At 61.0% G+C, this 121,587-nt stretch overlaps 2 protein-coding genes and 1 long non-coding RNA gene across 7 annotated transcripts; 2 read left to right on the top strand and 1 right to left on the bottom strand.

Annotated features, from left to right (window-relative positions):
- Positions 1-52,972: 52,972 nt before the first annotated feature.
- On the bottom strand, positions 52,973-58,542 carry SOX8 (SRY-box transcription factor 8). The gene is made up of 3 exons (XM_069570456.1): positions 57,298-58,542; positions 55,814-56,040; positions 52,973-55,122 (listed from the first exon to the last, which is right to left on the bottom strand). The coding sequence occupies exons 1-3, from the start codon at positions 57,933-57,935 to the stop codon at positions 54,383-54,385; spliced, it is 1,605 nt and encodes a 534-aa protein (XP_069426557.1). The 5' UTR covers positions 57,936-58,542; the 3' UTR covers positions 52,973-54,382.
- A 5,699-nt stretch (positions 58,543-64,241) lies between these two features.
- On the top strand, positions 64,242-66,667 carry LOC138429208 (uncharacterized). The gene is made up of 2 exons (XR_011252723.1): positions 64,242-65,283; positions 65,934-66,667. It is a non-coding gene; the product is annotated as an uncharacterized lncRNA (long non-coding RNA).
- Positions 66,668-69,354: 2,687 nt separating this feature from the next.
- Positions 69,355-121,036, top strand: LMF1 (lipase maturation factor 1). 5 transcript variants are annotated; one of them, XM_069570451.1, is made up of 11 exons: positions 69,382-69,574; positions 75,280-75,589; positions 79,235-79,245; positions 96,232-96,380; positions 106,121-106,186; positions 108,754-108,921; positions 118,707-118,890; positions 119,312-119,468; positions 119,615-119,798; positions 120,396-120,508; positions 120,818-121,036. In XM_069570451.1, the coding sequence occupies exons 1-11, from the start codon at positions 69,382-69,384 to the stop codon at positions 120,990-120,992; spliced, it is 1,710 nt and encodes a 569-aa protein (XP_069426552.1). In that variant the 3' UTR covers positions 120,993-121,036. The 5 variants fall into 5 exon arrangements, with proteins under 5 accessions (XP_069426555.1, XP_069426552.1, XP_069426553.1 ...); XM_069570452.1 differs by having other exon boundaries at positions 69,384-69,574; positions 119,315-119,468; XM_069570454.1 differs by lacking the exon at positions 79,235-79,245 and having other exon boundaries at positions 69,355-69,574; positions 75,280-75,597.
- Positions 121,037-121,587: the final 551 nt, after the last annotated feature.

The following is a 121,587-nucleotide window of genomic DNA, read 5'->3' as shown; positions in this document are numbered from 1 at the left end:
GGCCAAGCCCAAGGGTGGCCCACACACCCCCCGGGGCTCCTGGTAGCATTGAGACCCTGTCTGGTTTGAGGCTCCCATAGAGGGCAACCTCTCCTCGGCTACCTCCTCTTGCCCAGCCCCCTGACCCTGTCCCCCCATGAGACAGATCAGGTCCCCCTCTGGGCCTGTCCCCTCAGTGGACCACAGCACAGCACCACGCGGGGCTCCCTGATCCCCCGGCACCCTTCAGCCTCTGTGAATTCCTACGAACAAAGCTGGCAGTGGCCACTGGGAGGTGTGAGCAGCTCACAAATGCTCCCGACCCTGCGACCGAGGCTGAGGCGTGGGGCTGGGGCACGGGTCTCTGCTGGCGGCGCCTCTTCTCTGGTGGATGATGAGGATTTCCCACCGTGGACTGAGAACCAGGGATTTCAGGCCAGCCGACCACCCCGGCCATCCGGAGGGCCCAGAAAAGCCGGGTTGCGGTCCCTGCTCCGGTGGGGTGGCAGTGAACCCTGCAGGCTGTGGGGGCCTCCTGCCACCCCCAGCCCCATCCGCCCTCTGTTGGCTTTGCTGCCCGGGCGAGGGGCCAGCCTGGCTGCCCCGCACCCTCCAGCAGCTGGCTGGCAACTTTCCGGGCGGCCGGTGCCTCTGCTCAGCTGGGCCGGCCACACCTGCCACAGCAGCTGGTTCAAAATCCCCGAGTCCTGAAAACCGGCCCCACTTGGCCAGGCCAGGGAGTCCTTGGCCCTGACGATTGGCCTGTCCTTTGCTGAACTGGCTGGCAGGGACTGAGGCCAGGCAGGCCAGCAGACAGCCCCAGGGCCTGGAGAGGCCAGGGGATCCAGGCTGGCCAGGCTGTGCAGACCCCGGGGCCTCTGGGCAGAGTGGACCTGTCCCCACGGCGGGGCTGGGTCTCAGGGGCCTACAGATTCACATTTCAGCAGACAGGCCTGGAGACATTTAAGCAAGAGTCTGGGCACCCTGGCCGCCTTGGACCAGAAGGCGGGGGTCTGGGCACTGTCCCTCTGAGACAAGGCAGCCAGTGGGGAGGCTTCAGCCCACAGTCACGACGGGGACCTCAGGACCCACATGGCCCGGAGAGAAGGGGCCAGCGTTATGGCAGCCCCTCGGCTGGAGCTTGGTGTCTGGGCTGCTCCCAGGCCTGGGGTGAGACCCACTGTCCCTTGCTTGGGGACCCCCGAATCTCAGGCGCGGGAAGTGAGACCAAGCACCGCAGGAGTGAATGACAAGCCTGGGCTGCTGACGCCTGGAGTCCCGATGGGGCCCTGCTGTGTTCTGGGGTGCCCATGGTGACCCTGCAGCCCCTACATGGGGCAGCCCCTCTCATCCCTAGCCCCCGGGCCTGCCCCACCGAGGCCCCCAGCCTCCATCTTGCCCCCTGCCCTGCCCACCTCCACTCAGCCCCAGGATGCTGGCTGGTGGTCGTCAGCCTTGGGGAGAGGGTGGGGTATCCCAAGCGCTGCCCAGAGGGTTAGTGGGAGGGGGTCTTCCTATATCCTGGGCTGCAGATGGCTGCTGATCAGAGACTCAGACCTGGAGCAGGGGAGGCCAAGGGATAGTTTCAGGTTGGTGGCGGGATCCCTGGGCCGTGGGAGGGGGTGGACAGCCAAGTCCATGCTGCCCCCACCCAGGGGAGTCCTGGTATCACCCCTGAGGACTGGGGGCTGGGCAGGGCCCTCCTCTCCTCCGCCCCACCCCACTGTCTCCAAGCATCTGCAGCCGCTGTAACCGACCCCCAGGGGGCCCCGGGGCGGCCTGGGCTCTGCTGTCCTGGCTGTCCGACCTCCGGCCCAGCTGTTGCCGGGGAGGCTGTGTCTGTCCCGGGCACTAACAGCTGCAGCCCCGGAAGCCCCCACCCTCCCCAGAGCAGGTGTGCCCCCCATGGCCCAGCCCAGCCTGCCAAGGGCTGGTCCCAGGGGTACAGCAGGCCCCACACCCTCATCTGCTCGGTCTTGGAGGGGCCCTGGGCTGGGACTGGCATTCAGGGTTCTCGGGCCTGTGGTAGCAGAGGCCAGGGCCCCAGCGGCCAGCCTGTGGGCTGTGACCAGTGCCAGGAGTGGGCCCTGCCACGTGTTCGCACCCACACCTCAAGGCCAGCCATGAAAACGCACACAGGTGTCTTGTCCAAGGTCCCCGGGGCAGAGAGCAGTAGGTGCCCCAAGGACCACAGTGTCCTCACTCCAGGCCCCCCGAGTGAGCAGCAGTGAGCAGCCCCGGGAGGCCGCCCCCACCCTCTGCCCAGGCTCAGCCGGGGCCCTGCCCCATGCCACTGCCCACCCTCGGGGTCCAGCACCCGCAGCGTGCCCGCCGACCTGTGAGCCTGTCCTCAGTGCCCACCCTCGGGGCCCAGCACCCGCAGCGTGCCCGCCGACCTGTGAGCCTGTCCTCAGTGCCCTCCCTCGGGGCCCAGCACCCGCAGCGTGCCCGCCAACCTGTGAGCCTGTCCTCAGTGCCCTCCCTCGGGGCCCAGCACCCTCAGTGTGCTCCCCAATCTGTTCCAGGACAAGGGGCCCTGAGCCGTGGAGGCCACGTGTGAACGTCGGTCGCGGGCACCCCCTCTGCTTGGGGTGCTTCCAGCACACTCTTGCTTGTTCCTTGCAGCATGGCCACCCGTATCTCGGGCCTTCTGAGGCCACAGTGGGAGGAGCTTAAGGCTTCAAACCAGGGGCCAGCTTGGGGATCCCATTCCGCCACCCCACACCAGCGCACTGACTCCCTGCCCCGACACCCTCCCTCTGCCTGGTACCTCATCCCAGAACAAGGCGTGACTCCTGCATACGACGGGGCCTGGGATGGTTGCAGGCAGGTGGCTCTGCTTCACAGAGGAAAGACCGGGACTCGGAGAGGGGTCTTGTCGCACAGGCTGGCATGAGCTGCCCCTCGTACCACTGGTGCCTTGACTGGGTTGAATAGTGTCCCCCAGGTTCACGTGCGTCTGGACCCTCAGCTGCAGTCCTATTTGCAGGTGTGGTTAAGTCACCGTGAGGCCGGGCTGGGCCGAGGGAGCACCAGTGTCACCAAATCACTGATGTCACGGGCACGGTCTCATCCTGGAGGGACGTGGCCACAGACCAGGGGCTGCAGAGGCCTCCAGGAGCTGGAGTCTCAGGGGGACTGAGTGAGTGGGGCCTGCCCACACCCTGACTACAGTCCTGGCCTCTGGACTGAGAGGGGTCCCTCCCTGCTGCTTTAAGCCCTGTTTGTGAACATTGTACAGTGGCCGGCCCCAGGATACCAGCACAGGCCTGTCCCTGGACATGGTGGGCGGGGGCAGGACTTCCTGGCTGTGGCCCAGTTGTGCTTCAGTGCCTGGTGCTCTGGGGTGCTCAGCAGGCCCCCCTCTGGACAGTCCACCAGCCCGCCTATCTCTGCCTCGTCCCCAGGACCCTCACCTGGGCACAGCTTGTGGTGGTGGCTCCTGATGGGGGTGGTGGGCCTCCACAGCCCTTGTGCGTGGGCAGCATCACCTGACCTGTACACTGGGTTTAAATTTATGTTGTCAACTGAACTGCTCATTCTGAGGGCAGGAACCCAGATCAGGACCAGCCCTGCTGTGGAAGGGGCCCTTGGGATGTCAGGGCTCTGAGATCGAGGCTCACCTGTGTGGGCTCCAGCCACACCTGGTGGGGCTGCCTCATGTGCAGACAGGTGTATTTCCACTCACCCCGGGGCCCTGGAGGCCTCTTTTGCACGTGGGGGGCTGTAAATCTTCATCTCTGTCGAGCCCCAGGTAGTGGGTGGGGGGATAGAACAGGTGGACCCCACACGGGACCTGAGGACAGCAAGCAGGCCAAGGGACCTGGAGGGGTGACTCCCGGCACTACAGCAGGGCTGGGCAGTGTGGCCCCGGGCATCAGGCCCTCTTCCTGCTCCGTCACCCCACAGGGAGAGGCTGTGATCCCCCTGATGTCCACCTCTCCTCTGCAGGACTGTCCCCTCTCCAACAGGACTGTCCCCCGGGCACAGAGTAGGAGTCCCCACTGGGGGGAGCACACAGGGTGACTTATCTGGGCTTCCAGGATCGAGGAGGGTGGCATCAGCCCCTAGGTGGGTACAGTTCTGGGGAGGAGGGGAGACCCTTTTCTCCTGGGGCAGGGACTACTGAGGGCTGGGGGTGGGCTGGAACTCTCCAGCCAGCACTGTCAGACGCCTAGGCTGCCTGGAGGGATGTGCTGGGAAGGTCAGGAAGTCATTTCTGCAGGAGCGTGTGCAGGGCTCGATTAGTGATGTCTGCCCGGGCACCACAATGAGCAGTTATGCTATGCTGGTGTTTGCTGCCTGGCTGAGATGGAGCAGGAGAACCAGACAGCCTCTGAAGATTCTTCCAAACCAGCTGCCAGCCGGGGGGTGCTGGGGCCTCAAAACAGCGCCAGGCGCCCCCTGGGAGCTATCTCTTTCAGGCCAACTTCAGACGTCCAGCCTGGAGTGGGCTGTCCAGAACCCCAGGTCTCCAGGTGAGTCCAGGGCTGCCTGGAAAGACAAGGAGGGAGTGGGCACACCAGCTCCCCTGGCTGGTCCCCTGCTGATCCCCCAGGAAAGGAGGCCCAGGCCAGACACGTCTGATTAGGCAGACAGGGTCCCCACGCCGCTTCCGGGCCCCCGGCGCCCCTAGTATCAGTTTCTGCAGTCCCTCCTCAGCACTCAATCCATCAGCAGCCTTCGGCGCAGGCCTGGAGCGAGAGGCTCGTGGCTGTAGGCAGGTGATTTATCTGGGCTTTGTTTCTCCCCAGCATCTTCAAACCGACATCTGATGGTTTTATTTCTGCGGGGCGGCTCCGCGCGGTCTGCGTTTCCCATCTCCGGGATCGTGCACTTCTGAGCACGGCTGAAGCCATGCATGTTTCTTTTATCGCTTCTCCCCACGCAGGAGTTTAATAATCCAGCCGCAGGCTCGAGTCAGCTCTGCACAGACCTCTCTTCTTTTCCAGACCCCTGTGTGCATGTGCTGGCTGGCCACAAAGCATGTTTTCCCTCGAAAGACGTGGCTTTGCTATTAAGATCTTCATTTCAGCTAGATGACTCTACCATTCCTCATGTGGGCCCAGCTGCCCGGGGCCAGCAGCAGCTCCCCAAGGCTGGACCAGCACCCACAGCAGGTCAGCCCCGAAACGCCTGCCCGAATCTCAGCCCAGACACTTGGGCCACACTTTCGAGCCGGACGCTAGGAAGCAAAGCTGGGCCTCATGTTGGCCACTCCCTTTGGCACCTCCCTGCCCTGGAAGACAACCCCCTGGGTGGCAGCCGCCTCTTGGGGCTCTTGGGTCTGGCCTGGGCCAGTGTCCACTAGCACTCATTAAGCACCTATTGTGTGCCCCTGGCTTGACTTGTCCATCTCTAAACTTGACACCTGTGGCCTTCCCCTTATAAGGAGGGGCGCGAGGCTCAGAGAGGCGGTTACTTAAATTCTTAGAGCGCTCCTGTGCACCACGCACCGTTGGAAGGCCTCCGTGGACTGTGCCCCGTTCTCTCCACCCTGATCCAACACGTGCATGACTATTAGCCCATTCCCCAGATGAGGGAACAGAGGCCCAGACAGGCTGAGCACCCACATGGCAACCAGAGGTGGCAGGTGGGCAACTGGGCACGAGGTTGTCCCCTCCCCCCACTCTGCTGTGTGTGCATTGGGGGAGGGGTTCTGATGAAGAGGAGGGGTTCAGGGGCGACTTTAGGAAAATCTGCTGACTGAGGAGGCTTGGGGATACCCTCCTGGCCCAGACACGGAGGGGCCTGGGTGGGGCAGGCCGGGCGCGTGCTGCCTCCCACACCCTTGAGGCCCTCCCTGTCTCATGACAGACTTGGCTAATTGCCATCAAAACTGGACTATAAAGCTCAGAGCTGCAGGCCCTGTGTTCTTGAGCTCACCCAGCCTTTCTCAGCGCCTTAATTTAAACTGCCCTGCCCAGCAACCCCCACCCTGGACAGAATCCATGGTTGGGCACCAGGCTGGGTCTCCTCTCTCCACTTGAGTCCTGGGGCTGGCAGAGTGGACGGCTGGCCTCGGAGGAGCTGGGCCCCTGGAGGACCTCCTAGGTCATGGGGACCCAGGAGGTGCGGGGTCAGGCACAGGCCCTGGGCAGCTGAGGTTATCAGGATGACACGATGCGGACCCCCCCGGCCCCGACGAGGAGCAGCAGCTGTAGCCGGTCTGGCCCCTGACAGCCCCAGGCACCCTGCTGCACCAATGCAGGGTCCCAGACCCTGTGCCACCAGGGGGTGTGCCTCCTGCCGCCAGCCCGTACCCAGACCTGTGTGCTCAGTGCAGAGGAGACACGTGCAGGTGTCAGGAGCCTCAGGAGAGGCCGAGGGTGGCCCTGAGCTCCGGGCCCTCTGTGTGTGCCCAGCTGGGTCCCCCAGATGGTGGTACAAGCCGCCCCAGACGCAGCCCGACAGCCCCTCCACCCGCGGATGCAGGCTCTCAGGCCACGGCACTGGGACTGGCTCAGCCCAAGCCCCCACCAGGCACCCCCGAGCTGCCCGGGGGGAGGGGCTCCAGCGAGCGCCCGCCCGCAGCCCATCTCACCCCTCATCTCGCACACGTGTGAGCGCAGCTGTGGGCCCCCGGGCCGGAGGAAATCCTCAGCTTTGCACAGGTCCCGGGGGATGCAGCTTGTCTAGAACAGCTGGGAGGGAGCGCTGCCGGGGGTGCGGGGGTGGGGGTGGGGGAAGGCTGCTCTCCCGCTCCGGGGGGCTGGGCTGGGCTGGGGGCACCCTGCCTGAAGAGGGGCAGGCAGGGGCTGCTCTCCAAGGACCTACCGCCAGCGAACTTGCTCCCAGCCACCGAGGAGACCCGCTGGAGGGACCTGTGTCGGCATCGCCGGGGAGGCACCCCCACCTCAGGGCAGGGACGATCTGCCCTGAGCAGCTGTGATTGTCCGTTCTCCCCCCGCCAGGACAGAACCACATCCCTGGCTCCTGAGACAGCCAGGTTCTGGGCGCAGCCCCCACTGAGGGCGGAAGTCGGGGCAGGAGGGGCTCCTCGGGGTCCCGAGCCTGAGGGGAGGTGTGGCCCCACTCCCTGCTGCCCTGGAGCAGGTCCAGGGGCCACACGGCTGTGGCCTGGGATGATCAGGAGACACAGGACAACCCCCCAGGGGTGCTGGCCTCTGGTCAGGTGCGGGAGTGACCTCGAGAGCCTGGAGGTGCAATCTGTGCTGCTCAGAGGCCCTGCCAGGCCCAGCTGGACAGACGCATCCTCACGGGGCCCCTGGCGGCCGCAGGGTCTCCCTGCCTGCTAAGTGCTGCCCTCAGGGGCAGGTCCCCAAGGAGGCGTGGCCCCGAAGGGTGGTAGGCCAGAGTGGGGCCGTGATTCTCCTCAGGCCCATGCAGGGGCATGCGCACAGGCTGCTGGAGCCTGATCACCCAGTGAGGGGAAGGGGCCAGGTTCCCCGTCACACGTCCTGAGCATGTCCCGGTGCCCCTTCCCGCACCCAGGGTCCACCCCACATCCTGGAGCAAAGGACAGAGGCATCAGACTCCCGGAAATAAGCAAAAAGCGCCAGCTCCAGGATCATGAAGTTGCAGAATACAGCTTCAGGCTCGGCTGGATCCAGGTGCTCGGCTCAGCATTTCTGTGCTCTCACTACCCAAGGAAGAAGGCCCCCTCCATGTACTGAGCTCCTGCATACGGGAGGACCTGTCTCTCCTCTGTCCCGCTCTGGGGTGGCTCAGGTTGGCCCTGTGGTCACATGTCACATCCACGGTGGAAAAGAAGGCTCTGTGATAAAGCCCCTGCCCACCGCACAAAGCCAAGGTGGCCGGGTGGAGGACCTGTGGGCCTCTAATGTCGCAGGGTTGGCACATGGAGCTGTCGGCCTACAGACGGGGCATCTCTGTGCCAGCAGAGACCCTTGGCCTTTCGAGTGACACCTCAGGGTATGCGGCAAAATCTGAGGAGGAGAGCCCTGCACCCCACAGCTACACTAGGAAGCAGCTCAGCCCTGAGCCTTGAACGCCCCATGTCCCGAGCTGCCTGTGCCTGGCGTCCCAACAGCCCTTCCCGGGGACACAGCCAGCCCTCCTCTGCCTGGTGCCCCTCAACCCAGAGCAGCACCCCACTGGCTCTCTGGGGACCCTCCCCAACAGGACGTGTCCACCAGCCACCTCAGACCGCTGGGAGCTGCGAGATAACTCATGGGCGGCGGCTTTAGAGCCACAGAGCACATCCCACCACCACCCTCCCTACCCTGGCCTTGAGGAGGCGAGGTCTGGGGGCCAGGGGCAGACGGTGCCTCATGGTGGGCGCTCAGCCGCAAGACACCCCAGACTCCCCAGGAAGGGGCCCTGGCATGGAGTCCTCAGTCTGGGGAAGCCCACCTCTCCCTAATGGGCTTCAGGGGCAGGAGCCACACAGGGCTGGGGGCCCAGGCCTGGTAGCCGTGGGGCCCAGGGCGGTGAGGCCCGCCCGTCCGGCTCCGTGCTGCCCAGCCCGGGCAGCCACCCCACACAACAGGGCTCTGAGCCTGGGGTGGGCCGGGAGGCGCTGCCCGCCGGCCGCCGGCCGCCGGCGCACAAGGGCCCCATTGTGTGGCTGCGGCTGTGGGCAGCAGGTGGCTGCCCGGTCCCACACGGGGAGGCCCTGCCGCCAGCCGCGCGAGCGGAGGAGGGCACGGCGGGCACCAGCGGGGTGGGGGGCGCGGGCGGGCCGGGGCGCGGCACACACGGAGCCGGGGCTGCAGCATGAAGGCTCCTATTCTCCTGGCCCAGGCCCGCCCACTCGGCCTGGACAGCGTGTGGCCAGGCGGCCCCTACCCCACCACAGGCCCCTGCCAGTGCCCAGCCGCACCCAGGACGCGGATGCCGGTGCTGTGGCCTGCCAGTGGCTGGGGCTGGGGACACAGGACTGGTTCTGAGCAGAGCAGTCCCAGCGGCTTCCTGGAGGTGGTGAGAGGTGAAAGGAGCCGGAAGTGGGGCCCAGAAGGGCCCAGCATGACAGGGAGGCTCCCAGGAGCCAGGGCGGCCGTCAGACCGCTCGGGCAGTTGGACACCCCTCGGACAGAGCAACACAGACATGGCCCTCCTGGCCAGCGTGGGCTCCGACAGTGGATGCCCCTCTCTGCCTTGGTCTCCCTGCTCGCGGAAGGCACACAGGATCACCTGGAGGTGTGGGGAGCGTGACATGAGGCTGCCCGGGATAGGCCGGGGTTGGGGGCTCCTCCCTCCCCTCAGGGCTGAGCACAGGCCAGACAGCCCTCCCCTCCCCCATCGCCCCGGGAAGCCCCCTCTCCCCCGAGCTGGCTGGTACTCCGGCAGCTGGCAGGGAGGGACCCCAGGAGAGGCTCGGCCTGCGGCCTTCCCTGGCCCCCGGCTCCTCCCAGCCCTGCCCCCCGGGGCCTGTCATGCAGGCAGCGAGCCGGCGCCTGGCTGCCCCGCTCTGGACACTGGGCAGGCCGCTCCAGGGAAGGCGGGAGGCCTGGGCTTGGCTCCCACCCGGCCCCCCACCCCACGGCGGCCGGGAACACATGTGGGGGCGGCCGCCCGGCCTCCCGCCCCGCGGCGGCATTAGGTAAGGACAGCTGGAGCCAGCCGGGGAGGCTGGCGGGTCCGACGGTCAGGCAGGCCTCTGGCAAACGGACGCTGGGCCGGTTTCCCCACTGCTCCCCAGCTGGCCCGGGACTCTGGATCAGGCCGCCCCTCCTTACCCACCCGGCAGTCGGAAGGGGCTGCCCAGGGCCCAGGCCAGCAGGCAGGAGGCCCCCCTCTGGGCTGTTAGTACAGTTGTCCCTCAGAACAAGAGGTTGGAGTTAACAGTGTTAACGTTCAGGATGTAACGGAAATAAAAAGTGAGAATCGTCAGTCCCAGTGGCAAGATTGGAGTAAAAATAAAACTTGGCTCAGGGCCTGAACACCGCCAGGAGTGTGGGGACTGCACACCAACCCAGGTCTCGCCACAGTGGACGCAGCTTCCCGGGGCGGGAGCCGGGGTAGGGGCTGCGAACGGCCACTGCTGTGCGGGGCCACTGCCCCAGGTGCGGCCCCACCCGCCAGGGCAACACCGAGGCCAGAGCCCACCACAGCCCGGGGGCTGCTGCTGGACTGCCCCGTCGGCTTCCTTCTGTGGAGGGGCCACCCCTTCAGGCTCCAGGGGTCACCCCCTGCATGCTGAGGGCCGGGTCCCCTCAGAGCATCCCTCGGGGACAGCCAGCCAGACTTGCCTGGGGCACCCCCTCCCCAGCCGGCTTCTTGGCCCGGCCTCCTGGCGGCCCTGCCCGCCTCCTCCCACCCTGGCCTGGCCACAGAGGAGGCCCCCCGGGGCCTGCTGGGCGACTCGGGCGCTCAGGGAAGCCAGGCGCTGGGGAGAGACGTTCCGGGCGATTGAGAGCACTCAGCCAGGCGTGAGGCGTGCGGTCGCCACGGGGCCCATGGGAAGAGGACGTCTGGTTCACTGAAGCCGGAGCCTCGAGGGCTGCCCGCCCAGGGCCCGGCCCACTGAGCGGCTTCCCCGCAGCCCAGCCCACTGCTGCCCGTCACCGGGCCCCTCACCAGCTCAGGGCTGCCTCCTCCAGGAAGCCTGCCTAAGGCTACCCTTCCCTCCCGGAAGCTCACAGTAGGCAGTGCAAGAGCCCAGGAAGGGCACGTGGCTGCATCCATCCGTGGCCTCCCTTCATCTCTGACTTCGGCTACCCAGGCCTGGGGACACCCCTCAGTCTCTGACACTCCCCACAGGCGTGTCTCTGTCCTTGGGGGATTCAGGCCAGGGCGTGACTGCCGTCCCTGGGTCCCGTGCCCAGCTGAGTGCTGGCTGGTAGAGCAAGCCCCCTGGAGACCCTGCTGGGCTCCTGCCTTTGGGGGTGAGCAGGACCCCGGTGGGTGGGCCCGACCCACTGCTCCCAGCTCCACCTTCCTGGTGGCACCAGCAGGCTGTCCAGGGGTGTCCCAGGGGTGTGGGGAGGGGAGAGGCGGGACAGGATGGCGGAAGACTGGCAGGGGCTCCCTGCCTGCGGTCCTGGATGGGGCACAAATCAGTGCTCCCCCAGTTCCTCTCTGGGCCCATCTGGAGCTGGATCAGAGGAAGAATTCCATGGCTGGCAGAGCGGAGCCAGGCTTGACGCCGAACAAGCCGGCTCCCCACTGCCCCGCCCTCCCCAGCAAGAATCACAGCCAGGGCCCATTACCCGCTCCCGCCCACCACGCCCTGCGGCTCAGGGCGGGGGGCAGCCTGATGCCTCCAGAGGCCCCAGAGTGTCCCCCCTCCAACTGGAGCTCAGTCTGCCCACTGCCCCCTCCCCCCACCCCCGCCAGGAGAGGCGGGCACTGGACGCCAGGTGGGGCCACGCTGTCCCTGGAGGACCAGGCTGGCCCCTGTATCCAGCAGGGCTCCTGGCAGCTGCCCAGAGCCGCCCCAGCGCATCAGCTCCAGTGGATGCTGTGTCTGTCCAGACACGGGGCCCCCGAAACGTGGGCTCCGTGGCTGCAGAGTGACACCACAAGGCTCGTCCAGGGTTCTCAGATTTTAAAATGTGCCACCGGCTTTGGCTTTCGAGCACGTTGGTTGGATGGATGTCCCTGGCCGGGAGGCTGCACCTGAAAACTGCACGTGGGCAGCTGGGCAGAGGGCGAGCGGGAATCCCACTCAGCAGCCCCAGCACCAGGCTCAGATATCTGGGCTTCACGGGGCCACCCATGCCAGGGAGCAGCTCAGTCTCCCTCCACCAGGCCCCGTCTGCGAGGAGCCTACTCCGGGCCCCCGCAGCCACATGCACAATGGGCCTGGGGACAGGATGTCCTGGCCGCCTTGCCGATCTTCCTTGGCTCATGGGTCTCCTCTTTCTGGGGTTGACGCCTCCTGCTTCTCTGATGGCCTCTCCAGCCCCCCTCCCAACTCGGGGCCCTGTCTAGGTGACGGGAAGCCCCAGGGCCTTTGCCCTTGCTCTTCCTGGACCATCTCCACTCCAGAGCGCTGTGCCTGGGTTCTAGCCTGACCATCAGATCCAGGCAGTGAGGCCACCTCCTGTGTCTTGGTCCCCTCCAGCTGCTGTGGGAAACCATCCCAGACTGAGCACTTTAAACAGCAAACCTCGATTTCTCACAGTCCTGGAGGCTGGAAGTCCCAGGTCAAGGTGCTGGCAAGTGTCTGCGTCCAGGGAGGACCTAACTCTGATTCAGAGAAGGCCAGTCTCTTGCTGTGTCCTCCTCATGGAAGGGGAAGGGGCCCTGGGGGTCTCTTTTAGAGGGCACTAATCCCATTTGCGAGGTTCAAGGCTTAGTCACCTCCTAGAGTCCCTTACCTCCTGACAGCGTGACCTTGGGGATAGGATTTAACATAAACATTTGGTCCACAGCATACTCTGCGGCATAGAGACGACTGATTGGAAAAGACCCTGATGCTGGGAAAGATTGAAGGCAAAAGAAGGACAGGGCAGCAGAGGATGAGATGGTTGGACAGCATCTCTTTGAGCGAAGTCTGGGAGGTGGTGAAGGACGGGAGAGCCTGGCATGCTGCAGTCCATGGGGTCACAGAATTGGACATGACTTGGTGACTAAACAAAAATGCAGCCTGAGAAGCCCTTCCTAGCCAGCCACTCGGCCACACTGTGCTGTCCCCTCCCCACGCTGGCCCTCTGATCTCGAGCATCTGCCCCCTGGTTGCCCATCTCCTTCCAGACCGTCTGGACCTTAGCTCCACACACTGTCACGACCCTGCAGTCCAGCCCAGCCCTGACCCTCGGGGGGCGGTCAGTACGTGACGCCCTGTGAATTGTGCATGAGCGGCCCTTAGCACCCTCTCTAAACTGAAAATAGCAACCCGGACGCTTGGTTACACGATCCGTTGACATCTGGCACGTGATTCTTCTCACTGAATTAACCAGCTGTTTCAGAGTCACGCATAGCCAGGCTGGTTAAATTCATTTTTGCGGGTTGATTTGAGTTGACGGATTGGGACAGAGGGTTCAGCAACAGGTCTCACACATGGAAACTTCGCGCGTTGAGCGTCAGCGAGGGAAGCAGGGGTTCTCCAGCGACCGGTGCGGGTGTAGGGACAACCGTCTACCCACAAACACCCGTACGCTCAGATCCCTACCTCACACCGCACACACCATGAGTGCCAAGGGTGGCGCTTAACACGGCCAAGAAAGTGAGCGCTAACCCTGCAGTCCAGCCATGGCGCCTGACGCCAAGGGGGCGGCCCCCGGTCCTTCACGGACGCGTCCAATGCCTCGGGAGCAGCCCTGCCACCCACGCTGGAGAAGGTTACAGACGGTGGCAACATCGCCTCAGGAGCCGCCGGGAGCAGGCGGGAGTCTGAGCTCGGGAGATGCGGGGGCAGGCGGTCCTGGGAGGTATGGGGCGTGAAGGGATGGGGGTCCTTGGCCGTCACTGTTTCCAGGGGGCACGGGGCTCAGGAGGGCAGATGGAGGAAAACCTGGTGGTCACAGGCTCGGGACCCCTCCGAGCACACAGGACCCCAAGGCAGCCCATCACCCCGAGTCCAGCTCACGGGGACCGTCCAGTCACATGGATGCCGAGTGCCTGGAAGCTCCGTGTGGCGGGGCTGTGGCTACACGGTGAAGAGGCCGGGAAGCCTCAGGGTGACACTCGTGAGAGGCAACGAGACCCTGTCTGAGGTAGGGGTTGGCGCCCCAGGGTGCTCGCACAGCATGTCAAGGCTCCCACCTGGCAAGAGGGAGTTCCCCTGCCTTCAGCTCCTGGGTGACAGAAGGAAGAGGGGAGGGCATGATGGAGATTCTGGGGGGAAGGTGGGCAGGCGTCCCGGGAGGAGAGGTGAGGGGGTCCCCGGAGGAAGGCAGGGCAGGCGTCCCCTGGTCTGAGGAGGCTGCTCAAGCTCAGGCAGGAGGCTCTGGTGTCACCGGCTGGTAGCTGGGGAGCCCCGGCCCTAGGCCCCCTGGCCCGAGCTGTCCCCCAGCCCCTCACAGTGTGGGGCGCCGTGCAAACACCCTTCGGGCCCCCAAGCAGCGGCTGACATGCTCTCAGACGCTCCTCTCTCCAGGCCCCAGCCCCGCTGGAAGCCCACGTACTTAATAATTACACGTTGGGCCGCGGTGGGCCAGCCTGGCGGCAGCCTCAGCCTGCCTATTGTCTCAGAAGGAAGTTTCTGAGCTCTGGGCCCCAGGGGACCCTGGACATGTCCGCAGCTGGTGAAGTGGGAATGGCTGTGCCCTGAGGTCCCACGCTGGGCTCCCACGGCCAGGCCAGGATCTGTCCCCGAGAGCCACTTCCCTTCAGCCCAGAGACAGAGCCTCTTCTTTCTCGGCTACAGCTGGGCTTAGGCTGGAGCCCCCGCCCAGCGCAGCCACCGGCTGTGTGACTCTGGCCAGGTTGCTTCACCTCTCTGAGCAAGTGAGGCGGGAATTCTACTAAGTGCGTCTCCCAGGGCCAGGCTGGGGTTTGAGGCCAAGGAGGGGCAGGCCGCTGGGGGCATGACCTTCAACCTCACTGGAAAACGGTTACCAAGTGAGCAGGGATAAAAGATGGGCGTGGGAACAAGTCCTCTCTCCTGCACCCGGGAGGGCCACGCAGTGCAGGGTTTGGGAGGGCAAACCCAGAGACACCCTCCCCCGTTGCCATGGCACCCATATTCCCAGGGTCCGATCTGAAACACATCACAAGTGGACAGGGGTGCACGACGTGGCCTGCCACCCAACAGCAGCCACAGTGCACAAAAATTAACACCCCGCATGCCTGTAGAGGGGGATGCTTCTGCAGGACGGGCCAGCTGATGACCAGAATTCACTGGACAAAATGAGGCCACACTAAGGCAAAGGCCAGAATGAGGGCAGAAAAGGGTAGTGTGGTATATTCTCCACCGCTGCTGCGGGCTCGGCATGCCCCCAATTCCTATGTTGAACCCCTAACCCCCAGTTCCTTGGGATGTGCTTGTATTTAGAGAGAAGGTCTTTGAAGAGGTGGTGAAGGTACAGTGGGGTCATGTGGGCAGACCCTAATCCAGTGGGAAGAAGAGATCAGGGCACACATGCGCAGATGGCACCACGTGGGGGGACATGGGGTGGGGGTGGGGGAACAGTCGTCTGCACCCCCAGGAGAGAAGCCGCAGGAGGAATCAGCCCTGCCCTACCCTGGTCTCTGCCGTCGGGATCTCTGTGTTCTCTGGGACAGTGAGAGTTCCACTGTATAAACCGGCCCATCTGTGGGACTTTGCTGGGGTGGGGAGGGGGGGAGGGGGGGATAACACACTAGGGAGGCTGTGCAAACAGTCACCCCCAAACTTACCTGCTTGAAATAACTAGACACCCTGTCCACACAGCTTCGAGTCCAGGAATCCGGGAGCGGCTCAGCTGGAGGGTCTGGCTCTGGGTCCTCGTGAAGACGGGGTCACACTGTCGGCTAGGCGGCATCCTCTGGAGGCTGGACAGGCCCTGGAGGGTCTGCTTCTACTGGTCCCAGCTCTCACTTGTGGGGATGGCAGGTCAATGCTGGTGCGCAGATTAGCACCCCTCCGGCAGCCAGCATCCCTCAGGCGAGTGACCCAAGAGAGGCTTTCAGGACCTGGAGACAGATGGCACACTCTGTCACTGCAGTTTCCTGCCAGCCACGCAGGCTAGCCCTACTCAGCACGGGGCCCACACCGAGTGGGAGCACCAGGGAATGAGAGCCACTGGGACCACCTTGGAGGCTGGCTGCCCACTGGGATTACAGAGACTTGATCCCACGATGTTCTGCAAGAATTCAAAATTCAAAGACACTTGCTCCCTAGAAGAAAAGCTATGACATACCTAGACAGCATATTAAAAAGCAGAGAGACATCACTTTGGCTACCAAGATCCGTCTAGTCAAAGCTATGGCTTTTCAAGTAGTCACGTATGGATGTGAGAATTGAACCATAGGCTGAGCACCAAAGAATTGATACTTTTGAACTGTGGGGCTGGAGAAGACTCTTGAGAGTCCCTTGGACAGCAAGGAGATCAAACCAGTCCATCCTAAAGGAAATCAACCCTGAATAGTCATTGGAAGAACTGGTGCTGAAGCTGAAGCTCCAATACTTTGGCCACCTGATGCCAAGAGCTGACTCACTGGAAAAGACTCAGCTGATGGGAAAGATTGAAGGCAGGAGGAGAAAGGGGCAACAGAGGATGAGATGGTTGGATGGCATCACTGACTCAATGGACATGAGTTTCAGCAAGCTCCAGGAGATGGTGAAGGACAAGGAAGCCTGGCATGCTGCAGTCCATGGGGTTGAAAAGAGTTGGACACGATTGAGCGACTCAACAACAACAAAATGGACATTCCAGCTGCATTTATAGGAAAGCCATCTGGAGAGACACGAACCCCAGAGTTCCCCGGGGTCACACATGTGTATTTGGGGGCCACAGTAGAAATCTTGGAGCTCTCTTTGCTGTAGCTGCACGTTCTAAAGGGGTTTGTGATGAGCCTGTCTTGTTTGTACAATACAGTTTCAAGCTTTATGCAAAAGATGAAGAACATGAGCAAGACCAGAGATGCCCGAGGCCCGACCTTGAAGCTGAAGGCTGTGCAGGGGGTCAGACCAGCCTTCCCAGAGCCCGCTGGCCTCCTGAGGAGGCAGGAGGCCTTTAGTCCTCCGGTGCGAAAGTTCTCGTCATCCATGGTGACCTCTGAAGCCGGGCACCCGGCTCCGTCTTCCTTCCCTATTGAAGGCACTGGGGCACATTCCTTCCGGGGGTTCTGCTGGCACCAGGGCCAAGTCTATACACAGAAAAGCTGACTGATGGTCACGAGCAAGAGAAGAAAATCACGTACGGGAGCCAGGTTCTCAGCTAAGACCGACACCTCCTCCCTGAAGCACTAAAGCCCAGGGGGCGGTGGAGGTGGGGACAGAAGTCTGCCTCAGTCAGGACCCTGGTGCGCTCACACGCGCTGCTCCCACGATGACAGCCCCAGAGAGAGGGCCGAGCACACGGGGGGCACCGGGCATGGGCGGGCGCCGCTGCACGTGAGCACCTACGCTCCCTGGAGCCCCGACCCGAGCCCAAACCCAGCACAGCGGCTGAGTCACGAGACGTGTCCTGGTGGCCGCTGCCCTGGTGGCTCCCGGAAGCTCCACGGCCGATGGTCACGCAGGGAGGACAGGGGACCCCATGGAGGTGCAGGGGGATGTCAGGGATCACCTGGCTGGTGGGATGGGATGGGGACTCCCTGGGCTGAGCCCCCGCCTCGCAGCAGAAACCACCTGCGGTGGGTGGAGGCCGGGCCTGCCCAGGACCCTCTGGGCCCCACCGACCAGGTGCCGCCAGCCTCTGGCCCTCTGGCCTTGGTACCCCCCATCAGTCACGGGCTGTAACCAGCAATTACCAGAGAAAACCACAAATGGCTGCACGAAATTGTCCCAAACCCCCAAAGCAGGGAACGCACAAACCTCCCAGGGACGAGGGCATCTGCAGGCGCATCCGGCTCTCAGTGCTCCCTCGGACCCCTCCCGAGCCACCTCCGGGTGGCCCCCCTTCCGCCCCCTCCTCATTTTGGCGCCTCCAGGACTCTGGCTCTCCTGCAGGAAGCCCGTGGTCCCCGCAGACGTCGTAGCTTCCTTCGGAAGTTGCTGGCAGGAGCTTGAGGTTGGTGGCAAGGGGAGTAAGCCCTGCTAATTACAAGTGAGCAGCGACGACTGGCTGTCGGAAACGGGGTGATTACATGCTCAGGGCGGAGTGCTGCACACGGCAACCTGAGTTACAGCCTCATGTGGGACCCGGCTCCAGGGTCCCCTCCTGGCAGCTGCTGGACACACAGCCCCCTTCCCGGCCGGGACCGTCTCCCTCACATTTGAGGCCCCCAGGGCGAGAGGGACAGCCTGATGAGCCCCAGGGCATGGAGGGGCGATCTCTCACACCCCTCCCTGAAGTGGGCCCACGGGCAGGTGGGGAACAAGGCAAAGCTTCCCTCCCCCTCCCTCTCTGAGATCCCACATGAAGCAGCACATGGCGGGCAGTGGGGATCCCAGCTCGGTCCTCTGGGCCACTGGGCAGGAGTTCCAGAGGGGAACCCCAGACAAGACCTCAACTCCTGGAGCTTGTTTGCAGGGGGGAGGGGACAGGGCAGGAACAGCACCCAGTGAGGGGCTCCAGCGCATCTGTGGGGTTGGAAGCCGGGGTGTTTATGTGCCAATTCCTGCGGCCTGTCCAGTGTCCAGAGGGCTCCTGGGCTGGCCAGCTGTGGCAGAAGCAGAGGGAAGCACCCCTGTGGGGCTGGAAGTGCCCCCTGGGGGTCCCTGGTGCTGGGCAGAGAGCAGGGCTAGGGGACCATTCCTGAGCACACAGGCATACAGTAGGTGCTTAATGAATGCAGGCACTCTCCTGGGAGTGAAAAGCAAAGCGAATGAGGGAAGCTGCTCCCTCTCCCGCTTCCTGCCCAGCCCTAAGGGGTTAACATCAGGCTGGCAGGCCCCCTGTGCCAGCCCCTCCCCACCCCCATGCCCATTCATCCAGTCCACACAGGGCTCCGTTGTCCACCAAGGCCCACGCCGGGAGGCGGGGACTTCAGGCCACCGTCCGAGCACACGCGGGCTCGGCAGGACCACAGAAGAGGCCGCTGGCCTGCTCACCGAGCTCCTGGGGCTGCCGGCCGGTTTGAGGGGCCCCCAGGATGGGGCTCTGGACGGGCCCACCCACCCCTGCCTCTCACTGGCCTCTGTCCGCAGTGGCAGCCAAGGACGTCGGCCCTGCCACGCCCCACTTGCACGGGCCAGAGCCTCGGTACCCCACCGCCCCAGCACCTCCCAGGGAGTCTGGGAGCGTGAAGTGGCTGTGTGGGTGGCAAGCATCCCGCCCTGCTCACAATCCCTCCCAAACCAGGGTCTCATCTAAAGCCAAGGTGCTGGACTCCTTGCAGCTGCCTGTGGCCAACTCTCCCCTCAAGGCTCCAGACCGGCCCCCTGGGCAGCCCAAGGATCACTTCCAAGGCCAGCAGCCTTGGCTCACCCACGCTGGTTTCAGGAACTTGCAGAGAGGGTGTCTGGTCGGAGTCAGAGGTCACTACACCCCAGGGAGCATCCACTTGGAGCCAGAGGCCCCGGTGATGTGTCTGTGCCGTGAAGCCAGCCCCACCCTGGGCCCAGCACCCTCTTGCTGGGTTCCCAGGGCCCTGGCCAGCAGCTCCCCCTCCTCAGCCAACCTGCGCCCCCCAGGCTGGCACCGTGCCTTCAGGCCCCTGCAGAGCCTGGACCGATGGACGCTGGGAGCTTGCAGGAGTCTCTCCTACCTGGCGCCCCCGTATTGTCACAGCCACCTCCTTGCGCCCTCAAACTTCTGCCCAAACCTCCCTCGTCCAGCCTTTCTGTCCTCTCCCTGAATTAGCTTGGACGAGCACATACATCTTCCCACCCTGAGGCCACCCCCAACCCCGTCCAAAGGAGGGTGAGTAATTACGCTGCTGTGAACTGGAAACACTTCTCAACTGCAGCGACAGAACGAGCAGGCCCAGACTCCCACCCGGAGCCCACAGCTGCAGGCTGGGCCGCCTGCCTGGCGGCGGGGAGGGCTGAGGCCCCGGGGGGAGGGTGGACCGTGCGGTCTGTCTGGGGCTCCCCTCCCCGTCCACTCCTCAGTCACCCAAGGTCAGACACTGAGGGACAGGCTGAGAGAGGGACAGACAGACAAACACTGACAGACGATCGGATGGACTGATGGACAGACGGCCAGATGGATGGATTGGTGGCCGGGTGAATGGGGCACAGATGGATGTTTGGGTGAATGGACGGATGGACAAATGAACCAAATTAACAGGGCCTGGGAGGCAGTGGTCTGGCTGGAGTCGGGGGCGTGGTGCAGAGCCTTCAGCTCCTTTCTCAGAGGTTCATGGTGACAGAAGCCTCACCGAAGTCCTGAGTCATCCTAACCTGCCTCTGAACTCGGTGAGGGGGTCCTACAGCTGAGCGCATCCCACGTGGCCCCACAGCTTCCTGGGCTCTCTCTTTCAGAGGTCAGCTTCTGTCCCCCCGGGTGACGGGCCCCAGGACAGGAAGGCCTGGGGTGAATTCTGGTCCTCGTCACATCCAGATCCCTCTGTGTGCCTGGCCGGGGCTTGCTGAATGGTACCCCCAAATTTGTGTTCACCAGAACCTGTGATGGGGCCATGTTTGGGAAAGGGGTCTTTGCAGACGCAATGAAGCTAAGGCTCCCTGGATGAGGTCATCCTGGATTGCCCTGGCCAGCCCCAAATCGAGCGCCAAGTCTTCAGAAGAGATGGAAGAGACACCCAGGGGAAGAGGCGGCCGCTTGCCGAGGAGCACCAAGGATCGCCAGCCTCCACCAGAGCACCTCCTCCCTCCACCCAGGGGGGCTGCTCATCCCCTGCCCCCCAAGCCTGGCCCCAGCCACGGAGGCTGGGCACCCAGTTCACCAGCTGCACCCAGCACCTGTCCTGGGTGTCTCCCCAAACCCTGAGCCCCAGGCAGCAGCTCCGCCGGCCCCACACTACCCCCAGCCCTGTGGAGGGGGCCTGGAGGGAGACTGTGGGCCCGGGCCACCAGCTCCACCACACCGCTCCCCCTCCCCTCCCTCCTGCCTGGGGGGGCCAGGCGGCTGCTGCCCATCCCTGCACACGTCACCCCGCTCCATGCCCCCATCAAGGGGAACTCAGCTTCCCCTGATGAAAGCGCCTTGGGAGGGGTTCTCTTTCTCGGCAGGACCCTGAGTGAAGGGCCATCCTGCCAGGAAGCCTCATACTCCCCCTACGGCCCAGGGCCACAGGTTGCGACCACCCCACCTCCACCTGAGGCCTCCTGAGGCCAAGGGCACAGGCAAGTGCTCACACCTGAGTCCTGCTGCGTCCTCAGGCGTCTAGGTCATGGGAGTGCCCCTCACCCGGCCCCCAACCCCCTCCTCCCAGACAGGCCCTGGTGCAGGTTGACACGGGCCAGGCTGAGTGGCAAGGGGTCTTCTCAAGGGCTGTGAGCACGCGGGTCCAGGCTCACCCCGGAGTCCGGGGCTCGGGGCACGGTTCCTGTGGCAGGGCTCCCAGCAGAGGACCCCAGCCCAGCCCCCAGGGTGCCCTCGGAGCTCTACAGGCCTCCCCGGCCTCCCCACCCTCTGAGGTCATTTTCCGCTCGGCCCACACCCGCTGGAAAAAGAGACCAGGACACCTCACTGCCAAGCCAGGGGGGCCGCCGGGGAGCAGCGGGAACCCGACCAGGCAGCAGTTTAAACCGGGAGGCGCAGCCGCCAGGGGAGGGGCTGTCGGGGCCGGCGGGCGCCCCGCAAGGAGAGTGGCCTCCCCTGGCCCCGCCACGGGGCAATGCTGCCCCCACCCCGGCCCCACCCTCGCCCTGTGGCACAGACTCACAGGCTCACCGTGCCTGGGGAGAGCAGCCTCACTCACACCCAGTGGCCCAGACCTGGGCTGGTCTGGGAGCCCCGCCATCAGACGGTGGGCAGGTCAGCCACTCAGTCCTGGGGCCACTGGAGCAAAGGACTGTAAGGCTGAACAGCCTGAAACAACACCACTAATCTCTCGAAGTCTGCAACCTGATGTCCAAACTCGAGGTGTCGCAGGGCCAGGCTCACCCAAGACTCCAGGGACAGCCCTTCCGGCCTCGTCCAGCCTCTGGGCGGCCGGCGTCCCCGGGCTTGTGGCCACTTCCCTCCAGCCTCTGCCTTGTGGTCACACGGCCACCCTCCTCCCCAGTGTCTTGGGCTCTCCCTTTTTTCTCAAGGACATCAGCCTCCCTCCCCAGACCATGCCAGTCTGACCTCGACATAAACTGCTTCCACCGCAAAGACCCTATTTCCTGGGCAAAGTCACTCTCTGAGGTTCTGGGTGGATTCTGAGGGGCCTGTGCAGCGTCCCAGGATGTGAGCAGAGCCCCCGAGTCAAGAAGCCGCCTCTGACAAACACGGAGCAGCTTATAGAGCCCAGGCCACACGGTACAGGGCAGGCAGCACCCGGTCCTAAAGCCCAAACGCCGCTGAGTGTCAGGAGCTGCTGGAGGCCGGGAGCAGACCTGCTGGAGGCCAGGAGCCATTTCTGGATGCTCAGCTCAGGCACGTTCTCACTGTGGCGCCACCATCACTGCCGCCTGTCTCAGAACGTCCTCTGTCCTCATCTTTCCCATCTGAGACGGCATCACCAGGTGCATCCGAAATACCATCGCTGCCATGTGTAATTAACGCTAAAACTATTAATGTGATGGCTTACATTTTCCTCATTTATTTTTCTAAAGATTTTTTGAAGTGGACCACCTTCAAAGTCTATTTGAACATTGCTTCTGTTTAATGTTTTGTTACTTGGCCAGGAGGCATGTGGGATCTTAGTTCTCCGACCAGGGATTGAACCTGCACCCTCTGCAATGGAAAGCAGGGTCTTGACCACTGGTCCCCCGGAGAGTTCCCACAGATGTTCAAACCAGTTTTACTGAGATATATCTCACATACCATACAGCTCACCCACTGAAAGTCTGCACTTTGATGGCTTTTAATATATTCAGAGCGATGGAGCCATCTCAATTTTATTTATCTTTTACTTTTTAAATACTTTGTTTGTTTGGCTGTGCCGGATCTTAGTTGCCACCCACGGGACCTTACTCACCAGGGATCGTACCCAGACGCCCTGCACTGCTCTCTGCAGCGTCTCAGCCAGTGGACCACCAGGGAAGTCCCTCCACAGACAGCTCTGGAACATCTTCATCCCCACAAAGAGCAGCCTTCCCCAGAACCCGCTCCCCTCCCAGCCCCGGCACCACTGAGCCACGCTCTCCCCCCATGGACACGCCTGTTGTCGATGCTTCCCGTACGTGAACCGCAGTCTTCCGCATCCGGCTTCTCTCACTGAGCGTCGCATCTTTGAGGTTCACCGTGGGGTAGCCTGTGTAAGAGCTCCATTCCCTCTTCTGGCTGTGTAATGTCCCACCACGTGGGCTGCCACGTTACATTCTTGCCCTCGGTCTTGCAAACCTGGCGAGCATGTCACACGGACAGTTCGTCTTGATGTGGACAGGCCACATTGCGGGGCAGTAGCCGAGTGGCCCCTTCAAGTTCTGACTGTCCAACGGCTGACCATGCTGTGCCTTAGACTGCACCAAGACGAGGCGAAGTCAACAGCTCCTGTCCTCGAAGAGGTTCTCCGACTGGCTCCTTGCCTTTGGTCTTCTAATGTAACAGCTTGCGTCTCTGGGGGCAGGTGGGCGGGAAGCCTGTCGCGTCCTTTCAGGTGAGGGGTCCTGACCACATTGCCACGCTGCTCGAGAGGGGCTGGGGCACGGGACGGCGCGCCTGGACCAGAGGCCACTGCCCTGCTCCTGAGAGACACGGATACTGCCCACACCTCTCCTCCGAGGGCACCCCCTGGGCCTCAGCCGTGTCCATGGGGACATCAGCCTCAATGCCCCAGGGACGGTGGCTTCTCAGGGGTGCCTGACTTCCCGGTTGGTGAGCTGATCCCAGGTGAGCCCTGGCCCACAGAGTCCCTTTACCTGCCGGACGCCAGCATGTCCACCCACACACCCTGCCTGCAGGCAAGGCCACTGGAGCGTCCGCATCTGGCTGAGACCCGGGGGTGGGCACACAGATCCTTTTGCCCCTGGCCCCCCACCATCCCAGCACTCGGGTCTCCACTGAGTCTGGATCCCATACCGGCCCGGGGGCTGGGTGCTGGCGCCCCTTTTACAGACAGGGAAACTGAGGCTCGGGGTCAGGTCAGGGTCACCCCTGCTTGGTGGGGCCGCACTGACTCAAACCCAGGGTGTTTGGCTCCCATCTCCTCTGCCTCCCGATTAATACTCATTGTGACCACTCCTCACATGTGGGGTCTTGTCCTGCCCTCAGCAAGGCCAGGGGTCGGTGCGGCCACTTCACATCTGAGGACTGAGGCTCTGAGAGACCCGAGGCCCCGGGGACCACCTGGGAGGCGGGTCCCCGCCAGCTCCCCGCCAGCTCCCCGCTCGGTGGATGGACAGCCCGCACTGTGGGGCGGGGCACATTCCACAAGGAGGAAACCGAGGCCTGGCGAGGACCCTGCAGTGCCCAGCAGGCTGGCCTCCCCTGGCATCAGCCTAAGCCACCCCTCAGGGCAGCTCCGCAGCTCCTCGAGGAGGCCTGATGCCTGCAACCGGTCCCCTACTTGGCCAGGCGGTGCACAGGTTCAGCGGCCTCCGGCCCCAGCCAGCGTCTCAGGGCTGAGGGACAAGGAGGGTCTTATCTGAGGCCCCTGCCCAATCCAGACACCCTGGGGTGGGCCTCCGGGCTCCCAGCTGCACCACGCTCCCTCCAGGAAGCAGAAGCCTGGGTCCCTGGCCCGGGATGTCCTGACGGAGGGCCCTCACGCACCAGGAGGGGCTGCCTGCCCACCAGCTCTGTGTCCCCACCCCCAGCCCCACAGAACTGGGAGCTGGGCACCCGTGAGCCACCCCATGGAATTCCACCGCACGTCCAGCAGGGTGGGGCCGCTGGGCCCCGTTGCTCTTGTTAGAAGCAGAAGGAACGTCCTATAGAGGTGCCCGGCTGCTTGCCAACTGGACTCCAGGGTGTTTTCCAGGCAGATTAGGAAGTGAAATTGCTCCTCATGCAGCCCTCTGGGGCTGGATCAGGGGAGGCATGGCTGGCCCCCAGGGAGGGAAACGAGAGCCCCCCATGGACTCACCTTTACTGGGGCCCACTGGCTGCACCCCCTGGACCCCGCTCCCAGCATCCTGCTGCTAGGAGCCGGGTGCTGGGCAGTCAGGAAGCCCGCCACACCGCGCCTGGGCAGGAGGGACAAAGGACACCTTCCAGAGTGAGGCCCATCTGGGCAGAGCTGAGCCCAGGCTGGAGCAAGGGTGGGGCGGGGGGAGGAGGAGGTCGTAGGTCAGACCCTGAGGGAGGTGCAGAGATCCCAGTTCTGGGGGCAGGAACCTAACCGATGAGCTCAGGCTGAGCTGAAGAACCACGGAGGGATCTGAGCCCCCTGACCAGACCTGGAGGGCTGGATAGGGTGCAACACAACGCCCACTGCCCATCCCCCAAGGCGGCCTTGGCCACCAGAAACCCCTGCGCACCTTGCATTCCAGCCAGGAAAACCCCGCTTCCCTCTCTCTGCTGGGGTTTGCCCAGAAGCAGAAGTGTGTTCAGGTCACCTGGGAGCCTGGTGAGGGTCACGGCGGGGTGAGGGTCATGGCAGGGTGAGGGACACAGCCTTCTGCACCGCGCCCCCGACAGGCCCCTGGGCACAGAATTCACTGCTGGAAGTTCAGGGAACCCCCAACACCACGGCTCAAAGTGAAACCCGCGGGTCTCGACGGCAGAGCCGATTCATTCTGGGTGGAGGGGACACAGGTCAAGGATCAAGGTCTCCATGTCTCTGAACCTGCGTTGGCCTGCCTGCAAACCCTGGAGTCCAGTTGGCTAACTGGGTCCCTCTCCCAACTTGGGGCCAGTGTCTGCTGGGTCTGTCCTCTACTCCCCTGGCGCCAGGCCTGCCTGCTGGGGAGGGGCTGTGGCCAATTAATCTATCAGTTCCTGGTGTACCCTGGCTCCAAGCCCCAGAGAGGCCAGTAGCGGCTCACGTGGAGCCCGCGGGTGGGCTGATAACCCAGCCCCTTCTGGGACGACCCCGCCAGCGGGCTGGAGCCGGGGCCAGAGTTCAAACTCATTAGCACATGCAGAGCTCAAGGCGGGGCCCAAGGATGCCCTCGAGCCCTGACCTCCCAGGTCTCCTTGGGGAAGGATCGAGGCCCTCCTCTCCCCTGCAGCCCTCCTCCGAACCCCTGGGTACGCAGGGGGTTCTGGTGGCCAAGGCCGCCTTGGGGGATGGGCAGTGGGCATTGTGTTGCCCCCCCTTCCAGCCCTCCAGGTCTGGTCAGCGGGCTCAGATCCCTCTGTGGTTCTTCAGCTTAGTCTGAGCTCGTTGGTCAGGTTCCTGTCCCCAGAACTGGAGTCTTTGCACCTCCCTCGGGGTCTGACCTACGACCCCCAGCCCCACTCTGCCCCACCCTTGCCATCAGGCCCTGGGGCCCAGCCACCCTGAGTATCAGCCCCGCCAGCTCATGCGGCCCTAGGGGTGAGGCCAGAACGCAGACCAGGACTGCCCCGGGTCCCCCACGGCTCACCCCCCAGCCTCCACCCCCGCGCCTGGAAGGCCCCCCAGAGACGGTGCTCTCAGACCCAAGGTGGCGGGAGATGTCTGCACACAGACCACCCCCCCAGCTGCTGGTCCGCCACAGGGCAGCACACACACTCCCCACGCGTGTGCATGCCCTGCTCTGAGCACAGGGTGGAGAGGAGCTGCCGAGACCCGCAGACCAACACCCTGCATCCGCCTTGGGAGTCCCGGTGCACAGGCTGTTTTTCTGGCCAGGCCAGGGGGCCTGGCGGACGGGAGGTGGTGTGTTGACCCCAACCCAGTGAGGAGCCTGAGGGACAGAAAAACTGTCAGAGCACTGCCCTGGGAGGTGAGCCTGTACCTTCAGAGGGTCTCTAACCCAGGGCGGGATGCCCTCGCAGGCTGGCCACGAGGCTGCCTGGGGCTCTCACACACCCTGGCCCCAGACCTGTCCATATGCAGGGCAGGGCAGGTGTCGGCCACACCCTGGGGAGGGCTGCTGCCCCCACAGACTTCCAGGGCACGGGGAATCGCGGCCACGCCCCCGGAGGCCGCCCCAAGGGCTGGTCCAGGACAGCTGCTGGCATCCCTCAGGCCGTGTCTGCAGGTGGGCCGGCCCCGCCCTCGCACACCTGGACTCCAGGTGACCTGATTACCGAGCTCACACACCCTTGGGGGGCGGGCCACTGGGCTCCACTGTCTCAGCCAAACCGTGGTTCCTCCAGACCACAGTGAGACAACCGTGAGCATCTCAGGGGCCCCACCAAGAGTGGCAGGGTCCCCACAATTCCTGAAGATGCAGTTAGAGAGAAGGCTGTCCAGGCGGACCCCAGCCCCTCCCGCACCTTCCTCCTGGGACTCAGATGGCTCTGCCGTCCATCCATGTGGGTGCAGACGGCCTCAGCTGGCAGGCTGGGGAGTGGGGAGACTGTGGGCCCAGCCGTCGGCACGCCGGGGGCTGAGACGCCAGCCCGGCCGGCCGTTGCCCTGTCTGTCGCCGGCCCACGGTGCGGCACGCTGGGGCTCAGCTGCCTTCTGAGAGCGGGATCCCCTGCTTGCTGGTTTGTGGCCGCCTTAATCCCGCACTAATTAGATTTCTGCGTTGGTAGTGAAAGGGCCCCGTGCGTGCCAGCCCCTGGGTAGCCCAGCCCGCGGCTTGTTTTGCACAGAATTTTAATTGTTTCCAAATTAATCCTCAGACTCAGTGAGCTCAGCACAGATAAGCCGTCGCAGGGAGGGAAGCGGCCGCCTTCCCAGCTCCCGGCTGGGGCTGGCCGCCTCCAGCGGGGCGGCGAGGGGAGGCCGAGCCTCGGACATGACGCGATCACCCAGAAATGTCCAGGCCTTCTCTCGCCTCCGCGTCCGAGGACACGGCTGGGCTGCCCGGCCCGGGGACTTTTCCTTCTGTTTGCTCTTGGCTCAGCTCCTCTCCTAATCCTATTTTCGCCAGTTTCTATCCAATTTAATACAGCTTCTGTAAGTCAAAATTAATTACCCTGTGTGCTTCCAGCCCTCCGTCTCCGCTCGCTGTTCCGGGGCTAGGCTCAGAAACGAGGGGCTTGGAGGGCAGGCAGGTGCGGCAGAGGAAGACAGCCCCACACCTGGAGGACACTTTGGGGCCCCACTTCTGCCCCAGGGAGCTCCGCCAAGCTGAAGGGGCCAGGTCCCAAAGCTGCATCGAGAAGGACCAGCCTCTCTCTCCAGGAAGACTTCCCTGACCACCTCGGCCTCCCTCAGCTCCGCTGACAGCCACGTGTGCCAATACCGAGCCTGCGCTCCCCACTACCCTCAGGGAAGGACCCACGAAGGACTCACCTTACAAAATGTGTCCATTACAGTCGGATTAAAAGGAATAAAGATGCCAAAAGCATAGAAGACAGAAGAAAAAAACAGATAAATGACTTCGGCAAACTAAAAACTAGCGTGCTGAGAGATCCCTGGCGGCGTAAGAATCCACTTGCCAATGCAGGGGGCATGGGTTCAACCCCTGGTCCAGGAGGGCACCACGCGCCACGTAGCAGGTAAAGCCATGCCCCACAACGGCTGAGCCTGCGCGCCGCAGCTACGGAAGCCCTGAGCTCCGCAACAAGAGAAGCCGCTGCAACGAGAAGCCTGTGCACAGCAACCAAGAGCGAGCCTCACTCACCACAACTAGAGAAAGTCTGGGTGCGCAGCAATGCAGACCCAGCACAACTGAAAAATAAATACGCTAAAAAAACAAACAACTTGTGCTGCAAAGGCACCACCAGGAAAAGGAGAAGGCAACCTGCAAGGAGACGTTTGCGCATCAGGTTTCTGATAAAGGAGTGGTAAAGGTGTCTAGAATACACAGAGAGCTCAAACAACGCAACAATAGGAAGACAAACCGCCTACTTTAAAAAATGCGTAAAGGATTTGAACAGACATTTCTCCAAAGGAGATACACAAGTGGCCAGTGAGCAAATGAAAAGATTCTCAACATCATCACTCACTCAGAAAATGCAAACTCAAACCACAACAAGATACCACCTCGCACGCACTAGGAAGGCCAGGATCAAGAAACAAAACAAACCAACCCCAGAAAATGACGCGTGTTGGGGAGGATGTGGTCGTGGAAGCCTGTGCCCTGCTGGTGGGGACGGGAACGGCGCGGCCCCAGGGAAGACAGCTACGGTGCCTCCTCCCGAGGACAGACGCGGAGCTGCCATGAGACCCACGATTCCGGGTGGGCACCCGATATGATGGGAAACATGTCCGCACAAGAACTTCTGCACACTTGTTCATAGCGTGATTCACACCAGCCCAAGTGATACAACCCAAACGTCCAACAGAGGAGTGGGTGACCCTAAAGTGGCCCATCCACACTGTGAGTCTGATTCAGCCACAGAAGGAAGCGCTGATACACACTACGCGCAGGTGATCCTGAGAAACATCCCACTCAGTGACACAAGCCAGACACAGAAAGACGCATACTGTGTGGCTGCCCTCCGTGAAATGTGCAGAACAGGCAAGTCCACCAAGACAGAACCCGGGCTAGTGGTCGTCCAGGGAGAGGGGCTGAGGGAGCGCTGGCCAGGGGTGGGGGCTCTCCTCCAGCGAATGAGGAATCGTTTCGAAACTGGCTGTGATGCTGGCTGCCTGAATCCAGGATCTGTCCTGAGTGTCAGAACCACTGAGTCTTACACTTTAAACTGGCAAATCTGATGTAGATGCAGTATGTGTGCGTGCGATCGTGTCCAACGCTTTGCGACCCCGTGGACTGTAGCCCACCAGGCTTCTCTTTCCATAGGATACTCCAGGCAAGAGTACTAGAGTGGGTTGCCAGCCCTCCTCCAAGGAAATCTTCCCAATCGGGGAATCGAACCCGCATCTCTTGCATCTTCTGCATTGGCAGGTGAGCTCCTGACCACTGCACCACCTAGAAGCCCACAGGTGAAGTACATTAATAAAAGGGATTAATAAGAAATGAATAATGAGTGGAGAGAGGAAGAGGAAATGTTGAAAGAAACCAACACGTTCAGGGAGTGCCCAGAGGCCCCCAAGGCAGGTTGAGCTGGGTCACACCCTCTGCTTGGAGCTTCCTGGTGGGCAGGGCAAAGACAGAAACACACTCACAATGATGCCCTTTGCTTCTAGGCACTTCTCTTGTGACGGTCAAGTCTGACCCCAGCAGAGTGGGCAGGAGGCTGGCTTCACAGCTGAGAACCCCGAGGCACACCCAAGGTCACGAGCTGGCCAACAGCAGAGTGCAGGCAGGCACTCCGCACAGCCTGCAGCCGCCCCACCTGCCCGCTTGTGTCCATGGAGGTGTGCGTGGTCACCACCAGCAAAAGGTGCCACATGGGGCCTTCCCAAAGGGGGTTCTGTAGCCTGTTCTTGAAGGAAGTGGGGGGGTCCACCCCTCACAGGGTGACCCACCGGGACCAGCCCAGTGTCCTTTGCACAGAGGGCAGTGGTGGGAGCACCTCCAGGGCTTGTTACAGATGGCTGCTGGCCAGAGAGGCTGCTCCGGTCACCACCGTGACTAAAGCCTAAAGAATGCTTGAAGCCTTGAGGCTTTTACGAAAGGACGGCTCCCGAGGGTGTTTGGGAGCGTCTTGGTCCCTGGGTGGGGAGACCCTGGCTCCTGAGGTCGGTGGTCGGGCCCCTCAGACGTGCACACAGAAGCAGAGCAACCCATGGATCTGAGCAGCCCTCCAGACGTGGCTGTCTCTCCAAGGCCCCAGGCCCTGGGGGCATCTGGGCTTGTGGTCTCAGTGGTGTCTTCCTCTTCACCACTTTTCCCTGGCAGAGGCGGGAGCGGGCGCCAGGAGGCCACAGTTCCCACGGCCAGCGGCCCCTCAGAGGCCTCCCCAGAAGCCCTGGCTGGGCTCCCCCAGAGGGGGAGACTGGGGTCCCCACAGTCTGCACTTCGCCCGCTCTCTTTACTGGGGCCCTCAGCGCAGGACTCTGCCCCATCTGCAAATGCCCGGCTTTGTGGTCCCGCAAGTGACGAGCTGACCTCAGGTCTCCAGCAGGGCTCGGCTCAGGGGCAAGGGCCCCGCAAACCCCAAGGCCCTTTGCCAAAGGGAGCCACGTTGCTGCCTGCACCCCGCTTCCCCCTATAGGACCACGGCAGGAGGGAGCGCCCAGCCCTGCAGCAACCCCGCCTGAAGTTTAGACAAGTGGTCAGGCCTGACCTCTGATGACCAAGCTCTGAAGGGGCCCCCAGGGTGGACGGGAGGGCAGGAGGCTCCCCAGGGTGCGGCAGGGTCTACCCTGGGGCCTGTCCAGTTGCTGGTGGATCCCGGGCGCCAGGCTGTAAGCCCCAGTCTCCCCGCATGCACCATATCTACAACCTTTGCCAAGGATTCCGATCCCCTGGGTTAGGGTCCACCCCATTCAGGCATAACCACCACTTGGCTTCACTATTAATGCAATGACTGTGTTTCCAAATGAGGCCCACCTGGAGGTCCTGGGGGTCAATGCTTCAGCACAGGGATTCAGGGACACAGTTCAGCCCTTAACACTCCTGCCAGAACCCCACCATCAACACGACTTGCATCTGGGGAGTGGCGTTCATCCAACACCACTGCCGGCCTGCGTGCAGACTCTGGGCGTGAGTACAGCTCTTCCAGGCTTGGCGCGGGGAGCAGGGGGCGGTTGGGCCATGATTCCTAGGGGTGCCAAGTCCCCATGGGCCACACTGGGACCAGAGAGCATCTGGGTGGGCTCAGTGTCATCTCAGGGGTCTTCAGACGTAGAAGAGGGGGACAGGGAGACGCAATGCCGTGAGAAGGACACAACGGGCCATTTCTAGCTGTGAACGTGGAGGAGGGGCCGCGAGGCAGGGACGGAGCGCCTGCAGACGCTGGAGAAAGCAGAGCGCATGTTCTGCCCTGAGCCTCTGAGGAGCCTGGCCTGTAGACACTCTGACCTCAGCCCCTGAGGCCCAGGTGGGGCTTACAACCGCCAGCCTGGGAGAGAATGAGCTGCCGTCCTAAGACGCTGAGTGTGGTGGTTTGTTAACCAGTGCACCCCTGCCCACTGAGGCCCCAGGATCCCACAACCGGGCCCAGAGCCCTGAGCTACCACGCAGATCCAGCAAACCAGGCTCACAGCATTCTGAGTGCCGGCCGAGTGCCACGGACAGTTCCGCAGAAGGACAGCCACACCCCTGACGCCATGGAAGGCCAGGCCCCGTGAGCGCCATCTCGGTAAGGACAGTTCACCTTGCTGGTGACAGCGGCTCTGAATGTACCTGTCGTGGCTAGGGCCTGGGGCCACTTTGGGGGCCCTGGAGTTCATGGGGGCCCATGAGATCCCGACAGGGCTATGTGCCCTCCTGTACCACCCCGGGCCCTGGAGGCCTCTATCCTCCACCAACCCTGGCCCAAGAGCCAGCCAGCCCAGCTGCTCCGAGCAGATGCGGCTGCAGAGGGTGGGCCCAGACCCAACACACATGGCCCCGAGCTCTGGCCATGAGCAGCACCCCAGGGCAGCGGCCACCAGCAGGCAAGGGCACTGTCTCCATCGCTGGGACTGGCGGAGTCAAGCTGCCCCAAACTCTAAGCTTGGGAAGCATGCGCTGTGCTGCAGGCCAGCCCCCTGCTCAGACAGGAGACTGAGGCTCACAGGGGCCACCAGGTCAGAGGTCCACCCCTGAATCCCCAGCCCCAGGGACAGCTCAACCATCCCCTCATGTGGACAGACTCAGGGAGCGGCCACGAGGCGGGGAGACACCCACAGTGTTCAGACTGCTACTGGGTGGGGTGTCTGGACCTCGGCCCCCACCTCCCAGGAGCTGGAAATAGCTGCCCAAGAACTATCAGGCCTGGAGGAACCCCAGGCCCCTGGCCCGTCCCCAGGAAGCACAGCTCGGGTGGGTCTCCAGGGCCCACCCCTTATCAAGTGAGCATGATAAGGGGTCCTCTCCTGGGGACCCCTCCAGACAGCCACTGCCCATTCCCACAGGCCTCACCTGTCCCACTCACCACCCCGTCCTCCTGGGTAAGGTGCCCAGGGCCTTACATTGCTCAGAAACAGAGTTTCACCCAGACCCAGGGCCCTCCTCCCAGCCCAGCTCCTCAGAGCCCAGCACACAGTAGGGCCCCCTCAACACCTGTCACACGCAGGCAGAGGGAGGGTCTCCTGGCCGCTGGGACTCTGAGCAGAGCTGGACTGCTCCCCTGGGCCCCACCAGCCTGTGCTCCCCGCCATCGGCCAGCTCCTTCTGGAGCCGCTGGAAGTCAGAACAGCCCAGGAGAAGCCATTAGGGGTCCAGACACCCAGTGGGTCTGGGGTAGGCAGGGCATTCGAGTAGGAAGACTCTGGCACCTGCTTCACAGGCAGAGGAGGATGCAAAGGGAGTCACGTTGTATCTGCTAACTGCATGGGTCCCTATGTGTGTGTACATGCGCGTGTGCACGAGAGCACGGCACTGTGTGTACACACGTACGCAGGCGAGCTCAGCACCGGATCTAACTTGGGAGTGCTCTGGAGAGCTTTGGGAGCCATGGAGGACCCAGCCCAGCCCCAGGATCCCCGTGGGCCATGCCCACATGTCCTCTGTAGACACTGCTGGTACCTAGCCCCTGGCCTGGGGTGGGCTGGGCGGGCCCCTGGGCCCTCAGCCCCTCAGCCGTCCCCCTGCCTTCTCTGTGGCTGTGGGAGGGCCTGTGGGGGGGCAACAGCACAAACAAAGCCAGGGAGGTGGGAGCCAGCTCGGCCTGTCCCAGGACCGGGCATGTGCTTCCGTCCCAAGACCCCAGGTGGCCCCTTGCAGCGCTCTGCGGCGATCCCAGGCTGCCTTCCCAGAATGTGGATTCCGGAGCAGCTGTCCAGCTATCAAATCACCTTGGGAAACACAGACGGAGGCTGCCAGGCCGTGCCGGTAATCTGTGCCTTCCCAGGGACATGGTGGCCACCGGGGAGCCCTGAAGACTGATTTTCCACTCGATTTAACCAGCCCTCATCCCTCCCAGCGTGGCCCCCACTGTGCTCAGGCAGAGCTGCACTGGGCCTCCCCAAACCCGGCTCCGCCTGCCTGTGGGGGCTCCTGGGTGTCAGCAAGCTACCCTCACCCCAAATGGGCCCCATGCTGAGCATTCAGGGGCCTCCGTGAGAACCCGACTGGCCAGCAGGTCTGTGCTTCTTGCAGTGTGTGTGGGCCAGAAAGAGAACTCCACCAGCGTCATGAACCACCTCTGGAAGACTCCTTTCTAGCAGCCTTGAACTCAAGTGGACCATCTCGAGGACAAGCAGGTCCCAGGCGGCCATGGGTCCAGCAAGGCAGACAGCACTGACAACGTCCCCCTCGAGCGAGGTCACATCCGAACAGGTGTTGGGCAGGCAGATCAGGTTCACTGGCGTCTTTCAGCGCCTACGACGCTCCCAGCTCCGTGCCACCCCATGAGCAGCTTCAGGCAGAGAAGCATGTCATCCCTGAGGCCCAGAGGCTGGGGTCCCTTCTGAGGTTGGGCTGGGGGCGGGGGCCAGATGAGCCCCCAGATTTTCTGACCTGGGCTGGAGGGCGAGTGAGGTCACAGCCCAAAGGGGAGGGAGCCAGGCCCCTGACCTCACGGATGCCCAGCCAGTCAAGCACGGAGATGGCTTCTCAGGCTTCTGCAGAGCCCTCGGGGGCCAGGTGCCTGCTCACCCTCCCCCAGCCCCGGGGCCATGGGAGTCAGAACAGAGTCAGCCCCCCAGGAGCCTCCCCTGCCGTGCGGTGCGGGCAGGGAGCCGGCGACAGACAGAGGCAGACTGCAGGGATGCGGCCACCAGCCAGGAGCACCACAGACGTCCCAAGACCAGGCAGCTGCAGGAAACCAGGGCAGACGCGGGCCAGGAACCCAGGATCAGACAGGCTTAAAACGGGAACATACTCTACTGCACTCTGGACGCCAACTCGGAAATCGACGTGTCAACAGGGTCGAGTTCTTCTTGAGGCTCTAGCAGAGAGTTCTCCCAGCTTGTCCAGCCCTGGTGGCCCCTGGTGGCCACGTGGCCCCAGCCTCTGCCCCGCCCTGACGCAGCTGTCCTTCCTGTGTCTTCACAGCGTCTCCCGTGGCAGGTGAGCCCGGGTGGTGCGCTGTCCTGCGCAGACGGAGCCCACTGCCCATGGCTCTCAGCTGCTTGCTCGCCAGCACTCCAGGGGTCACGGTCCTCCTGGAATCCCCGTCTCCAGAACCAGGCTGGGATGTGCTGGGCTCAGACCAGCTCCCTTGACACCTGGAGACCAATGAGGGGAGATGCTGGCTGGGAGACACACTCAGAGCTCACTGGCCGCACCTTTCTGATCCCTCTCCCATGGAGGGGAGGGTCTTCTGCCCGCGGACAGGCCACGTGGACACATCACCGCTACCCCAGAGCGGAAGCAGCCGGGGAACCCACCGCGCTGCGCGCTCACCCACATGCTTGAGAGCACGCCCACGCGGTGGCACTGTCAGGCGCAGGCGTGTCCCAGGGGCTGCCCTGCTGGTTAACAGCCTTGTTTTAAACTCAGGGTTAACGCTACAGTCCAGCACCCGACACCTCAAACTGACAACAGGAAGTGCTTCAAGGTCCCTCCGCGCCCGGCCTTTCTTATGGCCTCACACTCAAGATGCTGGATGCCCCTGCCCGCCCCACCCCAGGGAGGCCAAGGCGGGTGGACATGCTGGACCTGGACGCAGGATGGGGCACTGGTCGCCTGGAGACCCAGCCTCGGCCTGGCCGTGCTGGCCGTCAGCCGTGCCTGAAGCTGCTGCTGCTACAGCCTTGTCAGGTCTGGAGCAAGCCAGTTGGGTGCCCCGCAGCCAGGCCAGGGCCCCACCTGGACAGCCCCATTCCTCCCTCTGGAAGGACAGCAGACCCGCCTGGTGGGCGTTGCGCCCACCTGTTCCTGCACAGGTGCCCCAGGCCCGGCCCTTGACAGTCCAGCAGTGGGCACATGACCTGCAAGCACGCGGAGGACAGGGCTCAGACAGACGCAGCGCCCCTGGGCTTCGGGTCTCCCTCAGCCAGCATCAGGGTGTCCTCTCATTCCCACAGAGCCCCTTCCACGGCTCCTGTCTGGACACCTGCTGGGCATCCAGCCACAGACTGGGCGTGCACATGCGCCCCAGGATGCCTCACGCCCTCCACCGGCCTCCTCTGCTCAACAGGACCCATGACCCCCCCTGCCCTCATCCCCGGGAGGGAGGCTCTGCCCTCAACTTCCTCTCCTTTTATTAAAAGCACAAGCCAGGGAATTCCCCAGGGGTCCAGCAGCTAGAGGACTCTGTGTTTTCACTGCTGAGGACACGGGTTCGATTCCTGGTGAGGGAACTGAGATCCCACAGGCTGCACAGTGAGGCCAAAATAAATAAATAAATCAGGCCAGACCACTTGCAGAACAGGCTCTGGGTTTGCCATCTGCCCGGTCCATCAGGAGCCCCCAGTACCCCTGGGAGGCAGCTCCAACCTCACCTGGGGGTCCTTCCTGCCCACAGGCCCCAGTGCCCCTCAGAGCAGCCCCTGGCCTGCCCTGAAGAATGGTCTGTGAGCAATGAGGTCCTGCCTCCCTTGGGCAGGCTGACGGGGGTTGCGTGGGGAGAAGGCAGGACACCAGCCAGGATGCCCCGGTCACAGGTGGACCCGGTAGCCTGGGGGATGGGTCCTGCGGGACCAGGATGAAGACCCGTGCCCAGGGTCTGCAGGCCCAGGTGGAGGGGACAGGAGACCCTGGGGGCTTGGGGACCCGCAGAGCTTCATGGGTCCAGGAGCCCCCCCCCCAGGGCCCCAGGGAAGTGGGCAGTGGGGCCAGGTTCCCTCACTGAAGGCCTGGAAGAGCCCGCAGCGGTGGGAGGAGGGCGTGAAGCCTCCCAGGGAGGATTGGGGATGGCCAGCTGCCCCCTGCAGGCTGCACTTGGGCCAGAAGGGTGTCCCCGCCAGGCTCTGGTTACCTGGCCTGGCAGAGCTGCCCGAGGCTCCGGGCACGTCCATCCTGCTGGGCATCCACGCTCTCCTCCCTGTGCTCGATGCCGCTGGAGCTATTTCAGGCGCCTGGTGAAGACATGAGCCGTCTGGCCAGACGGAGCCATGCCCCCGCCCACGGGGCCCTCCCTGCAGGGGCGTCCTGGCCTGCGTGCTGTGGTGACTCACGCCCGCCATCAGCCCGCTGGCCGGCCCCCAAGAGCTGCTCACACAGGCCCACAGCAGGGAGTCCCCAGTGTTGAGGACCACCGGGCAGAGGCCACCAGGCTGCTCCTCTCGGGGTCCCAGGCCCAGCCTTCTGCCCCCAGGCACCAACATACGTCCCCAACAGATAGAAGAAGTCATATGTGCAACAACATTCTTCATGCTCCCTCGGAGCCACCCCCCACCCACGCAGCACACCATCTTGCTCTGGGCCAGCTCTCAGACTGCCCCCCAGTGCTGGGGGATTGAGTGAAGGGCCCACCGCCAAGGTCCCAGAGGCCAGGACAGCCGTGGTGAAGCGTCCCCTTGGATGAGGTGGGCGTGGCCGGCTCCAAGGCTGCGGCCACAGTGGGAGGCTCGGACACGGAGGCTGGCCCCCAACTGGCCATCGCGCCCCAGGGGCAAGACCGCAGACCACCAAGGCTCTACGGCCCTCGGGCCAGTGTGAGCTCACATCGGTGGTCCCAGGACCCCAGCCCTCACGGGCACCTGGCCGGGAAGTGGGTGCGGGGGAAGGGCCCTGGGGCTGAATCTGAGGTGCCACCCTGCAGGCCAGGCCCTTCCCCACACACGTGCCTGCTCCCTTCAGAGCGACCCTGAACCCGAGCCGGCCAGAAGCCCTGAGCTGGGTGCTGCGGGCACCAGCACCTCCGATCCCAATGAGGGGTTCTGCCCATAGCAGAACTCAGAACCCGCACCTCCCCCATCACCTCTCCTTTCTCCCCACTCCGTTTTCCGAGACTTCAGATATGCACAGAAGCCAGAAAAGGAAATTTCTTCTGCCCAATTCAAGCTGCAGTTCCCGTCCTACCCCTGATGTACCAGTTACTGGAAAGCAATTCCACAAACGCCTTTCTGTAAAGGACGTGTTTTTGGCCAGTTTATACAGCTACCCTTGTTCACCCAAAAATCTGGAAGCTGCCTTCCGCGAGCTGGGCCCTCCCCCTCGGATACTCAGGGAGGTGTTTCTGCGTGAAATACGGGCCTGCTCTGAGGCAGAAGACGAATGGGCGCAGTAAATTCTGGGGTGGAATTTGTTTAACCTATCACCCCCATCACCACCCGCCGGCAGTAAGTGTGACTCTGGGCGGCTGGAGCACCGATGTATTTTTATGACACTTGGCAAGGCCACTCGGGAGGCTGGAGAAAACGCGCCAATCGGAGCTGCCGCAGAGGTGGGTGCGCTCCCCAGCTGGGTCCTCACCCAGAAAATGTCCTGAAGCCTCACAGACTCTGCAGCAAACCTGTTCATTCATTCATGGCCGACTTCCCTCTCTAGCCAGGCAGGCTGCTGCTGCTGGACAGAACCAGGAAGACACTGCCCTCAGCCCAGTTCCCCAGCCCCCTGATGTGATGCGACAGGCCCCAGCAAGCGGGAACTTTAGTAACAGCCCAGCAGGAAGGCTGGAGGAAGAAGGAGGGGCCTGCCCTTCAAGTCATCCTGCCAGGTGCCTTCACGGGGAGTGAGCCCCCTGTCTTTGGTTGTAAGGAAGGAGAAGCTGGGGAGCCCAAAGAGCAGGCTGGGCCAGGTGAACCTGGGCCTCTCCAGAAGAGCCCTGTCTCGCTGCTCAGACATGGCGCACTGCACAGGCCTGTGTCTACAGCCATGGGGCAGCGCTGTGTCTTCCTGCCCAAGGCCAGGACTCAGGAGATGGTGGGCAGGCTGTGAAGGTGGGAATTTGACCCAATACACACATCCATGACCCTTGCCAAAAGGCCCAACTCACCACCCTACAGCCCTGGGTCTCGTGAGACAGCAACTTTCAGCTCCAAAGCACAGTTCAGGCCTGGGTGACGTCCCTCCATGGCCTCCAGTCCCCAGGGGCTGCTGTGGGGCCTGGACCCGCAGGGCACTCAGGAAAACGGGAACAGTTTCAGCTCCAACACCCTCCAAATATCGATATTTAATCATCTGAGTCTTAACTGAAATAAATTAGGAAAATTCTCCCCCACTTTGTTTTGCAGAGAAAAGGAATCGATGGATGTGAGATGGGGGAGGGGTGCCCGATGCAGGTGCTGCAGCCCCATTTCTGCCCAGCTCAGAGCCCCCAGTTCCAGCTCAGAGCCCCCAGTTCCAGCTCAGAGCCCCCAGTTCCAGCTCAGAGCCCCCCACTCCAAGTTCAGAGCCCCCCAATTCCAGCTCAGAGCCCCCATCCCAGCACAGAGACTCTTAGCACAGAGACCCCCATCCCAGGGCACAGACCCCCATCCCAGGGCACAGACTCCCCATCCCAGGGCACAGGCCCCCATCCCCGGGCATGGACCCCATCCCAGGGCACGGACTCCCCATCCCAGGGCACGGACCCCCCATCCCAGGGCACAGACCCTATCCCAGCTCGCGGACCCCCCATCCCAGCTCATGGACCCCCATCCCAGTTCATAGACCCCCCCATCCCGGGACACAGACCTCCCATCCCAGTTCACAGACCCCCTATCCCAGCTCGCAGACCCCCATCCCAGCGCACAGACCCCCATCCCAGGGCACAGACCCCATCCCAGCTCACAGTCCCACATTCCAGCATAGAGACCCCTTCTCTGCCCAGCCAAAGGACTCTGTCCAGCTCAGGCCCGGGGCCTCTAGCAGCATTTGCGTGGCCGTCCTATGGGCTCCCCCTACCCTGAAGGCCCGCTGGGCACCACCTCTGCTCTGCATCAGTACTGACCCAGGAGTGGGGGCCCTGGCGGCCCACAGGCAGCTTGCAGAGCCACTCACGCCTGCCATGCTCCCTGGGCCCCTGAAATGTTTATGGAAGACAGGAACCCACTCTGGGCTCACCACATTTACATCAGGAAAAATAACTTTTTTTTTCTTCATGAAAAGTTCGTTAAGGGCTTCTGGAGGAAAAGAAACCTTGAGTCCTTGGTATTCAACTCACCAGGGGTGTGAACCGCACCGTTGTGCCCGCCACGAGGCCCGACAGGCATCGAGCCAGGGCGGAACATTCCGGGGCGGCTTCTCCTGGAGTCCTGATGCCAAGGTCTGGTTCGGGGGAGGGCCAGTGTGAGACCAGGCACCGTGTGTGTCCACGCCAAGCTCCCTGCAGGGAGAGGGGGGCTGCACAGACAGCCTGGAACCCCGATGGGCAGATGTCAAGGTCACAGAAGCTTCTGGAACCCCTCCCAGGGTGTGGACACAGCGGCCTGTGTTATGCTGTGCTTGACCTGCAAGTATTTCAGTGGCTTCTGCTGGCTCAGGCCGCCAGAGCAAAGCCCCACAGATCTGCTTGACAGCAGTAGAGTGTCTCCTCCCAGCCCCGGTGCTGGACGTGGAGACCAGGTCGTGGGCAGGGCTGGTCCTCTGGCGGCCTGTCCTCAGTGAGCACAGGGCCGCCTTCTCCCTGGGTCCCTGGGGTCTCCCCTGTGCCCTTCTGCGTCCTGACCTCCGAAGGACACCGGTTATGTTGATTAGGCCCCCCTAACAACCCCAATATACCTTCTCCACCTCTCTAAAGGGCCCGTTCTCCCAATACAGTCACGTCCTCGGGAACGGGAGCCAGGGATTAACCAGGAACTTGAGGGACACGCCCTGCCCATGAGCGCTTCTGTCTCTGACAGTCACCTGGGGAGGTGATGAAGACAAGTCACGTCTCGAGGACTTCCCTGGTGGTCCCACGCTTAGGAATCCGCCTGCCAATGCAGGGGACACCAATTCGGTCCCACCAATTTGATCCCTGGTCTGGGAAGATCTAGATGCTGCAGAGCAACTAAACCCGTGCACCACAACTTCCTAGCCTGCGCTCTAGAGCCCCTGCTTAGCAAGAAAAACCACAGCAATGAGAAGCCCACACTCCGCAGTGAAGAGCCACCCCCGACCACCCCGCTCACCGCAACTAGAGAAAACCCTGCACAGCAACATAGCAACAAGGGCCCAGCACAGCTGCAGATAAATAAGTCGTCACCTCCTGGGTGCTCAGAGCTGTGCAGGCGCGTTACCCCCTCAGCCCTACCAACAGGGCACCAGGATCCCCCACGCCGTGGACATGGGGACACACTCCCTTGTCCAGGGGTCCCGGCCCTCTGCTATGGGAATCCCAGGGAACAGGCAGGACCACAGGGTGAGGGAGAGACTGGAGATGACTCTTAACTCACTCTGTACCCCCGAGGATTTCTAGGGCCTGCGCCAGGTGCCACCCCTCTCTGAGCCTCAGTGTTCCCATCTGTAAAGTGGGTGCAACCAGCATCGCCCCACCTGGAGGTCACAGGCATAGGCGCTTTGGCCGGGGCTGGAGAAGGTTTCCTGTCTGGGGCACCTGTCATCACCATCATGGATCAGGAAATCACATCCAGGTGCAGAGGCAGGTGGACGGCACGCGGCTCCTGTCAGAGGCTGCACGCAGATGGCTGTGAGTAACCCATGCCCTGGGAAGCGGCTTCTCCCCAGGAGGGCTGCTGCCTGTGCCCACCCCTGCCACACAGGCCCGGCCCATACACCACAGAGGAGGACGGCCTCCCAAGATGTCACGGGCTCTGGGCTTCCAGGGGCCACTGCCTGGGGCGAGCGCTTCCCTGGGGACCAAGGCCTTCCCCCATGGAGTTGCACCCGCCTCTGCCTGTTACTGGGGTCTGACAGCCAGCATGTGGTGGGAGGGGACGCTCTGCGTGGGGCCCTTGGCGGGAGGCTGCCACGTGCTGCTGTCTGGGGAGCCGGGCGAGCGGGGCTCCGGGTGACCAAGGGCCGCTGCAGTACCTTCTGGGCCAGTGTCTGGGCTTCTAGCCCTGCCGGGTGGTGCGAGGGGCCCGTCTCAGACTCCTGCCACCGGCAGCACTTTCCATGAAGCCTGGGAGTCTCCCTGGGGCCCACCCCTGCCCCAGAGAGTGTACGACTCGGGAAGTGAGCTCTGGGACCCACGGGACACGTGGACGAATGTGGGCGCAGGGGTGCCCGAGGCCCTCGGAGCCGGACGTGGAGACTCCAGGGTAAGGGACTGGTCTGGCCCCAGCCCCGCACTCTGAGCTGCATCCTTGGCGCTGGGCAGGATCCCTGGGCACTGGCCGAACCCGGAGAGGCCAGGCCCCTCGTGCGCCTCTGCAGCCCCCTCTCCACGCTGGCTTCTCCACACCCCCGGCCTGGCCCAGGCCCCCGGCCCCTCCTGCTGGGCCCAGCTCTGACAAAGACTCACTTCTCAAAGCCGCCCCCTGCCCTGGGGTGGCCCAGCCTGCGTCCGCTGCTTGGGGGACAGAACGCTTATGCTCCAGTTCCCTCCTACCTTGGAGGAACCCCTGCATCAGGCCAGCCGGGCCCCTGCTCAGCCAGGGTGCTTCTCTCCTCCCCAGCCCAAGCAACCTCACTTGGGTCTTTCAGTCTGTGGAAAAGTTCAGATCTGTCTTTAAGCGACCACAGTGCAAGCGCTCCGGGTGAGTCAGCCCCACACCTGAGTCATCTTGGCTGCCACGAATCTTTCTAATTTATCGAAGTGAGATTTCCGTAACACAAAATTAACCATTTACAAAGAACATTCTCGACGTGATGCGGCCACCACCTCCATGCAGCTCCAGGACATTCACGCCCTGCCCAGCCCCCGGGGACCACGGACCCACCCTCTCTGCGGATCTGCCCACCCTGGACGCTCCTCGTTCAGGAATCTCTCACTATGCGGCCTTCTGTGTCTGGCTTCTCTTGCTCAGCATCGTGTTTTCTAGGCACGCTCCTACCATACCAAGTGCCCACGCTCCCTTCCCGTTCGGGGCTGAGTGAGGCTCTGCGTGCAGGGGGCCACACGTCTCCCCCTTGGCCTGGCCGGTGTCATCCGCTGTCCCGGGGCCACGGCAGTGCAGACGGCCGAGCCTCCCTGCGCGGTCCTGGCCCACAAACCCGGCCGGCGTGCACCAGGTGTCGGCTTCGCGCCCGTTTATCCTCCGCACGGGCTCTCCAAGAACAGGCTGGATTGGAATCATTTTAATCAGCCCCCGGTGAGGCATATCAGGGCTTCCGAGGTGGCTCAGTGGTAAACAATCTGCCTGCAATGGAGGAGACGCAAGGGATGAGGGTTCAGTCCCTGGGTGGGAAAGACCCCCTGGAGGAGGGCACAGGAACCCACTCCAGGGTTCTTGCCTGGAGGATCCCATGGACAGAGAAGCCTGGTGGGTGACAGTCTCTAAGAGTGGGACACGACTGAGTGACTGGGCACACACACACGGTGTATCGGGGTCCTGAGGGCTGTACTGGCTGCTCCGCTATGCAGAGACACCGATTCTCTGCCTGCAGAGGCCACACATGCCTGCTGTCCCCACCGAAGGGCAACCCCGGTCATTCCAGAAGCAGGCTCTGAGTTCTATCACCTGATTCCCAGGGAGCCCCCAGGTGAGGAGCAGGGCCCAGACAGGCCGAGAGCCATGTCCAAGGCCAGGCAGCTGGCCGTGAGCAGAGCTAGGAGGTGAGCCCCCAGCCCGCCCAGGGTCCGGCGTCCCTCTCTTCTCTCCTGAGCTCGGCTTCCAGCTGACCATCTTGCTGGCATTCCAAGGAAAATCAGACCCTCCCGGGTGGAAACAGCGTCTGTCCAAATGAGTTTTCCGAGTCTGGTTTAAAGCACTCTGAGAAGCTCCAGGAGAGAAAATGTGGTTTTGATTTTCTGGGGCAGCCAGACCCCCGAACTCAGCCCCTGCAGCCCGAGAGCCCCTCGCTACTTCTCAGCCAGACGCAGTCGTCACGGGGGGAGCTGTCAACAGGCAGCCCCTCCCCGGGGCCTGGGGCTCCTCCAGCCCCACTTCAGACAGAGCCAGCAGCTGAGCTCAGACCGGCCACTTATCGAGGTCACTGAGAAACTGGGGCAGGGAAGGAGTTGACCCCATGGGGCTTCCGGGAGGTCAGGCTGGGGTCAAGCTGCTGCCTCCGGCCTGGGACAGCCTGGCCAGGTGGTGAGCTCCCCGGCACAGGCAGGATGCCAGGGCAGCCGGGCGTGAGGACAGAGCGGAAGCCCTCCCAAGGACCTGTGCCTACTCTTGTCTCATCTGAGTTCAGGAGGTGTCGCTTGTGTACACCTTTGGCTGGAGGATCCCAAGTCCAAAGACAGCAGGAAGGGTCTAGCCACCCAGAGTCTATGTTGGTGTCCCCAGAGGCTCCTGCAGACTGTCCCAGGCCAGGCTCTTGGAAGCCCACAGGAGCAATCTGGGGGAATCCGGTGGGCTCCTGGGACTAAGGTCACAAGGAAAGCCCTCCTTCTCGCAGGATCAGTCCCCTGAACCTACATCAGCTGAAGGGCAACTCAAGAGGCCTCATCAGGCACTTTGTGGTGTGAGACCCCATTCCCCATCGACAGAGCAGGCAGACCCCCGCCAGGCAGGGAGTCTGAGTGATGTCACGAGGGGCGGTGGCCAGAGCTCAGCCCGCGGACCTCCCACCCAGATGCTGTCCCCGGCCCACCCCGATGGTCAGCTCATGTGCCTGTATGAGGCGCTGAGGTCAGCAACGACCACAGTGGGCCCCCCGCCGCCCTCTCGGGGCGCATGGCGTGCGGGCATGACGGAGGCCCACCCTTCCTCCCGGATGCTGAACACAAACAGGTAGCCCCCTCAGTCCCCTTAGGTCTCCTGGGAAGAGGACATGAACATTCTGACTCCAGCTGAGGCAGCTGGCTTCCTGCTCCTCCACCTCTGTCCTGGGTGCAGGGCCTGTGGGGTGCCCGTTGGGCTCTCCCTCTGGACTCACCCCACACACACACCTCCGCCGCCGGCCCCGCAGGCCCCGCCCACCAGGCCAGGCCCCCTGCATGCCGCTTGATGCCCCGTCGGGAGCCAGTCCACACAGCAAGTTAATTGTTTCCACGGTTAGGAGCCCCCCTTCCACCAATCTCCCTCAGAGAGCCCCCCAGCCTGGTCCAGCGCCTCCAGGACCCGCGCTGTCTTCATTCCGCCGGCATTTCTTGAGCTTCCTCCCTGGGGGGCCCCAGCCTCGCTGTGCGGGCCCCAGCACCGTGGCTCTGGCCTCTCCACCCTCTACGACTGCGCAGGAATCTCACGTTGTAGTCCCGGTTAGGCTCCGTGCGGCCCAAGCCTCTGCTCCTTCAAGCTGACCACCTGGCTGCCCACGGGAATATCGCTCCTCTCGTCCCCTGGTGGCTCCCTCGGCCCCCGCGGTGCCCAGACAGGTGGACCCCGGTGCCCATTGCCCAGATGAGTAACCGAGTCTGAGCCTCTGGGACACCCCCGGCCCGGGGGCGGGGAGGGGTGCGGGGGGGCGGGAGGGGTGCGGGGGGGCGGGAGGGGTGCGGGGGGGCGAACCAGCAGGGAACAGAAGCGGCCTCTGGCGGGGGTCCCAACATCCTTCCGGATGGCGGGGCGGACGGGAGGCGGGGGGGCTGCATTTTGCAGACGAGCTTCAGGGGCTCCACACCAAGGAAGATTTGGGTGGGGCCTCTCCCGGGCTTCATGCAAATGCGCCTCCGCCGTGCTGTTTAGTACCGGCGCGGGGAGCAGCCGCGCCCACACTCCGGATCTGCCGCGCCCGCCGCCGCCCACGCGCCCTGCGGAATTAGCTCGCAAATGGGAGGAACAGGTGACGGGCGCCCGCGTGGGGGAGCAGCCCCGCCGAGCGCACACACGCTGTGCGGAGCTGGAGGCGGGAGGGGGCGAGGGCCCGCGACCCCATCGACCCAGCACCGTCGAGGAGTTGGTCTGCTTTCCAAAGGCACCGAGCGGGCTGCGTCGTGCTTAGCAAGAATACCGCTTCCCTGCCAGATGGGAGCAGGACGCCCGCCTCCCGGAGCCCCAGCGCCGGCTTCCTCCGCGACAGCGCCTGCTCGCTGCAGGCGCTCCCGAGGCGATGGAAGCCCCCGCTCGGCCGGCCTGCGACTTCCATCTGCCCGCGGGCGGCCGGGCTGGTATTCCAGGGGAGGAAACACTGCCGCCGGCGCTTCCCGCTCGGGTACTGGCGCCGGGGCACCTCCCGCCGGCCCGGCTCCAAGTCCCGCAGCCCTCGGTGTGTGCCCCTCACCTGGCCGGCTCCCAAGGGCCAGCCTGAGCATCCAGACGTGCCCAGTGCGCTCCCGGGGCATGCAGAGGGATCCAGAACCTTCTTAACTAAGACACCAAGAACTCGTCCCCTGCGGGTGATGCCAGCGCAGGGGGCTTATGGGCAGGGGCACCTTGGGTGGGACTTAGGGAGGCCGAGCCTGGGAGCAGCGCCTTGGCCCACAAGCCCCTCTGTCCAGCTGCCGGGGCGAGGGCCCTTCCCCTTACCAGCCGGCCAGGGCCAGACAGCCCACGCCTCTCGGAGTGCAGACGGTGCAGCGTCCATCTTCACAGCAGCAGAGCCTGGCCTGTCCCGCCCCCGGGGCCTGCCCCACTTTCTTCCTCTGCCCGGGGCTTGGCCTGGGCGGGCCAGCAGGGTGCCTGTGAGGAAATCACAGACCCTCAGGCCCTGGCTGAGATGGCACAGATCCGCCCAGCTCACCCGGATGGTGGCGGCTGTCCTCACGCCCCCGCCGCCTCCAGCACACCCGCCTGCCCCCCAGCCCTTGTGAACGGACACTTCCCCAGATCCTCACGCAACAGAGCGCGGAGATGTCGTCCTTTCACGGGACCATGCTCATGCGGATTCCTCTCTGGGGCCTCAGGCAGCTGTGCAGGGCTCCCGCCCTCCCCAGCCCCCAGCAGAAGAAAGATGCCCGGGACACCCGGGAGTGGATAACAGGTTCTCCTCACCACTACTCACCTGTCTTCAGCGTAGTTTTTCTCCATCTGCTGAGTAGAGTGGAACCTTCCAGAATGTGGAGACTTGGTGATGTGGGCTCCCCAACTCTGGGGAGAAAAATTTCCAGAGACCCCACTTCCCATAGAGAGGTCAGCAGAATTTGGGGTTGATCTTGGAAGAAATCCTTCTGTGTGTTTTTCTCACTGCCCTGCCTTTAAAAACAAGAAAGCGAAAACCCTCATCCTGGAAGTGAACGGAGTCTTGCGAGATCCCTGCCTCTCGGGGCCCGCCCCAGAGGAGCCCGACTCCTTGTCCTAGCTGAGTTAGACCACAACGTGTGGAAAGACATTCCCTTCTTTACTTGAAGGGCGTGTGGGAAGCTCCCCGTCTATCCCGTTAGCATGAGTGCTTTCCTGGGTGTGCACATGCCTGGAGCGGGCTGCCATGCCACAGGCTCGCTGCGGGAGGATGGAGCCCGTTTCAGGGGATGAGGCCCCGGTCCCCATGTCCTCTCCAGCGCTTCATGTTTTCCCTTCTCTAAATATTGGCCTTTCTGGCAGGTGCCCTCCCCGCCCCTGCCCCGCCATGCCTTCTGGAGAAGGGAACTCAGCACCTGCTTAGATGTCTCTTGATCATTCGAGGTCTTGATTATCAGTGTTCCTCACCATTCTCTATTAAACAGCTCAGAGCAGGCCAACCCCCTCCCCCCAAAACAACCACTGTGCGAGGACCACCAGCCTACCACTCAGGGATGGGCAGGGTTCCCAGGGTTCCTTTGTGTCTCTGGCCCCATCAGCCACCCCTTTTCACTCCCTGCTAGGCCTGTACAGGGAGCCGTCGTCTGAGACGTATTGAAAGAGAAACAGCCTGGCTTCCTGCCCTTCTAGGGCCACTGGGCATTCATCTGGCTTCAGGCTTTGGAGAACTGAGACTTGCCCCATCTTCCCCCATTCATTCATGGATTCACAGTCAGCAAACACTCCCTGAGCATCTGGTCTGTGCCCAGAACAACCTAGGTCAAAGGTGAAGTTCAAGCACAGCCAAGGCTCTGACCCTGTTGAGCTCGTAAGGCCACCCAGGGGCTCACTGCCCGTGTTGAGATGGGGTTACCCCTCTCCTTGCCCCCATCCACACTCCGAAGTGTGTGTTTTCCATAGCAGGGCAGTGCGTGAGCTCCCACATCTGTCTGTTGGGTGACCATTGTTCAGGTTCTCCAGGGACAGAGGGCCTCCTCGGACATGTGACAGTCAGTGTTGGGAGAAACCGGGATGAGTTGAGACCCAGAGCTGTCAGGGGCTGCGCCTGAGTCCTGGCCGGGAGATTTCTACCTGCCCCAGGCATCGCTTGGGGCTGTGTCTCCTCAGTGCTGCTGCCCACTCATGCCCAGCAAGAAAAGAACCAGCCAGATGGGCCCCTGGCACTGAGTGAGTGTGCATAGGGTGGTACCATTTACAGGGCCAGCCCTGCCCAGCAGGCTGAGCCCCTGGCTGAGGTGTCATCCTAACTTCACCTCGGATCCACTCTGGGGGATGTGTTTAGTGGCTGCTCTGAACCCAGTCCTGTGCTAAGCACTGTCCACGTGCATCTCCCATGCCTCTGAGCCCTGTTCTTGGGGTGGTCCACGTCATCCTTCTCATTTTATAGCGGGACCGCAGAGGCCAGAGAGGCCCTGGGCGGGGGTGAGGGGCAAGCTCCCCGACGCCAGGCACCGGACCCCGCCGTGACGACCCTCTCTTCCTGTCTGGGGAAGGTAGACGCCTCCAGTTTCTAGAGCCAGGGTCACCCAGGCCCTCTCCACGTTCATCTCATCCCTCCCTCCCCCTCCTTTAGTGAGCCGATTTCTCAGAGGACCCCAGTGGCCCCAGAAAGGGGGGAGAAGGGAGAGGAGGCCCCCTTTTTGGGGTAATGCCCAGAGGGTCCAGGCCACCTCAGTCCCACACTCATGTGTCAGAGGGGACACACATCTGACACGACTGTTGTTGGGGGGGGGTTGTCCAGAGGCCCTGCCGCCGCCAACAGGACCAGGTCATCTGGAAGCAGGTGTGGCCTCTGCTCTATGCAGCCCTGATCTGGCAGAGCCCCCACCCTCAGAGGCAGCCAACACCCCACCTCCGCCTGTGCGGGGGCAGGGGGTGTGGCAGGGGGCTGACCCTCCCTCCTGTGAAGGTCTCAGGAGCCCAGGAGCGCCCCCCCCCCCCGCCCCCCGGCCCGGGCCTGGGCTTGAGTGCTGAGACCAGGGACGCGGCCTTGGGCTTTCATTCTCCGTCAGCTGGATCATGAGCTGGGCAAGCGGTCCCAGGGTGGTGCCACCTGTCCCTTAACATCCAGGGGACAAACACTTCTGGCCCCCCACACTCCCATCACCTGCGCAGGGAGACCCCTTTCTTCCCACCCCTGAGAAGACACCTCACGAGGCACAGGCCATTCTGTGAAGGAGCAGGGGGCTTCTAGCAATTACCAGCTCCAGACCCCTGGGGACCGGGTGCATGGAGGGGCCAGCTAGCCTCCTCCCGCCCTCCCCGGTGCACTCCTAACTCGCAGGCTGTCTGCTTTGCCCTCCTGGAGCAGCTCAGCTTTTCTGGGTGGGAGCGCTGGGTCTGTAGGTGGCACTTTTTTTTCCTGGTGACGTCTGAATAACCATGACAGCGGCAGCGGGCGCTGGTGGAGCCTGGCTCTCCGGAGAGCTGCTTCTGGGTTTTCCAGGCTCCCTCTCCCCTCCGCGCTTGCCCCCTCTCCTGTCTTTTCCCCCTCCTCTCCTCACCTGTCTCCTCCTCTTTCCTCTCCTCTCAGTCTTTCTCCTTCTCCCCCACCCCCACCTTCTGCTTCTCACAGTGCAGGGAGTGGGATTCACCCCCTGTGCTGGCCTCTGTCCCCTGGGCCGGGAGTTGAGTCTGGAGGCCAGGACGCCCACCCCAAAGTCCCCTCTCCCGCCAAATATTTACGCTGTGTCTGCACACAAAAATTAATACATCGATTTTGTCAGCCGATTCCCACTGCCCGCGTGGCCACCACGGCAGGGCCCACGATGCCGCCCAGGCTGGCTGGTCGCGCATACAAAGCACCCGCCCGGCCATTATGATTCCGGAGCTGAAATCCACCCCTGCGTGCATCTCATCGGTCATTCAGCAGCCCTTAATGACTTGTCAGTTCCTTGCCCTGCCATTTTCTGTCTAATTAATTCTTTTATTGTGCACCGGATAAAGCAAGACAAAGGCCTCCCGGCAATAATGATTCATTAAAATGCAGCGCCTTCGCCTGCTCTTGGCCCCGCACCAGCCCGGCTGCGCTCCACCCGGCCTCCAGCACCTTAACCCTTTGCGCGGTCCGGCGGGGGGCGCCCTGGCCTGGGAGTGGGTGACCTGGGGAGGGGCCTCGCGAAGAGGTCTGTCCAGGGACCTTGCGCTTTCCCAGGGCAGCTGGAGCCCCGAGACCCCCACGTTCTGGCCTCAGCAGCCCCTGGGACAATGGGCTGAAGAGAACTGGGGGGCGCAGGGGGACGTCTATGGCTCACCGGACCGACCCCCCCCATCCTGGGACAGCCCTGCCCAGGCGGGAGGCAGGAAGGCGTCCTGGCATCCACCAGCCGGTCTGGGGCAGAGCTGAGGAAGTCACTGGGTGCCTGGAGGGGGATGAGGGGAGGGAAGACCCCAGGGGCAGTATGTCCGCAGGAGGGGGCTAGAGGGCTCTGGTCCTGTTTGTCCACACGCTGGCCCCGGCCTCTCTGAGTGCACCCTCAGGGCACCTTGGCAAGGCCGTCGTCACCACATGGTCATGGGCACAGAGGGCAGAGCTTCCAGCCCCCGCACAGCGACCTCCCTGCAGGCACTCAGAGCAGCAGGAGGGGTCCCAGAGGCGGGGGCTGGGAGCGGGCATCCCAGGCCCCCCTCCTTGGAATGCACATTCTCTGCCCATTTCATTTTCACTTGATTTTTTAAAGCAGCAAATCTGCCTTATTCTGCCGATGAGCATGGCGCCACATGGTGTGACTGGAGGTGGTAATGACTCCAGAGGCCGCTCTCAAGCGTCCGCTCAGGCCCCAAACTTGCTGGTTCTGCCCAGCACGTCAGGATGTCACTTCCATCTTACAGGTGAGGCTGGAACCAGCTGGAAGAGGCACGAGAGAGGACAGCCTCAGAGCCTGGGTACCCGGCACGTGGTCCGGGATGGATGTGCTGGGCCCTCGGGACCAGGCCGCGGCGCTGCTCCCTGCTGCAGGACTGTCCTCGGTGGCAGCTGGGCCGTGGCCCCGGGTGTATTTCTGCCTTCTGCTCCTTCCCTCCATGGCTTTTCTCCTTGGAGGGCCCCCATGCCCTATCGGGGTCAGAGGCCTGAGTTTGGGGGCGGAGTGTGGCTACACGCCTCCTTCCTCGAGAAGGAACCCTCACCCTAAGTGCCTGGCAGAGCACCTCGTCTGCCCTGTCTCGGGTCTACACTGGCCCTGGGGTGAGGGGGTGGTACTTGGCACTGCTGGCTTTGTGGCGTCCAGACTGGGTCGTGGTCAGCACGGGTTTTCCATGAAGCCTGCTGGAATGTGTCCATGGAGGCCATCCACACAGGGCGTGAGGGCTTGCCCGGTGCGTGGTGGCCCTAAGTCACCACCTGGAGACACTGTCTGCCCCCGCCCCTGCCCCACCTGACGCCATGGACCAGACGTCGGGGAGGAAAGAGTGGCTCCACACCAGGCCAGGACCCTCCATCTGTAATGTCCCGTTCAGGCTGCTGTCCCGTTAAGTGTGGCCCGAAGTCACAGCAGGCTGGGTGGGTCCCGAGCCCAAGCCTCGGGATCTGCAGGTGAGCAGGCCTTCAGGCCTTCCCCAGACAGCCGCCCAGAGGGCCCAGGCCTGCCTGGGAGCTGAGGCCACATGGGCTGTGAGCTCCCATCCAAGCAGGAAGTCTCCTTCTGAGAGCCGATGTCATTCCAGGAAGGGGCCTTCCTACCTCACCTGAGCAGGGTGGGGTCGTGAAGGCCAGTTCCCCTTTCTCCTTTCACAGGGCACTCTGTTCAGCCGACACCAGAGGCAATGCTCTCGCTTCTGGTTGAGGAAGTGAAAATAGAGGAACTTCTGCCAGGCTGGCCATGGGGTGGGCCAAGGGACCAGCCTCCCGAGAATAGGACTCCGGACCAGCTCACAGCCTGACTCTCCTGGACTCAGGGCAAGGCCAGGCGAGGCCAACCTTGAGGGAACGTTGTTAGCCAGGCTCTTGTCAAAAACCCTTCACCAGGGACTTCCCTGGGGGTCCAGTGGTTAGGACTCTTCCTTCCACTGCAGGGGGCTCAGGCTCCCTCCCTGGTGGGGGAGCTAGCATCCTGATGCCTTGTGGGATGGCCAAAAAAGAAAAAAAATTATTCTCCAGCCTGAGAACCAGGACAGGCCAGGGACCCCTCCCAGCAGCCCTGACCTCTCGGGTGTCCACCCTGGATGCCTTCTCAGAGTGTCACTGAGTGGTCCGGCACTTGGGGAAACAAAGATTCCCATCACTTCCAAGGCCCTTGGCTGTGGGCTCAGCCTGTGATGTTGGAAAATGCTCCCGGCGGGGGTGGAAGGTGAGCCACCAGCCCAGCCCCCAAAGAGGGGAGGGGGCCCCTGGAGGGGCAAGGACACAGCGTCTCCAGGCCCTAGGCCAGGCAGGGGTGGGGACTCACCTCTGAGCTTCCGGAGCTCAGAGGTCTGAAACTCATGGGAACCCCGCCCAGGGTGAGTCGGCAGGAGAAGACCAGGCCCTGGGGAGTTAACTTGCAGGAGCCCCTCCAAGTCCAGACAAAACCAGCAGAGCCGCCAGCCCTCGGGAACCAGGGCTGTTCCAGAGTAGCACAGGGGAGGCCTCCTTTCCTCTTGTCAGCAAGCTGGACGCTGGGGCCTTCCTCAATTTGGGGCATCGGTGTGAGGGCTTGGAGGGCCATATGGACTTGGACAGCCCTTGGCCGGGCCCAGGCCGGGCAGGGTTGGCTCCGTGAAGGCAGCCGGCTGTGAAGGCCGTGGGCATCCGTGAGCCTGGCTTTCTGCAGCCCCTTCCCAGACCCGCCTCACCCGGGAAGCTTGGCACACACTGGCCTCACGAACCCTCATAAATCCGGGCAGCTCTTCCCAAACGCTGCTCTTGGCAGGCCCTGGACGCAGCTCCCCAGCGCGGGGCGAGGGACGCGCCCTGGACTGCAGCCACGCGGGCGGCTGGGCTGGCAAGGGGATGGGGTGTGCGCCCCCCTGCCCGCGCCGCCCCATTAAAATTACAGAGGCAGCTGCCTGGCGTATCTCGGTTCTCATGAGAAGTATAATCTCCCTCTCAACCCTCTCAACCCAGCCGAGTCTGCGCAGCTCAGAAGTGGGCGCCTCTGGGCCTGCGAAGCCCCCACACGAGCCGCGTGTACGGGAAAGACCCCTCGCTTGTCGTCGCTCCCACAACCGTCTCTGCCTAGAAACCCTTTCTGCCCACCAGACAGCCCTGCCCAGAGCCTGCGGGGCGGCTTTTATCCAGCTCCCGGCCTGGCTCCGAGCCAGCACCCGAAAAATGCCGTCAGCCACCCAGAGACCAGCTCTGGGATTTGCCCGGGAGGAAACCACCGCCTGAATCTGGCTCATCTGGACCCGTTTTGCCTCCTGAGGAGCCCCCCACCACCCGCAGGAAGATGGAGGGTGGTTTGGCCAGCCGGCCTCTCCCCGGGGAGCCTGGGGCTAACCCTCACAGAGCCCCCCTTCAAAACGGGAGCCCCTCGGTCTTGGAGGCCCACAGCTCCCAGGCTTACAGGAAGCAACACACAAAATGCAGCCCACGTAGATAAAAAGCATTTTTTAATTTTTATCAAATCAATCTGTACAAAAGTTAGCGTTACTTGGTCAGAAAGGAGCGAAACACAGCAGGTAAGTGACAGCGAAAGTTCGAACTTGACACCAAAAAATAGATTGCATAAAAACGAGTTTGCTGCAGCCCCCTGCCCCCACCCCCAGGAAGACATATGCAAAAGAAAAAAAAACTTTTTGTTCTAGAAAAAGGTAGGAAAAAGTAGAAAAAGTAAAAAGAAGCAACATCTCAGATGTACTTAAATTTACAAAGTTTTAAAGGCACAATTTTCCAGGAAGTAGGCGGTTATCATCGCTCAGCGCACAGCGGAAGCAGAACAGGTAAATCCGGCATTTTTCTTCTAAAACTAAGAATCTAAAAACGCTTAGTGGAAAAGGTTCTAGTTTCACAGCTTGTAGGTGGCGCCTGGTTCCTAAGAGCCGAGATTAATGCGTTTCTGGAGCCACCGAGTCCCAGGAAATCCCCGCCTCCACCACTTGGCACGGCCGCTGGCAGGGATGAAATTCAGTGGCACTCTGCCTCCTAAACCTTGACTTAATGCCCGTGCCAGGGGTACCCTGACCTGATCAGAGAAACCACAAGACAAGCCCCTTCTCCTGCCTCGGGGCTCCGGCCATCTCCGGGGGACCCGGAGCTGGGGCCCTGCCACTCGGAGCAGGGACCCCCACCCTCTGCCCCGCCCACACCTCACCCTCAGCTCTCCGGCTTCTGTTTCATCTTAAACTCTACTCTCTGCACAGATTATTTCATTAATTAAAGATAAAATAACACAGAACATAAATACATTTTAACAGCTTTCAAAACAAATCAAACACATTGAAGCTTCAAAAATAAAAATTAAAAAAAATAATAAAATAAAAAGAGAGAAGTGTTAATCACAGCCAAACCTTGCTTGGAAGAACCCTAACTACAAGGAACACCTCCAGTCTAATGGGCTGGTCCCAGGAGGTGATCCCTCGGATGCCTCCCGGCCACGGGAACGTCATCCGTGGGCCCTGCGAGTTCTCAGTACCAAGGCTGGCCAGGTTCTCGGAGCTCGGGGGGCCCGGAGCCCCCGTGCGTCTTCCCTCTTTTTGTCTTTTGTGCCGTGGCTGCCGCTTTGCAGCCACGGAGAGGCAACACCCAGGCTCCCATGCCTGCTTCCAAGCCGCAGTCCCCGCAAAAAGAGAGGGAAGGGAAGGAGGGCTTTGTCTGTGGATGGGGGTCTGGGAATCTGGAAGCAGAGGGGGCTCATTCACACAGCCTGGCTCCTCATGGACCTCGGCAGGCACTTGACGCAGCCGCGACTCCTGCCCTCGCTGCACCTTCCGAGCCCCTGGAGGCCTCTGTGTCTCTGCCGGGGCGAGGAGGTCCTCGGCTGGCGCCCCTCCCGCGGCCGCACCCTCAGGGTCTGGTCAGGGTGGTGTACACGGGCTGCTCCCAGTTACTGGGGGGGCTGTGGGCGGGCGGCACAGACAAGCCCCCGAGCAGAGGCGAGGCGTAGGGCCGGCGGGGCGAGTGGAAGTATGGGTACTGGTAGAGGCCAGACGGGTAGCCAGGGAACGGGCCGTAGTAGCCGGGCGCCTGCAGGTCGGTGTAGTCGCACTGCGAGCTGGTGAAGGAGCTGGCGGCCGCGGCGGGGGCGGCGGTGGTGACGCTGGCCTGCGCGCTGTAGGAGCCGTAGTCGGTGTGGCCCGGGGAGCCGTGCGACTGGTCCCCGTAGTGCCCGGGGCTCAGCTGCTCCGTCTTGATGTGCGGCCGTGGGGGGCCTGCCTCAGTGGGCGACGCGGAGGCCGATGGTGTGCCCTTGTGAGCCCACACGGGGGATGCCCCGATGCTGGCCGCCCCAGAATGCGAGTAGGACGCGCCCCCATAGGAGCCGGCCGCCGCGGGCTGGCCAGGCTCGGCGGGCAGGGCCGAGTGGCCGTTGAGGGGCAGGTACTGATCGAACTCGTGGACATCGAAGGTGTCCATGTTCCCGATGACCTCACTGCTCAGCTCGGAGATGTCCACGTTGCTGAAGTCGATGTTCTGACGCCCGCTGTCCACCAGGCGGCGGCCTTCCAGCTTCAGCTCCTGCTTGCCCCCATGGTGCAGGTCAGTCTTGGGGGTGGTGGGCGGGGTGGGCGGCCCGTGGGTCTGCCCTGGGGACAGAGCACATTTCAAGGATGAATGCCCCTTCTGTAGGGGGCGGCTGGGCTGGCGACACACACATGGGAGGAAAACCCGCCCCGCTAACTGCCGCAGGTAGGAATCAACGGCTTTTTGTTCCCGTTTATTTCCCAGAAATTCCAGCAAAGCCAGACCCAGACCTCACTCCGCAGCCAAGGAAATTCCGTTAAGCACTGTTCTAGGGGAAGACCTGGGGCCAGGGAGGCCCCGTCGTGACCACCAAGGTGGGGGTGGTGGGGAGGAGAGGAAGCGCCCAGTCCCCCACCCATGGCAACCACAGGGTCCACACCAAACCTGTCTCCCCAGGCCCACTGCTTTTGCCAGCTCGACTGAGACTGCTCAGCTGGCCGGGATTCCACCCAGGTCAGTCTGATCCTGAAACTGAGCTGCTGACCACCAGCCCAGCAGCATGAGTGAACCCGAGGTCAGAACCAGTAAAAAGGCCAGGGGAGCAGAAAGGCCTTCCTGAAGGACAGAAAATGCCCAGGTCACAGGGCACTGGGCCAGGATGAGCTCTGAGGCGCCCAGTGTCAGAGGAGGCCGAGCAGGCCCCGTGGGTGTTGGAATAGCTGCCTCTCGCGGCTATGGGGCTTTCTCAGGGGACCCGGGGAAGGCCTGGTTCTCTTGAGGGCTGTGACCTGCTCACTGGCCCCAGGAGCCCACCTGTGTGGTCACTGTGATGGTGCGCGTCCCCCAGGCCGGCGTCGGTCTTGTACACGCCGCCCGGGTGGTGGCCCAGCTCAGCTCCCGAGTCCGAGTCGCTCTGGCCAGTCTTCACGCTCTTCCTGCGGCGCGGCTGGTACTTGTAATCCGGGTGGTCCTTCTTGTGCTGGACACGCAGCCGCTCCGCCTCCTCCACAAAAGGGCGCTTCTCACTCTCACTCAGCAGGCTGCGGGACAGAGGACAGGGGCGGGATGAGCAGGCGGCCGGCACCGCACCGATGAGCCTGGGAGGTCCAGGGGAGCTGTGTGCCTGCCTGCGCCTCTCTGGGGGTGGGGGCCCTAGGCCGTGCGCCCCTGCTCCAAGGATGGGCGGGAGTAAGCCCGGGGCGATCGGTGGAATGAGCCAGGAAAGACTCAGGTCCTCCCGCTTCCATCTTCCCCCTCTTACTTCCCCTCCCTGAGCCTGTTTGTTCCCTCCCTTTGGGACTTTCTAAGGCAGGCGGGTGCAGAGGCCAGGACCCAGCTGAGCATACACTTGGACAAAGGGAGGCTTCCTGGGAGCCAAGCTGAGACTCCGGGCAGCTTGGCTTCCCAGGGCTCCAGAAACACTGGCATGACCCAATGGTCCTCACTGAGGCTCACACACCGGCCCCTCATACCCTTCCAGAGCTCCCCTCTAACTGCCTATGGGCCAGGGTCTGGGGGCACAGCACCAACTGGACAGGGGCAGGAGCACAGAAGACACAAACACAAGGTCTGAGTGCCCACTCGCAAGGTGAGGGGCAGGAAAGGGGACCAGTGCCCTGACCCCAAAGCCGTCCACTGTCAAGCCCAATAGAGAGCATTTGGTGGGGGTGGGCTGTCCCGAACCAACAGCAGTACTGTCGCCGAGGCCCACTACCGCCGTAGGGCAGCTACTTTCTACAGAACGGCCAGACTCATCACGCCAGCGTGGGCAACCGCGCTGGACACCCTCTGAGTTCTCCTCTGCCCCCGCTGAGGGTGCAGAGGTTGAGAAGAGGGAGAAGCTGCAGGGAGATGCTGGCGGGCAAACCACACCCTTCCATCTGCCTCTAGACTCCTGCATTGGGGTGGTTCTGGCGTCATTACTAAGGAGAGGGCACCTCCAGAGATGGGTCCTGCTTCTACAAAGAGGCCACTTTCCACTGGGAGGGACAGGCCTCCAGGCTCTGGGGCCATTCACAGCTGAGGTCCCCTAACGCAGCCTGCCAGTCATGGCCTAGAGGGGCTTGTTTCTGGACTCCGGGCATGTTCTCCGGCGCACACTCCTCCCGCTGCCCGCTGCCTGCCCAGTCTGTCCTGTACCCCGCACCCGACCCGGCTGGCCAGATCGGGTTTTTCCACTAGGACTCGCCCTGGGAACAGCCACTGGGAGAAGGGCCGAGGCCGGGCGCTGCGCCACCTCCCAGCTCCAGGCACCCCAGGGCCCGGTCCCCGCCCCCAGCCTGAGGACAGGCACTCACCGCCACAGCTTGCCCAGCGTCTTGCTGAGCTCGGCGTTGTGCAGGTGCGGGTACTGATCCGCCAGCTTGCGGCGCGCCGCCTGCGCCCACACCATGAAGGCGTTCATGGGCCGCTTCACGTGCGGCTTGGCCTTGAGCGCGCCGCCGCCGCCGCCACGCACGGGCATGGGCACCAGGCTCCAGTCGTAGCCCTTGAGCACCTGCGACACGGCGTCGCGGATGCAGGCAGGGAAGCGCTCATCCGCCGCCTCGGCAGCGTCGCCCCGGCCGCCGCCCCCCGCGCCCGCCGCGCGGCCCAGACCCTCGGAACCGGTGGGCGAGGGCGGCGCATCCGAGTCCGAGTCCTCCACGTGCGACATGGAGCTCGCAGTGCCAGACGGGCTGCAGGGCGGCTGGGCGCGGGCCTCGCTCATGTCCAGCATCGGGGCCGCGCGCGGAGAAGCGCGCACCAGGGAGGCGCACCGGGTCGATGGCCGCTGCGCTGCAGCCGCTCTGGGATCCGAAGTTGCCGTGCTGTGACCCGACCCCAGCCCGCTCACAGCCGCCGCTGCCGCCGGAGATCGGTCCCCGCGGGGCGACCCGCAACAAGTTTCTTTAAGCAGCGGCCACAAGGCTCCGCCCTCCGCCCGGCTCCCCATTGGCCGGCACGCACCCCACTGTCGCCGGGGGCGGAGCTTGGCCGCCCCCCGCCCCCTCCCCCCACCTTAAAGAAAGCGCCGCGATTCCCGCGGCGCCCCCGCCCGCCCCGCCTGGCGCCGCACCACGTGGGGCCGGCGCGCCCGGCAGCCGAGGATCGGAGGCCGGACTGTGCATCACGCCGCGGGCCCCTCTTCCAGAAGGGGAGGGAAGGGGAAGGGGGCAGCGGCGGGGAGCGCCGGGCGCTCGGGGCGCCCTGTGCCTGCCGGGGTGCTCGGCGGCGCTCCCTCTGCTGGCGCGTCCGGGCCCCGGGCCCAGCCCCCAGCCCCCTGCCCCCGCTGCCCGCTGCGCGAGGAGGCGGGCCCTCAGAAGCCGCCCCCGCCACCTCCCTCCCAGGCCTGCGTCGAGCCCCGACGTCTTGCCCACAGGCCAGAGGCGCCGGGGTCAACTGCCCGCCAGCCTGCGGCCCAGGGCGGTGGTCGGCTCCCCGCCCGCAAGGCCGGCGCGAAGTGGAGGAGCCTCCCGCGCGCCAGTCTGCACGCCGCGCACGTCCAGGTAACGCGCGCTCAGGGGACACGGCTCGGAGCTGGGCGACCTCAGGACCGGTCCCGTCCCGGCGTGGAAAGTGCGGCGGGGGCGCGGCCGCGGGAGCAGAGGCGGCCAAAGTGGGCGGGAGCGCTGGGCGGGGCCTGGGCTGACCCTCGCTGCCGAGTCCCTAGGGCGGCCTGGCGGATGGCGTGGCCGGACGCGGGGGCCCAGGGCCTTTCCGGACGTGATCCGGGGGTTGGGGGCACCGGGGCCGTCCGGCGGGGCGGTCCTGGGTGGTCTGGCGGAGGCGGAGGTCGCTCCGGGCGCCTGGAGTGGAGGAGGTGGGCGCGCCAGCCAAGGAGAGAAGGGGGCGGGGTGTGCCGCCCTGGTGGGGACCGCGGGGTCGGAGAGGGGACATTTCCCCGGAGGCAAGCGCCGGGCCGCGGCTCCGAGTCCCCGCCCGAGGCCGCCCCCGCGAGTTGGCCGCGGGCCCGGCGGTCCCCGAGGGCGGCTCGGATTCTTTCGCCAAACCCGCCCTGAGACGACGGACCAGCCGCCCAGGCTTCGCCAGACTGCACCCCTTGGGCAGCCAACTCTGAACGCGCCTGTCTCCGAACTTGGGGCCCGCCCGACCCGAGTGACTCAAGGCAAGGGTGCCCAGTCCGCAGCCACGCACCTCCAGTTCGGGTCATGATTCCCTGACTAGCAGCGGTGCAGCCTAAGGAGTGGAAGGGGCTGGCGGTTAGCTCCAAATTGAAAGTCGGTGATGCTTTTACCAATCTGAGGGCTGCCGCTGAGCCTCTGACCCTTGCAGGGAGAGCCTCTTGCCCTCTCCCCACTCCCTTAGCCAGACGGTGCCCCCAGTGCCTGGTCCCTCCCCCTTCCTACCCACAGAGCCCGAGCATCTGGGCTGTGACCCCCTTAGAAATGAGGATTCTGCACACTTGGCCTTGGAGAAGACCTAGTTTCAGGCAGACGGCAATAGGGCGCCGGGGGCTGCCTGGACCCCACAGCCTCACATCTGGAGCCGCTGGCACCAGGGCCCAGAGGCAGGTCCCCGCCACCTTTGGGTCAGGGACGGGCTGCCCCACTTGACCCGGGTCAGTGACCCTGACCTCCAGTCTCCCAGGAAAGCACCCTGAGTGAGGCGCCTTGCTCTAAGGGCGCTGGAGAAGGCCCCAACGATGGAGGGAGAGCCGGCCTCCAGAGGGGCCTGTCCCTGCGCTTCCCCTACCGTCGCCTGCCCATCTCTGCAGAGTCACATTCCGCTTGTCGTGGTGGCTTCCTTCCTGAGGCCCTGCCCTCCTCTTAGGGCCCCACCCTACAGCCAGAGGCCCAAGCGGGGGGGGGGGGGGTACCCCAGGGCAACCGCTGGACTTCTGGCCCATAGGGACCCAGGCACCCTGTAGACATGGGGTTGACGTGGGGGGAAGGCAGCGGGGATGACAGACCTGCCCTAGGGACCGGATCCCACCCCCCTGTACTGGGTGTGCCCTTGGGCACCAGGTCTGTGTTTCCATGAAGAGGAGAATGGAGCCCAGGCTACGCTGGGCACACTGGGCAGGGTGGCCTCTCTCTGCTCCCACCGACCCGTGGAGGGGCGCTGCACAGCTAGGACACAGACCAGTGACCACTGGGGCCCCTGGAGGAAAATAGTCTGAGCTAGAGGAGCCCAGTGCCTGACCCAGGCCACAGCATGTGGCATGCGGCCACCCTGGGCGCCCCCGGGCTGCAGTGGCCGGGACCGACACAGTGCTGTGGGCAGCTTGTCGCGTATGTGCAGGTCACCGTTCCCCGTGACGGGGCAGCAGACCCCTGCCCAGGCTCGGCTCGTCCCGGCTGCTGATGCCCAGGAGTGCCCCCAAAGCCCCCTGGCTGGCGTGAAGGCTGTAAAATTCTCCGGGTGCGCTCCAGCCCCACCCATGGTGCTGACCTGGGTTCGTCTCCTGAGCTGCCAGGCAGCCCCTGAGTGGACCCGGGATGAGGCCTGCAGAGGAGGCGGGGCCACAGCTGGTTCCTGTACTGATGAGGCACCCACTGTGTGCGGCGGCCTTTCTGGGCAACACACAGTCCCAGCCCAGAAGGTGCTGGCGTCTGAGGAGGGCCAACACACCAAGCTTCGAGAACTCACCATGGGTGGGCATGGGTGTGGGCGGGGTGGTCCAGGAAGGCAGCTCTGAGGAGGTGACAAGTTGAGCCCTGAAGCTTCTGACTGATCAGAGAGGAAAGAACATGATGGGGAGGGGACACGGAGCATGTGCCAAGGCCTCGGGGCAGCAAAAAGCACCAGTGGTCTGTGAACACAGCGAGGTGGGGGCGGCTCCCAGTTCCCCTCCTGGCCCCCCGCCTTCTCTTAGCTCTTCCTTCCTGTCCCGCCCACCCCAGTCCACACGCTGCACCTTTACGGAGTGGGCTGTGCCGTTTCAGGGAGATGATCTGAAAGGCCAGGTTTGGAGCAGGACCCTGACCCTCGACCACCAGCCTGGGAACACTGATGTAAGCAAGGTTTCTGGGCCTGCATCCCCTGGCAGAGGCTCCAGGGCCCTGCAGAAAAGTGAATGTGGGCTGCCACGCGCCCCCGTGCCTATGAGGCCTGCCAGCGGAGGGCTGGAGAGCTGCAGGGCAACCCCTTCCAGGTCCAGAGACCCCCCAGCCCACCCACCGCAGCTGCCGGACCTGCTTGGGAAGTCCCTGTCTGAATGGGCCGCTGAGGGTCCCAGGCCACTGCAGAGAAGGGCACCCTGCCTGTCCCCGCCCATCCCCTGGCTAGCTCTTCTCGCCTACGGTCAGGGAAACCATGTCTGTAGTTGGCCTGGAGGGCCGGCCATGTGGGCCCCTGAGCTCCAGCGGCCGTGTTTCCTCTGTGTGTCCGCAGCCCCGGCCTGGGCCTCCTGGCAAGCGGCCCGAGGCAGTTGGCATGACATCCTGAGAACCCCAGCTGAACCTCAGGGATTAATTGGTACTTTTAATTACTGGCCGGGCTGCAGACACCAAACGCCCAGGCCAGATATGAGGGGGCAGCTCTGAGCAGAGGCCTCGTGGAGGCAGCCTCATCCTAGCCCACCAGGTCCTGGAGAGAGAAGACAGGCACCCCAGGGCTCCAGCATCCCTGGTGACAGACCCTTGGAGCTCGGAGCCAAGACTTATGCTCAGCCCCCCTCCCCAGCATCGTTGCCAACTGCTGTGGAAGTTCTGGTCTGGGTGGAAACTGACCCCTGGGTTGGACTGGTGTCCCCCCGGGGTGGGTAGTGGTGGCCCTCGTCACTCTGTGTGGAGGACTCGAGAAGGTCACACCTGGATCTTCCCGTCTCTGCCCATAGGGTAGGATGTTCGGGGCTTCCTGTGGTTGGCGCCAGTCCTGAGCAATCGCTGCTTCCGACGGGCACCTCTTCAGGTGCCTCCCGGCCTCCAGGCACAGGGCCCAGCCCAGGCTACCCCTCTGTGCCTTGTCACCAGCTCCAAGGCCTCCTGAAGAATAAACCCACAGCATCTGGGTGTGCCTGCCAGCTGCCAGTGGGAGCCCCGTGCTGTGGCCGTTCTTCTTTGGGGAGGGACGATGCTCAACCCAAGGAGATGGGCCCCCGCGCTCAGTGTCTGCCCAGTGAGATGCGTGCACAGGTGTGTCGGGACAGCTGCGGTCTCTGCTCCGCCTCCGCTCACCGCCCCCCAACCCTGGGTCCCCGAGCCTCCGGCTGTGCCCGTCCGTCTCTCTCCAGCCAGCAGGCTTGGAGCTGGCTCCATCCACGGCCGTTAGGTCTCCGATGGTGGGAAGAGGGTGATTCTGCTGCCAAAGCCGCCTTCAGGCAGGGTCCCTGGGGTAGAGGGAGCCCCAGGGGGTCTGGCCAGGGCCGGCAGCATCTCTCCTGGAGTAACTGGGCACCGAGGAGGCATTGGGCTCTGCCTGCCTCTGGACGGCCCCTCCCATCAGCTGGTAAATCCACCCCCTGTCCCTGCAGAAGGGCTCTGCTTGCCACTGGACTCCTGGATCTCCGGACCCCAGCCCTATTCTGGGCCCTCGCCCCTGGGACCCCAGAGATGGGACTGGAGGGACTTCCTCAATCCACCTGCAGGAGGGGACCAGTTGAAACTGACTTCAGAAAAACAGCTTTCTGAGCCCAAACAGGCTGCCAAGAGCTATGCTTTTCCCTCCAAGCTTGACTTTCTGATTTAATGAGGCTTCTTGTCCAAGTTGGGCTTCCCTTGAGGCTCAGCTGATAAAGAATCTGCCTGCAATGCGGGAGACCTGGGATCACTCCCTGGGTTGGGAAGATCCCCTGAAGAAGGAAAAGGCTACCCACTCCAGTATTCTGGCCTGGACAGTTCTGTGGACTGTATAGTCCATGGGGTCACAGAATCAGACACGACTGAGCGACTTTCACTCACTCACTTGTCCAAGTTGGGCTTCCCAGGTGCTTCAGCGGGTAAAGAATCCTCCTGCCAATGCAGGAGACCCAGGAGATGCTGGTTTGATCCCTGGGTTGGAAAGATCCCCTGGAGAAGGAACTGGCAACCTACTCCAGTATTCTTGCCCGGGAAATCCCATGGACAGAGGAGCCTGGTGGACTACAGTCCATGGGGTCACAGAGTCGAACCTGACTGAGCAACAGAGCACGCACTTTGTCCAAGTTGAGCCGCTCAGCACCAGCCTGTGTCAGGTGAGCCTAGGGTGGGCCAGCATGGCTGGAAGTAGACACGTCACAGAGAAAATCCCCTTTCCTAGTAAGGGGCTCCTGCTGGCCGGGCCCAAGACACCTCTGGAAGTTTTCACAGACCCACCAGTGTCCAAGGCAAGTTAAAGCACACTCTGTCACAGATTTTCACTCAGGTGTTTGTCTTTCTGAGCACGGTGAAGGGGGTTTAACCACGGTGTTCTCCAGGGGAAGATACTGGGGGGTTGCAGTTCTCCTGCAGGGAGATGGAAGGTGCTCAGAAGCGGGCGAGGCAGAGCCTTGCCTCTGGGGCACCAGGCTGAGGCAGAGCCCTCGGGGCGTCCGGGTCTGGTGGGGCAGCAGCCGGCTCACCCACTTCCTGGTGGGACGCATGCAGGATACGAGCGGCAGCCGCCTGCTCCTGTACCCGGGGCCCCAGGACTGCGAGATGGGGGCCAGCTTTGCTGCTCACACTGGTGGTCGCCGCCCAGTCACCTGGTGTCAGCTTGAGAAGGAATCGGCTCCCTGGCCAGGCATGAGTGGGGTGCCAGCCAGTCATCAGAGGAGGTAGCTGGAGGCCCGGGGGCAGATGGATCGCAGCCTCCTAACGGCTGGGCCGCTGCTCCCTCTCCGAAGCCCCTGGACACGGGGCCCTGTGCAGGCTGTGTGGAGCTGAGTGCCAAGGGGCCTGGATGCACCAACTCCGCAGGCTTTGACCATGGAACCCCTGGGCGTCCACTGGAGAATCAACCTGAGAGGTTAGAGGCAGTCTCCCGCAGCTTTCAACACTGTTGTTGAGAAACGGAGAGCCCCCGCAGCCACTGAGCAGGTCTGTGAGTTTAGATCGGGGTGAGTGTCTTGTGTTTCGTCACAGTGTTTCTGCAAACACTTCCAGGGCTTCCAGGCCAGACCTGCGTTGGTGCTGGGACAGCAGATGACACTCATGGGGTCGGCCCTGCAGAGGCTTGGCCTGCGAAGCATTCCAGGAGGTGTGGCTGGAGATGTTCCAGCCGGCCTGTGAACGGGAGCTGCAGGCTCGTCCCCGCCCGGCCTCCTGCCCTGGGGGGCTGTGGGGCTCCCCCAGGGGGCATCAGGGTCCCTTCAAGGAGGGTGCTCCCAGCCACAGGTCCTGATGCCATCCTCTGGCCTCTAGCTCGGGCAAGTTCTGGAATTACTCTGGGCAGCACGGGGCCCGTGACACCTGTGGGAGTGACCCTGCTCCGTAGGATGCTGGGTGTGCCGCGGACAGCACGCCACGTGTCTTGCGTCCTCCCTGTGAACTCCGTCACAGGAAGCCGGCTGCTCTCCGGGCACGTCGCCCGTGGGCAGGTCCACTGGGCGTCCTGCAGGAGAGCCCGTGACAGCAGTGCTGCTCGCCCCTTCCAGAGATGCAGACTCTTTCACCACTGGGCGAGAGTCACAGGAAGGCACAACCAGGCGAGGGCTGGCCCTGGACACAGGTCCCCCCACCCAGCCCTCAGCACCCCAAGGTCTGGGCCACATCAGGGGCCCTGGAGGCAGGTCCCTTCAGGAGCCAGGCAGGGAGGTGGGCGTGGAGGCCGCTGTGGGGGAGGCTGTAAGGCGCCTGAGCCAGGCGGCTGGGGAGTACTGCCCACTGACAGTGACCTGTGGCTTTGAAGCTGTTTGTTATGTGGCATTACTGTAGGGTTTGGTAACTGATACAGTCCCATGGGCCAGATTCACCTATGGGGGTCCTGATTGTGACCTTGGAGGTTTCCAAGACTTTTTCCCATTCAGAATGTGATTCCACAAGAAGAGCTTAACTGTCTGTTCTCTTCCCTCCAGGGCTGTACAGCCAGAGAGGGTAACTTTCTGCCCATTCTGCCTGGCAATAGTCATGTCCCACCGCCCTGCAGGGCCGCCCAGGGCTGGGCTCCTCTGGGGGTGCAGGGTAGACTGCCCGAGCCACAGGGACGGGAGACAGCAAGCCAAGCAGAACAGCCGCCTGTGAGTCACCGTTCCAGAACCACCACAAATGGCCCGCACCTGCTCGCCCACCCTTTCCCACACCTGCCAGCCTCACCAGGGGCTTTTGGCCGCTGGACACAGTGGGGCTGGCGCACACTGACCACCTCCAGAAGACAGTGACAGATGTCAGCGCCAGCAGGTCCTGCCCCTCCTGTCAGCAGATGTCAAGATATGAAAAATTGGGGTAAATGAAGGGTGCACGATTAGATTCGGGTGCAAGCTGGGTTCTTGTGGGTGCCAGAGACAGCTGCAAAGGCATGTCAGGGACAGTTGCCCTGATGCAGTGGGGGCTGCCCAGCCCGGGTGCCCGGGGACAGCTGGACGAGGTGCCGACGTGGCCCGCCCTCCGTGGAGCCGCCCTGCAGCTGCTGGGAGCACCGCCAGGCATGAGCCTTGTGCCCCGGCTCCGGGCCCACCCCAGGGTTCCCAGGACCCCAGCCTATCTCGAGCTGATGGCTCTTCTCAGGGGGCCCCTGTTCTCTTCTCCCCTTCTTTCTGGGCCCTTTCTGGTTCTGTCCAGGAGGGGTTGGCTCCGGATCTTCCTGCAACCAGCCCAGAGGGCAGTCAGGCCTCTTCTCAGCACCTCTGGCCTCTCTCGTATCTTTTTGACTTACTTTCATACAGTTATTTGCTTGTAAATGTGGGTTCAGGAGCCTCTCCAGGCCCTGGCTTTGGCGAGCTCCATCAATGCTCGTGCAGGCGTGAGCTGGAGAGCCAGAGAAGGCACCTCAGAGCACCATCCAGCACCAGGCCCGCGGCCTGGCCCGCGGTGCAGAAGAAGGTTTGTTTTTGAGTGGGTCACAATAATATCTAATATCATTTTACAACTGTTAGCCACTCCCAATACTTTGGCCACCTGATGTGAAGAGCCAGCTCATTGGAAAAGACCCTGACGCTGGGAAAGATTGAAGGCAGGAGGAGAAGGGGACAACAGAGGATGAGATGGTTGGATGGCATCACCGACTAGATGGACACGAGTTTGAGCAAGCTCTGGGAGTTGGTGATGGACAGGCCTGGTGTGCTACAGTCCATGGGGTCACCAAGAGACACGACTGAGTGACTCAGTAACAACAATATAGATCAAGATATGTTTAGTATAAATGACAAGACCTATTGTGACTGGTAAAGCAGTGCCTTTTTAATTGATTCTGAAACTAGGACCAGAGCAGTTTTTTTGTTTGTTTTTGTGAAACCCACATAGTGTAGAAGTAAGTATGTTTAGGCATACAGTTCAGTAGCATATTGTACACTCGCCATGTTCTGCACCACCTCTCTATAGAATGTTTCCCTCATCCCACAAGGAAACCCTGCCCCTGTGAGCAGTCTCACCCCCCACACCACTCCCTGGGAGCCCCTGGTCCACTTACTTTCTCTGTGGATGGACTTCCTCTGGGCGTTTCATATGAATGGTCTCGTATAATACGTAGCTTTATGTGTCTGAATTCTCTCACTGCACACATTTTCAGGGTCCGTCTATGTTGTAGATACACCAGTACCTATCTCTTGTTTTATGGCTGAATAATACACCAGTGCACATTTTATTAAATTCAGGTTGAAACAGGCGAGAACTTGACTCTGGCTGGCCTTTCTACGGCCAGGTCCTGCTCGACAACGTTCATTCCCATGGAGGTTCTAGACTCTCAGATGGACTGGACCTCTGTGGTCAGCTCAGGAAGGAGGACCCTGGAGGGGACATGAGAACATGAGCTCCAAGAAGAACTCTCTGGTGGCCTCGCCCACCCTGGGCAGACCCGAGGAGGGAGCCCAGAGCCCCGGGAGCTGGAGGCTGGACAAGGGGCCCTTTTCTGCTCTGCACAATGTCCCATTGTGCCCTTCTGAGGGGGGGGGACAATGCAGCGCCGGCCAGGGTAGGCTGAGGACAAAGAGCCCTTTGTGGTTCCATCCCCACCTGAAAGGCAGCGCCTGGGGTCCCACCTGACAGCAGCGTGGCCCTCCTCGCCCCCGGCCCCTGCGCTGCTCCCACTGCTCAGACCCCTCGGCGAGGACCCAGGGACGCTGGACTCTCCCCCGCTCTCCCCAGATGGCTGCATGGGCTCATCGCCCACTGCGGGGGGTGACAAGGCAGGATGGGGGAAGTGCTGTGTGTGGGTTCCTGTGGAAGGACCTGGAAGCAGGGCCTGACCAGGTCCTCGGGCACGCGCTTCCCTGCTGGGGGCTTTCCACCTTGCGGGTGACTGCACCTCTGTAGGAACTCTTAGAGGTGCTACTCTACAGACGAGGTCTGAAGGCTTTTCATGGAAAAGAAAAGGGAGCCTTTTAAAAGAAACACACATGGTAAGACGCACGTGTGTACGGACGCTCAGTCATCCAGTTGTGTCCAGCTCTTTGCAATCCCATGAGCTGTAGCTCCTCTGTCCGTAGAATTCTCCAGGCACGAACACTGGAGTGGGTAGCCATCTCCTTCTCCAGGACATCTTCCCAACCCAGGGATTGAACCCGAGTCTCCTGCATTGCATGTGGATTCTTTATCACTGAACCACCAGGGAAGCCCAGTTCAGCTCAGTCGCTCAAAATGCTATCAACACCAACAGTGGAGGCTCGGGTGGCGGTGGGGGGGGCGGGGGGAGGCGGTCCAGAAGTTGCTGATCAAGCGTATCTGGAAGAGCCTCTGTTCAGAGGCAGCCCCTCTCCTCATGGAGTCCACATGACGGGTGGTGAAGATGGAATTAAACAAGCCAGAAAAAACTGGTCATTTGACCACATAACTATTGGTAACACACCAAACACTAGGAACAAGACATAAAAAACCCTGAATGAGCATTTGTAACACACATAGAAGAAGAGGATCTTTCTTGACAAAATTCACCACACTCATCTGGGCATGTGTGGGGGGGCATTTCACATGGTTTGACTAGGTGGTTGTCCCTCCCCGCCTAGACTGTGAATTCTTTCAAGATCAAGACCTGTTTCATATTTACCTTTGAATTCTCAGTGAGCAACACAAAACTGCATATGCCCAGGGAATAATTAGTTACAATGAGAGCCATACCTCATGGACTGTGATCTGTTTATAAATTGAGGACACTGTTCTACTTCCACTTTGGAATGGAAAGATAGTCTAAAATAAAATCTCAAGCAATATGTGTGTATGTGTTCGCCACTCAGTTGTGTTTGACTCTTTGTGACCCCATGGACTGTAGCCTGCCAGGTTCCTCTGTCCATGGAATTCTCCAGGCAAGAATACTGGAGTGGGTTGCCATTCTCTTCTCCAGAGCATCTTTCCAACCCAGGGATCAAACCTGCATTGCAGGCAGATTCTTTACCATCTGGGCCACCAGGGAAGCCCTAAAGAGGATCTTTAATACATAAAGAGCTCTAACAAGTGAATAAGAAAAGCCCACACCTGTCTCAGTCGTTTCAAGTGCTCCACGGTTTGCCCAGTAACCCCAAAGGCTCTACGCCTGCCCTTCAGCACACCTCTTGTTTGCTCTGAGGAACGCCTGCGACTCCACCTGCTCAGAGGCACCTCTCCTGTGTCCTCAGAAGGTAGCATTGCTGCTGTCCTCACTGGGGTGATGCTTGGGTCATTCACTGGTCAGTAAGTTCTTCCCTCCTCTGAATCCTCAGCCCACCACTGTCCCCTGTGGCTGGAGGGCCAGTAGGAGCACTGACTGTCTAAGGGGGCTTTGCTGTCCAGTTCAGAGCTGTGGGCTTGGGGCCGGGGGGAGGGCAAGGAAGCTGGAGGGTCTGAGATTATTAGGGTCAGCCGCAGCCCACACTGTCCCTCACTAGCTGTGTCAGGGTCCCCCCAGCGCAGAGACGGCGCGCTGGGCAGGAGACGCCTGTGCCGCACCTGTACACACACCCCTGGAGCCCTGGGGCGAAGCATCTGCTCCAGTCGTCCGCACACAGCCAGGGCCCGCGGCGGGAGCGCAGGACCCACCGGCAGCCTCCGATGCCCACATCTCAGCCACTGAGGACGCGGACCAGGCCTGCGGTCAGATTCGTGCTTTCCAATCACCTTTTCCACGTCGCATTTCTGCTTCTGAAGTGCCTTTCTGCCCTCTCTACCGTGAGGGTCCCGGAGGGCGGGCGCCTAGGCAGGGGACTGCCCAGGAGGCCCCTGCAACGGTGGCCGAGGCAGTGAATGAGCAGGCGGGTGGCGGGGGTGGTGCCCAGCTCTCCAGGCTCCCACGCGCTCACGCTGCGGGGCCTGGGGGAGCGCGCTGCAGCGGGTCAGGAGCTCGCCCCCGGCCGGCGAGCCTGGCCTCAGGTGTGGGCGGGGCCTCGCCGCGGGGCGTGACTCGCGGCGCCCCCGCGCATGCGCCGTGCTGGCCCAGCGATGGCGGCGCCCGGGGAGTCGCTGAGGAGACGCAAGGCTGGGGCTGGGGACCCGGAGCCCGAGGCTTCGGCGGGGCAGGGGCGCGACCTCAAGGGCCGCCCGGCCCGCCTCCGCGCGGGCACTTTCTGGCTGACCAGGATCGTGCTCCTGAGGGCCCTCGCTTTCGTTTATTGTGAGTCCGCGGGGCCAGGCCCCTAGCGTGGCCCCTGCGCGCGCCCGCCGCCACGCCCAGGGCGCCCCCCGGGGCGTGCTCGCGGCCGAGCCGCGGGGTCCCGCCGCCGATCCCGCGCTGACCGGAGCCGAGGCGGTGACTGCGGCCCCGCAGCTTTGGTGCCGGGGCAGCAAGTGTGGACTCACCTGCGGGGCGCGGCCCGAGCCGGGCGGGAGCAGGTGGAGAGCCGCGCGCCCCGCGCCGGCCTCGCCCACCGGGCCGCCCCCAGAGTGCGGCGGGGCGCCCGGGGCCCCCCAGCGTGTGTGCGCGCCCCGCCCCGGGCCCCGCAAGCCGAGGGGCGCAAGCCCCGGGACCAGCAGTGGCCCCCGCCGCCAAACTGAGCTCGCGAACGAACGTGGCAGCGCGGGGCCGGCGGGGCTGGGGGCAGCCGCCGGCAGAGTGGCCTCGGCCCCTGGGCACCCCGGTCCCAGCGGGTCCGGAGGGCGCTGGGCACCGGGCGTCCCCGCGTCGTTTCTGAGTCGCTTCCGCACACGCCTTCGAAGGGGCCGCGCGTGCCGCTCTCTGCCCAGCGACCTCTGCCAACCTGGAGTGGGCACCCGGGGCCCGGTCCGAGGGGGGGCGGGAACTCAGCCGCGACTCTCGTCTGTTCTCCAGTGCTCTAAGTTACTGTAAAAATAGTTCTTGCTGCTATGCTCTATCCTCCACGGGATTAAACAGGCATTCTAAACGTTTGAGCTGTCACTTAGGGAAAGATGAAGTCAAGACAATGTTAATCTGCCAGGCTTTAATAGACCTTTAAACCGGCGCCGTTAACAGTGGGAAAAGCCCGCTGGCTCCTCGCGCAGAGAGCACAGCTTATAGAACCAGCTCTGCCTCCAGGGAGCCCGGCTGGCTTTGAAGGAAACCGTTCTGAACCGCTGGATCAGGCAGATAATTTAAGCCTGGCGCTGAGCACAGAGTGAGTTGCTTTGGCGCATGAAATTTTTCTCCACCTACCTTTTCTCACTATGTGGAGTAGTATTGGAGTTTGTCAGCCGCCCTAAGGAACCAGTTTCCCATCCTCGGTGAGGAGGGTCCCTGGTTGAGATGGCTGGCAAGTAGGCAGCACCCTGGGTTGGTCTCTTCTGGAGGCTGCAGGTCTCCTGGGGACTGCCAGCAACCTCAGCATCTCTTAAATCCCAGGAACTTCCCACAAGGCTGTGGGGTCCACACCTTCCACCTGATGTTGAGTGTAACCCACCAGGAGGCTCAGTGATGGGCCTTAAGCTTCCGCACCCCCTGCACAGCTGTCGGGGTTCTTAGTGCCGTTGTCCTGCCTGTCTGTGCGTCTCCGTGGGAGCTCCTGCAGTGGGGATGGTGTGTAACACCTCTGGCCTCTGTCTTCCGGGAGCGGCTCCTCCTCCATAAACTTCCCTTGACTGTTTTCAGTCTCTGTCATTGCTCTGTGCCACCGCAAGACGCTTTTCCACCTGTGTCCTCCCCCCCGCACTCGGCACCCCAGCCCATGGGTGTGACACTCAGGTCAGAGACTGCCCACCTGCGAGGCCCCTAATCTAAGCCCCAGGAACCGGGCAGCACCTCACACCTTCTAGCAAAGGGAGGGCCACGCCTGTCCTGGCTCCCGGGTCACCAGTCTGCTCCTGCTGGCAGGTACACCCTGTGGCCAGCCATGCCCCCTACAGGCAGCTCCCCCTTCTTGGCAGCCCTGTCTTAGGTCACGGCGGTCCTCAGATACCCTGGGAAGAGCGCGGGCAGCCGGCGGGCAGCTCACCTCCTCCAGGCGCTCGATGTTGGCCTTCAGGCAGGGCGTGCAGGACCTCAGCTCACTGTTCTCCTCGTCCAGCTGCTGCAGCCTGGGCACAAGAACTAGGCTGGGACCCACGGAGCTGTGCCCGACCGCCACACACGCCCACACAGGGGCCAGAGCTCCTCACAAGCCAGGAAGGCGTCCACACCGCAGGTGTGGGGAAGCCTCACGTTTACAGAAAAGCTGTCACCACTGAGTGAGTCCCTGGACCCCGAGCCCCTAGCGGCTTCTCGAGGCGTCCGTCACACTCACACCGGAAACACGGGCGACCAAGCCACGGCCTCGACCCAGCCTCCCCCTGGCGCCCCTTCCCGTCGGGTCCCCGCACCGCAGCGCCGTCACGGCTCCTCTGTCCCCTCAGGCTGCGGCATCTCTAGGCTTCTCCGCTCTTCGTGGCCTTGGCGTTCTGAGCAGACCTGGCCCTGTGTGTGGTGGATGCCCCTCAGGCTGGGCTCATCTGGGGTCCTCTGGTGACTGGACAGGCTGTGGGTCTGGGGAGAGCCCTCCTGGGGCCGGGGAGGAGCTCAGCTCCTCCCCTGAATCCTCGTTTAGCTTCAGGCTCTGGCCTGAGCTGGGGGTCACAGCGGGTTGGTGATTCCCACGGGGTGCGTGTTGGGCCCATCGGGGGTGTCTGCACAGACACAGGCCTGGAGTCTGCAGCCTGGGCAGGAGTCTCACGTCTGAGCCTACCCCACTTAAGACTCCGGTGTTTCTCTACAGAGCCCTTTGTCTTTGACCTTACATTTCGTAGCTTTTACTCAAAACGATTTCCAAAGTCAATCAGGCCAGCCCTCCCTCCCGCCGTCCATGCCGCCCAGCCGCGTGGTACGTTGGCAACAGAGTTGCACTCGCGTGTCCTGCTCTGCGCTCTAGCCTGCCATCCCCTGGGGTCCTGGCTAGGTTGTTTTGATAGTTTAGATAAGGTTCCTGTTTTGTGATGTACAGTTTTATGGGTTTTGACAGATGCATAGTCGTCCATCACCCCAGGACTGGACAGAACAGTGCCATCCCTTCAGAGTCCCCCAGGGCGTGTCACCAACTGCTCCCCACACCAGTGCCTGGCACGCTCTGACCGTGTTTGGCCCCGGGGTCCGCCTTTCCCGGGAGCCTTTGGGTCTGCTTCCTTTACTCAGCAACACGGCCTGGAGGTCCTCCCATGCTCTTGAGTGAATCAACATTCCATCGATGCTCCCTAACGCACCACAGTTTGTTTACGTATTCCAACACTGAGGGACATCTATGTTTCCAGTTTTAGCAATTATGAACACGTAGGCTTTTGTGTAAATCTAAGTTTTCAGTTCACTTGGGTGAATACCTAAGAGTATAATTGCTGGGTTCTTGGTAAATCTGTGTTTAACTTTATGAGAAACTGCCAAACTGTCCTCTAGAGTGACTGGACCGTGTGTGTCCCACCAGCAGGGAATGAGAGTTCCCCTTGTTCTGAATCCTCTGGAGCATTTGGTATTTTCAGCTTCTCGGATTTTGGCTGTTATGATAGGTGTGTGATGATATTGCATTGTGGTTTTAATTGGCGTTTCCCCAACAGCAAATGATATTGAGCATCTTTTCATGTGTTTATTTGCCATCTGTGGATCCTCTGTGTGAAGCAGATGACTTTCAGCGTCTGCCCAGATCTTCTGCCCTTTGGAAACCTGGGTTGTCTGTTTGCTTGTTGCGTTTGAATGGCGCTCTGAGTATTCTGGACGCAAGTCTGTCATCAGATGTGTGAGCTACAGATACGCTTCCTAATCTGCAGCTCGTCTTTTCATTCTTTTAGAAATACCTTGTACAGAGTAAAACTTTCTCGGTAGAGTTTACTGGCTTTTCCTTTCATGGATCATGGTTTGATTGTTCTTATCTAAAAACTTATTGCGAAACCCAAGTCACGTCCATTTTCTTCTATATTTTCTTTTGGAAGTTCTATACTATTATGTTTTACACTGAAGTCTCTGGTCCTTTTTGAATGCATTTTGGTATAAGATGTGAGTTATATACCAAGGTTCATTTTTTTTTGCATGTGATGACCAGTTATTCCAGCACCGCCTATTGGAAAGACTGTCTTTCTCCATTAAGCTGTCTTTGCATCCTTTGGGTAGGCCTGCTTCTGGGCTCTGTACTCTCTTCCATTGATTTATATGTCTGTACTTTGGCTAATACCACACTGTCTTGATGACCGTAGCTCTGTAGTAAGTCTTGAAGTCGAGTAAAATAAGGCCTCGAACTTTGTTCATTATCAGAATTATTTTGGCTATTCCAGTTCCTTTACTTTTACAGACACATTTTAGATCAGCTCATCAGTGTCTGCGAGAACTTTACTGGATGTTTTGATTGAGACTGCATTGAATCTATAGATGAGATTGGGGAGAAATGACTGTAATAATGCTGACTCCTCCAGTTCATGAACACAATGAATCTTTGTATTTATTTTGATCTCCTTAGACTTCTTTCATTATGTTTTGTAGTTTTCCACATACAGATTCTGTGTATATTTTGTCAGTGCTTTTAGTCTAGACCCTGTGTTTGGTGGCTGTTGTAATTTTTTAAAAATTCAGATTACAGTAGTTCGTTGTTGGTGTGTAGTGATACAGCTGACTTCTGTTTGTCAGTCTTGTATTCTGTGACTTTCATAAACTCACTTATCAGTGCTATGAGGGCTTTTTTTCTTCTTTTCAATTTTGGTTGATTTGGGGGGATTTTCTACAGAGGCAGTCAATTAATAGAAATAGTTTCCTTCCTTCCTTTCTGATCTATATAACTCTTATTTTTTATACTTGCCTCATTGCCCTGGCTAGAATTTCCTATGGAGTGTTAATAGGAGTAATGACAGAAGAGATAGTCTGGCTTTGTTTCAAGGCTTCAGGGAAAAGTATTGCCATTAATCTCTAAGTGTGAACTTGGGTGTAGGTTTTCTGTAGCCATCATTTACAGACTGATGAAGTAGCCTTCTATTCCTAGTTTGCTAAAAAAAAATTTTATCATGAATGAATAAATTCTTTCGTGTACTTTGTTGTGTGTCTATTGATGCTATCATATGGTTTTCTTATTTAGTTTGTTAGTATGGTGATTACATTGGTTGTTCTTTGAGAGCTGAACCAGCCTTGCATTTCTGAGATGAAATTGGTTGGTTATGATGTATTATCTTTATTTCTTCCTTTGTGAGTTTTGGTAGTTTATATATTTCAAGTAATTGGTCTGTTTCATCTAAGTCATCAAATTTATGATCTAAGATTTGTAGTATTCCTGTATTATCTTTTTGTCTGTGAAATCTCTAGCAGTGTCCCTTTTTTCATCCCTGATATTGGTGTCTTCTCTCCTTTTCTTGGTTATTCTGACTAGACTTCTATCAATTATATTCTTCTTATCGAAGAACGATAAAATTTTGATGGTTTGATTTTCTTTTTCCTGTTCTCGATTTCATTGAAGTCACCTCTTTTTTAAAATGTCTTTTCTGATGTTTGTTTTCTGTGTAGTCTCTTTTTTCTGATTTCTTAAAGTAGAAGTTTAGATTTGAGGCCTTTCTACATTTCCGACGTGTTTTAGTGTAGATTTTCTTTAAGCAAAGTTCATTCTGGGACGGCTACCTAGCCATCCCACGCAGCCAGTCGCGTCTTTCGTATGACGCGTGCGTGTTGGACATGCACATATGCATCGTGTGCAAGCAGGAGCAGCGCACACAGGCATGTGCACACGCACCTGTGCCCTGTGACTTTCCGGGTCGGGTCTTCGACCCTCTCCCCAGGCTTGTGGAACACCCAGACCCCTCGAGTCCACACTTTGATTCTTAACCGCTGCTCAGACCCTGCCCAGCCTCCTCCCGTGGCCAAGCCCCGCACGTCCAGGAAGCGTCCGCAGACGGCTGTGCTCCTGCTTACGCTGCTCCGTCTTCTCTTCCTTCCAGTTGTGGCATTCTTGGTGGCCTTCCATCAGAACAAGCAGCTGATTGGAGACAGGGGACTGCTGCCGTGCAGGACGTACCTGCAGAGCGTGCAGCGGCACTTCGGGGGGCGAGTCGGCTGGGACGCCCTGAGCTACGCCCCCACCGTCCTCTGGCTGCTGGACTGGTCTCACATGGATGCCAACCTGGACGCCCTTGCTCTCCTTGGGCTGGGCATCTCCTCGTTCATCCTGGTCTCCGGCTGCGCCAATATGGTCCTCATGGCTGCCCTCTGGGTCCTCTACATGTCCCTGGTCAACGTGGGACAGATCTGGTAAGAGGGTGGATGGGGCACCTGGGAGGCAGGCATGGTGACTTAGGGCCCCAGGGGCGTTATGCGGAGCCTAGCAAGGCCTCCTGGCTCCAGGAGCGAGTGAGCAAACTGTCTTCTTATATGAGTTCAGAAAAGACCACCTGTTTTCTTAGGCTGTGGGGGCACTGTTGATCGCATTCAGCCCAAACCCAGGAGCCTCCTGCTTTGGGAGTAACTTTGATTCTGTTGGGAGTATCACGGCCACACCTGAGACCATGTTGCCCTCCTCCTGTGCTGGGGGACTGTGCGATGGGGGGAGTTGAGTGTCCTGGGGATCAGGGACACTGAAGAGACGCAGAGCCAGAGCTCAGGGACTTCTGCTGTGTAAAACACGAGTGACTCACAGGGACTGACCGGCCCAGTGCTGTCCTGCTCAGATGCATGGGAAGCCTGAGTTGTCCCTTTGGCCCCAGGCTTCTCGGTTAGTGTCAGCTCCTCCAGAGGCTGGGTTTCTGGTTCTGTTATCTGTGCTTGGCTGTGGCAGGAATCCTGAAGGGCTTCTTTGTTGTGCTTAAGGCGGCGTGTGGCCACCCTCCCCGCTCCCCATCTTCCTGGCCCCCACAAGGAAGAAAGGATTATCTCTGGAAACTTGGAGCGAGGTTGGGCGCTCCGGGAGTCCCTTCCTGCAGAGGAAGCCGCCTTGGCACTCGCCTCTGGCAGAAGGGACGAAGGATCGACTTCAAAGGGCTGGGAGCTGGTGCCCGAGGGCTGCAGAGGTGCGGAGGGACCCCTGCATCGTGGCCGCTGAGGAGGAAAACTTTATCTTGGCCTGAGATGCCAAGACATCCAGGCTCTCCTGCCTGCAGCCCGGTGTAGATGGGTTTGATGTGGAGAAGTGGATTTGATGCTGTGGGTTTTTGAGGTCTGGGCAGCAGCACAGTGCCATCCCCACCGCACGGCTGTGCAGCGGGGCCCTGTCCCCATGGGGACACCCCAAGGCCTTGCGGGAATGGTGGCTCCCCACTGCCCGTGGTCATCGGACGTGGCACGAGCCTTCTCTGCTCCCGCCGACGGCGCTGGACGTGGCCTTCTGTGCCAAGGTGACTCCTGTGTTCCTCGGCCTGGGGAGGAGGGGCCTCCACCCACTGGCTACGTGGCCAGGCTGCTGCTTTAGCTCCTCTGGCCTCCCCGTCCGGCGCTGCTCCTGTTCAGCTGTCTACAGGGGCGCTCACAGGCTTAGCCTGAAAGAACCCGCTTTGTTAGAAATTCCCATCCACCTGCTTCCCGAGTGGAGAAGTGCTCCTCTGCACAGGCAGGAAGTGGGAAAGTTATGCAGATTCAACGCAGCCCCCCTCGCCCCCTGCCACCAGCCAGGGGAGAGCAGATAAAATATTTATCCCTGATGCCCTCCTACACAGTGAAACATCGCTGGGAACCCGGTTCAGTGTTCCAGTCACCTGGCGCAAAGGCCTCTGGGTGACTCGAGGCCAAGGGCTGCATACACAGAAGTGGGGTTGGGGGCTCCCGCTCCTCAGTTCTCTGCCTTCCTTCCTGTGGAGATGAGTGGTCAGTGGCCTGTGGGCCACCTTCGGTGGCAGTGGCAGTGTTGTCTCTAGCAGACAGTTGGAGGTGAGGCGCTAACACAAACCGTTTGGGAGCAAAATCGGAATCTCTTAGAATAGGGTGCACCTGAGTTTCTTTAAAAACCAGAACAATAGACCATCCCCCAAACTCGTTCTGTGAATGGCCACCTCTTCTAACATAAGTTCCAGCTGTTAAAAATACAGTAAAAGCTGTAAAAGTCTAATGAATACCTTTTATCTTTTCACGTAATTAGATGTAACTACCTATATTTAAAAACCTTGTATCAGGCAGCCTTGAGATTTAAAATTCAGAGTAGGTGCAGATATGAGAAGGCGTTTCCTAGCGCCCTCAGCAGAGGCCCGTCATCAAATCCACAGAGGGCTGCTTCTCTCGCGGCCAGGCTGTGGGCGGGGGCCGGGCCGGCCAGCGGCCCTGTCAGCTCCCAGGCTCCTCCAGCTGGTTCTGAGGGACACCGCTAGCATCCACTCCGTGAGGTTCGGACAGTCAGCCCCTTCCTCTCCTCTGCTCACCAATGTCACTTATTGGGAGAACTTACTTCTTCCATCAGGCAGCGTGTGACTGGCTGTTGTAAAGGGTTTACTGTGGAAGCTCAGGCTCCTGCTCAGCAGAGAGCTCAAGCCGTTTCCTGTCTTCCTCCTCCAAGTGGTGTTCCCTGTGGGAAGCCCGCCTCTCTCAGGCTGGATGGATGAGCACCCCAACTGCCCCTGGCCTCATTGCGTGCCTGGTTGCCAGGCTGATGGGGTCTGTGTCCTACCTTCTCTGGGGGAAGGTGCCTGATGTAGGAAACAGGCGCTTGGGGTCCCCTCGGACCTGCCCTCCCCTCATTGGGGGCTTGCAAATCTCGGACTCCCTGTCCTTTCACGTGTCAGTACTTCATCGAACAAATGTCTGTCTTAAAGCATCTCTATTTACAAACTGCGAAGTGTGACCATTTAACTTGTGCAAGAATAGCCGCCATCTGCCTCTAGAACGCCTCCTCAGCCTGCGTCCCCACCCACCCTCGGCACCGCTCTCCGTGTCCTGTCCGTGCCTCACACGGCTGGGGACACCTGTGGCCTCCGCGTCCGGCTGCCGCCGCCGGACAGGCGTGTGGCTTATCCGTGGTGCAGCCAAGGCCAGTGCCTGGTCCTCTCACTTCCTGGGCCCTTGCTGAGCCGGGCAGTCGTGCCCTTTATCCCGGGGTCTATGTGCTGGCATCGTGTTGACTGGAGGAGAGGATTTGTGGTGTGAGGAGTGTCCTGGGTCCGCTCATGTTACATCGCGGGGCTCCCTCCCGTGGCCTGGGGCTCACACACGGTGTCCTCCCCAGGGCCCCAGCTCCCTCAGGGAAGGCATGTGTGACACGCCCCCCCTAGGGCTGCCTCTCTGATACTCTGTGCTCAGCGGAGCGGGGTGTCATTTGAAGTGAATGATTCTGGGATAGGACATTTTCATGGTGCTTGAAGGAAATCTTTGCAGCGAAACCAAGCGCAGGTGATCTTTCAACGGGGATCAGAATTGCATGCGCCCCGTCTACACAGGCTTCTCACCAAACCTCTAAGAAAAACCACTGCAGAAGCAACAGCCCAGCTGGCGCCAGGTTGTTCAGGGGCGAAGAGCGTTACATGTACTTCTCCAAACGTACTTACTCATCCCCTGCTGTGGGCATAGCCCTGCAGAGCGACTGCGCGGTGGGGCCAGTAAGAAACGCCTGTCAGTGACGGCTACCTGGGGACCTAAGGTGTGCCCCAGGTTCAGCAAACAAGGGCAGGTCTCCCCTCACCTCACCTGCACTCAGACGCCCAGGGCAGGTGCGCCTCAGCGAGCCCTCCACTCAGACACTTGAGTGCAGATTTTCCTCAGGTTCACCTCCCCTGAGACCTCTGAAGGCCGCTCTCGCCCCAGCTGCCACTCTGCTCTGCCACCTGAGGGCCCTTCTTCCTTGTGGCCCAGTAATGTGACCTCTGACCTCTGTAGGCTATGCCCGTTCTGTTTGGAGACGGGGTCAGTCTTCTTTTGCAGCTAAGGCGATGCATTAATCAGAAGCTGTTTGGTGACAGCTCTTCTCCTCTTGTCTTTCAGGTACTCCTTTGGTAAGTGGCGGTCACATAATCTGGGTGTCGGCTGCGCACGCCGGCGGGTCTCGTCTCCCGCGGCTGCACCAGCTGCCTCGGGCCTGTGTCCTCACCCGTGCTCTCTGCCAGATGAGGCCAGATGCCGCCTCGCACCTCCACCCATCACGCCTCCCGTGCTGGCTGAGGGCACCCAGCGGGCGTCCAGGACGTCGGCACTGGTGTTCCTGCTAGTGACTGGAGGGCCACAGTGCCCTGCAGGCCGGCCCTCACTCCCCAGCGTGCATGGAGACACCCCAGAAGGCGCAGGATTCCTGGGGCCTCACGGGCTTGGGTCTTCCTGGGTTTCTGCCGGGAGACTGCAGGTCCTGCTGTGCTCTGCGGGTAGCACCACCCCACGGGCCCCTGAGTTGGCAGAAATGCAGGGCTTGGGGAGTGCGGCCGGTCTGGACCCCAATCCTCTGAGCTTGGGAGCAGAAGCAGGGGCTCCCCGTGGCCCTGAGGCCTGCACTGGGTGGTGGTGGGGGCGATCTCCTGTGCTGGCCTCACCTCGGCATCCAGGACCACCCTCGTCATGCTCTCTGTCTGGCCTCTGTCGGAGGTCAATGTCTTCAGCTTCACTCCTCAAAGGTCACTCCCTCACCAGCAGAGCAGGGCCACCTGCGATGAGCAGGACAGGGGACCTGGAGCTTGTGGCCTCGAGCAGGGACTGCATATGGGCTCCCTGGACTGTCTCGCAGCCATTACTGGGACATAGTAGCACCCAGCATCTCTCTTCAGTTCTGTGTGGGTTCCCTTTGGGTTCTGTCCAGTGGGCTCCCAAGGGAAGAATGGCCGTGGGGCGGGGCCGGCGCTGGACAGAGGCCCTGGGTGAGGATGGAGGCGGGGGTGTCGGAGTGGAGACGTGGGTGGGGTCTCTGTGAGTGTGAGCGCTTCTTGAAGGCTGGCGTGGGCATATGGTCCTCTGAGGGAAGCCTGTCCTCCTTGGTTCTGAGGATCCAGGAGGTGTTGGGGGGAGCCGGAGGAGGAGCCATAGATTCTTCTGTGCACTCGGGCCAGTCCTGCTGACCCCAGGCCTGCACACGCGTGTACAGGGGACACCAGGCTGCCCAGCCAGAGTGGACTGCCAGGGGCTGCCCGCACAGTTGAAACAACAGACGTGCTCTCCCATGGGTGTCACACCCTTACCCACAGCAGGATACCAAGCACAAGGGGATAAAGGACCAGGGCCGCAGGGGAAAAAACTACAATGTCTGGAATAAAAGCTCACGGGTAGGGCTGGATACAGGGGGCGGGGTCAGGAATAAATGGAGGAGGAGCCACCAGGCCAGGGACCTGGACTGAGGAGCAGAGCCCAGCCTTTGGATGGGGGGAACAGGGAGCCCCTAAGGGCGTTTCACCTCGGAGGACAGGTGCAGGGGGCCGGGGGCACTATTTGTGGAGGCGCATTCCAGGGGCAGGGGTGGCAGGAGGGGAACCAGCCATGCCCAGGACACAAAACCTGTGTTTCCTCCTCTCCTGCTCTAAATCACAGGACAGGGGCTTTCTTGGTGGGCCAGGGGTACAGAATCCACTTCCCAATGCATGGGACATGGGTTTGATTCCTGGTTGGGAAACTAAGATCCCACATGCCTTGGGGCAATGAAGCCCATGCAACTGGAAGGACTGATGCTGAACCTGAAACTCCAATCCTTTGGCCACTTGATGTGGCTGACTCACTGGAAAAGGCCCTGATGCCAGAGAGACTGAAGGCAGGAGAAGGGGACGACAGAGGATGAGATGGCTGGATGGCATCACTGACTCAGTGGACATGAGTCTGAGCAAACTCCCAAGGGATGGTGATGAACAGGGAGGCCCGGCGTGCTGCAGTCCATGGGGTCACAGAGTCAGACACAACTGAGAGACTGAACCGAGCTGACTGCAGCTAGCGTCTGTATGCTGCACCAAAGGTCACAGCCAGATAAATAGATTTAAAAAATGAAGTACAGGAAGGTTTAAAGCGAAAGTAGCCACGTGTCTTGCAAGGAGGCGCCTGTGACAGGTAGGGTGGGGGCAGGACCCTCCCCCTCTGTGGAGCGACTCGGTGTGAACTGCAGGTAGTTTTGAGAAGTTAATGGTGGACATTGTATCCCTACTAAAGTGTACTTGCAGCCGGGGCACCAGTACTCAGCGCCCATCCAGGGGATCTACAAGGGCAGGACGGGGAAGCAGGGACAAGACTGAAGTTTACAGGGAGCAGGAAGTCAAGTGTACACTAACGGGCGGTGCAGCAGCCGTGCTGAGACACTGGGCAGCCTGCGGTCCTCAGGGCGGCGGCGCGGGCCACAGCCCATGGAGGGGGCGCATTTCTGGGTGATTATTTTTACCACAGTAGCTGCTGCTTCTCTACACACAGTGTTTGACACCATGAAAGACACTGGAGATGCACAGCCCACAGAAATGGGCCTGCTGCAGAGTGGACACACCTGAGGAAAACACCAACAGCCCTGAAGATGTGGGCCTGAAAGACAGCCACAGCCTGAAGGTGGGAGTCACGCTGTATCAGGCGGGAGTTTCTAGGACTTCGGCCCAGGAGGCAGCATCTCTAGTAACCCTGAGAGAACGCCTCCAAGGGGGCCAAGGCAGTAGCCAGGTTATGTAGAAGTTCTGCAACAAAGGGCTGGTAGTATAGCTGAGAAGAGGAGAGAAGCTAAAGGCAAAGGAGAAAAGGAAAGATATATCCATCTGAATGCAGAGTTCCAAAGACTAGCAAGAAAAGATAAGGAAGCCTTCCTTAGTGATCAATGCAAAGAAATAGATGAAAACAATAGAATGGGAAAGACTAGAGATCTCTTCAAGAAAATTAGAGATACCAAGGGAACATTTCATGCAAAGATGGATTCAATAAAGGACAGAAATGGTATGGACCTAACAGAAGCAGAAGATATTAAGAAGAAGTGACATGAATACACAGAACTATACAAAAAAGACCTTAATGACCCAGATAACCACGATGGTGTGATCACTCACCTAGAGCCAGACATCCTGAAATGCAAAGTCAAGTGGGCCTTAGGAAGCATCACTACAAACAAAGCTGGTGGAGGTGATGGAATTCCAGTTGAGCTATTTCAAATCCTAAAAGATGATGCTGTGAAAGTGCTGCACTCAATATGCTAGCAAATTTGGAAAACTCAGCAGTGGCCACAGGACTGGAAAAGGTCAGTTTTCATTCCAATCCCAAAGAAGGGCAATGCCAAAGAATGCTCAAACTACTGCACAATTGCACTCATCTTACCTGCTAGCAAAGTAACGTTCAAAATTCTCCAACCCAGGCTTCAACAGTATGTGAACCAAGAACTTTCAGACGTTCAAGCTGGATTTAGAAAAGACAGAGGAACCAGGGATCAAATTGCCAACATCTGTTGGATCAGAGAGAAAGCAAGAGAGTTCCAGAAAAACATCTATTTCTGCTTTATTGATTACACCAAAGTCTTTGACTGTGTGGATCACCACAAACAGTGGAAAATCCTTCAGGAGATGGGAATACCAGACCACCTTACCTGCCTCCTGAGAAATCTGTATGCAAGTCAAGAAGCAACAGTTAGAACTGAATATAAACAACGGACTGGTTCCAAGTAGGAAAAGGCTGTATATTGTCACCTTGCTTATTTAACTTATATGCAGAGTACATCATGAGAAATGCTGGGCTGGATGAAGCACAAGCTGGAATCAAGATTGCCAATTGAAATATCAATAACCTCAGATACGCAGATGACACCACCCTTATGGCAGAAAGTGAAGAGGAACTAAACACCTCTTGATGAAAGTGAAAGAGGAGAGTGAAAAAGTTGACTTAAAACTCAGCATTCAAAAAATGAAGATCAGGCCATCCAGTCCCATCACTTCATGGCAAATAGATGGGGAAACAGTGGCTGACTTTATTTTTGGGGGCTTCAGAATCACTGCAGATGGTGACTGCAGCCATAAAATTAAAGACGCTTGCTCCTTGGAAGAAAAGCTGTGACCAACCTAGACAGCATATTAAAAAGCAGAGACATTACTTTGCTAACAAAGGTCCATCTAGTCAAAGGTATCGTTTGTCCAGTAGTCATGTATGGATGTGAGAATTGGACCATAAAGAAAACTGAGTGCCAAAGAATTGATGCTTTTGAACTGTGGTGTTGGAGAAGACTCTTGAGAGTGCCTTGGACTGCAAGATCAAACCAGTCCATCCTAGAGGAGATCAGTCCTGAAGGACTGATGCTGAAGCTGAAACTCCAATACTTTGGGCACCTGATGCAAAGAACTGATTCCTTAGAAAAGACCCTGATGCTGGGAAAGATCGAAAGTGGGAGGAGAAGGGGACGACAGAGGATGAGATGGTTGGATGGCATCACCGACTCAATGGACATGAGTTTGAGTAAGCTCCAGGAGTTGGTGATGGACAGGAAGGCCTGGCGTGCTGCAGTCCATGGGGTCACAAAGAGTCAGACACAATTAAGCGACTGAACTGAACTGAGTCTGAATGTCAGAAGATTATTGTAAACTAAAGAAAACCAGATATGCCGAGTTCAGCGCTTCTCTGTGTGGGAAGACGCATGAGTCTGCACGCACGGAATCATTCCTTGCTGGGCACCTCAGCTCTTAGCGCCAGTGTCCTGAGTTTCCACATCCTGAGTATCCTCGGGGCTCACCAGCTCATGTTGAAGGGGTGCAGTCGGTGAGGACTGTGGACAGCCTTTGTTTACTGAGCTGGCAGGAAATACCCCATTTCTCAGTTTCCTCCTCTTGATCTGGAATTTGACCAATATTTGGGAGACATTACATGACCAAGTTTTGTCCCAGGATACTGGAGGCTCGTCCTGAGTCAGGCGAAAGTTCCTGTTGAAAGTTCCAGCTGCTAATTTCCAGGTTAGGCCCTGTTGATAATTAAAGATTCTCTGGATCCTCCGTCTTATTACTTACCACTATGATCCAGGAAATGTTTTCCCTTGTTGCTTCTTCCCATGCCTGGGAATCACGCTATCACAATTATTTTACATGAGTCCTAAATGTGATCTGGTTCCCCAAGCTGTTCAGCCGTCCTCAGTTTTGTTGGCGTCCAGGCTACACAGTGGGTGCCATAAGAGACAAGGTCCAAGTAACGCCACCAGCACCACTGACGGAGTCACCGTGCAGCAGGGAGACACGGAGCACAAACAATTTGGACACAAAACGATGATTCGTGTAACTAGTTAAAATCCAGTCACGATAAACCATGAAGTCCGCAGGAGAGCCAGCTGGAAAGCGAATTCTGGCAGGATCAAAAAGAGAAAGATAAAATGTTTTCATCTTTGTTTACAAAGGCATGTTTTATCAACTTGTAGTAGGTCACAGCATAAGAGAACAGGCTTTACTGAGAACAAAGTTTTAAGCTGGTGTGTTTTCCACGACGGGGCCGACGGGGGTGAACCGTGTGAGTTGTGCCTTGTGTTGTGCACACGAGCTGAGAGCACAGCGGACCCTCCAGGCAGCATCTCAGGTGGTGAGTCGCAGCGTTTAAAACAAACACAAGTGGGCTGTGCCGGAGGCCATAGTGGGGCGGGCAAGGGTCTGGCGGGGAGCCTGGGCTGCGGACCGGCTCAGTTGGGTCACCTGCCGCTGGGTATCTGGTGCAGAGCAGCGCCCGCCCTCACTCCCACCTGTTAGGTCTGCCCCCAGGCTGGCCAGGCAGCCGCAGGTTCATGTGGCCTGGATGCTTGACCCCCGTTCCGTCACAGCAGCACTTCCCGCCAGCCGTTGCAAGTTAAAGGCTCCCTGTGACCCTTACCTCTCTTAAATTCATGCTTTAAAAACAGCTTAATGAGGGCTTTACTGGCCCAATTGGAAGTTTGTATTAAAACCCGTCGGTGCTGGAGTGGAGCCTGCCTGCAGGAAGCGATTAGCGAGTCTTGAGTTCAGAGCTGCTGTGGCCACAGCAAGGCCACCAAAGCGTTTCCAGACCCTTGCCAGCCAGCTCAAGCTTTGCCTGGCCCTCACATCAAGCCCCATGTCCCAGAAAGCAGTTTCTTGTGATTAAATTTCCCAGGATCAGAGGCAGTTGAGGACACCCTGCCATGAGCTCGCTCTTCCAGGGAGCCCTGCCTCCGCTGTCCCAGCCCTCTGACCTCCCAGAGATGTGGGTGCTGCTGGGCTGTGTGGTTCTGGCCTCGTGTCTGGTCGAGTCCTTGGAAAGGACTGAGAGCCTGGGTCAGGTGACTCGGGGCCGCTGTGGACCCAGAGGAGCTGGTGGTTCCCAGAGGGAGGCAGGAGGCGCCACTGTGTCCTCACCGTGCGTGGCCGGGAAGGGGCCCTCCTCCCTGGGGTCCCAGCACCGCCTGCCCATCTGGCCTAAGCCTCCTCAGGCTGCTCTGGGCCTTGCTCTCTCCTCTGTGTCCCCTCCCGGCCACGGGGAGCACAGTGCGGGAGACCCGCTGCCCAGGGGAGGGGCTGGGGTGGGAGAACCAAACACTCCACCCCATGTTCAGCACCTGCCTGACCTCCGGCCTCACCTGGAGCCCGCTCAGCTCTGCGCGCAAGCGTGGACACAGCTTGTTGGCGTCCCCACACGACCGTGTCGGGTCCCGCCTTTCTCTTTTCTCACTTGGCAGAATCTGGTGACTGTCACTTAGTGGAACCAAGAAGAAAATATATTTTGAAGACTTTTTTTCTTGTTCACATAATTATTGAGGCTTTAGTTTTTCTGAATTTCTCCCGTTACATCTCGTTACCCGTTTGTTTCTAAAACAGAAGCAGAATTCTAGAATATTGAAGAAACCCTGAATTTGAGGGCTTTTGTCTAGAATCTTCTAAATTGCCTCGTACTTTTACTCAGTCGCGTAGATGTTGGGCCAGTGTTTCCTTTTCAGTTCACAGTATAGCTGATGATGAGCATCGCGATGGGCAGAAGGCTCCTGGGTGCCAGCGCCCAGGCTGTCGAGGCAGGCTCATTGGCACCTGGTTCCTAGAGGCCTGTGGCTGGTCTTGCAGCCCCAGTATGCTTGCTGACCAGCCGCCCTCCCCCTGCCCCCAAGCCCAGCCCCACGCGGCTCTCCCGAGATGACCAGAGCCTGTGAGGCCCCTCCGCCTCCAGTAGCCATGTGGCTCCTTTCAAAGAACTGGTTTTATTTATCAGATTTTTAAAAATGTGTTCTGGCTCATTAAATTTTACTTTTTATAGGTCGCTTCCTCCTGGGAGGAAGGAATTTAGTATTTTCTAAGATCTTGAGTTGATTAACTCATTATTCGTCCATTCTTCTTACCTGAAATGAAAGCGTGGAGACAGGTGGTCACCCCCCTGTGACTGGTCCTGGGCCTCTGTGGGCTGAGGCCCGGTGTCCCCGACAAGGGGCAGACACGCAGCTTCATAACCTTCAGGTGTTGCTGCCTCTTTAGCCCAGGTGCTGTTTAAAGAGGGTCAGAAACTCCAAACGCTTAAGGCTTTGTAGGTTATCTCTGGTTGGTCAGGTTTTGATTTCGTTACACTGCAACCAGAGAGTATGGCCTGAAGATCGTTCTTTTCATTATTTTTTAAGTTAGGTGTGTGAGGGGATCAGAAATTCAAGATGTATTACACAACCTGTAATACAAACAGCTCACCGTGGTTTTCCTGCGCTCACCCCATCCTGTTCTCGGGGTGACTCCATCTCCCCGAGCAGTTCTGCCTTTTGGGTTTCTGTTGGGTTTATCCAGTATTGTTTCCGTCGGGTTTATCCGGTCGTGTTTCTGTCAGGTTTATCTGGTCGTGTTTGTCAGGTTTATCTGGTCGTGTTTATCGGGTCATGTTTCCGTCGCGTTTATCTGGTCGTGTTTCCGTTGGGTTTACCCGGCCATATTTCTGTTGGGTTTCCATTGGCTTTATCCGGTCGTGTTTTCTGTCGGGTTTACCCAGTCGTGTTTCCGTCGCGTTTATCCAGTCATGTTTCCCTCGGGTTTACCCGGTATGTTTTCGTCGTGTTTCCCTCGGGTTTACCCAATCGTGTTTTAGTCGTGTTTCCGTCGGGTTTACCCGGTCGTGTTTCTGTCGCGTTCCCGTAGGGTTTCCGTCGGGCTTACCCGGTCGTGTTTCCGTCGGGTGCTTCTGCTGCGTCGCCTCTGGACGCCGTCCACGCACTTCCCGCTGCTCTTCTCCCACCTCCCTAGCGCTCTTCCTCCATCTCAGGTCAGCCGTCACAAGTGTCATTACGTTAGTATTTGGTCTTTACATCGCAACCATGTAAACATTGTTGAGTGCTAAGCTGATAGTGAAGTATAATAGTTTTCTCTAGTAACTTTTTTTGCCGGGATCCACACAGCTTGTGGGCTCTCATTTCCCCGGCTGGGGATTGAAGTTGGGCGGTGAGAGCCCAAAACCCTAACCACTGGACGGCCAGGGCACTCCCTGCCTGGCTCTTCCTCTGCTTCTTCATCTCTGATCACGCTTCACTCAGCAGCTCTTCCACACTGGCCAGCGCAGCGGCTCGGCCCCTCCCGACACTGTTTATCTCTCACTGTTGTGACACAGGAGAGCCTGTCAGTGCCCCTCAGCCCACAGAGGCGTCTGCTTGCTCACTGTCACCATTTGGAGCGCGGACTTCCAAGGCCTTGAATTGGGGTTGTGGGCAGCTGGACGTTCTGTCCGACCAGGCACCACTGATGACTCGCTGCCCTGTTCATCCCAGGGCCCTTGTGGTCTGGGGGCAGGAGCCTCACTGTGCCGGGGTGAGGCCAGAGGCGCAGCACGTCCCCACCGCCTCCTCCCCGGGGTGTCTTGGAGTGCACCCTCAGGGTCGTTTTTAAGAAACCCTTTCTTGGATCAGATTTGCACAGAACAGCTAAAAGCAGCTGGCGAGATGGCCCTTGTCCTTGTTTCCTCAGCATTGATCGTCACCTGTCTGAGGCGAGGCCAACAGGCAGGCTTCATTCCCATCACCCCAGTGCTGCTGCCATGCCAGGGACAGGCCTGTGTCCTGAGCCTGGAAGGCTCTGAGGAGCGAGCGAAGGCTTTGGTCTCAGTGAGCCCACTGCGGCCTGCAGAGAAGGCCCTGGTCTCTGAGCCCACCGCGGGTGCTCCAGTGTGTCCCTGGAGCATCTGGCTCCACGCCCCCGTTGTTGGGCGCGGGAGGAACACAGCGTCGGCAAGCCTGCCCTCCGCCAGCGCAGGGAGAGGCGTTGTTAGGTCGGCCTGGGTTGGCAGTTGTGCACCAGTTCCTTTTGATATCTTGAAACAGCGATTTTAAATGAGGAAGCTGTGCTTTGCTGCTGTCACAATAGCAGCTCTTGTCTGGGTGGGCCCGCTGAACGGAGACCGGCGCCAGCACAGTTTCCTCCCGTGAGCAGCTCCCAGCGTGTCCAGCAGGCCTGGTGGCCACAGCCTCCACTTACCGGGGAGGGGCCACCTCCTTAATCCAGGGTTCTGCACTCATCATGGGATGCTGGCTCGTCTCCAGTTCATGTCCAGTTGATGGTTTTCCATTTGGCTTCAGCCTCAACGCCTGTCTTTTGAGCATTCAGAAGACAGACCGGATTCAGGGGTGAAACCTGCGTGGTGTCCATGGACCCAGGTGGGCCTCAGCAGGGACTGCTCTCCCCCTCTGGCCTCCACCCCCACTACCTCTGACGTAGGTCTTTGGTGGGTGCCAAAACCCTCCCCACAGCGCGTCAGCCTGGTTCCCGCTGGAGCGCGTCTCAGCTCCGAGCCTGCAGGGGGCGTGGAGCTCAGGTCCTCTGAGTGGTCACGGGCAGCAGCGGGCAGCGCCCTAGACAGGAGCCTCAGTGGGGCTCCGGGCACCTGGCTCAGAAGCCAGGCTGGTGGTGTGCTTGTGCGTCATGTCGAGAGCCCCGAGTCCTCGTGTCCTGAGTGTCTGTGGAGCAGCTGCGCTTGCCGTGAGGTGTCCGGAGCTCAGGGGCTGCCTCGAGCTCGCACAAAGGCCAGGTCTTGGGCTGGACCCAGGTGGAACACTGGGTGGAACCCCTGCAGGCAGAGCCCCTGAGCAGCAGCCCAGTCGGCAGTGGGATGGGCCACAGCCCCAGCCACGCATTGTTGGGGGGCGGCTGAGGCAAAGCCCCCAAGTCCACCCTCCAGGCAGCTTATCCTGATGAAAAGCGTCAACACGGCCTCAAGGAGATCTGACGTGGCTTCCCCATCTGTTCAGAGTCCCTGGAGCCTTCCGCCCAGGCCCTCCATGGACATCTTACTGAGCCAGCCCTGGACACTGCGGCTGGACTGGAGACTAAATTGGGCTTGTCTGCTGTTTTCTCAGGACTGGGCAGGCTGGTGGCCGCCCCTTTGGAGCACGTTGTGCACCTCCGGTGGCCTGCCCCCCAGCTCCTGCAGCAGGACCCGAAGGTGGGGGAGGGCGCCCCACTTTGGGGGCGTCAGAGGCTCCGGTGGGGAGCTGGTTACATACACGCTGCTTCTGCTCTCGTTACTCCGTGATAAGGGTCGCTCAGCACAGTGCTGCTCAGCGTGCAAGGCCACGTTCTCGCCGTGTTAGGCAGTGTGCCCTCTATTCCATCTTGCCTCTAGAAGCTGTTTTGAAATCCATGACCAAGGAGTTAACCAGACTTACCTCTGGGTGAGCAGGTCGCTTCCTGCTTCTTTCTGGTTCTGAGTTATCTTCGCTAAATGTTTTTGCTTTCTGTTAAGGATGAATATGTTAGTTTTAGTAAGTTAGCTTTAATAAGTGAAATCAAAGGTGAGTGGATGTGAGCTGGGCCAGGGTTATCCACAAGAGCTTCTAAAAGCCCTGTTGGTGGTTGTCCAGGCTGAAGGAGTGTCTTCACCTCACAGGAGGGGCTTCATGCCCTGGAGCGAGTCTCAGAGTCTCAGCAAGGAGGCGAAGGTGGAGCGCAGGCAAGGTTCGGGCCCCACCGGGGTTTGGGGCGGGGCCCAGCATCCTGGGATTTAGGAGGGTGCAGGTCTTTGGGGCTGGAAGGTAGCAGGGTGTCCACCCACCAAGTAGGACCCGTCTTTGGCCAGTCCCAAGGTTGGCCTGCTCCTGGGACCGCTGCCTGGCAGGAGGTGCTGCCCAGGGATGCCTGGATCCCACAGATGGGCCATCCTCCCTGGGGACAGCCCTTACAAGAGAGCCCTCTGGGGTGGAGTCGAGCAGGCAGGATGGGGCTGGGACAATCTCAAGGTCCGAGCTCCCAGACACCCGGCAACGGGCGCAGAGAGCTCCTCACCTGGCTGCCTCCTCCTCGGTGCCCGAGGCCGGGGCTGGGGGCAGGGACCACAGGGACCCCGCCAGGCACTTGGCGCTGCATCGGCACCCGGTAAACTCAGTGCTCTTTTGCCTACGCCTGTGCCGTCTGTCGGAGAAGGCAGTGGCACCCCACTCCAGTACTCCAGTACTCCAGTACTCTTGCCTGGAAAATCCTATGGACAGAGGAGCCTGGTAGGCTGCAGTCCATGGGGTCGCTAAATGTCGGATATGATAGAGCAACTTGACTTTCACTTTTCACTTTCACGCATTGGAGAAGGAAATGGCAACCCACTCCAGTGTTCTTGCCTGGCCCAGGGACGGGGAAGCCTGGTGGGCTGCTGTCTGTGGGGTCACACAGAGTCGGACACGACTGAAGCGACTTAGCAGCAGCAGCATGCCGTCTGTGCTGTGTCTTGGGTCTGTCCTTTTTGATGGTGAGGAATCTCCTTTCATCTAAGGAAGAGCTGTTTGAGCTCCTTCAAGAGCAGCAGCGGTACCCAGGGATGGAAGCACAGAAGCTGGGCCCCGACCTGCAGGCAGCCCTCCAGCTGCAGGCCTCCCGTACCCTCCGTGGCTGGGCCCCTCCTTCCTGTGCTCCAAGTGTGTGTATGTGGCTTTGTCCGGAGGCTTGTGTGGTGGTCTGTTATTGATACATCCATGCATCTCAGGCCTTAACTTGGTGAAAAGCACCGTCCAGAGTGGAGGGAGTGTGTCTCTCCGTGGCCCATTACACACGACAGTGAGGTAAGGGCCGTGCATTCCCTCCCACCCCCACCGCTCTGCCACTCGGTTCAGGACCCGCAGTTGGGACAGCCAGCACCAGGAACGTTTGGCTCCTCTTCAGTAACTGGAAAGCTCACTTCCTCTTGTTCCCTTCTGAGAGTGCCAGGATCAGCCTTGCTGTCACAGCGCCCGTGGCGGCCTGCACTGGAAAATATCGGGGTGTGTGAGCGGCAGCAGTTGCTCTGGTTTGGGAGCCGGCGGCCCTGGGCGGTGCCCTCTGTCTCACCTGCACCCTGAGCTGGAGCAGAGCCCCTGCTGTACAGAGAACGGAGCGTGCCCCGGGCCCTGCCCTCCTTCCCGCGAGCCCCCGCACGGCTGTGCTCTGCGTGGGGGGCTGTGGCATCGCACACTCAGGGCAGGCTCTGCTCACACCTCACTCCCGCCTCTGGCGGCGCCGGCACTGCCCGAGTGGAAACACAGTCAGAGGCGCTCGTCACCCCACGTCCGCCTCCTCACGGAAGCCATCGCTCTGAAAAACATATCTCTTGCTTTGTTCTGGAATAAGTTTTGTGTTTAGAGTTACACCTGAATACTTTGTCCAGACTCAGCACCACAGCCCCAGGATGGTGACTTGCAGCTGTCCCGTGAAGCGGACACTGCAGATCCGCGCCGACCTCCTCCAGCAGCGTCTCAGGGCGTCGGCCCCGCGTGGCCAGCGGGCCTGGCCTGCCCAGGCTGGAAGCGGGTCAGAACTCGCCTCGTGTCCGGTGGCCCCAGTGTAGCACCACCCCCCTCTCGCGAGGAGTCTGACACGGCTCTCTGAGACGAGCTCCAGCTAATTTCCATGCACAGGAAACAAAAGACAAAGAAACAGTAAGGCACCGTGCCCTCCAGCCTGATATATGTTAAATGTTTGGAATATATTAATCCTGAGAAATCTCTGTTGCCAAGTCTCATTTCCGGTGACAGGAAGCATTCCTGTGTTTACCCCAAGCCTGCAAAGCCAGCCAAGGTCATTACTATGGATCTTGTTTTGGGCTGGCTGGTGACACCTGCATGGACCAGAGCAGCAGGGGACACCTGGGGCTCTGAAGTCTGGTTGCCACAGCAACCGAGTATTAACCAGCACCATGACCAAGTGCAGCGAGAGGAGGGTCACCGCGCAGGTCACACAGGTCACTTCCTGTTCCTTGCAGCGCCCAAGGATGTCCGTGAAATACAGACTGGAAATTTGCTAAATGCTTCCTAACTGGGAGCATGCAATTTAAAATTATTTTACTTAAAGCGTGAAGCCTTTAACCAGTTCTTTCAAATTCACCATCCAATCTCTGGCTGAAATCTTCACAGATGTGAGAAGTGACCAGGAGGCTCCTATCCCAGGAGACCTGCCCAGCTCACCCTGGCTCCAGAGGATTCCTGAGCAGATGGGGTCCTGGGGGTGGGGGGACTAGACTGGAGGCCAGGCCCAGCTTGGGGCAGTGGAGGAAGGGGGAGTGAGCAGGAGCGGCTGCACATCTGGGCAGGCAGTGTTAGTACCTCTGGGGCCTGACAGTGGCCCAGGCTCCCCAAGGACAGGGCATCTTTGCCGGCAGTTCCAATAGCTGGAGGGGTCAGCAGACCTAGGCAAGGCCCCACACAACACGGGGCCTCTGGGAGGGGTGTGAGGTAGACGTGAGGGGCTCCTGCCCTCACTGGACAGACTCGCAGCCGCCTGGTGCCCCATCCAGGCAGGAACAGACAGACACGCGTGTCCCCTTGACATGCGACGGCTGGCAGCTATTTGTAAACACCAGCGGGAGACTTTCCCTCAGGTTCTGTGTGGCCTCCCTTGTGCTTTTCACCTGGTCTCATTTTGTATTTTGTCTCAACTGAGAAGGGAGGCGTGTTAGTCGCGTGTTGGGCAGGGAGTGCTGAATGGACGGCGGTGTTGGCAGGGGTCCCGTCTAGGTGAAGGGTGGGTGGACGCTCAGTGTCCAGCCAGCCGCCATGCCACCCACCCCCCTGGCCAGACACTGCACAGCGAAGCTGTCCTTCACTCCGGAACTGTGCTCCTCAGGGGGGCCCGCCTGCTCCAGCCCCTCCGTCTCCCGGCTGACCTGCAACCCCGGCCCCCTCCCTCCATCCCCTCGAAGGAAGTGTGGCCTCAGGACAGAGGAGCATCCTCAGGACGTGTCCCAGGTGTGAAACGGCCCTTCCTTGGCATCAGTGGCAGCGGACGGCTACTCTACCTGGAGACCTGCAGCCCGGTGCCCCAGGGAGGTACCTTTGCCGTCTCCTGCTCCTGACCTTGAAGCTAATGGGCTTCCTGCTCACCCCACGGAGGGCACTGTCATCTGTGAAGGATCCTCACCTGCTGCACTTAACTCCTCTCCTAAGTAACTGTCACAGTTCCTAGGCGGCTGTGAGGCTTCAGCTGCTCTCGGAGCCCTGGGGCAGCCGTGGCCGCTGAAACCTGCTTTAGGTCACCTTCCTTCCCTGTGTGTGCTGCCGGTAACCCTGGGTGGCTGACCACAGCGCCCGGGAGCCCCTCTGAGCCCCCGATGGTCAGCAAGCATCTCTCACAGGAGCAGCCCGGTCCCACCCATGTCTGTCCTCCAGCGCGATGCCCACCCCGTGGTGGCCCTGTGCTCTGTGACGCAGGCCCCACGGGGGCAGAGTTTCTGACCCTTGGCCCTCAACATAAGAGGCCTGGAGGACAGGGCTGAACGCTGGCACTGTATCCAGGAGCAGCTCTTCGGGGAGCACGTGCCCCAGGCGTGGGGAGTAAGGTTGGCCGAGAGGCTGAGGGCCACATTCAGCCCACCGTGGGCCTCCCTTGACCGCAGGCAGCCCCGGCAGGCATGGGCCAGGAGAGGGGCACTCAGAGCTGCGGTCTGCCCACCCACAGCCAATCTTGCCCCCAGGTGCCCACAGCTTGCAGGGCAGGGAGTATGTCTGCACTCAGAGCTGGAGACCACTGTCAGCGGCCGGCCTGAGCCCCGGTCAGGACGGGGCGGGATGACACCACGTGTCCCTGTTGGGCTGTCCCTTGAGACGGTGGGTAAGCAGCTCCTTGGGAAAGGGGGACCACGGAGCTGCCCACACTCTGCTCTCCCACGTGCAGGGTAGGGTGCCAACCCTCAAGCTCGCAAGGACACCTCCCACACGTGCTGGGCCAGCCTGGGCCGCGTCCGGGAAGCGAGCCCAGAGCCACAGCGGTAGGAGTGTGAGCTGCGGATGGCGTGGTCAGGTAGGTTCCTGGCCGCTTGCTCACCGCAACCCCAAAGCCCCTGGCGGCAGGTCCCCTGCTGCAGGCGGGAACTTCCAGCCCTGCGACAGGCCTGCGCTCGGCGAGGGGCGAGGGTGCGCATCTGGAGGAGGGCTGTCCCGGGCTGCGGAGAACAATGGGGCTCCTTGTGTGCGCCGCAGCTGCTGACCCGGCAGAGGAAGCAGAGCAGGTGGGTGCCGGCGAGCACTGACGGCAGCAGGCCTCGGCCTGGAGGGCGAGATGGGGTGCCCACGCCCCGCAGGGCGAGGCAGGTTCCGGGAGCGGGGAGCAGGCGGGAGGGCAGGTGACACGTGCATCCCTGGGGGGGGCAGCAGGCCCGTCACCTGCTTCCCGGCACTTAGCAGCTCTCTGGGCGCCGCCGTTCGCACGTCGTTTTGATGGGTGTCACTCAAGCAGCACATTAAAATTCTGTGTGTCGCGTTTGTGCAAAGCGAGGTGACAGGGAAGGCAGGCCGGGCTCTGGGGACCCCCTCCGCCCACCCACGTGGGCTCTGCGAGCTGTGGAGGGCCTCCAGGGAGGCGGGAGGCGAGCCCCTCAGGTGGGCACGCGCTCCTCTGGCCTTGCCCTCTCCGGGGTCTGCCTGCTTGCGGGGCCGAGCAGAGGCAGGTGGGGCCGAGCGGCCTGTGAGGGCCCTTCTCAGAGTGAAATCCACCCAGAGCCACGTTACTGCCACTCCACGTTCTGCTGCTGTAAACCGCAGGTTATAAAATGCCCCCGTGGCACTGAAAAGCAGTCCAGATTTAATGATCACAGCCTCTCAGGACTACACCAGAGAGGCTGTCGAGAAAGGGAGAGCCCGCTTCTTCCTGTTGAGACAGGGAAGGGGTCTGAAGTGCGTTGAGAAGTGCAGGTCATCCGTGTCCACGAGGAGGACAAGACCTGGACGTGAAGTGGGCGGCTCCGGTGTGCAGACCCTCGAGGTTCTACACGAGGAGGCCCTTCCTGCCGTCCTGGCTGCAGCACCCGGGGGGGCAGCGGGTCCCTCTCCCCTTGGCCAGTCACCCTGGGCCCCGCTTTCCTCTCCTGATCACAGAGCCCCCGTGGGGCTCCGGGGCCAACCATGCTCAGCTCCCTCCTAAGAGCATGCCTCCCCAGCACCATCCAGGCTGCTTCTGCTTCTGGACTCACCTCCAGATGGCGTGGGGCGCACGCTGCTGTCCCCAGAGCTTGCAGCCCAGAAGGCCTGGCTGAGGCGGGTGGGGCCGCCCCCCAACGCCCGCACCGCCTCTTCCAGGTGCCGCTTTGCAGCAAACTCGCCCACTTCATTCCAAGAGGAGAACTGAGTTTCAGAAATCCACAAAGCGAATGAGAGTCAATGGGATTTCTGCCTCCATATTTTACTAGGAAAAATTTCAAGCTGCCAAGTTTCAAACAGTTGTGCAGGGAAAACCCACAAACCCACCAGCTCCACCTGCCCTGGCTGGTGCTTTACTCATTGGCGTCGCCGTATCTGTGCGTTTCTCCTCTGAACACTCAGTGCGTCTCAGAGGGAGCAGCGCAGACGCCCAGCCCTGAAGGCTGGGGTTCAGAATTCATTCAGGTTTGTCTGGGTTTTGAGAAAGATGTTCACAGACACTGAGCACTCGGGCATGCTGCCCACATCCGCGTCCCTCACACGGGCTCCCGGTGGGAAGAGCGACCATGCCCCCACCCGGTGGGACCGGGCTGAGCCACGCAGGGCCTGGACCAGCCCACCCCCAGCCGGCTCCCCCCTCCCCGGGGCAGCCCGGATCGCGGTCTGCTCTGCGCTCAGCACCTCACAGGGCCGTCCAGTCTGGGCTCTGCCGTGGGCGCTCCAGGAAGCTGCTGCTCACGCGCTCTCTGTTCCTCAGGATGGGAGTCCCAGCTCCTGGAGACGGGCTTCCTGGGGATCTTCCTGTGCCCTCTCTGGACGCTGTCTGCGCTGCCCAGGGGCACCCCCACTTCCCGGGTCGTCGTGTGGGGCTTCCGGTGGCTGATTTTCAGAATCATGCTTGGAGCGGTGAGTACAACCTTCACCCGTTAACGTCCATGGGGGACGTGCTCTCCTGCCACTTCCCTGAGGTCCACGGGCCTATTTCTGAGCCTGTGACTCCCCTGAGGCCCGGGGGACAAACAACACTCAGGGAGGCCCCCGTCACCCCTGCCTCCAGCCCTCCTAGGGTGTGTGGAGTGTCCGACCCCACCCCAAGGAGGCCTCCCGTCTCTCCTCCCGACCTGCCCGTGTGGCTGGTGTTGCTCCCGAAGGCCGCATGCTCAGCGTCCCCCTTCCTGCCGCACGCTCCTTGTGGCCCTCGGACCAGGCCCCTGCCCGCCACGCGGCCGGCGGAAGAGCACGTCTCGGTTTTAGCTACACCTGCGAGCTTCCAGAAGCGTAAACTAGGAGTGAGGGGACTCACCAGGCAGAGGCCGCGTGGCTCTGTGGTTGGTGCCTCCCACCTCTGCCCTGTTGTTCTGCTAGAGTCACGCCGTCCAGACGGGCTGGCGTCTACCTGCTCCAAGCTGTTCCTCGTGGGCAACCACGTGCCTGCAGGGAGTGGGGCCCGTGCAGCGGGCGCGTCCCTGCCCCCTGGCCCTGCAGGCCCCCTCAGAGCCGCAGTTCTCCAGGCATCAGCAGCCGCTGTGCCTTGGCGGGACTCCGTGCCCCTCCTCACCCGTGTTCCATTTACTCGAGGGCGTCTTACACGAGAGGGGCCGCATCCCTGCAGCACAGTGTCCTCCACGCCCTCCGTGTCCGAAGCCCTCGTTCCTGCCGGCCGCAGCCAGCGCCGGTCCTCCAGCAAGACGTCATGCCCCCAGGACGAGGCCCACGCTCTCAGCTCCACACCGCCCCAGCCCCGACACCAGAGGGCTGGCGCGGGCTCCTGACCCAATCAGGTAGGAGCGGCTGCGGCACTGGGGAGCCCGCGTCGGGTGGCTGTGTGTCCAGGCCCCAGGGTGAGTGCGGTGCTTCTCACCCACACGCACCTGGAACGTGGACGTGGCCCGCAGGCCCCTCTGATGGAACGAGACCAGGAGCCATCCTGAGCGCACAGGCGTTCTCAGCTTCAAGTCTGTTGAAGCAGTTCCTTGCCCACCTAGGACTCGACTCTGGCTTCTCTCTCAGCTGGCTTTAAAACGCATGAAAACGTACGCAGCGTTTCAGAGGCCTGTGTCAGGATCTCCTATGATGGCAGCCTCGTGTGTGGCACTGAAGCCAAGGGCTGGGGTGGAGCCCAGCCAAGCGGGTGCAGAGCCAAGGGTGGCGGAGCCGTCAGGCCGCTGAGCACAGCTCGCTGCTGAGCAAACTCCCACGACGCCTCGGAGGCGGTGAATTATTAGCATGTTGTAAAGCACCTTTTATGGAGTTTTGATTGACAGCGAGCACCAGCTGGATAAAAGATTATCAGGTGCACTAAAAGTTTTAATTAGTTGATTCTATCTGTACCCTGGATATTATTCGCCGTCCTTTGTAGGAAAGCAGAGCGACAGGGCTGGCTTAATGCAAAGGAGGGGCGGCAGCAGGGGTCTGTCCGTGGGAGCTGGGCAGACCCGGTGCCTTACACCCCGGGACCAGCCCGGCAGGTCGTCCTTGACAATCCTGGTCTCTGCCAGCATCTCGAGGATCCACGTCACACCGTGCGGTACAGCCTGAGGAGCCGTCAGCCAGGGCGTCCGTGGGAGGCTGCTGAGAGCCGGGCGGGGCTGAAGCAGCAGGCACACGTGTGCAGGTCTCCGTGCCGTCTTTACAGCTCTCCTGAAGTCTAACGTTTTCTTCAGAATACAGCGTTAAAGAGAAGTAGCATGAGTGGCTTTGTGCGCGGGCAGTGGGCACTGGGAGGGCCCAGGGGTGGGTGTGCGGCACTGACGCGAGAGGGCCAGCGTGGCTGAGCTGCCGGAGGAGCCGAGTCAGGAAACACACAGAGAGCGCCTCCACCGAAAACCCCAGAGCACTCCACTGAGGAGCTCGGTCAAATAGCTAAGGAAGAATCGATATAAACCCACCCACACTCGTTCAGAGAACACGAGAGGGAACCCTTCCCAGCGCACTCCTGAGGCCGGCGGACAATGGTATTTCAGACGGAGGTTCCAGAGCAGTGTTCCTCAGGGCACAACAGAAACTCTCCAGGAAAGGTCAGCAGGTGATCCAGAGTACACGGAGGGGTCAGGTCCACACGGGGTTCCCAGGATGCAAGGCTGGTGGGACGTGAATTCAGTTCAGTTCAGTCGCTCAGTCGTGTCTGACTCTTTGCGACCCCATGGACTGCAGCACGCCAGGCCTCCCTGTCCATCACCAGCTCCCAGAGTTTACTCAAACTCATGTCTACCGAGTCGGTGATGCCATCCAACCATCTCGTCCTCTGTCATCCCCTTCTCCTGCCTTCAGTCTTGCCCAGCATCAGGGTCTTTTCAAATGAGTCAGTTTTTCATATCAGGTGGCCAAAGTATTGGAATTTCAGCTTTAGCATCACTCCTTCCAGTGAATATTCAGGACTGATTTCCTTTAGGATGGACTGGTTGGATCTCCTCGCAGTCCAAGGGAATTCACCACGTTGCCAGGCGTAAGGAAGAAAGAGATCAGATGACAGATTTGTCTCATACGATGTAGAAAATGCATCGGACAGTGTTAAACACTTACTCACAATTAACAGAAAAGTTCTCAGCAAACTGGAAATAGAAGGAAATGTCTTCTACCTGATAAAAGATAACATACAAACTGCCTGCAGCTGACATCAGACTCAGTGGTGAAAGACTGAATGTTTTTTCCTGTAAGCTTGGGAACAGGGCAGTGCTGGCCACACTCCTCACGGCTACTCGGCAGTGCGTTGAAGATCTTAGCTTGTCTTTAAAGAAAGAAAAAGCAGTGAAAGCCCTGAGGACTGGAAGGAGGAAGTGAAATCATCTGTGTTCATCCCACACATGGACGATCACATGGGCTGCAGAATTAGGGAGTGAAGCTGACCCACTTGCAGGACGTGGCCAGTGTTTCCACCTGCTAGCAACAACTGTCAGAAAACAAAGTTACAGATATACCCTAACAACCATACAGTACTTAGGAAGTACTCACAGAAGTGTGACACTTGGGCCCTGAAAACCCCCAGACGGTGCTTGGAGGAGCCCTGGACAAGGAGGTCTTCCTTGTTCGTGCCCAGCAGTCAGCTGTCCCCATACGGTCGATAGATTTCATGCAGCCCCAACATAATCCTAGAAGAGTGTTGTTGTTGTTTTTTTTTTTTTCCAAAATTGGTGAACTGATTGTTTGGTGAGCACGGAAATGCCCAGGACCGAGTCTTGACTGGGAGTAAAGCAGTCGGCTTCATGCTGCTTATGGGTCCCAGACGCTCCAGGGACCGTGGCCCTCGAGGTGCCAGGGAGGTGCCGGCGAGGCTGCAGCGACGGGCGGGTCAGCGCGTGCAGGCGGTGCCAGGGAGGTGCCGGCGAGGCTGCAGCGATGGGCGGGTCAGCGCGTGCAGACGGTGCCACACTGATGTCAGGCGAGGCTGCAGCGACGGGCGGGTCCGCGCGTGCAGACGGCGCCACACTGACATCAGCGTCAGGTCACATTTGGACAAGGCAGCGAGTCAGGTCGGCTACGGCAGCCAGGAGCTTCCACGAGAGGTGCTGGGTGTCCACGGGGCGCACGAACCCCCGCCCCCACCACACCTCCCACGACAGGCGGTTTGAGGTGGACAAACGCATAAAACCAAGACACCCCTCGCAGATAACGTAGAACATCCGCAGTCCCGGGAGAGGCAAAGGCTGCTCAAAGCACAGAAACCACTAACCGTTAAAGAAAAGACATGGATTAACTGGACAATTAAAATCCTGAGCTCTTCAAAAGACACCACTGAGACATGGCAAGCCACAGGCTGGGGGCTCACTCACCACAGCGGGCAGAGCCTCCGCGTGCGGCCCGGAAAGGATGCAGCCTCCGCTGACGACGGGCCACTCAGGAGAGGCAGAGGTCTGGGCAGGCGTGAGCACAGCGGGTGTGCACAGGCCGTCCCTGCGCTGGGCACCCACCAGCCCCACAGAGAGCAGAGCCCCGCACACTCCAGGGCTGGGCTTTCCTGGGCGGAGCAGCAGGCGACGCCACGTCCTTCAAGCCCTGGGAAGACCAACCGGCAGCCCCGCCAGGTGCCGCCGCTTCCCGCCTGTCTCCCGCACAGACTGCAGGCCTGGCCTGTGCGTCGCAGGTTCTCATCTTGTTTTTCGTTTCCGTGGACGTGGAGGTGACATGATGGCCCCAAACTGTCCCCACGGCAGCTGGGGGGCAGGGGTGTCACCACAGGTTGGGGCTGCGGGCCCTCTTCCTGTAGGAGCCTGCCTTGGGGCGGGGGCTGCCTTGCAGAGGTGTCCAGGGCCCACGAGGACAGCAGCCAGAAGGCGCAGTGTCGCCAGAACAAGGGCCGTAGGAACCTGTCTGCTGCTGGACGGCAGCGGGGGCGCCCTGCTGGTGGATGTTGGGCGAGGGCGGGGAGGCCGTCCGGCTGCCGGGTGTGGGCGGGGGCCTGTGGGCCTGCGCGGCACTGCCTAGGTCGTCAGGGTCACGGCACTGCCTAGGTCGTCAGGGTGGCTGTTTTTCCCGCGTGTTCTCTCTACAGTTCTGCCATTCCCCAGGTACCACACTGTTTTTATTATTGCTTCACATTTCAAGAGTTAAGAACTTCAGACCCTAAATTCTCACTAAGCAATATCACCGCTAAAGTCAGCAGTTTTCACCGAGAGTTGCATCTTTGCTGTGGCCAGAGCAGGTTGTGGTTTTTTGCTGTTGTTTTGTTTTGTTTTGTTTTGTTTTTACCATGCCACACAGCTTACAGGATGTTAGTTCCCTGACCAAGGACTGAACCGGGGCCCAGAAGTGAAAGCACCGAGGCGTAACCACTGGACAGAGAAGTCCCTGATGCAGGTGGTTTTTACGTGACATAAATGGAGAGGTCACAGCATGAAAGGAGACCGCGGAGAATCAGGGCAGGAGCACAAGCCTCCGGGCCCCCAGGGGCAGCATGAGGATGCGCTTTTCTGTCTGTACCGGGCAACCCGCCCGTACCTGCAGGCTGCGGAGGGCAGCCTGGGCCTGGTTACTGCCGCCCACAGCTCCAGCCTCACACCTGCACAACACCCTGGGATCCCCAGCTCTTTGTGTGCAGACCACACCTGTCTGGTTAACACACAGAAGCTGCATCTAAACTGGAGAAAGAGACGCCCCCAGGACCGGCTGTTCTGAGGCCAGGACGCAGCAGGGCCAGCCGTGATTGAAGGCCCACGAGAAAACACTTTCTTCAGATAAAGCCAGTTTTGTCTGAGACTCAGCCATAAAGTCACCCGGACTATCATGATAGTTTTGGGCCAGTAAATTTGACAACACAGATAAAATGGACAAATTCCTAGACAAATGTAGCTCACCCAAACTGAGACAGAAGGAAAGAGGAAATCGAAAGGGCTTCCTATCTGGTAAATAAATTGGATTTGTAACAAAATGTAAAAAACCATTCCAGAAAGAACGTGTAGGCACAGATGGCTTCAGCAGTGACATCAAACATCCAAAGAGGAAGTAAGGGCAGTCCTACACACACCCTGGAGAACAGCAGAGGTGGGGCCGCTCCCCAGGTCCTTTCACGTGACCAGCAGAACCCGAGGAGGCCAGCGCAGAAGGAAAACCAACCGGCATCCCTCACGAGCAGAGACACGGGGACTCCGAGCCAAACACCGGCAGATCGAGCCCGGCCACGAGAGAGGCGTGGCTTACCTCGGAAACGCACTTCACTACAGCAGCAGAACGAAGCTGAAGAGCTGTTTGTCCGTCTCAGCACAGGGCACACCGAGGAGCCCACGCAGGGTCATCTCAGGCGGGGCTCCCGTGCCGTGATGAGGGAGAGCATCCGTGCGTGATTAGACAGGCCTGCTGCCTCTTTGTGGTGCTGCTCTCCAACACTGTGTTGAAATCCCAGTGCAATAAGACAGGAAAAAGAAATAAAGGCACAAAGATTCCAAAAAAGGAAGTGAAACATTCACAGATGTAATTATACAAAACCCAGGGAATCTTAAAAAGCAGCTACCAAAGTGAATACATTAATTTAGCAAGGTTGCAGGATACAGTCAATGTGAAAAATGAATGGTCCATCATAGAAGTCATTTGAAAATAAAATTCTGAAAATACTATGGGCCATTGCTTGAAAACTCCAATGCCTCATAATAAATCTGATTAAGGATATAGAAGACGTGTTAAAACTGCAAAACATTGCTGATACGAACGTAAACGACCTACGTAAGCAAACAGGCGTCCCCCACGCACGGGGCAGAAGACTCAGTGTTGTCAAGATGTCTTTTTCACCTGGATGTATATATAAATTCAGAGTGATTTCTATTGACATTTCTAAAGACATGTCAATTCTAAAATTCACATAAAGAGAATCTTGAAAAAGAACAAAGTTGGAGGACTCACACTTCCTGATTCTTAAGGTTAATTTAAACTGAAGTATGAGGTTGATCTAAACTAGAAAAATAGATCTGTGGAGGAGAGGAGAGTCTGGAGAGAGACCCACCTCTGCTGTCAACTGACTTTGAGCCAAGTTACCAAGTCAGGTTAAGGGGAAAGGAAAGTCAATTTTGCAAACAGTGCCGAAATCACTGGGTGTCTGTGTAGAAGGAGAAAATGAGCTGAGGGCCATTTCAGCAAAGAAGAGCAGATGCTCAGTAGGAGGAACCTCCTCTCCAGCAGTCAGTCCCTGCAGTAAAATCTTATTAACGTAATAAAAGAGACACGGGGATGCAACACACCCCTCCCCCCAAGAACAAATCAAGTAGGCATCGCAGCCACTTCCTTGCGGAGCCTGCGGTCTGTCACCCCAGCTCCAGGGAGGCATCCTGGGACCCTGAGGAGCACTGTCCAAGGACTCTGACCTCTGCCCAGCTGCACCCCCTCACAGCAGCCCCCCTCCCCGTCCCTGGTCTCTTACCAGCCACAGCAGGACCGTGGTGCCACAGAACATCACTTTCTTGATACTACATTAGTCCCCCCACACCAAACTGGGTGGGGGGCTCCCAGGCCTGTGGTGGTGGGAGGGGTGACGGCCTCGGGTCCCGGGCCAGCACCAGCTCCCTCGTCAGCGCCCCAGTGTTGCACGTGCCCTGCACCCCGTTCTCCCCTCAGAGTCTGCTCCAGGAACCCCGCTGTTCATCTGTAAGCACAGGCGGCAGCCCTCTGCCTGCTCCTCCCACAAGTGGACACAGCCCATCTGCAGGTGCAGGAAGGGGGCCGGCTCTCCCTGGAGCAGGCCTGCCGGTCGGGGATGTGCCCACAGCTGTGGGCATGCAGGCTGGGATGCCTCAGTTCTGATCGAATCTGGCAGCGCCCTGCATCTCCTCCGGCCGCAGAGCTGACCCATGGGACCCCATGTGCTCTGCGACAGGTGGGGGAGCCCCGTGTCCTGACTCCTGATGGCGCAGCATCTGAGGGCCACAGCTCAGCGCTCAGAACCTGAGTGCACTCGGGCTTGCTCAGGGTCTCAGGACTGAACAGTCCACATCTGAAGGGGCTGCAGCCAATCCAGGGCCACCACGGGCCCCTTGTCTCCAGGACGGCGCAGTGTCTGCTTTCAGAATCCCAGGTGGGGTCAAACAGAAACCTGCCCCTTGAGCTCACCAAGGCAGCACGCGGGTGGGGGTCACTGTGTCAGCCGTGGGGGACCCTCTGGGCTGAAAGTGGAGGGAGGGAGGGAAACTGTGGATAATGCTGGTGGAGGGCTCATCATGCCCCCTCCCCAAACCCCAGAAGCCTGTGAAAACCGCCTTTCTCCCATTTCCAAAAGGAGATTTTCAGAAGCGAGTTCAGGGACCTGTGAGCTTCAGAGAGAAGCCCCTCTGTGTCCCCTGGGCACTGCCCCCGCCCACTGCCCATGAGGTGAGGCCTGGGCCCCCTCAGCTGCCCCAGAATGTTCCCAGGTCCTGGCACTTGCCCTTTCCCCAAGGAGAGCAGGGGCTGAGTGGACAGCTGCAGGTCACTTGGTGTCTTACTGGCCTGTCTGTGCCATTTTTTTGGAATTAATTTTGGGCTGAAAAAGGCTCAAAGAAGGCTTTGTTCCTTTGACACTTACTCTGGAAGAAAAAAAAATCCGTGGAAAATCTGACATCTGCATTGTAGAGAGAAATCAATAGATGGGAGGAATATAATTATCCTCTGCTCCCAGAAGAACGTTTCAGATTTTTAAGTGTCTCATATCAGCTTAGAATTTGAATGACATTTTAATTATTTTGTTTTTTTTTCTTCTCTGCCTGGCGTGAATCTCCAAAGAGTGCCACTCTCGGGTTCCGGGGGGATGTAGGGAGCGGAGCCGTGCTCACGGGGAGCGTTGTGTGAACTGGCACGTTGTCCTCAGGAGCCAGCGGGGCGTTTGGCCAACAGGATGCTGGGGTCTGCAGCGCTGCTTCTATGCAGATGCAGCCGAGTCTAGGGTGTCCATGCTGGGAGCTGTCTCCTCAGCGTGTCCGTGATCTCAGCAAACCCCGTTTCCAGAGCCTCGACCCTGCCCCCTAGAGTGACCTGTCTCGAGAGTCTGCAGACACAGCCAGCAGGTCCTCGGGCGTGGCTCCACCTGACTGCGAGGCTCCCAGGCCCCTGGGGGGGGTTGCCAGACAGCCACCAGTGAGGATGGCGCCCAGGACAGTTGGGTTATTGTGGCCTCCGCGGGACACACATAGGAACTCACTGCTGGGCCGCACAGCACTCACACCTGGCCTGTGAGCTCGGCCAGAACGCAGCCACTTGGCCTCACCGTGGAAGCCGCCAGTGAGGCTGCTGCAGGGCTTCACTGTTTCTCATGTCTGTTCCGGGTGCCACGGCATCCCTGCCTCCCACAGGGGCCCAGGCCAGGAGCTGGCTGTGCCCTCGGCCCATCCTGCGGGCTCCATGTTCCCGACCAGGCTGGAGTGGGGCACATCTCATCTCCTGGGCAGGCATCCCGCCTTGCTGGCCAGCACAGGTCGGGTGACTCACACTGTCCACTCCTGGCTCAGAGCCCTCGACTGTCCCAGAGTCCTTCCCATACAGGCTGCTATCTTCGTGACGCAGTTGTCACCTTCCAGGGCAGCCGTCCATTGAGACAGACAACAGGGCTGAACCTCTGTGTCAAGCAACAGCCTCACTCCTGCCAGGGGACAGATGGCTGCGGACCACGTGGGGGTCAGGTGGAGCTGTGACTCCCAAGGGCCGGTGAACGGGATGAGTGGCGGGCACGGGAGCTGACGGCCCTCGTGGCCGCTGCAGAGCAGCATGCTGGCCACTGCCTGGCGGGGAACTGGCGGGGCTGCTGGGAAGCTCACCCACAGGAGCCCCTCTCTGCAGCGGGTTGCCCGGTGGACTGGGCAGCACAGGAGTCCCTGAGCCCGAGGTCTCCCGCATGCTGTGTTTCCCGTCGCGTCAGCGGCAGGTGGATACTCTCTCCAAGGCCCAGTGGGACATTGTCCCCCCTCCATCCTCCTTGACATTTCTAAGTCAGGCTGTGTTCTCGTGCTTTATGAATTTGCCTTTTCTAAAACCGCACAGTTGCATTACTGTGATGATGCTCAGAGTCTAAAAGCTGGGTCTTAATGAAACACAGGAGGAACTGACGTTGTAAAAAGGAGAGTGTTTCTTCTTCCTGCATTTGCTGTTACTCCTGAGACGCTGAGTGTTTCCTCCAGGAACACGGTTTGCAGTTTCCCTTCTGCATCACCCCTGCATATCTGTCCAGGGGTGGCTCACGGTCCTCTCCATCCTTTCAGGGCCTGATCAAGATCCGAGGGGACCGGTGCTGGCGGGACCTCACCTGCATGGACTTCCACTACGAGGTGAGCAGGGTGGCCAGGGGTGGGTGGCGGCGTGGGCGCAGGCTGAGCCCACCATCCCCTCAGGACGGGCCCTCCAACTCCCTGCTGCTGCTGCTGCTGACCACACTCAGGCTCACGCTGGGGCCTTTCCGTGATTCACCTGAGGGCATCTGGCCTCAGAACAACCTTCTCCTCAGTGGTGTGGGCTCAGCCTCCTTTGCCTGAGCTCCTCAAACCAGCCCTGTCTTTCTCACCCGGTCTGGGCACCACCTGTCAGGCGGGATGTCTTCCTTCCCCAGGGCGGCTTCAGCCTGCTCCCTCCGAGGGGGTGGGAGGTCCCAGCGCCCAGAGTGGGGGCTAGAGGCAGGAGCTGGGGGTCCCAGAGTCGGGGTCCTGACGCCCAGATGGGGGGCTAGAGAGGCAGGAGCTGAGGGTTCCAGAGTCGGGGTCCTGGTGCCCAGAAGGGGGGCTAGAGAGGCAGGAGCTGAGGGTCCCGGCGCCCAGAAGGGGCCTAGAGAGGCAGGAGCTGGGGGTCCCAGAGTCAGGGTCCTGGTGCCCAGAAGGGGCCTAGAGAGGCAGGAGCTGAGGGTCCCAGAGTCGGGGTCCTGGCGCCCAGACGGGGCCTAGAGAGGCAGGAGCTGGGGGTCCCAGAGTCGGGGTCCTGGCGCCCAGAAGGGGCCTAGAGAGGCAGGAGCTGGGGGTCCCAGAGTCAGGGTCCCGGTGCCCAGAAGGGGCCTAGAGAGGCAGGAGCTGGGGGTCCCAGAGTCGGGGTCCTGGCGCCCAGACGGGGCCTAGAGAGGCAGGAGCTGGGGGTCTCAGGCCCCGGCTGCTCTCATGACCAGGACGTCATCAGCAACAAGCAGAAGAGCGTCGTGGCCGCTGGGCTCCTACGAGACCCACACGAGGTCGTCACAGCTCAGTGTTCGGAGGCACAGAAAACGACCCGAGGAGGAAGGGGCTGGAAGAAGGGGGAGACCTGGGAAGCTGGGCATCCGAGTTCCTTTACTGTTCTTGTGACTTCTCTGTGGGCTTCCCTGGTGGCTCAGCGGTAAAGAAGCCGATGGAGGAGATGCAGGTTTAATCCCTGGGTCAGGAAGAGCCCCTGGAAGAGAAAATGGCCATACACTCCAGTATCCTTGCCTGGGAAATCCCATGGACAGAGGAGCCTGGCGGGCCGCAGCCCATGGGGTCACAGAGTTGGACATGACCGAGCAAGGAAACAACTACTTCTCTGTAAGCTGGAAGTCGTGTCCAGCTGAGAAGTTAGCAGGAAGACACTCTCCCGGGGGGTTGGTAGCCCTTCCCCGGGGCGTCGCACTTGGAGCCCCGACCTCCCTGTGTCCAGCGGGACACCGTCCCCTCCAGGGCACCCGGGCCGGTGCACTCCGACCGGCGTCTCCCTGTGCCCAGCGCACACCGGGCGTCTCAGCGCCCACAGCTAACCTGCGAGGAATCACGCCCGCGGCGGGGAGGGAGAGGCTCAGGCCGCAGCCACACCCAGGGCCGGGTGCACAGGCCGCACGGTTGGCAGCTGTAGGAGAGCGCGTCCTTTCGCTGGCTCTAAGCCACGCCCGGGGGAGTCACTACCGCCAGCGCTGTTTATCTCCGGCCCAGCCCTTCCCTCTGCAGTGTGGGGGTCCTGGGTTCAGTCCCTGGGTTGGGAAGGTCCCCTGGAGAAGGGAAAGGCTCCCCACTCCAGTGTTCCGGCCTGGAGAATTCCGTGGACTCTATAGCCCATGGAGTTGCAGAGAGTTGGACCCAACTGAGTGACTGTCGCTCACTTGCTTCCTCTGATGGCGGACAGCAGCCGTGCTGTCTGTGTGCGTGCACGCGTGGGCCGTGCATGTGCACAGGACAGGGCCTCGAAGGCGGAGTGCACAGCAGATCCCGGTGCCCCTGTCGGACCCCCTCTGCACAGACACGGGGAGGCACACTCTGAGGCAGTGGGGCTGTGGGTCCACCGGGTCTGGGGCCGCAGAAGCCTGGTGTCCCGCCCGGCACTGTGCCCTTCACGGACAGCTGGATGTCCACAGCGGCTGCCCCAGCCCCACACGGTGTCGGCACAGCTGGCCGCTCTGTGGACGGCTGCGTGTGCAGGGAGGACAGGGCCCGTCAGCTGGGCCCTGGGCGCCAGCGCCATGGCTGAGTCAACACATGGGCCTTGGGGACCTGCCGCGCCCGCCCACCCCGCACACATGTGGAGGCTATTCCCAGGAACACACACATGGGGCCGGGACCCCGTGCCCCGAGCCTGCATGTCCTCCGAGAGGAACTCCACGTGAGCTCCCACCGCCCCGCCTCCTCCCCGCACCCCGTCCCTTCGCAGGGGGCTCGCCAGCGCCTGAGCGGCTCAGCGCTGTGACCACAGGGGCCCCCCCTGCCTCTGAGCACCTGGTCACCAGGGCCCTCGGGGGTCCCTGAGGGGTCGGCGTCGGAAGTACGGGAAGTCTAGGAGTGCCAACTCGGCCATGTGAGCTGTTGGCGGGGTGCCTCTCCGGCCAGGCTGCCAGGGGGCGCACAGGGTAGGGTGTGGAGGGAGGGTCCCCCAGGGGCCTCCAGGCACAGCTCAGGGCCTCCCTTGCCCACAGACACAACCGGTGCCCAACCCTGTGGCCTACTTCCTGCACCGCTCCCCGTGGTGGTTCCACCGCTTCGAGACCCTCAGCAACCACTTCCTGGAGCTGGTGGTGCCCTTCTTCATCTTCCTCGGACGGCGGATGTGCATCGTCCACGGGGCCCTGCAGGTCCTGTTCCAGGTGAGCAGCCACGCCCACGGAGAACCTGAGCTCCCACATCCCATCTGCCGCGCCTGTGAGGGTGGACCCTCAGGGGCCCCGTTGCCCCGAGGACCGTGCCCCCATCTTCCTGCTCCTCGGCGTGGGGGCCGTGTGCCGAGCTGCCCCAGACGTGAGCTCCGTGGCGCCGGGGCGGGAGGAGACCAACACCAGGTGGGAGCCTGTGGCTTGGTTGGTTGCTTACTATGGCTGCTTCTACCAAGTTCTCTTGTTTCTTGTTTACTAGAAGTTTTGTGTTTTTTGTTTTGGGTATTTTTAGTCATGAGGGGGTGAGGTTTAGCAAAAATGCAGCCACAGTCAGTTGCCTTCCTAGAATGAATCAAACTCAGTTGTGCTGTGTATATGCCAGCACGTTGCTGGGTACACTTGCTGCCGTTTTGTCTGGGTTTTTCACACTGTCAGTGAGGTTCGTCGGTGCTTTTCCGTCCACACTGGTTTCCGTCCACACTGGCCGTGTCTGGCTCTGCTCTGGGTCTCGCTCTCACCCTCGAAGACCAGATGGAACTGTTGCTCCAACATCCCCACTCGGCCCAGGCCGGGGGTGGTGGGCGGAGCGGGATCTGTGTGGCCACTGACAACCTTTTTGGCTGCCAAACATGAAGGGTCTCTGTTTTCTGTAGGCTTTTTAATGGCAAACATTTTCCTTGGAATTTGTCCATTTTATCTGCTTTCAGACGTCCTGGTCAAGGAACAGGCTGTGGTAGTCTCCTATTTTGCAGGCCGGATTTGTGTCCTTTCCTTGGGAGTTGTCACTCATGGTGCTCAGAGCAGATTCTTTTCCAACCAGCCTTGTGCTCTTCCAGTGAAAAGTTCCTGTACTTCAGCAGGTGCATTTATTTCCACAGCTTTGTTTTCTCTTTTCCCTTGTTGAGCTCTCCTCTGAGGTTTTTCTCATTCCGTTACTTTCCCTCTCCTGATTACCAAGTATACTGTTTCTTCAGGCGGGCACATGCTGAATCCCTGTCCTTGCCTCCGTGCTGGTCCTGTGGCTTCAGTATGCCATCACGGTCTCCCCTACCCACCTGCTTTTGCTGCCAGTATTTTAAGCTCTACTTTGCTTTTAGTCAACCGACTTTTTAAGAACAATTTTAGATTTACAGAAAAACTAAGCTAAGAGTACAGACTGGCCCTTGCAGACTGGCGTCTCTACTTAGTGATGTGCAGCTGAGGTTGCTTGTGTCCTTCTGTGGGTAGAGAGCTCATCTCCTGCTGCTGACTGATACTTCCCTGTCTGGATGCACCACAGCTTATTCCGGACTCGGCTCTAGGGCAAAACCCTGGCTGGCCGGTGACCCTTACTCCCAGCAGCCTCTGAGGAGGGACACCCCCAGGAGCCCAGGGGTGCTCCTCCACGTCCCTGCCGTGCACACACTTCAGCTCAGGCAGAGGCTCAAGCACCCTTGAGGTCCGGCAGCATGGACACAGCCTCATGCTGGACAGTCCTCCCCTGGCACAGGATGCCCAACTGCTGGCTCCCCTTTGCCCTACCGATGGAGAACATGGGTCCGGCTCCCGAGGCAACTCGGAGGACCCGCCTGGGGCACAGCCTCTGCGGGAACCTGGTCTGCTCAGCCTGCATGCTCACCAGGGTGACCATGAGTTGCTTTTGAGGCTGTGGGGGCATTAATGAATTGCTGCTTCAGCTGCTTTCACCAGCCTGGGACCACTGGAACCCTCACAGGGCTGTAAACGTGGCAGGGGCCCTCCTGGCATCCCTCAGGCTTCACTGACTAGTTTCTCTCCAGAAATCTGAGCCCAGCTCTGGCAAGTGGTAAGGAAAAGCAAATGGCCATGTCAAAAAAAAAAAATAATTGAAGGAAGCTTGGGTTACTGGTGCAGGTAGAAGGGTTTAGCTACTTGAAAATAGGGTTTGGGAAGGTATTTATGTTGAAGTTTGACCCAGCAGCCTCAAAATGCCTTTGTTGGTTCCCAGTGCATGTGATGTCTCGTGGCATTTTAGGATGAGGACCCTCTAACTGGACTGGCCTGGCTGAGTGTGTCCTGGGCCAGGGTGCTGTCACCTCTACCGTGGGGGCCATGCAGACTTGGGGGCTCAGGGGTAGGTGGCTCCCAGGCCACACGGCTGGATCTCCACCCAACTCTGGGTCTGCTGCCCGGGTGGACAGTGGTAGACGGTGGTGGCACAGGGACACTGGGCAGAGAAGAGCCAGAGCTGGACCTTGAAAGATCACGCCAACTTGTGGCCCTGGACGTCACTCTCAAAGGCCAGCCATGCACTCGCCTTCTGTCCCCCAGGGCCCTGGGAGCCTTGTCCAGGCACGTCCCAGCGTCATCTTCCCCCATCCACATGGTGCCCAGGACAGGCCCAGGCTGCGGCTCTGCTCTGAGGCCTGCTCTGTTGCCCTCCTGGGGCCAGGCCTCAGCTGTCCAGAGTGGAGAGGATGAATGGCCCCCGACTCTGCAAGGCTGCCTCCCGGGCACACGGCCCTCTGCAGGCATGCCACTGGGTGCTGTGGGTTTGCACGTTGCTCTCATCTCCACGCCCGCGACCCCGAGGGTCCCTGGCTCTGTTTGTTTCCGTTTGTTCCCCGGGAAAGGGCTGAGGATGTGAGCACTCGCACCTCCTCCCACGCTCAGTTTGCACAGCTGTTCCGGAAGGTTCTGCGAGTTCTCCAGAGACGGCCTGTTGTCTACTTGGGGAGGCGCACCACCCCCACCTTGGACCCCCACGCTCTGCCAAGGAGAGACCCTGCAGGGCCAGTGGTCAGCTTTTGCTGTGGGCCCAGGGGGACCTCCTGTCCCGACATGAACCAGGCCCTCACCAGGCCCATGGCTCCTGGTCCACACAAAGACACACCTCACATCCCAGACTCCCGTCCCGACCTCCCACCACGTCCAGCTTTTTCTTAACTCCATGACATCAGCCACAGCCCAGGGGACATCACTATAGCTTCGGGCACAGAGAGCGGCCCCCACCAGCCTGAGTGACCTCTCCACAGCTGGGGTAACAGTGTAGCTGCCTGGGGCTTCTGGCCACAGAATGTCACCTACCAGCACCCTCCCCCTCCTTGAGGGGCATCTCCTGGGCCCAAGGCCACACCTCACAGCTCATCTTCCCACTGGCCCCTGGCGCAGGGTCATGTCCAGCGTGTGCTGGACAGGGGTGCCGCGACAGCCTCCTGAGTCCTTGGGGCTCCCCCTGCCGTGTTAGAAATAGGCCTCCATCCCCAAACGCTCTGGTGAACCTCATTCTCTGGGTCAGGCCCCCCAGCTGGGCACAGAGTGGAGTGACAGGGAGGGGTGTCTCTGGGCCCAGGGGACCCACTGAGGCAGGACTGGGGTGGGAAAGCTAGGCACTGCTCAGTGGTCGTCAGGGCCACACATGGACTTAGGCTGCCGAGTCCTCACGCAGCTGGAACTTCGGGGCCTCAGGAACTTGCCAGCCAGGGCGTTCTTGGTTGTGGCCTGTAGACCAGCACCCGGGGCCTTGCCTCGCCCCCCAACAAGAGCCCCTCCTGCCACATCCAGACGGTCATGGACACTCAGGTGGCTGTGCCAAGGAGGGAGCGTCCTCATCTCCTGGGCTCCAGAGCTGGGGAGCCTGAGCCAGTGGCTGGAGGACCGCGCCCAGGGCAGGCTAGCCAGACTCTGGCCGTCATGGGGGCAGCTTATGGCCCTGGCCCTCCTACAGCTGTCAGGAGAAAGGACCGCCCTGGCGCTGGCCCCACACCACTCCTGCAGCTGAGTCTGCAGCCGGGACACCGAGGTCACTGAGCAGAAGGCTGAGGCCGACCAGCAAAGCCTCCTCAGAACACAGAACTCAAAGCCCCAGCCAGCAAGGCCAAGGTGCCGAGTGGACGCACTGACCCAGGCCCCGGAAGGCTGCATGGCCCCAGGCCTGTGGCCCCCACAGCTCTGGCTAGGAGCTCCAGGGCTGCACGGCGATGGCCTCTCTCCAGGGCTCACATTGGCGGGGCAGGGCTTCAAAGATGGAGAAGTCCCCCCTCAGAAAACACGGCCTGAGCTGACTCCAGGGGTCCCAGCCCCACCTGTGCTGAGCTGCCCGACCCCTCCCTAGGGTGCTTCCTTGGTCCCCAACGGCCGCAGTCAGACCAGCCATGTTTGCCATGAGCAGGTGGGAGAGACTGTCGTCCCCCAGGGGTGGCCTGGTGTCTGTCTCTCCAGGAGGGATTGGGTTACAACCAGTGAGACGATGGGGTCCCAGACGAAAGCTGGGGGGGCGTGTGCAGCGTCACTGCTGCTGGAGCCACGCCAGCTGAAGCCTCGCGCCCATGCTGGGCCGTGGCCCTCAGGTCCAGAGGCGCCCAGGGCCCCTCCAATGGCTCTCGTTCCAAATGGAAAATAACTGGCTTGGAACAGAAACGAGGGGAAGAAAGGCCCCCAGGGAACCCTGCTGGGCACGTGGGGTCTTCCCGTCACAACGGCAAGTTCTCCTCACTGTTAAAGCTCCAGCAGCCGCGACCGTGCTGCGCGACTGCCTCATTTAAGCAGCCCGCAGGCTGCCGTGTCCACCCCTGCCTGCTGGGATGCGTGTCCTGCCCGCCCACTTTCCCTTTGTGTCCCGTAGTTTTCTAACATTTCTTAGCAGAGGCTGCTGGCAAGTGACTTCCTTTCAGCCCTCTGGGGTCTCTGCTGGGGAGTCTGGGGGCCCTGAGCCCCACCCCTCTGGCCATGACTCCTCCCCTCTGGCAGCCTCTGTGATCTTTTTCAGTTTTTCAGCCTGTTGATTGTGTGCCTTGGGTGTGGCTTTCTTCGAGTTTATCCTGTTTTGAGATTTCCTAGGCTTCAGTGATCTGTGTGTAGTTCTTTTCACTGAGATGTCCCTTCGTGTTCCTCTGCGCCCCTCCCCTCCCGGGGTTTAGGTCACTCGTTTGCCAGGCTGGTTGGCTGCGTACCCCAGGCCCTGCTCGGGTCCGCTCCTCCCAGTGCCTCACTGCACAGAGCTCCTGTGGTCCTGGCTCAGTCACTGACTCCTCCTTTTACAGCGTCAGTTTTGTCAAAAGCCTATCCAGTGAATTGTTTCATATGTTACTTGTTACTCTCAAGTTACCACCCAGTTCTTTGGCATTTTCATATTTCTCTTACTTAGGACTATCTTAAGCCCCTTAATTTTTGAAAGTAGCTGTTTTCACAGTCTTAGCCACCAGCTTCAGCCCGTTTCTGGCTTCTGACTCTGCCCTGGGCAGGTTTTTTTCTGCCTGTGCCTTCAGGCTACTCAACACTTCCCGTCTGTAACCTCTCGGTCAGTGCTGGATGCCAGTGTTGCGGATTCTCTCCTGACAGCCGCTGATTCCCTTACAAATCGCTTTCTGAACTTCCTGGACACACAGTGTCTCTCCACATGAGTTCCTAGGACTCAGGGGTCTTCCAGACCCAAGTAAGGTCAGTGAGGACACACCCTGGGTGGGTCAAGCCCTTTCCCCGGCCTCACAGAGGAGTCCCCATCCTCCGAGCTCTGTGGCCAAGGGAACCGAGGCGGGACCGCAGCTCTCGGCTCCTGAGCCCCCTGCCATGTGCCCACATGGCAAGCCAGCCCCTCCAGCTCCCGGCATCTCAGACGCTTCGTTTTTCCAAATGCAGTCACTTGTGCGGCCTCTGAGCATAAGGCAGACAGCCCCGAGGGGCAGCCCTGCTTCTTGGGGTGGAGGCGGCAGTGGTGGGGTCTTGGGAAACCCGGCTCAGCAGGGCAGAGGAAGTGTGCGGGGAGCAGGGGCGATGCCGGTGTCCCTGGGCCTCGCTCTCGATCCTCGTCCGTGGTAGGGGTGGCGGGTCCTGACACCGCCAGGCCTCGTGCTCAGCTCGGCTCTCAGGAGAGACCCTGCGTCCTGATCACCCTTCTCCACGTTCCTGCTGCCGCCCACCTCCCTCTCGTTCGTAGAGCTGAGTGGGGACCACTGAGGGGCTCCGAGCTCAGTCGACAGATGTCCTGCCTCCCTGGGCTGCCTTCCTCATTTTTCTTTCCTTTTCTTCTAACTTTTTGACATTTTTCAGGCTAAAGGCTTAACACTGTTTTACTTTTGACTCATCCTCGGAAATGGGAAATGGCCAGAACACGTGTGGGCTGAGGCCTCGCTCCAGTGAACCGTCAGGCACCCTCATCCCAGGCCGCCTCAGGCCCGAGAGCGCCGCTCGCTCTGGCCTGGGAGCCGGCCTGGGCGCTGTCGGCCTTGCTACATCACCTCCCTCAGAGGGCCGCCTGCGCCTGCGCCACATCGCAGACAGCCCCACGCAGTCTCCCAGATCGCGGTCCTCACGGAGCATCGTCCCTTCTGCTCGCCGGTCTGGGCTTCAGCGTGGTGCGTGTACATGCGAGGGTGCAGAGGAACAGACGCTGCTCACTGCTCGGGGTCCTTCAGGCTGGCAGCATCCTGCCTGGGTTTCTCTGGACGCCTCTGGGGTCTCAGGAGCCCAAGTGGCCGGAAGGCAAGGCTATGGCTCAGTGAGGGTGCGGGCTGCACCAGCCACACCCGGGAGGTCCGCCCTTGGGCCACCTGAGGTGAACGTGGGCAGGCGGCTCCAGGAAGCCCCCAGCTCCCCTGCTCCGCAGCGTGACAGGGGCAGTTTGAGTGTGGCAGGAGTGGTGGGGCTGGTGGCTTCTCCCAGAGCTCTGAGCACACGCCACCCGTCCACTGCCCGCGGGGCCCGAGCAGGCACCAGGCTCGAGGGCAGTGTGGCGGTGGATGGGGCCGGTTGTTCCCCGAACCTTCTCAAGGGCTGTGGGACACGAGCAGGGCCCCCAGGGCCAGACCCAGAGGTGTCTTCGTGATGGAGGCTGCGGTGCGCCAGGGGCTTCTCCCCAGCTCTGGCAGCCGTCGCAGCCGAGAACTGGGCAGTAAGCAGAGGGCTCGCCACCCACGTGGCCCCACAGCTGCACCCGGATGGCAGGCCCCCGGGGACCGGCCTGTCCTCACCCTCCATCTCCAGTGCCAGTGGCCTTACTGCACAGCTGAGCCGTGGAGAGAACGGGCCCCACCCGGCTGCCAGCCCACCCGCAAGCACAATGCACTGGCGGGGCTGTCAGGAGGGGCTAAGGGACAGCTCCCCTAAGCCCGTGCTGACACAGAGGAGGGACCCGAGGAGCATCTAAGGACTTGCTGGTCTGGAGACGAGGTCTGCCCAGGGGGAGCTGGGCCCGGGCCACACGATCCCTGCCGCCCCAGTGGTGGTGGAAGGCCTGCCGGCAACTCCAGCCCAGACCCTCAGGATCCTGTGGTCTCAGCAAACCCCAGGGCAAAGCCCCGTCAGCCCTGAGCGGCCCTGCCAGCTCAAGACCAGAGGCCCAGGGACCTCAAGGGGCTGGGCGTGGCTGTGGGAGAGACCACCAGACCAGGGCAGGTGCCGGGGGGCCACTTTGGGCACCAGGGTCAGTTAACATCCTGGACAGTGAAACGCAGAGACTATATTTAGGCTCAGACGCAGGGAAACTAGCCTTCCAGAGTAATGCAGGGAGAGCTCTCCCTGGTGGGCCAGTGGTTCGGACTCCGCTCTTCCACCGCAGGAGCACGGGTTCGATCGCCGGTTGGGGGACTAGGACTCCCCCTCTGCGCAGCGCAGCCAAAAAACCCCAAAGTAATCCAGGGAGAGCTGTGGCTCCGCATCTCACATCACGCTCTGCGAAACCCCGTCATGGTCCATGAAACTGACTGGCAGACACCCAGCTCCCCACTAGACCTGGGTCCGGCTGGCGTCTGAGACCACATGTTCTCCCTGGTCACCAGGATGGAGACGCAGCTTTAACGACAAATCAAGGAGTGCGTATCAGCTGAGCCTCACCTGGCCGCACAGGTCTGGCCTGGGCCTGTGGTCTTACCTCCCCCCTCAACACTCCACTCAGCCCTGACCCATGAGGCAGAGGAGCCCACGGGCAGCAGATACGCACGCAAGCGACCTGGGTGGGCACTCGGCCACTCTGCTACTTGGGTGCTGTCGGCTGGTCCGGGTCTGACTGCTCTGCAGAAATGGGACCATCTGGTTGGACAGCGACCTTGATGAAGTCCCCCTCACTCCTGTCATCACCAGGGCGACCGCGCCGTGGTCACCGCGGGTCTGCTGTCGCTGAGAGTCTCTTGCCACTGAGGGTCTGTCTCCTTGCCGGTGCTACGGATCCCCATTTCCTTCTGCTTTGCTGACCTGCAGCTCCTGGTGTCGTTTCCCCTTTTCTGAGATGGTGTTTGAGGCGGTGTCTCCCTGTAGACACCCCTGCGTGGACCGCCCACAGCTGAGACCCCTGTCATCCCAGAGCCCTTGCTTCCTTGCGGGTCTGAGCCCCACCACCCCCAGGGGCAGAGCCTGGGCCAAAGAAGAGCCAGTGTGACCCTTATCTCACACCTTCCCCAAAAAGCTAATTTGAAATAGATCCGAGACCTAAACATAATAGCCAGGCCTGGAAAGCTTTTAGAGCTTTGTATCTCTGAATGAAGAAAAGATTTCTTAGATGGGATGCAAAAAGCAAAATTGTAAAGTTTTTTAAAAATGTAACTTGGACTTCCTGAAAGTGGAAAATGTCACCTCTTTGAAAACCATATAATGAAAAGGCTGCAGCTGGCAGTCTGCGTGCTGACAGGACAGGCTCCGCCAGGACCTGCACTCGGCGAGGCGCTGGGGTGTCCGGGTACAACCCTCACCCTCCCTGGCCTCCAGCCAGCCCCCTGCTGAGTCACCTGGAGCCTCCTCCCCTGTGTCTGTCGCTCCTGTAGGGAACCAGAGGCTCTGTGCGCAGTTGGCCTGGGGCCCTGTGCTCAGAGGTGCCTACTGGGCACACGGGCAGGCATGACCCTGCAGCCAACTCCTCCCCCCTCCCGGCCACACCCTCGACAGCCAGGTCTGCACTAAGTAGAACGTGCCACTTTCAGTCTCCAGAACAGCTGACAGACATGCGGTCACCAGAAGGGACCCTGTGGAGCTGCTGGCTGGGAGGCAGCCCCGGGACGCCGGCGGCGACACCGGTGGACAGACCAGGGAGCGGAAGCCCCTTCTGCCCCGCACGTGGGGGACCTTAGTTCTGACACATTGTCTGGTCAGTGCCAAGCCCAGGGGACTGAGTACCTGTGGGCTTCCTGGACCCTGGTCATCCAGGCTCACAGGGACGACACTCACTGGGTCCAGCCAGGCCCATGGAGGCTTCTCAAGAGGGGCAGTGCCCTGACTCTCGGGCAGCCACCCGGCAGAGAACACTGGGAGGGTCACGAAGACAGGGTCCGGCTAAGTTGCATCCAGGTACAGGCCGACCTCACAGGCCCCCTGTCCCGGGGAAGGCTGGGCCCAGGGCCGGCCTCGTGCCGGTCACTCGGTGGTGAAAGCAGGGCCGGCGCAGGTGCCAGCGCACTCCCCAGTCCTGGCCCGGGAGCAGCAGGAGCCCTTCCAGACCCCACCCCCGCGAGGGGCGCGCCGCAGGGCCCCGGGGCTGGCTGGCGAGGGGGCCACGCTGGGCCTGCCGCTCACCGGTCATAGTGACGCTGCCACAGACACAGACTCGTCCTTTCCCGGCTGTGAAGCTGAGAACCCCAGCAGCCTCCGCGCGGGGGAAAGGCCAGACTCGGGGTCGGCAGGAGGGTTCTCACCAGAGGCGCAGGGCAGAGCCCACCTCTGAGGTCGTTTGGGACATGGGCATCCCTGGGCCAGTCTGAGGGAGGCAGGGTAAGCGGCCTGGGTGGGGTCGGGGGCCGGGCCCCTGGGATCAGCACAGGCTTCAGGAAGAGCGCGACCCCGGCCCGTCCGTCACCACAGCTCGTGAGGTGCAGCGGCTGGAGCCTGTCTCCCCGCAGGTGGTCCTCATCATCAGCGGGAACCTGAGCTTCCTGAACTGGCTGACCATCGTGCCCAGCCTCGCCTGCTTCGATGACGCCACCCTGGGCGGCCTCTTTCCCTCGGGGCCTGGCCGCCTCAAGGACCAAGTCCTGAAGATTCAGGAGGAGGAGGCCCGAGGGCCTGGGGCCCTGAGGACACGCGGTAGGTGACACTGGAAGGCGGGTGTGGCTGGGGAGCCTAGGTGGTCTCCGTGTCTGGTGCCAGTCAACCCCTGAGGCTATGGCACCCAGCCCCGTGCCCACCCCAGTGGCCTGGGGGACAGAGCAGTGTCTCCACTCCTGGGCAGGGTCACTTTCGCCTGTGTGGTATAGATGGTATGCCCTGGTCCCCGGCACCGTGACCTCAGATGCTCCAGCCCAGGTCTTGGGACAGCTTGGGGGCTGGAGGGGGGCTGAGAGGAATAGCCGTGTTTCCACATCAGCCTGGAAGGGATCCTAGGCTCAGGGGAAAGGCAGCTGCATGTGGTGGGAGCCCTTCCCGGACTCCCCGAGGGACCAGCTGTACCTCTCCTGGTCTCCATGGGCCCAAGGGGCCGCAGCCCACCCACTGTGCCCCCTCCCAGCAGGCCGCGTGGCACGGGGCATGGTCAACCTGGCACTGGGCGTTCTGGTGGCCTGGCTCAGCATCCCTGTGGTCCTCAACTTGCTGAGCCCCCGGCAGGTCATGAACAGCTCCTTCAACCCCCTCCGGATCGTCAACACATATGGGGCCTTCGGCAGGTACCTCAGGGCCACTGAGACCCCAGGGGAGACGCACATATGCGGCCAGCCCCTGCCTGCACCCCCAGCCTTACTGTGGCCTGCTCAGGCCGGGGCTCCGGGTGGGAAAGCTCAGCCCTGACTCAGCCCCTCCCCGTCCCCGCCAGCATCACCAGGGAGCGCACGGAGGTCATCCTGCAAGGCACGGCCAGCGCCAACGCCAGCGCGCCCGATGCCACCTGGGAGGACTACGAGTTCAAGTGCAAGCCTGGGGACCTGAGGCGGCGCCCCTGCCTCATCTCGCCATACCACCACCGCCTGGACTGGCTTATGTGGTTCGCGGCTTTCCAGGTAAAGCCCTTGGTGGGGAGGCCCCGCAGACACAGGATGAGGCAAGGGAGTCCATGCTGGGGCGTGGCCCACAGGAACCTGCCAGGGTCCCCCCAAGGCTCTCTGGGTGCCCAGGGCCGGGCCTCCCTGACAGCTTCTCAGAGTGCTTCCCCCAGAGCAGACAAGGCAGGCATGGCTAGCAGCAGGGCAGCCAGCATCCACAGGGCCTTCGCTCAGACCCGAGCAAACCAGCAGGACTGTGACCCCCGCCCAGGACAACAGCTTCCGGGAGGCTCAGTCACGTGTCTGAGACCCCTGGTCCTGCCAATGATGAAGCTAGGCCTGGCCCCGCTCCACCCAGGTCCCCGAGGACAGGATGAGGGGGGGAGGCGCCCAGGAGAGCAAGCAGGCGGCAAGAACAGGAAGGGCCAACACCGCGGGGTACAGGCCCCCAGGAAAGCCCCACCCAGGAGAGCTGACCACCACGCGTGCTGAGTCAGGGCTCCCAGGCCAGCAGCCTGAAGGCTGTCAGCCATCAGGAGGGAGGGGCGGGGTGCACACACGCTGGGGCTCTCGGCTGTCTGCACCCTGAGTGCCCCGTCCTCTCCTCACCCCCAGACCTACGAGCACAACGAGTGGGTCATCCACCTGGCGGGCAAGCTCCTGGCCAACGACGCGCAGGCCCTGTCCCTGCTGGCCCGCAACCCCTTTGAGGGCCGGGACCCCCCCAGGTGAGACGCCCCTGCCAGACAGGCCCCCGCTGCAGCCTCGGCTGCCCCTCAGGGCTTCTCCCCTAAATGCAGAGCTCTGCCCTGGGGGCCAGCCCGGCCCAGAACCAGGCCTGAACACAACAGTCCCGAGGCCCCACGCAGCCACTGAGGACCGCGGACTCCGTCTGCGGGCCCTGAGGCTTGGCCCTTCTGCTCCCGAGCCCCCCTGCCCACCATCACAGGCTGGGCCTCTGGCTGCTCCTGGCACAGCCCAGCTCTGCACCCAGGGCTGCCCAGGGCCCGAGGCTGCCCGCTGCCCTCGCCTTGCAGGTGGGTCCGAGGAGAGCACTACAGGTACAAGTTCAGCCGCCCCGGAGGCAGGCACGCGGCCGAGGGCAAGTGGTGGATCCGCAGGCGGCTGGGCCCCTACTTCCCGCCACTCAGCCGCCAGGACCTGAGGGGCTACTTCACGTCCCGGGAGTGGCCGTACCCGGAACCCGAGTAGAGGCGGGCAGGGCTCACGGCAGGAAATAAAGCAGGAAGACAGCGGCTGGCTGCTCTGAGTGAGGGGTCTCCGTCCACAAGGACATGCAGGAAGCAGGGCTGGAGAGGAGGGGCTGCTGGCCCGGGTGGGGTCCACGCCTCCTCGTCTGCCTGGGCCCCACGTCGCTGCTCACCAGGGGGTCCTGAGGCGCCCGCCCTGGCCACGCTCCCGGTCAGCAGGCCCCGGACACTGGCGTCCCAGTGCTGCCCGCACGGCCTCTGCCCCCAGCCGTGCCCGCAGCACCCACTCTGGGTCCTTGGCACTGCCGGGCTGGTCCTCAGCCCAGCGTGCCGTGTGCCAGTGTGGCTGGGAGAGAACCTCACCTCTCCTCTCTCCTCCCGAGTGGGTCCCCACTGCACGCAGGAGGTGCCTGGGTGGGAGAAGCCGGGCCTCCCCTCAGAGCCCACACACCCCTGCACCCACTCTCCCCTGCAGTGACCAACGCCCAGGGGTGTGGACAGGGCCTCTGTCCTCCTTGGGTGGGCTACCCCCACCAACCCTGATCAAGGTCCTCTCCCTACATGTGACCACGCTCCCCATCTCACGCTGGAGCCTC

The sequence above is a fragment of the Ovis canadensis genome, chromosome 24 (assembly GCF_042477335.2).
Source record: "Ovis canadensis isolate MfBH-ARS-UI-01 breed Bighorn chromosome 24, ARS-UI_OviCan_v2, whole genome shotgun sequence".
Classification (NCBI taxonomy): Eukaryota; Metazoa; Chordata; class Mammalia; order Artiodactyla; family Bovidae; genus Ovis; species Ovis canadensis.
The sequence above is the reverse complement of the archived record's forward strand: the minus strand, read 5'-3'. Positions and strand labels throughout refer to the sequence as shown.

Excerpts from the sequence above, each read along its gene's own strand:
- LMF1 (XM_069570451.1), top strand. The coding sequence starts at position 69,382 with ATGCGCCGTGCTGGCCCAGCGATGGCGGCGCCCGGGGAGTCGCTGAGG. Across the intron at positions 119,799-120,395 it reads TGTGGTTCGCGGCTTTCCAG|ACCTACGAGCACAACGAGTG; the intron begins GTAAAGCCCTTG and ends CCTCACCCCCAG. Across the intron at positions 120,509-120,817 it reads GAGGGCCGGGACCCCCCCAG|GTGGGTCCGAGGAGAGCACT; the intron begins GTGAGACGCCCC and ends CTCGCCTTGCAG.
- SOX8 (XM_069570456.1), bottom strand. The coding sequence starts at position 57,935 with ATGGGGAGCCGGGCGGAGGGCGGAGCCTTGTGGCCGCTGCTTAAAGAA. Across the intron at positions 56,041-57,297 it reads ACGCTGGGCAAGCTGTGGCG|CCTGCTGAGTGAGAGTGAGA; the intron begins GTGAGTGCCTGT and ends TCTGTCCCGCAG. Across the intron at positions 55,123-55,813 it reads CCATCACAGTGACCACACAG|GGCAGACCCACGGGCCGCCC; the intron begins GTGGGCTCCTGG and ends CTCTGTCCCCAG.